General features: G+C 35.1%; 3 protein-coding genes and 1 non-coding gene across 4 annotated transcripts in view; 3 read left to right on the plus strand and 1 right to left on the minus strand.

Moving 5' to 3' along the window:
* The first annotated feature begins 7234 nt into the window (after positions 1–7234).
* LOC128987757 (protein transport protein Sec61 subunit gamma) lies at positions 7235–19872 on the plus strand. The gene is made up of 4 exons (XM_054408768.1): positions 7235–7399; positions 10170–10264; positions 12283–12385; positions 19705–19872. The coding sequence occupies exons 2-4, from the start codon at positions 10171–10173 to the stop codon at positions 19712–19714; spliced, it is 207 nt and encodes a 68-aa protein (XP_054264743.1). The 5' UTR covers positions 7235–7399; position 10170; the 3' UTR covers positions 19715–19872.
* Positions 19873–38315: 18443 nt separating this feature from the next.
* On the minus strand, positions 38316–96983 carry LOC128986613 (activating transcription factor 3). The gene is made up of 5 exons (XM_054407063.1): positions 96851–96983; positions 44596–44972; positions 43618–43802; positions 42630–42737; positions 38316–41611 (listed from the first exon to the last, which is right to left on the minus strand). Exons 2-5 carry the CDS (start codon positions 44804–44806, stop codon positions 40997–40999), a joined length of 1119 nt encoding a protein of 372 aa, XP_054263038.1. The 5' UTR covers positions 44807–44972; positions 96851–96983; the 3' UTR covers positions 38316–40996.
* On the plus strand, positions 57601–57673 carry Trnav-cac (transfer RNA valine (anticodon CAC)). Its single transcript has one exon. It is a non-coding gene; the product is annotated as a tRNA-Val (tRNA).
* A 42146-nt stretch (positions 96984–139129) lies between the features above and the next one.
* Positions 139130–144179, plus strand: part of LOC128984968 (uncharacterized) — a 6763-nt gene continuing 1713 nt past the window's right edge. Inside the window, exons 1-3 of the mRNA XM_054404339.1 lie at positions 139130–139136; positions 140650–140871; positions 141473–144179. The exon at positions 141473–144179 is cut by the window's right edge and continues 539 nt beyond it. Coding sequence (XP_054260314.1) covers positions 139130–139136; positions 140650–140871; positions 141473–144179 — 2936 coding nt within the window. The remainder of the gene's footprint in view (positions 139137–140649; positions 140872–141472) is intronic.

Genomic DNA, 144179 nt, shown 5'->3' on the forward strand with positions numbered 1-144179 from the left:
AACCTATTTAAAACCAAATAAATGTGTGTAACATGTTGCCCCCGTCCCAAAAAATATTAAAACACATAATAATAAACTACAAATCCAGGATCTACGAAGTAAAAGGCCGGGGACATGAAAACGTACGTTTTTAAATTTTCACTCCCGTACATTTCAGTTGTCTAAACACTAGTTATATGGACGGGGGTAAAATTCCAGTTTTTATCGCTAATCGAATTAATCACGCTCTGACTATTTTCATTAGACTTCGAAATCCGCGGGGGTAAAATTCCGGCCGCGAACAAACTTTTGGCCACTCAGGTTACCACGTCATAGTGACGTCAGCTTTGCCCAGGGGGTAAAATTCCAGGGGGATAAAATTCCGGCGACCCGTTTGTGATGTTCAACTCCCACACGAATCCATACATTCCCTTAGGGTTGGTAGCAATGTCCAAAACCGGTTTTGGGGGCATGGCCCCCACAAGGGTGGGGCTGGTGCAACTCTGGTCACCCTTGAGGGCCCGGGCCTACCCATTTTTTTTAAATTTTTTCCCCAATTGAAGATCACTTTACAGCAGATCATAAATTGAAGATAAAAAAATAATATAAATATTTTACAAAAAACAAAGTTTAATAATTTAAAATGTATTAATTCTAGATTCTAAGGTAGTTTATATTTAAATACTATAGGTGCGTATGTACTATACAACAGCAGAACAGCCAGCTCGGGCCCCAGTGGCCGGCTCCACAAACTCCCTCTACCCCTTCCTCCCGCCAGGCGCCTAGCCACTCCTACCTCATTCCCCCCATAATAAACAAAGTTTGGTTTTATAATTGAACTGATAGTTTCAAGAATGAATCCTTATAGTTATAAGTTAAAATAAAATTTGTAAAGCATTGAAAAATTGACGTACTATGTACCATAGCTAAGGTGACCAGACGTCCCGTTTAAGGGGGACTGGTCCGTCCCGACAAATCCTCTCGGGATGCTTATTTGTCTCGTTTTATCAACATTTGGTCCCGGTTGCACTTTTATGTATGGAATATTTCAATTAATAATTGCAATCTAGGTTATTTGACACAAACTTAAAAATTCTTTACTTTTGGAGTTTTAAAAATATATGAAAAATTGCAATAATTTTGACCTAAGTTTTCTTCCCAATTTGCTCTACTGTACTAAAGCATGGATTGGATAGCATCGGCATCGACAGCATCGGTCATTCTCGGCACTACTAGTGCACATTTGTTTTTCTCCGTGACTACTCGCGCAAGTTCGGCAGCTCGCATCCACTCCCAAAAAATGTAGTATTGTTAAAATTCTTGATGAAAATTGTCACTAAATAAAATATGATTTCATTGGTGTAAGCTGTTAAACTCGATTTACGTAAGTTTTTTTCCTACTCCATATTACAAAGTACAATTATAGCAGTTAAGATAGCCAAACCCTTTTACAGGGAAATAAAAAAGACAAAATATTAATAGGCATGGAGCTTTTGTGTATTGATATAACAGTTTTAATTGCTGAATTCCTGTAATTTTAAGTCTTATAAAACTCATTGAAGAACTCTTTTCTTCCTTAAAAAAGGCTGCAAAAGTGCCATTTACCACTCTCAAATTTAATACCTAGATTGCCTTTAAAACTCACTAAAATACATGACATTTTCAACATTTTCCCGGGGGAGGACCCCCGTACCCCCCCTCTATGCTGGGGGGTATTCCATACCCCTCCGACCCCCCGGTTGGTAGGGGGGCCCGAGCCAGATCCTGGTAACAGGGCCCACAATTAAATGTGGGGGCCATGTTTGGGGGCGGCTCGTTCAGCGTGCCACTGGCGAAATATGGAACTACGGGGACTGTTGGCTAAACACAGAAGTTGTACAGATGAGTAGCCACGGAGGTATAAATCATAAATCATTTATTTGGCCAGATTTACATGAATGCATTGGCTAAGTCAATATACATTTAAAAAAATACAGATTGTCTTATAAACTATAAAATAACTACTAAAACAAACAATATTTACATGTAATCAATTCATGAACCAAGCATACCATATGCCCATGACTACCCATCAGCAATAAAATCACGGACACGGTAGTAACACTTGGACACCAGTAATTTTCGAAGTGATTTTTTAAAAACAACAGGGTTTGACTCAATTTTTAGATGTGTTGGGAGTGCATTGAAAAGCAGTATACCGTTATAATAAAGATGTTTTTTGAAAAAGGTGGTTGAATGTTTTGGTATTTGAAGATTAAGACTGTTTCGCAAAGAATATGGACATGATCTGGAACTTGAAAAAATGGAAATGTTCTTTTTCAGAAAAGAGTGTTTCAAGGATGTATATGCATGGAAAAGTTAAAATATTTGAAGACTGGAAAAAATCTTTGCATGAAGTTCGTGAGCTGATTTTAAAGATGGTTCGAATTGCTCTCTTTTGAAGTCGAAATAGAAATCTGGTCCTTCCATTCTCATATCCCCATGCCGGCACTGCGTATACTAAATGAGGGAAAATGACCCCATAATAGGCGGTCATAAGGACGTTCTGATCAGAAAAAATTGACAATTGTTTTAAAAGAAAGATGCCGGAACCAACCCTCGTACACACACTGTCGATATGGTCATAAAAACGAAGGTGTTTGTCTAATATTAAACCAAGGAACTTGACGCCTTCTGTTGACTCAATTTCCACGTTGTCTAAAAGAATAGTTGTGTGTGGATTGCCTTGGATTGAAAAACGGAGCAATTCAGTTTTGTTGGGGTTGAGATTTAATAAATTGGAGTCAAACCACTGCTTTACGTTATTTGCCTCAATAAAAGATTTTAATTCTAATTCCTCGGAAGTTGAGCCAGACAGAGCTAAAGACGTGTCATCCGCAAAAAGACAGATCTCTCCAGCCTCAACACTTGAAGGCAGTTCATTGATATAGATCAGAAACAGCACAGGTCCGAGGACAGATCCCTGGGGAACCCCACAAGTGACGGTGTCCCGAGAGGAGACAAAGGGTCGAGCACACCCAGAACTGTAACACCTCTGACCTCAACGAATTGCTCCCTCTTTCTAAGGTATGAGGAGAACCACTCCTGTGCCAGCCCCCTAACACCAATGATTCTAATTTATTGATGAGCATATCGTGATTTACAGTATCAAATGCCTCGCTCAGGTCAAAGAAAACCCCTAAAGCATTTTCTCCTGAGTCAAGAGCCCGTACTACTTTTGTTATAAGTGTAAACATTGCATTGGTGGTTGATTTCCCTTTTACGAATCCAAATTGGTTCTTAAACATAATATTATTTCTTTCTAAAAATTGTACTAATCTTGTTATTACTACTTTTTCAAATATTTTCGAAATGGTCGAAACTAGAGTGATAGGTCTGTAGTTATCGCAAGTGGTTGGTATGCCTTTTTTATACAGTGGTTTAACAACGGAGGTCTTTAATAGGTCAGGGAAGGTTCCTGCTTCAAAAGAACTGTTGACCACGTTGGCTAGGGGCTTTGCTATTATATGTCCAATTTCTTTAATTATATTGGGAGAAATTTCGTCCTCCCCGGAAGACTTCTTATTTTTCATCTCATGAATTATTCTTAAGATTTCAATTTCATCTGTTTTGTAGAGGAAAAACGAGTCTCTTACTGAGCTTATAGTGTTTAAGCTGTGGACTCCTTTGGACTTGTTTCCAACGTTCAAGAAAAATGTATTAAACATCTCAGCAACAGCGGTGGGATCGCTTACCACTTGACCAATGTCATTGATAATCTTAATCGGTTTCATTTCATTGTCCTTACATTTTTTATTTTTCTTTATTGTTTGCCATATTGCTTTAGATTTGTTGTCGGAGCCGTTGATTTCTTTTAGTATCTGGGCTTATTTTATCTGTCTAATTTGGCATCTATATTTTTGTTTCATGTGAAAGTAGTATTGTCTTATATAATGTGTTGAGTTAAGATCCTTAGTTTTTTATATAAAGTTCGCGAACAGTTCTTCCTAACTCAATTGTATCAGGTCCAAGAACTATTTTCCTCCTATCTTTTGCTATTTTGTTTTTCAAGACTCTCTTGGGAAACGCGGTGTTAAAAAAGTGAATTAACGTTGTCTCGAAAGCTGAATATTTATCATTTACATCATCTAGGGAGTATACTGATTCCCAATTTTCTTCCTTTAACAATATCTCAAAATATTCTTTAGCTGAGTGTGTAAACTTTCTACAAAATATTGATCTGGGTGCTGACGATGTTTTTGTGTTTGGAAGTATTAATGTAGCAAGTTGGGCGTGGTGATCTGAGAGGGCTGACACTATCACGGAACATCTGAAATTCTCATCCTCACTGTTTGTAAACACGTGATCAATAAGAGTTCTGGAGCTTTTGAATTCTCTAGTAAAGGATTTAACTCTGTTGGTCAGTCCAAAGGAGTCCATTGTAGTGATATATTGAGAGGCTGTAAACGATTTAGTGGCCAAATCTATATTAAAATCTCCTACGATTATGGTTTCGTTTTTGTAATTATTGTATTTATCGAGGCATTCTGCTAAGCAGTCAAGAAAGATTTGATGGTTATTTGTAGGTGGTCTATAGCCTGCAACGAGAACAACTGTTTCTCCTCCACAATCGATTAGTGCTCCGGCTAATTCACACTCGCCCTCGTGGCAATACAAATCCAAATCAATTTTTTGACAACAAAGGCCATTTTTGGCGAGTATACAGACTCCACCTCTCTCAAGATCTTTTCTGCAGAATGAAGAAACGTTGTTAAACCCCTCCAGTTTAAATATTTCAAATTCGTTTGGTTTTAAATTGTGTTCTGTAAGGCAAACAATATCTGGCATCTCTGTGTCGAGGAAAACTTGCAACAGTTCTAATTTCGAAGCAATGCCTCTAATATTTTGATGTACTATTTTTATACGGCTCCGAAGCATGCTCCTCCCCACGTCTTCCTGGGACCCATCCATGGGACTCCGTACTGTTTCCGAGCCGCCTCCAAAAAAGACCTGTTAAAGAAAACACTGGCGCCACCCAGAGCCTTCCTCACCGGTCCGCCGGAGTCGACCCGCTGTCCATGCCCAGTGCTGTGTCCAGGCTTGGAGGGCTCCGTCCCCCCGGAGACCAAGTCCGCTTGAAGGGGACAAATTTTATCTCGTAACAGCTCAGATAGCCGCCGCTTGCCCCGAGGACCCAGATGGAGACCATGCCTGGTGTAGCATGCACGGTCCAGTGAGGCCAGGGATACAAACGAGGCATTTTTATGAGCAGCAACGAGGGACTCTAATTCGCTGTTGATTGAATTGACAGTAGGGATTAATGATGGTTGATCATACCGCGAGGGCAAACCCACCACCATCACCCGCGTATTCTGCGCCACCTTCAGCACTCCGTCCAGCTCATTACATATGGTTCTACCGTGCCCGGGACTGACAATGTCATTGGTACCACCTAACAAAACTAAACAATCATTAATAGACATGCTTGGGATTTCACTGAGATCCCCTTCTAGGACTTGTTTTAGTTTAGCATTTGGCTTTACCGTAACTCTAACATTGAACTTATTACCTAACTTATCATGAAGGAGCTCTCTTATAAAACGTCCATGGCTATCTGAGAGAACTCTGACTACTGGTCGGGATTTAGTTACATTAGATATACCATTTCTAAATTGTTTTTTTAATTGATTTTTTTGTGTTACCCCAGGTTTGACAGTCTTTAGGGGTGGATTCACTTGCTTAGACCTTGTTACTTCAGGAGTCTGGCTCACTCCAACTTTAGTCTGAGCTGAAATATTACTGTTACAATCACCTACACAAGCTTCGGGGACAGATATAACACTAAATATATTTGTACTTAAGACTGATTAGGTACAACTTGTAACTTGCAGCTATGCTTACTCTTCTTAACAACCTGCCATTTGCCATTGCAACCTTTTTTCATATTTATTTTTAAGTTTACAGGTTTGCTATTGCTGATGGGCGCCTTATCGCTACTACTTGCTATTACAAGAGATACTTTCTGTGCTTGGCACCGTTAACCTATCATTACAATTTGTAAAGTGTTTTGCTGGTTTGAATTCTACAAACCAGTCACTGATGTTTGTTTTTTGACGCAATTCTTTGGGCAGGCTACAATAGCCATAGCTAATTATTTTTGCATTAACTAGCACATGCAAACCACACTCAAAACTGTTTGTCTGCTGCAAGCAGGACACGTCGGTGAACATCTGTTTATCTACACCTAAACGCTGAGCTAGGTCAAGTGCTACAGTGTGGTTGGTACTTGCGAGAGAGTCAAAGTGGTAGGCAGTATTAGACTCAATGTCAACAATTAAAAGACTCCAATGAGTGCAACATTTCTCATTACCACTAGACGTACGGTTATTTATACAGCAAAAAGCAAACTGAACTGTTTTGTAACTAAGGTCTGTTAACATGTTTTGAACATCAGACTGATTCCCATGTATAAGGATTTGAGTGACCGTTGGCCCAAGGAACAGCCACTTTGAGTTTGGATTTCTATTTACACTAAAAGCATCAAAGTATGATTGGATTGATCTGTCATCAAGCCACCTACTACTATCCCATACTAGATCCTTAGATTGAAGCAGGTCATTTTTCATATTGAGGATTAGAGAATTTAATTCATTAATTTTTGTTGTAGAGGCGCTTAATTTATTACTTAAACTATAAAGCCCACTTAATTAACAGCTGTGTCTAAGGAACATGTCGCATGTCGGCCTTAGTCACTAACAAGACAACAAGATCGCGCCACTCATCCTACCCTCATATTTGGGTTAAAATACGCACATAGTGGCGTCCCCATCTTAAATAATTGATAACTGATCGTTTATTGTCACCGGCTCCGGCAAAATAGTTTTTTCTGGGACATGTTCTGACCTCTGACCCTTAACCTCCTGTGGTTCCGCCGGATCCGGTGTCCGGCGGTTTCGCCGGGAAGTGTGTCCCAGGCAAGTCTACCTTGGTGGGGCTGTGGTGTTGTCAGCATAAAATGTACTATAAAAATATCTAGCTGTTCCGTAAGGCCAATTTAATACATTTGCCAAGGGGGATTAAAATCCAGTATAATGTGACGTAAATCATATTATGAAGTATATGGATCCTAATTATATTTACTGTAGAGGGCCTATCAACAGGTTATATAGTGCTCAGTTTTATGTGTTTTTATTCCAAAATCCAAAGCCCATTATGGATCCACATCTCTACACGTCACCATCAGTAGTAAACAGCTGTGTATATTTGGCAGGCAGTTAGTAAGTTGTTCATGACGACGACAGCTTTCTAGGTGAAGTGGTGAAGTGAAGAAAAAGAATTAAGCAAGAAAAGAACCAAGAACCAAAGTACGATTCTCTGTCATTTTGATTAGCTGACGTTGCCAGTGGGGATACGGATACATAGACTTTTCAAAACAATTTAGGTAAGTTTGAGATATTGCTTTATTTTAAATAATAGGCCTAGTTTATTTCAAAGTCATATGAGTACCGGTAGACATTTTTGTATTAAATCCACAAGAGTTAAGTTAATTAAAGTTAACTTAGTCAATCCAAACTTTCGTGAATGCTGTCTGTGGGGGTTCTGTACCATAATAATTTTACAATTTTAAAATTAGGACCATAAAACTTATGCAATGGTTCACACATGTCAGAATTCTAATCGGAGGTACTGTAGGCATTCTAAGACAGAGAGGATGACAGGCCTATCTCTTGAAAGTGACGTGGCTTAGTAAATTGGCTTTTAAGCTATGGCATTCCTAGTTTGTACAGCTCGTGACATCTAAGCTGGCACTTGGCCGATCGCTAATAGTACCTTTTTCAAAAACATTATGTCTCGTCATGCGGGTTGCATTAACTGTCCTCGCGACCCATATGAAGGCGCTCAAGTACATAATACAAGGGGAGTCAACCCCGTGAGGCAGCGGAAATGTTTGCAGTCCGGTCTTTTCCCTACCTCCACCCTCCTCCCGCCTACACTGCCCGCGCTAGGCCAAGTGCCAGCTTAGGTGTCACGAGCTGTACCTACATTTTGTTGTACAGCAATAACTTGCAGGAAACTGCTGCTGGCTTATGCTAGCTTTAAACAGCTCTGATTGACGCTTGGTTTAAACTTCTTTGTATGTGTTGTCTCATACCATTGTCTAGCGTCTGCCGAGTCGCTGTATGGTGGAATTTTAATTCAGAATGATTTAACCCTCCAAGTGTCCATAGTAGTAATGGTTTTAATGTTGGCATATTTATTGCACAATCACATGGTTTTATTAAAATGTATCTTAGAAACTTAAAAACACAGCTATAGTAGGCATATAACTTAAGTTACTGTTTTAGGCTATATATAATTTTGTTTGGAAAATGATGGGCTTCAATGTAATATATAAAACATTACAAAAAAAAATTTCAACAATTTTTTGTGGGGTACCTAACATTTCTAAAAAATTATAGGGCAAATATTTACCGTATTTACACTGGGATATGATGTAATTTTTTTTATATGTCTACTTGAAGTATTTTTAACACTGAATCCAAAAATGCAATCAGTTTTTGTCCGAGAGATTCCTAAGTGGCCGTAAAACGAAGGTTAGGATTACGAATCTAAGGATAATTGAGCGGTACTGAAGGTAATGGTAATATGGCATGGTCTGGGCGGGTCCGTACTGAGTGAAGAGAGAGGAGTGAGGACTGAGTGAGAAGAGCAAACAACTGTTTATACTTGATCTAATGCGGAATGAAATCCAATCCATTCGTTTTGAAACCAATTAACTTAATCAGTTCTTATTTAGGCATGTGAGGAGGGTAGGTCGGGTTTTATGCGGATTCGTGACTGATAATTTAGGCTACATCAATATCACTACCTACCTATTTCTTCAGGATCATCAACCAGCCCTTCAAGATCACTTAAATCTTCTTTTTAATACACTAAGTATATCACTACTTTTTATTTTTAACACTAAAACAATGAGAAACGTAATAAAACACATCAGTCATCGATGTGAGGTTAACCAACTTGCTTACAAATACGCACGTCATCTGTCTGCTGCAATATGATAGGACCTAAAATGAAAAGCGTCTAGAAACAGACATCAGGAGAAAGCTTAGAATCTGCCGAAAATAACGATACCAATCTCAATCCAGTTCAATCTGATTCAGTCAGCCCCAGAGCCTTCGCCGTAAACGATGTTTGTGAGTCACAAAAGCGACGCATAACACCACAGCGGGTGTGTTGTGCGTCGCTTTTTTCAACTCTTAACACTCAGAGGGTTAACAGCCAACTTAGCGCAATTGGTAATTATATAGAAGCCTATACTATAGTTTTTCTGTAAAATAAACACAAAGCTTAGGCCTAGTCTATGCTTGGTGTTGCGTGATGATTTATGTTACAGTAGTTTCTTTTCAGGTTTAGGAAACAAATAGGCCTACTGTAGTTTATTGGCTTCGACCACAGTTTTGAAGCCAGTCAGTTTACAGTGTAAAAGTTAAGTTATTTGGTGTGTATCCAAGCCAGTAATTGATTTAGCATATTTTAAAAAGTTTTTTTAGGGAAGGGTCCAAACAGCTGTAAATGTGTTCATACATTTTTTTCTTGTTTCTACCCCAGTGGCTTTTCTTAATTTTATAATTCTAAGTAAACGCTTTTTAATTATATTAAGTTATCTTTGCAATTGAACCCAAGTGTCATCTTTGAATTAACCTAGTGCTGATTCGGTACTTTGGTATTATCTGGAGGCCACCCTTATACAGTGCGCTTGCGGCGGTTATGATAGGTTGGGCTGTTATTAATATGTTTGTAGGACTTCTCTCGTTTCATTATGAATCAAACAATACCAGATGAGTCATACTTTTGCCCACCAAATCCCCTCCAAGTAGGCCAAGATGAGGTCGTTGACCGGAGCATACGCATTACCTGTCACCGGGGCCTGTAACTTATCTGGTGTGGCAGCTAGCAGGGGCGACACATTCTACTCAATCCTCACTGACATCGCTGCCTTCTGGAAGGCATAACTCAAAGGCCGCTGATTGTGATCATGTCAAATTTGGACAGTAAGTAAATTAAAGTATGTTCTTTCCATTTATGATAACCCAACCTAACATAGCCGCGCTGCGCTGTATAAAGGTGGCCTCCGGATAGATAATACCAAAGTCTCGCTGATTCTATTACCGGTAATTAGTAATTAATATCTTAATTGTTTATTCTAGAATGGATCAAATCACAAAGTTCATCGAACCTGGCCGTATGTTCGCCAAAGACTCCTTGCGACTTGTTAAGAGATGCACAAAACCCGACAGGAAAGGTAAACTATTAGAAACAAATGATTTTATCCTACGATTATAACTGCAATAATTGAGAGCTTAGTTACTGTAGGTTACCGTAGGTGCCACGGTAAGACCTACACCTTTCAAACATACTTTTTAAATTCATGTCCCCAGAGGCCAATTTTGAAGCAGACAAAAACGGGTTGGATCTTTCTGTCATACAGTTTATAAAGTTTTAGTTTATTTTTATTGAGCTACTTAAGGGTCATTGTCACTGAATGTGATAATTTGCAAATTTTTTTTACTGTTTTTTTATAAAATATTTTGTTAATATTAAGTTATTATAAGAAGTAACCATATTCAGAAATACAAATCAATCAGCAGCAGAGCTTAAAATATTTATTTAGTATTTTTTTTCTATTTTTCAGGTCACCAAGTACAGTCCGGTCACACCTATTGTTATTAAAAAAAAGCAGTAAATATTGTTAAAAAAACAAACATATTGATAATTAGGAAATAACACTATTTCAACAGGTTTTATAGTTTTATAAGACTAAATGTTTGGTTTTTTTTTCATGAAAAGTGATTGATAAAGGTGAAATTAAATAGAAACTCCACTTAAAAGTCAACAAAATCCATCATAGTTAATTAAATATATACTTGTATTTGAAAAAAGTTCAGTAACATTGAAATACAATTCAAACTACCTATTGTAAAAAAAAAATAAATTACCAATGCATTTTTCTTAATTTTTATTAATCAGTACCGTGACTGGGCTGTCGCCGCCGTGACCGGGCTGCCGCCGACGTGACTATATATAACTAAGATTTTGAGTATGCGTCCATCCTGTTATGCGAATATTAATTTGAGCTTAGGCCTACATATGGTTAAAAACTGACCATAGAATCGTAAATGACAAATATTAAATATATAACAAAGAACTAAAACGGAAATTCATTCATACCTGGATATTTTAGAAACAAATTTCTTATAACAATTTAGTTTTTTTTTTTAACTATTTTTAGCTAAAGATTAATATTTGTGTTGTTAGTTAAATTTAGAATATAAAATAACATAATAAAATAAACGCAACCTGCGTTTATTATACATTTTGGCACTATATTACAGCCCAGTCACGGAAAAACAGCTCCGGTAACGTGACCGGACTGTAATCTTACTATATTATTTATATAGCTCCTAGGCTAGTTGACGAGACTGGGCCTCATTTTCAGGTTATGCTCTGTGCAAATTCTACAGCTAGTCCAACGTATGATTTGCCAGTTTTATTGGAATATGTCAGATAAGTGTGAGTGACCGAACTGTAACTTAATTTAGGTACGATGTGTATCTTACCGGTACCTGTTGTTTTGATTATAATTTCTAAATCAACACTTCTTCTGGCAAAAACTTCAACTCACAGCAACTTTACAAAGGTACTCACAAGGCTGGAACGATTTGCCGTGCTTTACAACTTTTTTGCTGCTTTGACGGGCTACGTCATTTTCACAGTCCATATCTCAGTGGCATTTGGAGACTGACGTATTAGGTCGAAAAAATCAATATTCCAACCAATTGTAAGATTGAACAGATGAGGTATTCGAATAATAAGTATTACGTATAACCTATATTCAAAGCTCTGTCGTGTTTTTAGAGTTTTTCCATATTTGACATCTCATTTGATGTTTAGGTTAGTGATCGGAGACAAGTGACCAGACTGTAAATATGCGTCTGTAACCTATTATAACACTTTTAAATTATGCATGTAATTGCTAAAATAAAGGAATATATTATTGGGAAATAAGGTAAATAAGTAAGTACACACATTTTATTTTTTATTCAGTTTTATTTTTTATTTATACTTAAGGAGACATAACTTATCCCATTCTGTGACATCGACCCTTAAACCATTCTCAAAGTAAAGCTACGGTACCGATATCAAAGTCTATGGAATAAATACCAGAGTATTATAAGAAGAACCAGTACCCATATTGACTTTTGGCTAGCCTAATATGCAAGTGTTTTGAAAAGCAAAACTAAAGTACTTTTGCTTTTTCAGAATTCCAGAAGATTGCTGTTGCTACAGCTATTGGATTTTGCATTATGGGCTTCATTGGATTCTTTGTCAAACTGATTCACATCCCAATCAACAACATCATTGTGTAAGTAGCCTAAGTGATATGATATGTTTTGTTCAATTTGTTTCAAAGTAACTTATCAAACCAATGTCCGTCTATTATCAGCTGACGACAGTGACTAGCGTCTCAGGGGGCTGGTTAGAAACCTTTGAGAACCTCTTCTGCAAAGGAGCGGGGGTTGTGGGAGAGCCCCTCACGTCGATTTAAGAAAAATTATAAAGTCAATTTTTTAATTATAAAATTAAACTGTCATAACCTAACCTAACAAACGAAACTTGCTGATAATATAAAAAAGATATAAAGATCAAAATCAAATGAACGTTTACTAATAAAAAAATAGTTCTGTTCATAAAATTAGTTTACATGAATAAAATTAATGAATTATAAATGCCTCGAATTCTAACAAAAGATGTACAGTTAAGAAATAATTACATTCTAAGCAATATCTTTGACAAAAAGTTAGTGTCACCGGTGGGATTCGATCTGGTTACCTCTTGAACATCAGCCGAGTACTCTTATCTACTACACCACGAACAACTATGTATGCACTTTGTATCATTGCGGTAATGGTGTTCCCTCTTCTGAGGTTCTCATTGGTTACTGACCAGCTCCCTGAGACCTATTGACAACATTCTTGTACTTAGTTATTTGTGAATATGTCATTGTACTTTTATGTACAGTAACATTGAAATCACCAAATTTGCACACACTGTAGGGAATCATAAATATTGCAAAATTCACTTATACTTGCCATAAAGTAAGCCTATCCCTAAAAACTGCTTGGCATGTCCTAGAAAATCCCTGGATTTGTGTAGGCTACGGCAGATGCTATAAACATTACATGGTTCACTTTGCAGTCATAGTTAGCATTAAATATGCATACCGAGTTGTAATAGGTAAAGTGATTGAGCTCACTATATAAACTTATTGCTTCTTACATATTATTATTAGGTACTTGATTTAAAACTTGATTTTAACCCTCCAAGTGTGAAACATTGATGCAACGGTAATAACACGCTCTGTGGTATCAAGCGATTGTGTATCGACGGTTACATTTAGCCTACATATTACCTTTTTACTCAGTCAATTTAATTCCGACCTAGACTGTGTAATCAGCAGAAAACTGGCTTTCTCCAGGGGTTCTTTTTCTATATCCTTACCGTACTTGTTTGTCTGTACGGTTCTATACAAGAGAAAAAAGGCAAATGTGCTGCCTGTTGTGTTTACAAGTTGTTTAAGTTAGGCCTACTATATTTTCTTTATTGAAAATATTGAGTTTTGACTGCTTCGAATTGTCTTGTTGACTGTTTCGACTAGCTAGCCTATACAAAACAATAACTAATTTGTTGATTTGCTGTGTTTGGAATTTTGTTTTGAAGAGTAAAGTCATTGTAATAGGCCTAGTTAATGATTATGTGCTTCTATATCATATGATATAACTTATTGCTGTCCTAAAAATTATGTGAACTCTACTAAAGTTTATATTTTATTTTTTGCTATAATATTTAATATTTAGAAACTAGCCGTTTGTCCGTTCTACGTACGGGAATCTTGTAGTAAGTTGAAACCTAATATTCAGAAGAAGGAGTTGGTTTGCATATTTAGTATGCATTTTTCCAGATATGCTGGCAAAACTATTACTGTACAGGAATACATATAATCCTTCGCAAATACAATATCTGACAGTTTCAAAGCCAAAACGAATGCTTTGCAATTAAATGTCACCCGATCGTGTTAGTCCATATTTTATATTTAATGATAAAAGAAATTGCTTTATAGATCTATGAGGCATAGCCCTAAGGTAGACCTGTAGTTGAAAGTTACTTTTCACACTGGTTAAAAGTAGTTAAAATACTACCTCAACCTCACTACTAATATATAAATAAGTCAATAAATACATATTCCACAAAACATTTATACGTTGACAACGCCAAGCTTTAAAAATTCATGATGGTTTGCTAAAAAATCGTTCACTAATTCATAGCAATAATTTCATAGCATAAACTAACATTTTGGAGTCCAGACAGAAAACGCTAAAATTATAGGCCTACTGTAAGACATCAATTGAATTTAATAAGAAATAAGGTGCAGCACTAACAATAACTATAGTTGTAAATAGCGATGTGTTTGTACGTAAAAATGATACATACTGCTACCACCTGTTCTAAGGAAAAGTAGCAGTACCAAAAACCAACGTTTACATTTAAGGAAAGAACTATAGTACTATGACCAATTCAAACTGTCCTTCTAATCAAACTGTATTATAAATAGGTGTTAATCCATTGGCAAATATATAAATAAATAAATACACAGGCCACAAAACATGTTTTAACATATAAAGTTAACAACCTAAAGCTTTTAAAACTCACCATGGTTTGCTCAAAAAAACTTTCACTTGATGTGGTGCAGTACCAAAATTATTAATCTCCCTTGGTTTTAATTTTTTTTTTAGTTTTTGAAAATATAAGTTATTTCCTATTAATAGCATTATTTGTAAGCAACTTTTAATGTTAACAGTTTGAAGAAACCACCTTTATCCAAACAAAGATTTCTTATTTAAAAGATTACGTAATCTCTAAACGATAATCGATACATATATATAGCAAACATTCGGAAGAAATGTGACAAAATCACAAAAACGCACAAATCTGGGGTTTTGGACGATTGTAGTTTTACTTCCTAAGTAGGAAAAGTACCAGTACCGATATCGGTGTCGAAGTGTTAGTAAGTATAAACCAAAAGTGACACATTGGAAAGGTGAGTTTAGCTACATCTGTAAGTTAAACCTCTCTTACGATCACAGCAAAATCAGAAAGATCTTCCGAGATCACAGCAACATCCACGATCACCCACTGCAGTTGTGATTTTTTACTTTGTACTTTACACAACTGTCATTGATCGGCACTCTAGTTTTCTAGGAGTAGGCCGCGTAAAATGACATTTTGGCGTTACAGACGGAACCACAGAGTGGACAAACAGACAGACAGACAGAAATTGAGATAAGACTTGTTTCGGCTTTCTTAGGCTATGAAACATAAGAATAACCAAAAACTGCATGATTCTTAGCAATGTACAGACAAAACTGTAATTTTATTTATACAGGGTGGCTGAAAAGTAACTTGCACCCCCACTTAACTTTTCAACAATTTGAGATATTTGAAATCGGTTTGCGGCAACCTTCTTAGATATGAGGGGCTACTATAATTATGGTCAATTTTGAAAATTTTGCCCTTAGGGGTAGCGGGGGTAGGGGGTAGCTCAAAATTTTCAAATGACAAGTAGGCTATAGTCAAGTTTGGTATCATTTTACAGGTCTTGACGAAACATAAACATTGACATAAAGAAAACCAAAATCGACTCACTATGAACAAAATGGCGCCCTAAAAAATTCAAATCCAAATAACCATGAGGGTTGCAAAAAAATAAACTTGCACCCTCTTTAACTTTGTTACTATTTGAGATATTTGAAATCGGTTTGCGTCAAATTGTTTGGATATGAAGGGCTACAATAATTATGGTCAGTTTTGAAAATCTTGCCCTTAGGGGAAGGGGGGGGGTAGGGGGTAGCTCAAAATTTTCAAATAGCGAGTATAGTCGAGTTTGGTATCATTTTGTAGGTCTTGATAAAACATAACAAATAACATAAAGAAAATAGAAATCGGACCATTATTAACAAAATGGCAGTTCAAAATTACTTTAAATAACCATTGTCTCAATCATTTTTAGCTGCCATTTTGTTATTAATGGTCCGATTTCTTTTTTTCTTTATGTTATTTGTTATGTTTCGTCAAGACCTGTAAAATGATACGAAACTTGACTATACTTGCTATTTGAAAATTTTGAGTTACCCCCTACCCCTAAGGGCAAAATTTTCAAAACTGACCATAATTATTGCAGCGTTTCATATCCAAACAAGTTTCCGCAAACCGATTTCAAATATCTCAAATAGTAACAAAGTTAAAGAGGATGCAAGTTTATTTTTTGCCACCCTCATGGTTATTTGCATTTGAAACGTTTTAGGGCGCCATTTTGTTATTAGTGAGTTAATGGTGATTTTGGTTTTCTTTATGTCAATGTTTATGTTTCGTCAAGACCTGTAAAATTATACCAAACCTGACTATACTTGTCATTTGAAAATTTTGAGCAACCCCCAACCCCCGCTACCCCTAAGGGCAAAATTTTCTAAATTGACCATAATTATTGTAGCCCCTCATATCTAAGAAGGTTGCCATAAACCGATTTCAAATATCTCAAATGGTTGAAAAGTTAAGTGGGGGTGCAAGTTACTTTTCAGCCACCCTGTATAGATAAAGCTGCACTGAAACATATTTACACAAGGTAGTTTTTTTTGCAAAGTAGATTTGTTTTATGTCTTACCTACGACCGGCCGTATTTTAAACTAGTTGTTTCAGTTCAGTTCTTGAAATGAAAAAGATTCAATTAACAACATTGTTTTCTTATTTAACAGCATTTTCGTTTTACTTTACAACACGAGTAACGGGCCAATGAGGTTCAAGGATTGAGAGAAAAGAAGTAAAATTGTAATAGACTAATTTTAATTGGTCTGTTAAGACCAATTTAATTTAACAATGAGTCAGTGGTTGGGACAATAATTCAATCGTTGCATCATTGAATTTGTATAATGATAGGATGATTATTTTGTTACCAATGAGATCAGCTGATGCTTTACGTAGGGTTGCTTATTATTATTAGGCTATAATCAATTGAGCTGAGTTCGCCACTTAGGTGCATATATTAAGCCAAATATGAGTGTAGAATGGAGTGAGCTACACATCTTTGTTACTGACAAAGACCGCTGTTTCATTAACCAGGATAATTTATTAAAGGACAATAATTAGAGACAGCTGGGTCCATTTTCTAAATTCTATATAAATAAAATTCGAGTTTTGTCTGTACATTGCTGAGAATCATAAACTTTTAGGTTATTTTTATGTTTATACATTTAAGAAACCGAAACAAGTCTCAACCGAAAAGAAGGTATGTGCATAGCGAGGTGCGAATTCGTCCAGTTCGCACAGCTACGTCACATGGTAGCTGTAGTATAGTCACATAATAAAACAAACTTGTTAAAGAAAGATAATAACCCCCCCCCCCGCAGCAAACCTGCAGACTAAGCGAGGAATTTCCATTTGCCTGATTGGATTTACACTAAAATGTCAACTTAAAAATATAACATGTATTTCCTACTAGCTGTAACCCACGGGCTTTGCCTCGTTTAACTTCTTAATTTTCAAGATGATCTCGTTCGCATGGCTCAATCACGTCCTGGTTGAAGTTCATTCGCTACGCTCACTCACCTTTAGGTTGGAGCTCGTTCGCTACGCTCACTCACCTTTAGCTTGGAGCTCGTTCGCTACGCTCACTCACCTTTTGGTTGCAAATTAGTTCTTGTCATAAATGTAAAAGAAATAATAGTGCTGCACCCTGTTGGTAATCCTTGTAACTTTAATGCTATTGAACATTATAGAACAGAACCAACTTGTTTAATTGAAACAGCTGTTAAGATTCATTAATTCCATTTCTCATAAGGTTAATATAAGAAACTCCAGAGCCAGAGGTCGGACGGTAAAATCCTTTCTTAGTGAGCGTCTACTACCCAAAAGTTTCAGGTTCCTAGGTCTTGTGGTTTCTGAGATTTTGTGATGAGTGAGTGAATGAATGAATGAGTCAGTGGTATTTGAGCTTTATATATATAGATTTAACTAGAATTAGTTTAACGTACTTAGGTTTGCTGCATCAGGGAGGGTAAAACTGTTTTTTTTTTGTAAAATGTTAATAGTTAGTAAGAAATAAAAACATTTTCCAAATTTGATCAAAATATGTCCATAAACAAGCAAACTACAACAGTTTACTTGTTCTCCTTAAGACTAACGTGGGAACTTTTAAATTTAGGGCCTAAATTTTTTTTAAATTTTCTCTTTAACCATTAGGCACATAATAACGGTTCAATGTACTAAATTATTTGTTTTTTTTAAGCTTTACAAAATGGTTTAGAAAGAAATTGCTAAATTAAATTTTTTTGGGTAAAAAATGGGAAAACCTTATTTTTACTCCATAAAACCCCCTGTAAACCCCTGTTCCCATAGTCCGATCATGCTGGTTCGCGAACTCGTTCGAAATGTATATTAACACGTTTATACCAAATTTCATCAAAATCGGATCATTTTCGCTTGAGTTATCGAGCTAACGGACACATATATATATATATATGAATTTGAACGGATGGTGTTTTTTCGCCTCTAGGGACCTCGAAACGAAAAAAAATCGGTCTCGTGTCCAGGTCTTACCATGAGTACTACGGTAATGGCTTATTCCCTAAATAATTGATAATTGATGGGAAATTCGCTAAAAACAGTTAAAAACATAAACAAACACAAACCATATGCTTTCAACAAGACAATAAAATAAAGACTATTAAACATATGATCCAATATCACAGTAGCCAAACCTGTTTTATTTTATAAAATCATATTTTTTCTTGTAATTTCTTATAGACTTTCAAATGAAATTCATTACGAATTAGCATTGAAAATATAACTCTATTAGTGTTAGGGCTATATATACAATATACAGTAGAACCTTGATAAGAAGTGCCTCATGGGGATGATGAAATATGACTTGTTATCAAGGTTATGTATTTAATATTGAATGTGGTGTCATCCAGTGTTTCAATGATAGTAGTGTAGAACATTCCATAGTGTGTACCTTTTTAATAGAAAAACAGCAAAACAGTAAATATGTAACTATGGCTGCCTAACAAGCAATATATTTTATTAGGTAACCACATACAAGTAGTTTGTACTGTATTACAATATTTTTTGCAGCTCCTACAGTTTATGTTTTATATATTCAAAAACCTCTGATTTAAATAGCCTTAGCCGAAAATAAATAGTTAGGCCTACAAATAAATTGACAAGATTGTATTTACATCAGGAAATATGGCAATACCAGCTAATTATAACTTACGATGTAGAGATTTTATAACACCTTAATGATATATACTAAATCCAAGCACTAAACCAACATATTTGCCTCCAACACAACATAGCGTGTGACAGTGTATCATAGGAAACGCTAGTCGACCGAGGATTCCTCTCAAATACACTGGATTATTCTTGAGGAATCGTCTGTGGACTAGCGTTTCCTATGTAACATACCACTCAGCTATAGTGCCTTGCACACTACATCACACTTTGGCTGATTGGAGGGGGGGGGATGCGCGTGCACCCACCTTATTTTATACGCCATGGTACCCATAGTCATCCTAGAATGAGCAAATTTTGTCTTCGTGAAAGTAACTGTAAACTTTGTTTTTGTTACAGGGGATCCTAAACACAGAAGAGCTTATTACCGACACATCTTATTATTGTCTCATACTGAGACGCCTGCATGAAAGAATATAATGCCCTTGTTGTTTATTGTCAATTATTTATTTATATTTTTATGTTCTTATAATTAAACAATAAATGACGTTTATCGGTGATTTGTAATTGGCGTTGTATTCATTGTTGTTGATCACTTTATTTGACTAAACTTTGTTAACACCAACAGTCATAAAATTGAGTAAGTTTGTATATAGGCCTACTTCAAATATAATTTTGAGATATACTAAAATATATTTCATACTTGGGGTGAAGTGTGTTTTAAATTTGTCTTGATACTCTATTGAACACTTATTCATGACAATCGTTAAACAGATTTTTTGTTAAACACTGTATTTGAAATTTTTTCATAAACAAAATTTTAACGTTAATACACAACTGTTGATCTCCCGAATGTTTTTGGCACTTAAATCTTTTGCCTCTAGAAATACCCAACTTCAGTTCATACAATTTTATTTTTAAGATCTAAGCTTATTCTGCTTTTACGTAAGGTAGAGATTTAATATTACATGGTGAATAATGAGTGGGGGTAGGTTTAATAATTAATTAGCAACATGAATTTTTCCTCTCTCAGCATGCTTTTGGGCAAAGTCTTTGTATGAAAGTGATGGTTTTTTTATCAGTGTTTTAAAGAGAGTACACCAAACGCCTTTTGGGAAAGCAGTCCAAACCCATATGATTTTGTGGATGGGCCTGGAGTCTAACCCGCACCAAAGTCTGAGACGTTGACCATTAGGCTAGCAACACACACCATATGTAGCTTACAAATTGTAGTTGTAGAATTTCAAACAAATACTTAAAGATTTAAAACTCTTAAAAAAGGAAAAACCTGTGAGTATTATGTCGTAAATCCTGTTATGGAGAATTTGACCTTTTCTTTTGTGTTGAAGAAACAATCTCTGTGTAGCCTATATAAATTTGGTGAATGGTACCATGTCCCAGTGTCTCTCTTTTCAGACACCTTATTGGGTACATATTCATGAACTAAATGAAAAAGTCCCAACCATCAGAAGACTAATTTTGTAACTTGTTTGATTATGAGGCTAGGATCAAAGTTGTGTGGGTTACCTATTTTGTGTATTTGTTTGTCTAGCTGTTAAGATTTGAACATAAAAAATTTATAATTAATATTTTGTCGTCTTATCATACATATCATAAGTTGCAAAGACAAAAAAATTGATTTTTTTACAAAATATCGAATATCACTCTTTTTTACAACAAATTATCAGTCATTATGTATGTGGAATTACGTTTCAATGCTCAGTTCCAAAACGTTAAACCGTAAACAAAAGCATGCCAGTTGTATTGGAGTTTGGAATTCCCGAGTAACTCGAGTCAGAAGATTGGCCTGAAGCCATCTTTGCGACACTCTGCCAAACAATTTGTTACTCAGTTGTTGCTTAACTCCTGCCTTACAACTCCCCTCTTAAATTTGATTAATGATGCAGATATTTCTGAACTGGCACTATTAAATGAACTTGTAACTTGGAGGTGTTAACTTCTCTGTGAAAATTTAATTTGCAAATTGTGTGGATGGTAAAAATGGAAACTAAACATACGTGTCTAACACTAACATTGTATAGTGTTGCTGGACCAACAATTATTGTTATAGTACTATGAATGAAATGTGTTTATTGTCCTTAGAATTTTCACAAATTATTGACAAAGTCATAGAACTGCTAAATTTTATAGCATAGTCAGTTAATAAATACAGTAAGATACAATATAGCTAACTACATAAAATGAGACATTTTTACAATAAATATTTTAAATATTATAATTAAATAATCTTATTCTTAAGAAAAATTCGTGGCATTGAAAATAATGGAAGTGATTAAACCGCATAACCAACAAAATCCAACAGTACTTCGGTCAATTCGCTAACTCTACTTAAAAATTAATACCAGACATTTAAAAAAAAATCATTTAGAAAATAGAATGGGTTGTTCAAAAGCCATCTGTAGAATTTAGTTTTAAAAGTATTTTCAGGATATTTTCCTATTAAATGTAGGTGTATAGTCAATGGTATTAGCTTGTTGTATATTTTTAGTGAGATTACAATATGGCTTTTAATAGTTTTAGACAGTCTGAAAAAATTTATGGTAGCAACGCTTTTATTTCTTGTATAATGAACATGAGAATTTTGTTTGATTAAGTTGGGATTTTTTAGAACGTATGATACAGAATCAAATAAATAAATGTTAATCACTGTTGGAATTTGTAGCTGAATGAACAGGGGTTTACAGTGTTCCTGTTGGGGTTCATGAGATATAATTCTAACCATTATTTTTATTGAATTATTGACACTGCTGAATTATCTCAGACAATTTAATAGTAACTGGGTGTGAAAATGTGATATTGAAGATTTTAAAATTATTTCTTCCTTTTAAGATTTTCATACTACAACTGTTGAAGGGGACATAATATTTGCTTTAGTTCACAGTAAACACACTATTCCGTAGCATTTCATTATTACTGCCCATTATAAATTCAAAACGTCAAAAAACTGAGCTTTCAGTTTATATGAGTGTAACTGCCAGTGGTTAAAATTAAAACTAAATGTTATTAGAATCTATGTTTTTAGTCATGGTACTTAAAAAATAAAAATGTGTCTGATCAAACCGAGCAAGGCTCGCTCCCCCGATACTGTAATTTCAAGTGAGAGTAAAAACGGGGACAGCTCACTTACTCTACAGATCATAGACTATACGAGCTTTTTAAATAATATTGAAGGTTCACTTGCACTACAGGCTCGTATACTATACGAGCCTATCGAAAATAAAAAATAAATGAAGAGGGTTCACTTACTCTACGAATCATTGTGCCTATGAGCCTCGTGTATTATATTTAAAAATACAGTAGGAAGGTTCGCTTACTCTACAGATCATAGTGACTATGAGCCAAGCTTACGAATTATTTGATAATTCAGGAATCGGCTCGTATAGTATACGAGCCAAAATAATGAATAATATAAATTATAGGAATAGGCTCGTATACTATACGAGCCTGCAGAAAAATATTAGATGGCTCACTTACTCTACAGTTCATTGGCACTATGATCCGTAGAGTAAGTGAACCCTCTTCAAAATATTAGATGGCTCACTTACTCTACGGCTCATTTAGCTACTCGTTGCGCGGTTTGCGTTCGTGAAACTTTAGGCGCTATGCCCGGATTCGACTGCTGCGACTGCCTACATAAGTGTATTGCATCACCTCAATTATTTATTAAAAAGAAATAAATATGTATGCACAAGTAAATTTATTACATTTTTGGACTGAATACTCCATAAAAATGGAGGGAGCATGACTTTTATGTTTAATTAAATTAAACGTTATAGAATAAAACATATTTTGACTAATATCAGGTTATATAATACACGCTTGTATGATCCAGATACAGAGCTACAGACAAAACCTGTGGTCCGATTTAGATTAAATTCTGTATCTGGATTTATCCACGAGTCACTAATTTTTTAAGCACGGGTTGAGAAATAATGGCAAAAATTTATAAAAACAGTTCACCAGTTTAGAATATTTCTCAGTTACTGTGAGTTGCAAAAAAGTGTATACAGAAGCATTTGTGTACATAGAAAATATAGAGGACTAGATGTATACGCACACAACTATCAACGTTTACATATGTAAAATTAATGAATTTGTTGTATTGAGTATTTTTAACATTATGACGAAGCCTTAACAAAACATATTTTTTTAAGGAGTTCTAGGGTGTTAAACTATATTGTATTTATCTTTTGTGGAAGATTCTGTCCACGATTTATGATTGCTAACAATTTAATACAAAGATTTAAGTCTCTGTACGTGAAGACTAAAAACACGAAACAAACTTTAAAGTGATAGAAAAGATTTGATCAGGAGCTGGCGTTTGATACCTTTTGGGAATAAATATAGCCTCTACTTCAAAGGTATACATGGTGAGATAGCCTCTGGAGGACCATCTTCAGGTTAACAAAAACGTCAATAGGTCATCTAACCAATTTGGTTAGATGACCTATTGACGTTTTCTGAAGATGGACTTATTTTCAAGTCCGAAACTATAGTAGTGTAATACTGATGAAGGATCACTTGACGAAGCCAGGTAACTTAAACCATTTAGCTTAAAGTTATACAAGTTGGTTTCACACCAACATTTCATGCACATATGAAATCTATATAATTAATACGCGAACACGAAGTTTGTCGGTTGAATCCTCCACCATTTCTTAACCGATTTTATCCACTGACGTCTCATTGGAAAGAACGTGTTGCGTAGATTTGCAAACTGGCCTACAATTTTTGAAAAAGTCCCTTGGCCTCTGCCACAGTGGCATTTTAAGTTCCCATGTTATCCTTACGAAGAACATAATATTGTTTACATCAGCTGTTTAATTTAATTGTGTTCTTTGTTTTTCAATTCAACGATACGCATTGGTTACATTAACTGATTTTGTGGAAATTAAATATCTATCTATATATATAATTCTGTAAGACCTAATTTTTACCAGAAAATTGTGGACGTCTGGTAAGTCGCAGAAAAGTGGGAGGGGTCTTAAATTAAAGGTATTGACCCCAGGGACTCGGGAAAAATAGCAGAATTCCCATAAAGCTACCAGAAAACGAGATATAACTAAAATATCCACCATAAGAAATGCATGGGGACTGAAAAACGTCTGCATTCTATCAGCTGTTACTTATTTATTTGCAATTTATTCCGAAAGACAATGTTGGTAAATAATGTTTCAAAAAGGATTGTGTTTAATTTTTTTGTTTTCCGTTTTTATAATGAGTGAAGTAACTAGACAGGGTAGGGGAAGACCTGCAAGACGTGGAAGAGTGTCCAGGAATTCAACAGACTTAAGAAATGCAAAAGAGAACGTCATGTAGGGCCTAATTGTGAAAGAAATCCAGAAGCCGTTTTAGAAAAACGCTGGAAAATTAGTTGATTGTTGTTTCTCACAATATAGGTCCTCTTAAAGCACTTGCATGCATTGTGGCGCATTTCATTTTGCAGAGGAGGCCACAAATGGACATTTCAACGCATGTTGCCACAATGGACATGCCACAACCACAAGCAAATGACGAACTAAAAGAACTGTTTTTACATGATTCGAACTTCATTTCAATTTGTGTATTTGTATGTAAATTAGCCAAGCGCATGAAATTTAGTAGAATCGTGGGAGATGGTTAAAATCAAAGTAAATGGAAGTAGAATGGCTGAAACATTTAATTAAGCTTTGGTTTTTTTAAACATATGTTCACGAAGTTTACAAAATTATTTTACTTTGATTACATTTCTTCACATTTGTAGGTTATTGTTGTGCTGAAGGAATGTTTAACATGAAATAGCCCCGTTGACTAAATAATCAACGATGCAAGATTAGTTAGAAAACTTCTGTTTTGTTTTTATTTCAAAACATATGTTGAAAATTTATTCAAAACTTTTGTTTTAAATTTCATAACATTTAATTTGACACGTAATTGTAGTGTTTAATCTATACTTTGTATCGAGTGGAACAACCTTAACAGTTACTCTAGAGAATAACCTGGGAATAAAATTTGAAATAGGTTTGTACAGGCAATACATATATTCATTTTATTAATTACTATAATAAATTCCAATGGGCGGAAAAATAAAATTGTTTGGAGTAGATTTTAACCAGGTATCTACTGTCTGTTGCTCCAAGGAAAAAAAGGTTAAAATAATATAGCCCAACATGCATTGTATATATATACAATCTATGTAGATAGTAAAGAGAGAATCTATAACAGTAAACCCTAGAGGTAGTTTCCTATTCTTTATGTTTCACTAACCAAAAATATGTACCTATATCAATGCTGATGAATTTGTTTTCTTGATTGGTTTCATTAACATGATAATGGAACCCTAACCAGTGGCAAAAGAGTTAGTAATCAGTCGATGATTAGCTTTTTTAACTGTAGGCTAAATAAATAATTTAACCGGTAAAATGTTTTCAAACAAAATTTACATCCATTGAATGAAAAATAATCTACTATTAACATGACTATAGCTGACATGGCTTAGCTGTCGGCTGTCTGTACATTGCGTCATAACAGCAGACAGCGCTATGTTATTAACTTAAAAATTATAACGGATTAGCAAATAAATACTTTACTATGGTCTTAACAAACTATGAACCCACTGAACGTTTAAATTGGCCTATTTTAAAGAGTGTATAAAATCAATCACAGCTTTAGGAGGAATACCACCACATAAGCTGACACAGAGAGTAGTTTATATTTTATGTTGATCAGAAACGAAACTAGGGCAGCCTTTACACTAATTCAGTTGTGCCTTTACAAAAGGAGTAGAGCTATAATATTAGAAATAATAACTGGGCCAGGGTACTAATATGAGTACATGTAGTATTGTAGCACTGTATCGATTCTGACACATAGATAATTTTATTCTGAGTTTGTTTAAATATTACAATAGTTTGTTTTACATTTGAGCTTTTTAGGGACTTATGTCCCTACAAGCCACTAGTTGATCAATATAAAGCCCAAAGTACACATGAACTTTTGTGAAAACTACAAGTCACACCCCCATAAACCATATACTTAAAATGTTCGTCATGACGAGAAAACTAGCGCAAAACTATCCATTATTTCATAAACTGCCCTTAAAGGTCGTAATTGCTTTCCAAGGAAACATAGGAAAGTCATAGAACGCCACCAAGTAGCAGAAATCGAGACTTTTTAAAAATATTATCGTTATCATCCTATATAAAAGAAGAACGCCTACAATATGAAGATTCCCACAAACAATGAACAAGGATGTTATCGGAAGTGCTACTATTTTGTAGGAAACACGGACTTAACTTTATGATGATTTGCAAAGGAAACCCCTCTAAGGCCGAATTAATCCGGTACGGCAAGGACATTATATATGTTTTCATAAAAGTCAAGTGATTTTAAAATAATATGACTACATCCAAGAAACCTTAATAAAACTTGCATTGCAGGATTCGCATTATTCACATTCAAGGGAAACAAAAACCCATCTGAACAACATTAGGCCTTACAATTCTGCATATTTTCAGGTAAATATAATTTACGTTATAACAGTAACTAGCCAAATTAATGCCAATTGAGGCAAATAAAATTGTGACAGAGAGGTTATGCAGAAAATCAGGCAGTTCTTAAGTACCTATTGTAAACAAAATTGTATCTCTATAAAAAATTACTGAAATTTGTAAACGTACTGGTGACAATGGGTAGTACCATGCTGACTACGTTATCATTGACGAAGATCAACATGGACTACCTAATGTGGCTATAAGTGGGAAATATTTGTAGAATACACTAAAAACCAGATCAGCTTTTGAAAAATGGTAAAATATTTACAAGAAATGTTTAGGCCATTATATGGAAATGTTAGGTACGTTCCATCTATGAGTTTAGTCTTTTAAACTCATCGGAAATTATTAATTTTATTCGTTTTTAAATAAGTTAATAACTGTTTTTAAATAACTACTTTACTTCTTTGCAATTGCTCGATTTAGAGCAACATGTACACTAGTCGTTAACTATACTACTAGTGACTATACTAGTACTATATACTAGTGTGTATACTAGCACATTTTTGACGTGAGATAATAGCACGTTTGAAAAACAATGCTATTGACATCAATACACACAGTAGGAATTTATTCGATAAGAAAACTCCTTAACGATCTATTTTTAGCCTTTAAATACTACCCTGTGTACGCCACTATCTGCCCTGTATTTTGCTCATTTTCTTTACGCTGCCTCTACCCTAATCACTAATTCAACTGAACAAAAGTAAAAATATGTGTGTTATAACATTTTGGATCTATGGTATTGCGTTTTAAACCATAATAAAAGCTAAAATACAATTTAAGAGTGTTACTGAGAGAAAGTCACGCGACCCTGTAATTTTTCTACCTTTTTTCTATCCCACCAACACATCTTACGCTAGTTCTAGCCCGTAACAGTTGAACAAAATATTTCAGGCAAGTCCGATCGTACTAAGAAATAATGTACAGACAAAACTCTAATTTTATTCATATAGAAGATGTCTCGTGTTCACATAATCTCTCAGTGAACTGATAATTTGTCACTTAGTAATGCTATCATACTTCATTTAAATATTGATATCAGTAAACCAAACTATGAACATCGGTTTTTATATGAAATTGTTTTGGCAGAGCTTTGGTACTGCTAAAAAAAAGAAGTTTCCCTACTTCTATTTATTTCAAACTAATTAATAAAACAAATAATAAATAAACACTAGGAGAAACCCGTCGAAATCTACGGTTACTTTCAAGGCTTACGTTAATTCATCTAACTGCGATAAATTGAGTGAATAGCATTGTTTAAAGAGTAATAAATGTAAAAACAATAATGATATTAATTGATTTAGTTACAAAAATGGTTGATCATTCAATGATTAAAATATTTCCCTTGCCGTACGTCATCGGAGTTATTATTAGTATGTTAACTCTGCCCTGCTAAGAAAGAAGGCAGTATGTGCAAAAGTGAATATTTTCAGAAAATGACCTCAACTTTGCCGCCATTGCCCTAACACATGTGAAGACTAAACTAATATTTTTTGTTATCTTCGGTAATGCTTAGGCCTAAATATTCAATTGACACTATAAAAAATAAATTTTTTAAACTGGATCAATATAAAAATGCACATACTGCTTTTGTCCTTAGAAATATTTGTGTTCATGCTAAGCCAAAAGGCAGCATCTGCTCATACTGCCATTTTGTTTAGCTAGTAAGTGCTAATAGGAGGACCCTAAGCTAAAAAGCAGTATCTAACTACTACTAGCCATTTTCATATTTACAAACAACAGTGTAAACACAAACACAACAACATAATCTCAGCTGGTAAAAACTGCTTTTAGTTCCTCATTTGTACCCATAATGCTAAGCAAAAAGGCAGTACGTGATGTACATCACTAAGCATAAAGGCAGTATCTACATCGCAGATACTGCCTTTCTTGCTTAGCTTTTATAGATACTGCCTTTTAGCTTAGTTTTTGTAAAAAAATGATGTATATACTGCAATATACACCTGCCATATCTCAGAAACGGTTGTAGATGCGGCTTTTTAAGTGTGTTTTTCAGAATCCCTGACCCCAAAAACCTTAAATTACAACAAAATCTGAAAATCGAAAATTTTGCACTTACTGCCTTCTTTATTAGCAGGGCAGAACTGGTATCTCTTCTTTTGGAAGAACCTTTAAATAGTATTAAAATCATATTGGTGGATCTTTTGTAGTTAAACACTTCCGCGATTTCATCAGTGTAATGCAGATTAATCTATGATTTTATTTGAGAAAAAATATCTGCTTGTTGAGAAGACACGTTCTAACTTCAAAGGGAGTTTTCCTTCGTCACAACGCGTCAGTTCTTATCGTACTTCTGTTCAACAAATAACACTCCAGCATAGTTTTGAAAAATTGGTTGTGGGGTTACTGTTAAAGCTGGAATTGCGTGACATGGGGGATGGCAGTTAGCTGTCTCAGCCTTATCATTTTCATAAAGTTGTCAATATAATCTCTCTACGGAATGTTAGGTGTAGTGGAATGTACTTGAAGTGAAGTTGGCTTTTATTCTTGAACTTTTAGGGACCTCCTTGTTTAAATGGTCGCGCAGCTTCATTGGCAACAAATAATGCAAATAACATAGCAATTTAACATTTCCAAAAATAAAAATAAATACTGTAAATTGGCTGTTACGTAAATATTGACGTTTACATGCATTGTTAATCAACGTATCTTATTAAGGATGATGTGATCTAAATTAAAAGGAATATGACTTTTACGTCACGACAGTAGCTGCTTAAATAGTACTTACTCTTTATGCTATTGTTTACAGCCAAAATGGCCACGGTCCGTAATATAGGCCGCTGCAAATAATTCAAGATAGGTATACCATTTTAGGCAAGGTTTCTGTGTTGAATGAATACATCAAAGTAACCTCTCTGAAAAGTCTGCAGTAAATTGAAGTTTTCCAGCTTAATGACTTTCTAAATCATACACATATTTCTACATAAATATTGTAAAATGTTTTATCCAGTTGCTCTAAACTATTATTAATTTAACAAAATATGGACACGGCTCATATGGGCAACGTGTCCTTTTGCACTTGTATTATTGTGTATTGTATTACACAATCGAAGATTTTTCCAACGTTTGAAAACATGTATGACAATAATTTCATAAACCTATGATGATCTGTCTAGAATAATATCATTCATAGTCAAAGATAATATGATAAAATATAGACAAAAGTGGTGAAAAAGGCAGACAGCAACCCGTACAATAGATATAAGATAGTTCAATAAGAAATAATTGAAAGAGTTACTGTGATAAAAGGATTTTTAACTGATTTCGTAATGAAACGTTATATTGAAAAACATGACATGATACAGAAGAAAATTAATTTTACCTAACCCGCCATGTTAAACTTCCCTATCCCAAGCGTGATGTATACAACTTCCTTACTTCTCGAGTGATGTAAAGTATCAAAAACTCACTCGGTGATGTAATGAAACCCATTTAAATAACATTGAGTGATTAACTTAAAAAATATACCTCTATGGAGCCAACGACGTTCAACGCTAGAAATCAGCTGTGCTCTTGAATTTTATTGTTATGTTTTGAAGAATTTTCCTAACCTAGCTTTTGTTTGTAAATGAACGTTACTGTTAGAAGATGAGTGAAATGGATAATGATTAATATTGTTCGTAACCTCCTGTATATTGTCGGGTCAGGTAAAATCTTGTACGTTAGCGTGTTTATACATCACTTAAGTAAATTATGCAACTCGCTTCCACTCGTTGCACAACCTTCACCTGCGTGATGTAAAAACGCTCTTACTACACTTGTAAAGTAAATAGCTATTACCTAACCCGCCATGTTAAACTTCCCTATCCCAAGCGTGATGTATACAACTTCCTTACTTCTCGAGTGATGTAAAGTATCAAAAACTCACTCGGTGATGTAATGAAACCCATTTAAATAACATTGAGTGATTAACTTAAAAAATATACCTCTATGGAGCCAACGACGTTCAACGCTAGAAATCAGCTGTGCTCTTGAATTTTATTGTTATGTTTTGAAGAATTTTCCTAACCTAGCTTTCGTTTGTAAATGAACGTTACTGTTAGAAGATGAGTGAAATGGATAATGATTAATATTGTATTAATATTAATATCTTATTCCTACTTTAAACTTTTATGTAAACAAGTTTACGCCACACTACATTATTTTGATGAACTTTCCACGCAAGGATTTAGTCCAGAAAACAGCTGTTTGCCGCCAGCTTATTCAAATGGGGTTTCATTGCGTAATACTGTTCTGCAATGAGTTTTACCGGACACCAATCAGCTGATTATCCTGTATTTTCGTGGCAATTAGTGGTTATAAACAAAAACATAACCTCTCTCAGAGGTTATGACTAGTGATTATTAGTCCATTAGTTGGTGGAAATATATAAGGATTTGTACGGATTAAGTAGTATGGCGTAAACTATCGTACGTAACTCGTCCAAAATGTGTGTACCGGACTCGTATGGTAATCCCGTACTCGACTTCGTCTCGCACGGGAACGACCACACTCGTCCGGTAAACACTTACTTTCAGGACTAGTAACGTAATATACTATTACAAACAGAAAATAACATTGCAAATACTTCTTTTGGACAGTTCAGTAACTCCTAATAAATGTGTGTTGTTTAAAATACAGTTTAAAAATTAACAGCTGTTTCATTAAAAAGTATTATCCACATTACCAAAATGTAAACAAATCTGTGGAGGGATCTTTAAAGGCTTCTGGGGCAGAGCCCTAAGGGAATTTACTTAGTTTTTCTTTTGATAACTCATCTACAGACCAAGCCCTTTATTTGGACACCTCTACCAAGTTTCTACGCCCAGCCGTTCTCTCGAATTAGTGGACACAAAGTTTTCAATTAAATATTTAGATTCCTCCATGTTAATCTTATGGGAGAAAACCAAACTTTGATGAATAATCCTGCCCAAACTAATAAGGATTTCAAAAATTTAAAAACACTTTGCAAAACTACAGATCAGGCCAATTTGTTTTACACTTTAATCATTAAAATCGGTCCAAAAATGAGAGAGGAGTTCTGTTTACAAAAATCGGCTTAGCGTATTATATATATAGATGATGATGATGATGATTTTTTGTTCTGCATCATCTGATGTTTTGCAATATAACGATCAATTACGAAATCTTTGGAAAATTTGAATACTACAATAACTCTTAAAATGATTTCTTATCGAATTATCTTATATCTATTGTACGTGTTGGTACAATAGATATAATTGTACTGAGATATAATTACCAGGATTACTATATATTTAGCTAAGTAAATTCCCTCATCTCATCACATCAGTAAGCCTCTCTATGAGTGATTTTGATCTTTTTAAACCATGGATCTTTCATATAACGTAACACACTAAAGAAATTTACACAGTTAGTTCTTGAGGGTGTAAAACTCTCTAGCCTCTACTCCTCTGTAGGGGCTTGCCTTTACTGGGCACATGCGGCAACTGAAACACCGTGGCTGGGCACATCCTTTATCTTTTGCAGGGAGGGTCTGCCTCCCTCGGTTCCAGGAATAACTCACGTAGCCAGTGAACTAAAGGTAACTAATGAACGTAAGACTAATAAAATAAATAAATGCATTTCTCCTATGTGCAGGTTTTATATCGCATCTTTACTTTTTATTTCTATGAGGGGTCAGCGAACGTTTTGTATTGTTCACGAGTTTGTAAAGAAAATGATTTAATAATTTAAATTTTTAATTTCCATATGTTTATAAGGGCATTTAACAACTGTGCAATTAATAAGTACTGTAAACCATATTACTGTAAAAGGCCGGTCTTTATAAATTATATAGTTCTAAAAGAAATTTCTATTTGACCTCTTTGTCACAAAAACATACTTCTTTGTATAATGATTGTTATGTAAATGCAGTTGTCATCGTAATTTACAATTTTTTTTTTACTTTATTTAATTTACAATCTGTTCAAGTTGAACAATAAGCAAATGATATAAATAGTAATACAAAAATAACTTGAAGAACATGAGCTAGTGATTGACCACCGTCAACACTAGCTAACAAAGAGAATTTTGATAACACTTAGCCGAATCTGAATGGTAGGTCCAATATCGTATGTCGCTTCGTCTATGTGTTATTTTTTCAATAAATGTAAATATCTTGTTTGGTAAAAAAAGGATGTAATTGAATCTGTAAGTTAAGACAAGTATGCGAAAACTACAGTTTTCCATTAGCTCAAGCCTAAATTATATTGTATGTAATGTAGCTTGTTATATTTCGTTATTTTGTCACGTAAAAACATTTAAATTCTGTATGATGTATAAATATAAAAAAATTTAACAACAAATCCATTTGAAAGTAAAGTTTAGACATTAGTACGGTCGACATTGGTACATTATCATTGGCGAAAATGCACATGCACATTAACATTAATGCGGCTATGTGTATAAGTTGAGACACGTTTGTAGAAAACACTAAAAAGGCAATCTTCTAAACAATTTTAAAATATTTACAACTTTAATTATATAGAAATGTTCATAACACAGTAAGTAATTCCATTAGTTGCATAAGCTTTTACGTGAGTCTTTTTAATTAATTGAAAATTAAGTCTGTAATAACTCTTAAAATAGCTCCTGTAATACCGGTACTTGATAATTGCTTGATTTCTAGCAACGAGTACACAAGTTAAAAATTCAACAATGCATTAACATAACAAGCTCTCTTTCACGCTGCAAGACTAGTAAACGGCAGAAGTAAGGCAGAACGGCAGAACTGCGGTATTGGTTTACCATACACGCCTGCAACGATGCGCTGCAAACCGCGCGACGAGTAGCTAAATGAACCGTAGAGTAAGTGAGCCTTCTAATATTTGTAGAGGGTTCACTTACTCTACAGATCATTGTGCCAATGAACTGTAGAGTAAGTGAGCCGTCTTCTATTTGTGTAATAGTTATCATGAAATAGGCTCGTATAGTATACGAGCCTACTCCTGTAATTTATTTAAATTCAGTATTTTGGCTCGTATACTATACGAGCTTATTCCTGAATTATTCAAGAATTCATACGCTTGGCTCATAGGCACAATGATCTGTAGAGTAAGTGAACCCTCTTCATTTATTTGATATTTTTGATCGGCTCGTATAGTATACGAGCCTGTAGTGCAAGTGAACCTTCAATATTATTTACGAAGCTCGTATAGACTATGATTTGTAGAGTAAGTGAGCCATGTGTTTTAAGAATTACATATTTGGAGGCTCATTGTGTCAATGATTCGTAGAGTAAGTGAACCCTAACCGTAAAAACATTGGTCTTGTTCCAAAGTTAAATCTGTCACTAATCCAAGTTTATGCAGCTTTATCTGTGTTGTGCAGTCAAGTTAAATCTTTTGGTAAACCACTTGATGTTCAATCGTTCCCTGAATGACTCGTCTTTTCAGATTCAACACCTCTGATCCTACATTTCAGAGTTGCACTTGCCCACATTGGCTCATTAAAGCACACATACAAAGAGCTCTATGTAGGAAATACCATTACTGTATCGGTGGTAAAGGTCTTATTTCTATTGATGAACCTATCCCAAGTTGTTGTTGCTTAGGTGGTATCAGGTGAGGACTCTTATTCCAGTAAAAATTAGCTAATGATGGTGTATTTAGAAATTAGATAAATGTCTAATTCAATATACAAAGTCAAAAACAAATATAGAAACTACAAAAACCTGAGGGATAAAATCATTGACTACTAGCGGACCTGAGCATACGGATGAATCAAATGGCGAACTCACACACCTTCCTGAACCATCTATTCACCATTTTCAGCCAATCAGAGTGTGAATACATTTCCCCAGTGTCAACATTGTAAATGTAAATTTGTGCATAGGCCTACCTACAGGTTGCCTAGATGATGGTGCAAGAGTACCCACATGGTGATAGAACGCATCGTGAATTTTGAAGTTGTTGTCACTGTTAGCTAAAGATTCCTCTAGTTTTTAGCTTCAGAGCTGATCATAGCAAGTACAGCGCTAAATGAGCGAACGTGTTACAGGTAATTATGTGATTCCTTAAGAACAGTATCATTCGAATGGTGGCAAATGACGGCAAAGATATTTTCAATGATATACAACACTCCTGGATTGAGCCCGCTGTGTTCGCCTGGCGGTCCGGCGCTCCCCCACCACTGCATGGCAAAAGACACTGCTGCCCTGCACTCACCATTATAAAACGCCTCTCTTTAGCTGCGTCCTGGTCGGTTAATATTGGGTTTGAATAATGCTATTGTATTTCTAACCTTTTTTCCTTAGTCCACTCTCCATATTTCGGCTTTGTTTACAAAATAATAATTACTTTAAACTCTCTAAAAGTGAATTCATAAATATCACTTTTTCTAATATTTTAGAGTTATTTGTTACAACAGATACAAAAAACGCACAAACTTGGTTTAAGCTTAATACAGATTGGTTATTTTATTGTATTAAAATAAAAATAAATAAAAAAGACTCAGTCAATACAATACAGTTTTTAAACCTTAATTTATTTCGATTATATTTGGAACAAACCCAACGTTTTAAATATTTTCGAACAATATGAGTTTGTTAAGTTTTCGTCTTAGGCCTATACTTGAATTATTTACAATGAACTTTTATTTGGCAACATGGTGGTAATACACTTTGCAAAAATAGTTACATATCACCTTAACTAAAGACATGCATGTGATACAAAAGAATCAATTGCTTCGTGGCCATTAAAAACAGATCCCATAAAATAATTGCAAGTAAGTACTCTTATCTCATTGATGATGCAATTTTCTCGCACATGGAATTGCTCTACCAATGACAGATAAATAAACTTAACTATCATCATGAGCCCTAATTAACTTGCCTTTAGTTACATAATCCGTAATCTGAGTGTAAGATTGTCATCATACACATTTTCACTAACTGCCATAAAGTTACAGCAGAGATTTTGTTGATAAAGAAATACCCAAATACACACCTGTACAGATGATTGACAACAGAATTCAGCACAAACTCTGAAAGTTTAAAAGCCTGTATGATGAAGGGTTTTCATGAAATATAATCCCGCAAAAGGAACAGAGGATAAGAGCTTTATTGATACCCAATATGCCTAAAATAAATATTTATGAGTCAATTTGCTGCACACAAAAATTCAACAATTTACCTTTATTTTCAATATTATTCAGCAACATTTGCAGAGGAAACAAATTATTTTCTAAGAGTGCAATAATTAGATTTTCTGGAGCTTTTAATTTTTTCTTCAACGTGTAAAACGTATGTACATTGTTGCAGGTTTTATAAACAAAGATGCGAGTGCACAGACGCAGCGCAGGGCGTCAGACGGCAATCGCGCCATTGCCATGCAGTGGTGGGGGAAGCCGGACCGAAAACTGAGCCCGCCACTGCACAGTTGGGCGCAATCCAGGAGTGTTGTATATATATCGTTGGATATTTTACCCTTGTGGCAGCACAGGGTAAACTGAAAATGAGGGGCATTTCTGGTCGCTTTTCTACTTGTCAAAATGCTTCGATGTACAGGCAACACAGGCTAGTGCCAGAGAGCGATTGTGAAAGAAAAGTCAACTCAGGGAAGTGTCAGGGTGCACTTACACCCAACCCAACCCAACAATTGTAGGTTGCTCAGATGCTGATTGTGCTGTGTTATCTGTAATATGCCCCACTGTCTTTTGGTTGTGGTTGTTTCACGATGACGCCGCCTGGCTATGTTTCTTTGCTGTAGCGTAGGAGGCATTTTCAAGAAAAATACCAAAATAACTAAACAAATTAAAGCAATCATCACACCAACATGATTCCTCTTGGTGGTTATGATTGTTATGAATAACTAAGCAAATCCAAGCTGTTCCCTATCAAAGGTATTACCAACACTGAGCAAAAGAATCTTGTATTGAGATTCTCTTTATGCTTCTGTATATGTAAAAAATTTATGAAAACAAGGCTACGATTATACTAGGACGCTGGCGTCCGAGAGGCTAGCATCCCACTTCGAGCCGAAAATGACGCGATTTGTGTTGGGATGCTAGCCTCTCGGACTGCCATTTTATTTCAATGTTTTGTAACATTTTGTTTATATCTCTTTAAATAACATTAGGTTTAACGAGTACCCAGGTTTGCTGCTTGAAGGAGGCCAATAAAGTGTGTTTTTAGTAAAATATTAATAGCTTAATTTGGCCAAGTTTGATAAAAAATATATCCATACACAAGCAAATTCCAACAGTGAAAAATATTTTCCATAGGAACAACATGGGAATTCTTAATTTACACTTTTTTAAATTTTCTCAGTAACTAATAACCGTACAAAAACACTTTAATATACTAAATTATTTGTTTTTAAGCTCTTTAAAATTGTCGAGAGAGAAATAGTTGGAAAATTTTGTGTTTTACCGGTCAAAAATGACAAAACCCCATAAAACCCGTTCCCAAGGTCCGTTCATGCTGGTTCGCGAACTCATTCAAGATTATCCCGCCCTTCACCTCTAAACCAAATTTTATCAAAATCGGACAAAAATTACTCAAGTTATCACGTGTACGGACATATATATAATATTTAAAATCTATATGAACGGATGGTGTTTTTGGCCTCTGGGGACATGAAATCCAAAAAGTAGATCGGTTCCGGGTCCAGGTCTTAACCATGCGACCTATGGTAATAGCGTATTTCCTATATTCGCGCACATGTCGAAAGAGTGTGTCTTGGATGCTAGCCGCCTAGTATAATGCGCCACATTTGAACCAATGCCCCACAACTGATTTTGTGCATCCTGGGAGGCAAAACGGACGCTCGAATTTCAGCCTCCCAGCTTGGAGGCACAAAATCGAGCGTCCGATGACGCAGGCATCCCTAGTATAATCGCCCCCATTTGATTTAATGCCCCGCTAGCGTTCCGGACGCCAGCGTCCTAGTATAATCGTAGCCTAATAACTGAAAACTGTATGAAGGATAAATAAATATAGCTTACAGCAAATGTGAGATAGCTATTGTGTAAACATCTATTTTGAAGTAAACAAATGCTAATAAGAATAGTACAGGCAAAATTTTTATTTTTGATTCAATATTCCTCATGACCACGGTCACTTAAAAAAATTTAAGATCAGTTTGCACACCTATGTGACACGCTATTTCCAATGAGGCGTGAATGGTCATAATCGGCTAAGAAATAGCGGAGGAGTTCAGTTGACAAATTTCATGTTGTCATATTAATTATATATATAGATATATAGATTGGATACTGAAGTAGGTCTAAACATCCCATCTATATGGACCAACTGTAGAACATTTTTTTTAAAGAACATAGTTGGGTGAGCCAGCCACAGAATGTGCTAGTGTCTAAAATTAAAATTATTTTCTCAACTAAGTGTAAATATTCTAAATGATAACATCAGCATTCAGTTTGTTCTGTTGATTATTGAACTAAATGATTTGGGGTAAAGATCAAAGTGCATGGTAATACATAACATTTATTATAAAAATTCATTAGGTAATTTTTTAAATTCAAAATATAATTTTAATTATGCTTTTGAAGCACATTAGGTAAAACTTCTTTTCGATCCTAAAAATTCTAATGACTAAGGAACAGTTTCTTTGTTTTTAAACATTTAAATATGTAAATACATACACAACTGTGCTTATAGCATATAATTAGTAAATTTTTAAGTTACAACACAAGGCAAATCCTGTTTGTATTAAAAGTTAGAATCGTATAAAAAGTAAATAGATTAATAACCCTTCAGTAAAATTTAATACATTTTTAAAACCTTTTGCGTCTCTGTAATATAGTAAAATCTACATTTCAGAGAGCCGATATGCCAGTATAATAGCCTTTATTTTATTAGATTTATCATTGATAATGATAATAAAATAAAGATCTACCCAAGTATAAAATTAGTTACACTTATCACCCATCCTCTGGTTCTAGTACATTTATTTTGTGTTGTATTCTAAATATCAATTTGATTACCTTGTCTTTCACATAGTAACAAGAATATTGTAAGAACATAATAAAAAAGTACAAAAACTTAGCAATACAAAATAAGCAACAGTCCTCTGTACATATGCATGAAAAAATTGTAAACATATCCAAGTAATTTGAAAACCTGGAGTAAAAAAGCACAACCCCAAAAACCCCATTTATGATCATTCAGCCCAAAATACGGAATGATATCTCTGAACTGGTGAAATTATTTTTAAGGAATGTTGGTCAAAATTAAGTTCTCAAAGAATGTAAGTGGAAACTATTAGCGCTCTTTTCATCTTTACAGTATGGTGGTATTTTTTTATTTCATGGCACGGTTTATAAGGCACAATATACATGAAAATATTTATATCAATATTGGTTCCCCAAGTCAACTAAAGTAAATATTTAAGTAAAAAAATTAATAAAGAAACCAGTTTCAAGCCAAATCTATAACATGAAGAGTTTAAAAACTTGTATTGTAGTGATAAAATATTAATTTTGTTTACAAAAACAGTGCAAATTGATGTTATTTTAAATTATATGATTTGATAAGAATTTCAAACTTGCCTGCCAAAATGTTTGGCTGTTTAAAAAGTAGCAAACATAAGTTATATTATTATGACCATGGGACTAAAATATAATGGAGAAAGTTTCTCACTTACCTAATCTTTTCACTCAGAAAAAACTTCCATCACTTAAAGTAATATTTTACAGCTATAATTACAATAAATTGGTACAACAAGTTAACATTGAAAATATATATTTATATAAAACAGTTCATTTGAACACATAAAGCTTACATAAATTAAACCGGAGTTGTAACATCTTTGTGCTTAGAGCAAAAGAAGTGCTAAGTCAATACTTAAAATTATCACATGTATAAAAATAAAACACCAAAGCAGGAAAAGGCGGAACAGTCCCAGAGTAACAATATGAGTACTTGGCATTGTTTGGTTTACTTATTATAGTTTTTGAAGGGAAAGGAAATAATCAATATAAAAAGTGTAGTACAGTAGTAGTAGTATTGTAAGAGTTATATTCTATTCTACTTCAACTGAATAGTTGTGTCAGTTTTCAAAACATATACCGTAGTTTTTGTCTAGAACTACCGGTACTAAAGGTCCATTTCCTATCCTGCGACTGTTACGACTCTAGCCGCGCGTCTAGATCCGTACGGCTGGAGACGCTTGTCTCAATTCCTATGCCGCGACTCCTACGACTCCCACGACTAGTGACTTGTGAAATTGCACTACTGACCGTCATGGAATAAGCACAGTTGGCAGCGAATATATTACTTGGAGAAAGGGAGGAAAAGGAATTATTAATGTGCATGGTAAAAAACAATGAACAACCTAATCCATTGTTCATGGTACGGTGAAAATAGCGGTTTCAGAGTATTCTTATTCAGAGACATCTTCTTCAAGTATTGGGGGTGAACGTATGGGTGGTGACGAACCAGTTCCATTAACTTTGAATCATCTATGAAGGTACACCACACCTCAAACTTCGTATGTATAAACTATAAATTCGTTACAGCCGCGTGACTGAAGCAACTGAACTGCTCACGGAGCAGTCCAGTCGCGACGGCTCTAGCCGCGCGGCTCGAGTCGCTTCAGTCGCGCGGCTGTAGACGCTCGATAGGAAACGGTTGCATTTACTTTGCATTAAAGCAGTAATTTATTTCAGCCGCGCGGCTCCCGCCGCGAGACTAGGGTCGTAACAGTCGCAGGATAGGAAGTGGACCTTTAGACTAATTCTGGAGCCACAATCCACTGTATGAATGGCTTTGTGAGACCTGGTAGCGAATGCGTTAAAACCATCTGAAGTAGATTTATTTTGAATCGTAAGTGATTTATTTATCAAAAGTATAAGAAGTACACCAAACAAAATACCTAAAAAATCACTCAGTTATTTTTGATTTTTAAATAATTCCAAATCAAATAAATAAAAGCAAAAAACTGTGTGTAAGTACTGAAAATGTTTAGATTTTAAAATCCTACAGGCATTTTAGGCTTTGGTACCTAATTTAAAAAGCTTACAAAAGGAGCAATCTGGCTGGTTCCAGATTCAGGTACAAGTTGGAAAATAACTTAGAGTTTTTCCTTTGATTAACACTGAGTTTAGCACTGCAACTAAGGTAACTCGTGGGTTGAACCACAGCAGTTTGTCAAGTATCACGCCATACACCCACGGTCTATACCAGCAGGCGAGAAGTCCCCACTGAACGTATCACTCTCCTCGTCAAACTGGTGATAGGACGAAGCGATGCTTGGACTTCCGCTCTCATAACCGGGCGAAACGGAACTGTTCATGTCCATCGGACGGAAATTCGCACTCGGAAACCCATTCATCATCACAGGCGGTAACTCCGGTTTGACAAATTGGTCTATATTGGTCAAATTTTGGCAAGAGTATTGTTCGGTGAAGGAGTTGTCACCACACCTATTGAACGTAAGCATCGGACTTTCTTTTGCCTCGGCCTCGTAGTTGTGGTACACCGTTTCCCCCTGGCGACAGTATGTTTCCTCGAGGACTGTCTCCATTCTTTGGTAAGGCTCCACACAGGTCTCCACCCTTCGGTAGGTCATGGTAGAGTCCACAGGGCGAGGGTAGGGGTCGAGGCGGCGGAAGTTCGGGCTGGGCTGGAAGGTGGTGACTGGGAAGGCGTGAGGCTTGGTGCAGGCCGGCCTATGCACCGTCAACATGTCTACCAGTCGTCGCCTCTGAGTCTCCAACTCCTGAATCTGGTTCTTGAGATCGTGGTTTTGGTTTTCCAGGATTTCTGACTCCTGAAATTAATTTTTAATTAGAAATGAGCTTTAGTTTGCGTTAGGCACTATAAATATGGCGCAAGCAGAGGGAAAAAACTAAGTTGCAAAATTGATCTTTATAAGATTTTAGAGAGCTCAAAGGGAATTTGTATAGTCTGCAGACTTCAAAATTCCTGCTAACTGTATTTTGAATCATGATAATTCATACCTGGTCGTATTATCGTATGGGACCAGTGAACGGAAGATTACAAATAAAAAGCTACTGGCAACTATCTTACTAATATTATAAATCTAAAAGTTTGTGTGTTGCTCAATCACGCATTGGGACGGATTGGGCTGTAATTTGGCATGATGATAGCTCACATTCCCGATCAACAGTTAGGCATATTCTTATCTCAAAAATCCTTTCGGGCTCCGCCCCAGTGGCTCTGTAGTTCCCCATGTTAACCTTATGAGTATTCATATTTAAAGGAAATTAAAGAATTTAGTCAACTGTTTCAACTTTACAAGTTGGTTCTATAATATGCAATAGCATTAAAAAGTTATAAGGTTTCCCAACAGGGTGCAGCACTATTATTATTTTGTGTTTACATATATGACAACAGCTAATTTTATCTAAGCAGCAACAAAAAGCTGTGATACACAATGAGAACTGTCAAAGTAGGATTGTTTGCAGTTAGGTTTGAGTTTTTAATTTAATGAATAATTTTTGATATTGTGCGAATGATTGATAATTTATTTTTTCTATTGTTTAGGTGCAGTGGTAGAACCTCCCCCAATTGCAAACGCAAACCTTGATTATAACTGCAATGAGCATTTTACTTACATGCCAACCCCGTACGAAGGACGGGTGCTCTGCTAGTTGTCTATACATTCAATATACTACCGTATGTATTCTCACTGTAGAAACTGAACACAGCCTTTAGATCATCTGCTTAAGATTCACTACAGGGATCAAACTTACAATCAAGGCGGTAATATTTCTTAGCATAATCATGATCATGAGCATAATCATGATTATAAGGATGATACCAACCTGAACTAAGTTGACTGTGCGTTCACGTTTCTTTAGTCGACATTTGGTTGCAGCAATCTTGTTTCTTTCTCGTCTTCTTCTTCGTCTTTCTTCGTCTTCGGGAGTCAACTGTAAAAACACACATAATTTGAAAAATCAAACTATAAGGAGTTTAAGTATAAAATTGTGTTAGCTTATCAAGTACTTTTCTAAAATTAGAGTTATCAGGAGTGCAATATTGCTAAATTAGGGAGTTATAAACCTTTCTCTCTCCCCCATTCCTCATAATTTTTCCCTCTTTTTTATGTTTTGAAGACTTTGTTCATAACAATTAACCGTAAATGCCCTTGTAGCTGCAGCAGCAAACATACAGGTTAAATTGAATTGAACTGTTGAATGGAATAAAATTTTGTTCTATGGACTAAAACAGATCATTATATTTTTTTTCTTTATTTCTATTACAATTCATTTTAAGGCAAACATAATATTGAAAGTGCAAATTTTAGTTGTAAATAGTTTAGTAAAATTACCAATTTAAATTATTGCACAGGTTTTAATTAATTTACATTTGAAGCTAAGCCCATTAAACAAAGTCTATAAGAAAAGTATTTCACAAAAACCAGGACTGTACGTATACCTACTTTGTAAATAGTAACAATTTATTAGTTTGATAAATATATGCATTTAAAAGATGCCACAATTCTGGTAAAACGTGCATCACTGAGCAACATAGGCAACATCAAGAATAATGGAAGTCAATAAGATGCAACTAGCTTGCCCCCTCCCCCTGAAGATATTTCCAGAGTTGTCCTTAATCATTAAACACCCTTGATTAAATGGAAGACATTTGTTGAGAATTCCCTTGATATTATTTTAGCACACTAATAAGCCACTAGTTGGAAGATATTTCCTAGATCTGTTCTTAATATCTAACAAAAATGGAAGAAATTTCCTAAAGGCTCCTTTGATATTAAGCACCTCTAAGGGACAAAGTAGAAGAAACACATACCCCGTCGTGTGAGTCGTCTCCAGTGCCGTCCCCACTGATCTCGTCCGACAGTCGAGGTATCTTGTGTGGGTCGAGCTCTCCGCTGTTCTGGCGTCGCTTGGTCTGAATCGTCAGCTTCAGACCCTCCTTGATTAGTTGAGAACATGTGCTCTGCACAGACGGGGGAGACACACACCCCCCAGACCCTACAACATAGAGTCAGAAAAGATAATTAGAGATGTATTGAGATGTGAAGAATCAGAGCTAGGCATGTTAGATTATGTAAATGCAGTGGGGGTTCATAAATTGGTACCCCTCTTGTTCATTTTATGACCCATCGGGGTTATATAATGTAAAAATTCATTAGGAGGGCTAACGGTTGCGCCAGGTAGAGGATGTCGGGTGATTAAAGACTTTTTACTTCAAATGGCGACCATATGAAGGTAGATATTTTAAGCCAATTATGAAGACTGGAAACAGCTGGTCCATATGAAACTATTGTTATTGGGCCATCCGTCAATGATGCAACCAAATTAAGAGTCCAGGATGGATTAACATACAAGGCCAGGAGCTAGCAGTCCCCCCCCCCCAAAAATAACTCAAAATTCAATGGATTTTAATATCACAAAAATGTAAGGGGATGTTCACTTCAGACGCTAAAGTCAATACAGTACTATACAGTAGTTACTGTTTAATAACAAAAATTTCACTAATTACATTACAAGTGGTAAACATTTTGAGCTGAACATTCAAATGTAAATACAGTAGAGTGTAGAATTGAGTTAGATCTAGATGACAAGTTTAACTTTTTTACTGATACTGAGATCAGATGTTTCATTAGCCAAAGTCATTTTATTAAAAGCCTGCCGATCAAGAACAGCTGGGAACTGGACCCAGTTTTGCACCAATGTAATTCAAAATTGACTATTCTCAGGATTGAACCAACAACCTTCTGACTGTAAGGTGAGCATTGTTACCACTACAATGACGGAAACTTACCTGAGGATGAGTTGGAGATATCCGAGTTGCCCGGTGGTGACGAGGCGAGACGGGGCGCGTGTGATCGGTACGACGAGTCGAAGGGGTTGGTCATAGCGATGAGGGAGTTGAGGATCTCCGGGGTACGAGGAGTTGTGGAGTTCTCTCCCTGGGGGAGGGGGAGGGACAACATGCCACTCCCCCCACTGCCACTCATGTTCAGGTTGTACATGGCGATATCACAGGTCACATTATAACTAGCAGGTACTCAATATAGTATCACTTGACAGTCTTTGTTTATTTCGTTTCTCGAGTTGGCACCACTGTCGGAATCAGCTGATTCGCAGCTGTGAGTGACCCGCTAACAGATGTTCCTTCGATCTGCAGTCCGCTGACCTCTGGAACAGGAAAAAAGATCGTGTTAAAAGAGTGATAGGTTTTATGGTCATTTTTTTTAAATAGATACATGCTATGAGTTACATTGCATGATATTTCTATTAGCTGTGTTTTAAGAGGTTGGCGGTCCTTAACTAGACTTTGCCCGTCCATATAGATCACAGGCCTGGTGTGAAACCATAGATTCTGTGGAGAATCATAACAAGCAAAGGAAAGGGTGAGCCAGTTCACTACAAGAATAAACTATACTGATAAAGATACAAAGACGAGCACCCACAACGCCTTGGTATCAAAGTCCATTGTACAACTGGTACACCGACATACCAAATAAATAAGTAAACCTTTGAGTGGGTTTGGATCCACCTAAAGTAGTGCGGTCCAGATATCTTTTAGAGGTTTAAAACGTTTACATAAATAAGCTTTAAATATACTGATCCAAGTTAGTTAAGTGAATAAATTATGTATTAGGAAAGTATTTTTTTCAGTAGTCTAATCCATCAAATAATCTTAACATTTTTACTTCATCCAATACAGTATAAAAGCATAAGTACTACTATAGCAAGAGTTTGTAAAGTAAATTCAGTACAAAAAGTTTTCTGTCAAGTATTTTAAAATAAGTTTATTCACAAAGTCACGTAAATTTCACGAGAACGTTTGCATATTTCCCGTATCACTCTGGAATGCACATATAGATAACACATAATGAGGCGAAACGGAGAAAAACCTACTTCTTTGATAAGAAATATTTCAAGAATGTCATTTTTAGTTAGAAATCGCTGAAACAGTTTCTTTCAATTACATTCAAAATGGCTACGTCCAAATTCACCAACATTTTTGGGGTCGTTTCTAATGTCCAAATTCACCAACTTTCTACCTGGAGCAGGTACGATATTTCTCCCGGCGGGCGGGGAAGGAATTCCGAATAGTTTGCTCCGTCTCGTCTCGGCGAGAGTGTACTGCTAGTACAGGTAAAACTCACATAAGAAAACATAAAAATTAGTCCATTCATGAAACTTGCAGGAAACGTAGTAATTACCATTAGGTATTGGAATCTAAAGAGTCCCTAGTGATTGTGGGGGTGGAAGTACCATTTTATGGGGTTTTAAGTTTATGGGGGTAGTGATTTTGAGAAAATGTTCATTTATGGGATCCAAGCAAGTGGGGTGTCGTTTTCTATGTTTCTTAGGATGCAGAATCGAAAAAGAACATAATAAAAGCAATACAACCGACAGTTTATCATAAAAAGACTAATTTATTAATGAAAAACTAAATATGACAAATTAATTAAGGTAAAATAATCCAGTTAATTAATATCCATCACCTATTACAAAATTGATCATGAGTCTGTGTCACATGTTAAAGTTATGAGGAAAATTAACCAAGAAACTGGTAGTAACGACTCTTTAACCACCACGTGTCATATTGTTCATCAGCTACTGATGCATCATCAACTTCCATGGAATCGTCAGGGTCTCTAACTCGTTCTTCTCCATCATCGTTTTGACTTAACAGCTTAGTAGTGGGGATGGGTAGCAGAAACATATTTCAGTTCTGGCGAAAATCCTGCAACTTAGGGCGAAGATAATATATAAGACCAAGTATATAAAACCGCCCAGACCCGAATTTTTAAGGACCTTGGTCACCCGTAATGACGTCATTAATGTGGCGCTCGGAAGAGGATGCTAGGTCGCTATGAATTGGTTACTATACCAAAATGCCTGAACCGATTTTAATGAAATTTGGCATACAAGTGCTTGAATACTATATCTAATCCCAGTTTGTCAATGGTCGAGTTTGGTTAGGTCATTTCAAAATGGCGGCCATTAATATTTAAAATAATTAAAAATTGTTTAATGTTTTGTTTTTTCAACTCTCTCCAGAAATATGCAGCGATCTTTCATTTTCCTTGCAATCACAGGTTGTGATGCCATCTCTGCATTTCATGGAATATGCAAAATACCCCCACCGCAGCAAACCTGCAGATTTAGTGAGTTTTCATTTGCTTGAATTGATTTTCAATAAAATCTATTTCAATAACATTAAGTTTAATTAGTACCTAGGTTTGCTGCTACGGAGAGGATAGTAAAGTGTGTGTTTTTTAATTAAAACATTATAGCTTAGGTCAAAATAAATAAATTTGCCAAGTTTTATCAAAATATATCCATAAACGAGTAAACTACAACAGTGTACTTATTCTCCATAAGAATAAAATGTGAATGATAAATTTACAATTTTTGAATTTTCTCGGTAGGTAACCAATATCCATACAAAAACACTTCAATAAACAAAATTATTTGGTTTTTAGGTATTCAAATTCATCATGGTATCCAAAATGGTTTAGAGAGAAATTTGAAAATGTTATAGATGGTTAAACATGACAAAACCCAATTTTGACCCAGTAAGTCCCCCCAAAAACCCCATTCCCATGGTCTGATCATGCTGGATTGCGAACTCGTTAGAATCAATCCAAAGATTTGTTGTACTTTTCTATATGATATAACATAACATCAAACTTTAACAGCGTTAATGACTGTAGACGTGTACTTTTTATAGAACGTTAGCACAACTCAAGTAATAACTCTAGCAAAAATTACCCAATGTTGACAAAATTTGGTAAAAACGTGTAAATCTACGTTTACTCAAACGAGTTCGCGAACCAGCATGATCGGACCATGAGAACGGGGTGTTCTGGGGGATTTATGGGGTAATAATTGGGTTTTCTCATGTTTGCCCCTCTAAACGTAAAATTTTAGAATTTCTCTCTAAACCATTTTGAATACTCTGATTAGTTATTTTGCTAGTTATGGTTATATTTTGATAAAACTTGGCGAATTTATTTAACTTATTCATATTTTAATAAAACAACACACTTTATTACCATCCCCGTAGCAGCAAACCTAGTTAACACTAAACTTAATGTCATTGAAATGGATTTAATTGAAAATAAAATCAGGCAAATGGAAACTCACTTAATCTGCAGGTTTGCTGCGGTGGGGGTATTTTGCCTATTCCATGAAATGCAGGGATGGCATCACAACCTATGATTGCAAGGAAAATGAAAGATCGCTTCAGATTTCTGGAGAGAGTTGAAAAAACAAAACATTAAACAATTTTTAATTATTTTAATTATAACGGCCACCATTTCGAAATGACCTAACCAAACTCGACCATTGACAAACTGGGATTAGATATAGTATTCAAGCACCTGTATGCCAAATTTCATTAAAATCGGTTCAGGCATTTTGGTATAATAACCAATTCATAGCGACCCAGCATCCTCTTACGAGCGCCATATTGATGACGTCATTACGGGTGACCAAGGTCCTTAAAAATTCGGGTCTGGGCGGTTTTACATACTTGGTATTGTATATCTTCACCCTAAGTTGCAGGATCGTCGCCAGAACTGAAATATGTTTCTGCTACTCATCCCCACTACTAAGCTGTCAGTGTGAAGTCAAAACGATGATGGAGAAGAACGAGTTCTTAGAGTTGATAGAGACCCTGACGATTCCATGCATCAGGAGCTGATGAACAATATGACACGTGGTGGTTAAAGAGTCGTAACTACCAGTTTCTTGGTTAATTTTTCTCACAACTTTAACATGTGACACAGACTCATGATCAATTTTGTAATAGGTGATGGATATTAATTAACTGGATTATTTTACCTTAATTAATTTGTCATATTTAGTTTTTCATTGATAAAGTAGTCTTTTTCTGATAAACTGTCGGTTGCATTGCTTTTATTATGTTCTTTTTCGATTCTGCATCCTAAGAAACATAGAAAACGACACCCCACTTGCTTGGATCTCATAAATACAAATTTTCTCAAAATCACTACCCCCATAAACTTAAAACCCCATAAAATGGTACTTCCACCCCCACAATCACTAGGGACTCTTTAGATTCCAATACCTAATGGTAATTACTACGTTTCCTGAAAGTTTCATGAATGGACTAATTTTTATGTTTTCTACTGGTTTTTTAGTATAATTTTACCTGTACTATGCTTACCCCTAATAGTACTGTTTAAGCTGTGATTGTTTCAGGCAGCTTTAGGTTAAGTTAGGTTAGGTTAGGTTTGGTTAGGTTAGGTTAGGTTAGGTTAAGTTAGGTTAGGTTACAGTACACTCTCGCCGAGACGAGACGGAGCAGGCGATGGCAAACTATTCGGAGGGAATTCCTTCCCCGCCCGCCGGGAGAAATATCGTACCTGCTAAAGGTAGAAAGTTGGTGAATTTGGACATTAGAAACGACCCCAAAAATGTTGGTGAATTTGGACCTGGCCATTAAAAATAGCTACGAAATTCACCGAAGTAATTAGCCTTTGTGATGCAATAATTAAATCGCTGCATACTAATGTTCATTTGCACTTACGCCTTACCTAAAGAACTAAACAAGTTTCAGTTTATACCTTTAGATCATGAGAATACTTGGGAATATCCAAAATCAATGCTGAACTCCTCCAAAGAAACATGAGTGCAGATTTTGATTTCAGCAGGTTTTGACTTGCTGCCAGCGGCTACACATGTTTATGTTTGCAGTGATTCACTCTACCCGGCCTTCGGCTATCTTTGATGTTTAAATTAGCGTATGTAATTCACACTTCTCTGCTTTACTGGTCTGGTCTGTGTGCGGTAAATTGGCTGAAGCAACTTAGTTTCTTGCCAGAGGAAGATCAATGCAGTTTTAGAAATTAGTTAACTGAATGTTGCAAGTGTCTACGTGAAGTTGCAGCTTCTCGATACTATTTTTAACACTCGGAGTTATAGGATACTCTCCAAAACGATGTCAATGAGTGTGATTTTCACTACGTACAGCGCTAATGTATTATATTTCCAAGATGAAGTTGCAGCATTAACTTTGAAAGGAAAATAGACAAAAACCTATTGTAAAATCGGAAATCTATTATGTTTGTTTACAGTTCGTGACTTCAAGACACTGGTTTTTACTAAACATTTTGTCATTTATTTAGTGTGGATTTTACGAGTTAGGGTTTACTCTTTGATGCAATACAGAGGACGTACAAGTAATAGTTTACAAATAAATTATTATATTAAATTGGTTAGATAACAACAAATAAGTTTTTAACGACAACCATTTTCTACAGAACTGGTCAAAACTAACCTTAAAACTGTCTTCGGCTGATCCATAAGTATGCATGTGTAAAGGTCACTTTTAAAATAGAAAAGTATTCGTTCAATTGAATCCCCAATAAAACTGCTGGCTGCGTCTTTAAAAAACAAATTGATTTCCTTTCTTACACACCAAAATATCGCACTAAACTAAAAATACAACTTATTGTAAACTGCATAATCTTTCACGTCTCGACTAGCGTAAATAACTAAAAGAGAAAGTGTAGCTTTGATAGTAGTTCACTTTTCGAAAGGCTCATTAATCTATGATCTCCCTATATTTGCAAAAACTAGGCCACATCTGGTCTTTACTCTAGTGTAGTTAAAAATGACTTCAATAAATACGATACCGTATTTAGTGTTATAGACTCATTGGATTGGTAAAACGTACAGTTATATAGCCATCCACCAAAATGTCTACTGAAGTTAAAACATCTGCTTTTGAGTTGTAACTCAAGTGCAGACGTTTTAATTTTAGTCCTATCAAGCCAAGGGAGTATTTTCAAGTGTACGCATGAAAAATATGATGAAACAACAATGTATTCAACATTGGGAATTATCTATTGAAAAATATTATGGCAATTGCAAAAAATACAATAACATTTTGCAGCGACGTGCTATTACTGTAGGTATTATCCTAACCAAACATAATGGTTTGGAAGGACCCTAACTGAAATTTGAAAACAGTGGATGGTTGAAACTAATACAATAGTTTACAATATTGTTTTACATACTATATTATTTTAGACAGCAATGCAAGAGATATTTTGTTAGAAATCTCTCCACATGAAGGGATTTTTGTATCTATAAGTATAGAAGAGGATGTTTGTATATATATATATTTGGCAGTGATAAACTCAGACACCGCTGAACCGATTGCCACGAAACTTGGTACATACGTGTAGAATTTCATGGAATAGGTTTATACACCATCAATTTCGTGATCCGTCCAATCGGCTCTGCCCCAGTGGCTCTGGAGTTTCCCATGTTAACCTTATGATAAATGGAATTAATGAATCTTAACAGCTGTTTCAATTAAACAAGTTGGTTCTGTTCTATGATGTTCAATAGCATTAAAGTTACAAGGATTACCAACAGGGTGCAGCACTATTATTTCTTTTACATTTTATGACAACAGCTAATTTGCAACCAAAAGGTGAGTGAGCGTAGCGAACGAGCTCCAACCTAATGGTGAGTGAGCGTAGCGAACGAACTTCAACCAGGACGTGATTGAGCCATGCGAACGAGATCATCTTGAAAATACTGTCATTAATAACCATGAATGAAAATAACCATTAATAATTAAGCTAGCATAACCTAGCATTAATATAAAAGCAATAATAAAGAATCGGTTATCCTTTGTACTATATGTGTTTCATTAGTTGTCGTACGTATTTTAATTTAGTTATAAGCACTTCATATACAATAAGACAATTAAACGTTACGGTAGTTGGAAATAAATATAGCATTACCAAGTTTTGGGTGCGGCTGATCTAATGGCCAGATCGTGGTCCTCATGTCTGGAAGGTACGAGTTCGAATAACACAAATCACCAATGGTTTTTATTTATTAGTTAATGACTTGGTGGTTCGGAATCCACCTTAAGTTGAAAGCTCCTAGGATTTAAAACGGATCAGATGATAAGACCATCCTTTATAAATGTAAAACGTTTACAAGTACTGAACTTATTGTGGATAATTGTGTAACAGTCAAAAGGCCAAAAATAATCATTTCCAGTTCAGTTTCCATTCCACATTCAGTTCTCTCAATGAGATCGGACTGCCGGCGTCGCGACCGCAATACTAAAGAGGAAATTCCATTTAATCGCCACAACCGCATTTGACAATTGACACAGCATTTTACAATAATTGCCACCGCATTTGACAGCTCCCTCTAGGATAACTTCAATTTCGTGGCCAGAGTCGCTAGAAACGCTTGAATGAATGGAAACACCATACATCCACCGAAGCTAAACCTGTTTTGAGTTTGGAAACGGGGAAATAAAAACGTCCATTAATTTCGTGAATGGGCCTCTGTTGGGTTGATTTGACTTTTTGTCACCATCAAGGATAGTGGTAAATTACGTAGCTAATTTATCTTCCACTTTATGGCTCGCTTTCATGGATTAGCCGAGGAGAATTCTTAGTTCAAATTAGTTTAAATAAATGGCCGTTTTATCACAAAATGATTATTGGCTTTAGCTGTTTAGACAAAAGTGAGGGTTTTAAACGTGTAAATTATTTTGTATCTTTACTTTTACACATTGATCTGAAACATACTTATTCCGTTGTTTATTCTATTAATATTAACTATTAACTATGTGCATATAATATAACCCAATTTTTATTTTATAAAATAACATAACAAACTAAGCTGGAACTTTTGTTATTATATTTTTCAAAAGATACTATCTGAATAATAATGATACACTTGAAGATTTAAAGGTTTTACTATGTTACAGCTATTAATTAAAACAGTACCTGGGGACCAAGCTTTGCTAAGGGAAAATCATTATTAGACCTACTGGTGGAAATTGGGTTCAGAAAAAATCCATCTCGGGATTAAATCAGCAACCCTAGGGAGACGAAAGAGATCACTAAACACCCTACTTGCCTCAATGATAAAGATCGATTCAAAAAAAGAAGACATTTAACGTAATTTTTTTTATTCATGATCGGGATTCATTCTCCCAAATTTGTTTGCTAAAGTAACTTTTGACATGGGCCCAAGATACTGACATTGGATCATGCAAGTAGACTCCTCTTAAAAAGAATCTTAATCTCGTTTGGACGTGTTTGTTACGTTTGATTCAGTTGATGTAGAATAGACTAAATATTTCTCTCTTTGTTCACTTTAGTCTTTAGGTATTATCAGTGCATAGGCAATAGATAATTCAATTGTACTAGTGTTCTAAAAAAATACTAAGTTAAGGTAACAATAAGTAAATGGTAAATATTAAAACGTGCATACTTATACCATACTGAAACATATCTGAAATATTTTCAGCTCTTTCATAAGGATGGCGAATTCAAGCGTATGTTGAATCCATGGTTTGACTCATAGAGTGGCATTTAAATAAGCGTCTCCATTGACCAGACGTTCATATCTAGAGCGTGTTGCTGCATGTGTGTGTGTAAGGGGGGGGGGCTGATTGAATGATAAGAGGAATGCTGAAGATGGGAAAAACATGCGCCATGTGTGCTTCATATGCCGCCGCCTCCCATGTGTCAGAGCTACGTTATGGGAAAGTGTGGTGTTTATGGTGGTGGGAACGTGTTTTATGGGGATTATATGAGGACAATATGCAATCTGTTTTGCAGCTTGTATTGCAAATCTTAATAAGATTTTCTATGTTTGAACAGTGTTAGGGGCATTTGGTAAATTTAAATGCGTAGACCTAATATTTGTTTTTCCGATTAATTGTTAGGCGTAATCGTATTCTAATAGAAACAAATGAAAAATGCTCTGACCTCATGACCGATCCGAAATCCAATAAAATACTTGTTTGCTTGTAGTACCAAGTAGGTCTACTTTTGGCTTTTTCTCAATGTGTTTTACGGTAGAACCTCGATAACAAGTCACCCTTGATAACAAGGGTCATTTTCAAATTCCCTTGAAATTATTTTACCCCTAATAAAATGTTATTGCAAACCTCGATAAGAAGTCAACCTTGATAACAAGTCTTATTTTTATAATCCCTATGAGAGTTTTTGTTATCATTATCAAGGTTTTACTGTAGTGTGTTTTCTGGTTACTGGCTGTTTTGTCAGTTAACATTCTCTTTGGGGTGTACTAAGTACTTATTTAGATCATCTTCAAAGAACATTCGTTTCTCATTTACTGGGATGTAATAGTCTATAGTTTCCTTTTTGCTTATTTTACACAATTATCTTAAGCTGATTTTCGAAAGAAATTTGTAATTACAACACGAATCATTAGTACGATCAGATTAGCTTCTATTTTGGTAATTTAACCTATATTGCAAAGCTTCCAATAATCTATATTTCATATTGCCAGGGGTTTTTAAACGTTCTAGGTTGTCTACTTCTACTCTACTATGTATAGTCAATGTTTTCAGATAGATAAACATCCAACCAAAACCACAAACCTTTCAAACACTTGCTCCGGTAATTTACAAAAGCATAGCCACTATATATCATACACTATATGCTTACACACTAAAGCACACTCTACACAAACGGTCGGTACGGCGAAGTGTTGGTTGGTATTTCTACAACACAATGGCCTCTTTGAGAACAGCTGTTATACTGTTTGCGTGCCAGAAACTGTTGTAAACAGCTGATTCAGATTTCTACCACGCCTTGTACTATTGAAGAAATATGTCGAAGCATTGCCTTCGGATACGGAATTAGACATCCTATCTAAATGGGTCTGTTGTATACAGTTTTTTTTTTTTTTACAAAAAGAATATAGCCTAGTTGAGTTGAGTGTATTATTGAAGCTCTACTATCTCTTAAGACATTTAGTCCAATGATGTTTGATGTGGACATAAAAGGTGCTATGGTTTACAATGAGTCGCCTTTTTCTGTTTGAAATGAATAAAAGGTTGGTTCCAAGGAAAGAAAACGTTAAAAGAAGACGTTATTTTACTTCAGTACATTTAGTAGAAAATTCAAATAATTACTATAACTGCAGCACATTCTGCTGGAGTAAAGCTTGTTTTATTTTCCTAACTAATCTTAAGTTAGAGCAATCTTTGAAAGAGGTCCGAGTATTAATTATAGACATGTCGGACCACTGTCATCACAGTTTTAATTGGTATCCGTTGGAAACGAGTAGAAGTTAAATATTGCTTTTCCGTCATGATACTATAGTTATAAAATTAAGTCTGCAACCGACCTCGCAGTCTAATAACTTATAGAAGGGTGAAAGTACATTTTCAAGGCGAAGCTCACGATGAAGCGCTGAAATTCGCAACCGATAATCTCGAGAATGAAACTCGCGCGAGCAATCGGTAATCGCGGGAAACCCACAGTTATCAATTTTGCGCGGGAAGAGTGTAGGTTTAGCATTGGTCGCGCATGAGCAGCGGGTGGAGTGGGAGTACTGATAAGACACCTGTCATAGACTCACATTGTTATTGTAGCTTCAATAGGTGTATAATTGGAGCTTATTGTGGGAAATGAGTGTAATATGTTGTAATATAATATATTTTAGATTTTTTAATGCCCGGACTAGTGGTTATTAGAGTGCAGGACTGTCCTAGAGGTAACAGGTTCATGTCCCGCCAATCACCGATAGATCATTGGCATGACCTAGAGATGCAGATCCCTCATTGAGTTGTAGCGTAGATAAAACATACTCCCTTAGTAGATTTAGCCTCCTTATAGATTAGCGGTAGGATATTAGAAGTCGTGTTTTGTTTACAATTTGGTTCTTGTTATTTCAGCCATTTAAAACCTCGTTTAACCAAATAAAGCGATATAATCATAAACAATAACTCGTTCCTTAAATGCATTGCCCAACAGTAAAGCATAAATCTTGAAATTAACCCTAAAATAATAGAAACAAAATTTCGTCGACACTAGCGATCACTGTCACCAAAATGAACTAGACACGAAAATTGAGCTTCAAAATTTACTATGGGATGAGAAGTCTACTTGTGTTAGTTATTCTATGTTTGTAGGTTCTCTTCTATTGAAAGTTTGAAAGTTTAAGAGCAAGTTTCTCAGGTGTGAAGGACTTTTTGTTTCTTTGTATTGGAGAAATCTGTCTAAGCAATGATTCGATTAAATATTTGACCTTCAGATGCCGGAGTAGACAACCATATGGATCAGCTGTGGCGCAAAGTAAACTTTTGAAGTAAAATTGTCAGGGCAAATTTGTCATAGTTGAATTAGCCAGTCACAGAATGCGCTGTTGCCAAAATTAAATGTCCCTAAACATTTTTTGTACTATGCATTTCGATAAAACATGAAAGATGCCAGAGTTTACAATAAGCTATCCGTTCAGTTTGGCTTGGTAAAACGTTTCCTTATTCAACAGAAAACAGTAATCGTCATCAATACACAACCGTGATTCAATTCAACTTACTTCATTTCATTCTAAAATTATGCTTTGTCTATTCTCCCTTTCCCCTCTAGTAAAATATTAAATTTAGTACTTATTCATTATTGCATGCAATCGATTGCCAGTCTGAGTAAACTCATCGCTCAATAACAGAATGAGTGTTACAAAGAAGTTATCGATAGGCCTACTCTGTGTCATTTCATTCTCAGACAGGCGTCGCACGAACTTATAGGCTCCGAACCACTGATATTATATAGTTTGAAATTCATTTGAGTTGTGGGATTCGAACAAGCCTTCAGAATGAAGTCCGCACGTATAAGTTGACAGGTGTATATTTGTAATGTACATTATTATTTCTTTGTAGGTGTGTTTGATATTTTGTGCTTGTATCTATGTTTTGTATGCGTATTTTACACTGTTCGAAGAATACTTATCAAGAGGTTATGTATTTATATTTTAATGATCGTGAGAGGCACGCCAACTTAAGTTCAGTTATGTTCACAAGTGAAATTAACTTCGCACGTTGGTCGATCAGTAGGCGTCGACACCTACCATCTCTACTTGAGAAACTACTAAAAATTCTCCATCAGAATACAGCCGTAGGATTGTTTATCACTTAGCATAAGGTAGGTCTATGTTTGCCCTTCGCCTACTGAGTTCAACCGTTCCGTCTTCAAAATGTCCTGATTTGCATCTGTGACGAGGTCAGATGGTACAATTTAGTGGCCGAAATTATTAAATCCTAGTGTTGAATTTGAACAATACATCATTTAAGTTTAGGGCTTGAATAACGTGTTTTGGATTCATTTATATGAATTAATATTATTTTATTTTTTACGTTTGAGAACATTTCATCTTGCAAATGCTTTCGTTTTGTAGTCAATGGTAATTCTGAATAGAACTCCCATTTCATGAAACAAGTTCTAGAATCAATGTGGAAAAGATGCATTCAAACATGATTGCTATAGGTTGCAAACTAACTACATAAATCATTCCGACTGAACAAATACAAAGATACAATACTAATCTCATTACTTTCCCCACAGTCGCAAAGATAATTTCCAAGGCACCCACACTTCCACCCACACCTCGTAAGACAAAGACCGTAGATCGGTCGTGCCTCGGGTGTACATCACAGCGTGAAGTGGCGGGTTTTATCAGACAGTTCGCGGGTTGGCGGGTAGCGGTAGTTGATGTGGTCCGGGTCCAGGCATGCAAACCAACGATTGTTTGGGTGTCGGGGGCCCCCGCTTACACCCACACCCGTACACATACACAAACACACAGCGCACACACTCTCTAGGACATCACTGCTTTCGTCGTTCGGCGTTAAAGTAGGCCTTTGAGGAAATTCTAGAATAAAATATAATATGTCCGCTGTTAAAGGTAATTATTGTGTTCATATTCTAAGTACAACTAATTAAAATAACCAGCTAATTCTATACAGCCAGTTGCTCCTCACCAAGTTTCCGTGGTGTAGCGGTTATCACATGTGCTTCACACGCACAAGGTCCCCGGTTCGATCCCGGGTGGAAACAAAGAATTTTGCCTAAAAGAATTCATTGAATTCATAAATATTCTCTTATTATGATTACAACAAAGTTTGAATAAATGGTTCATTTTCTTATTTTTACAAATTTGTATGAATGGTCTCAACATTTAAAAGTAATTAAAACTGAATCTTTTAAGAATCTAAAACATATAGAAACAAGTTGTAGCAACTTCATGACGGACACAGCTATAAGCTTATATAGCTTAATTATTTATATTAATTTTACGTCAGCTATTCACTTTTCAAAGGTCTGGTGAGAAGTATTATTCAAATTGTGTAGTAATCAAACGTCTGTCTGTGGATGGATTGATGAATAGAATACCAATCCTGATTTAAAGGAATTATTAGAAGATGGCATACTAACGTAATGAACGATGTTTTCAGTCTAGCAGAGGGTGTGGCATAGAAGAATTAAAATTATTGTCAATCGAATTACTATCCAAACTTAACACTGAATCAGACACTGAGGTTTTGTAAAGAGCCGAAAATTCGTCATGTGTGTGTTCAATTCTGTTTAGCTTCGACATAATTAGTAAAACCAAATTAGGCCTATAGGTATATCTTTTACTTGGGTAGGTTTTCCTTAGAATATTATCTTTTCATAGTCTAAAAACTGTTTTTCCGGAAGAGGGTCAAAAGCTTGGTTGGGAATCGTTGAAAGTTATTGTAACACAAAAGAACATCATCGGTTATAATAGCAGTAACCAATTCCCACAGGACATCGAAGAAGAATTCGACAAAAGTTATTCAGAAAACCAACCTACAACATAAAAATATACAATGGGTTATTTATCTGGCGAACTTTTTTCAGCCTCCAAGGACACAGTGGTGCCAACTTTCACACGACCGACTGTTTACAGGTGCAGGATTGCCAACATTCAGTTGGCGTGGAGGGTGCTCATGGAGAAACAAAAGTCAAAACTCTTCACAGACGTTGAGTCAAGTGCTGTGAAGAGTGGAGCAGACACAGCGCATCTCACAGTTCACAGCTACTGGAGACGAGGGCACTTGAGAGTTACGCAATGCGCATGGATAGATCTCAGCAGGGTCACAAGATTTCCTTGTACAATATATTTGACCTTTTCTAATTTCTATGACATATCCTCGGCACGTCCTAGGATATGTCGCGTTCAACTTTGATACGGGTATTATCAGCATTGCATTGAAGCAGAATCAACAGTTAGTTTCTATATCAAATGGGTGTATCCACATAATAAGTAATCACTCTTTGCATCATACAATTTACAAATTGTTACAATACCAAGTTAAACCCTAATATAAAACCATATGACCGTGAAGAACCCGAGAAAAGGCCTTAATACGAATCCTTCAATCAATTTTGACGATTTTACCATGAGACTTAAACTCTTTAACCCCAGCCATAAGACAACAGGTGAGGTCTCTCACGACTATCCGTGACCTTGGGCTGACCTTGGGGTCAAAGGTCAGGGGGAGGTGCATCTCCAGTCATCAGTCAGTGTCTAGAGTTCATAATGAACTTTCCAACCATATAAGGGAGGAAGGAGGGTAGAAGAAATTGAACTTAGAGATTTTCATGGATGTTAAGTGTCATTTAGAATCCTTATTTCGTCTTGCTGAGTCCTAATTGGGGAAACGACAAGTCTCTTTGTGCCATTCATTGAACAATTCATGAAACCAAATTAAGAGATTTACACTTTTCCTTTATGCATCTGTACAAGCCGACAGTTCAGAAAGGTAGGGTAGCAAATGCCTTTTGATATCTAGTAGCATCGGCTACTCAACCATAGAAACGATCGTATTGCAGCTTTATTGTCCTTCATGCCTTGGAGAGTTTCTGATTATTTCTCATTTTTAAATACCCTGGGGATCAATACAGTGGGTACGGTCCTTAGACATTTTTGTTTTCATTGAATGATTTCTATTTCAAACCTCATTTGCCTACGTTCAGTAATATATTCGTGCTAAAAATTTCGAACAGGAAAATAGGATGTTTATGTCAGCATAATGATGTTCTAAAATGTTGCAGAAACAACTTTATTTACAAACTTAAACATTTGTTTATTAACATTTTAGAATCATCACTATTAGAAACCCAACAGCAAAAACTGGGCTCTCTTAGTTCTGTGTCGTATCTCTCATTAGCTAACATTTACATACCAATTAAACTAGTGGATGCTGGGATCACCTAAAATGGCGGAATATCCGAGGTTCATCAAGGTACCCTACTTTCACATCTTGGCGGGATCGGTTCGACATTTTTAAGTAAATAAGGCAGACCAGTGGGAAATAAGTTGTGAAATTCCGACAACTCTTTCACAAAACGTTCGCTATTCGTTAAATTTTCCACCGGTTATCTAGCCTTGGTCTTTTTAGTTATTTATCACTGTAGTATGAATGCTAAATAGTCTTCGAGTTATGTGAAATAGACGAATGTTGAATTAAGTAATAAGGCGAAGGACGTTAGTCTATAGTAAAAAAGGTTTATATATGTAACTAGGGCGTAAAGTCGTAACACTCAAATTTCTAATGCAAACATTTTTCGTGGTAAAAATCGCTCGAACTTATATTAATGTAAAATTAAAATACATGGATTCACTTAAAACTACGAACACGTCATAACGTCCTATGTCTTCGTTTGTCTTCGTTTTACTTTAATTATCAAGATAATTTCACACAGAAACGGGTCACAAAGTTTTGCTTTTATACAATAGTAATACAGTAGTAGATGTATACAACAATATCTGTTACATTAAGTTTATACGATGTAAACCTAACTAGGTGCGTATTTTAAAACGGGGATGATTAACGGATGAGTGATGACACAATTGTTACTGACTGAGAACAGTTGTATCTTTAGTCAAGATAGTTTATTAAAAGGCAAATAATCAAGAGGTCAATCTAAGTTTCAAACCAAAAGCTACTGACATTTCTCAGGGTTGATCAGTGATCACTTTATCCAGCCAATTATAGTACACAATTACTTTCCTTTAAAGTAACACGATAAAAATGTGACTCTCTTAAAAAGTATTTCTTACAGTATCGACGCCATTTTATTCATCTACGACCAGCTTTTAAGTACCTTAGCAATGTTGTTTGTAGTATCTGAGAGTTAAATTTTACAAACTTGCCAATTACTAAACACAAATTTAATCCATAACTTTTTTTAAGTGAAATAATCTTTAACTCGTAGAAACACATAAATGTTATTTCATATAGTAACGAAGCCTGGTGATATAAAAAAAATCACTTACACACTCGCAAGTTGGCATCAGTGGTTCCGGAGGATCCGGAAATAATAAGAAGGCACGCAACACCGCATCCTTGTGGCGCGTCGACAATTGAGGTAATAACGCCACTTGTGACAATGTCCTTTGACGCGTGGCAAACATAACCTCACCCTCGCTTCTGACCGCTTCCTTTTCTGGGATTAAAACCACATAATTCCACCATTCAACGAAATCATTATGTTCGTAATTCATTATGTTTGTAAATGAGGTTGTGTATGTTTTTGTTGGTTTTAACATTTTCTCAAGCTAAAGCTAGAACTCTACATCCACAACTATATCATGTTACTTACCCAATACTCGTATAGCCGTTTATGAACTGGCCATAAAACTTATCTTCAAAATATGTGTCAGACAAAAGTTTACATGGATCATCTCAATGAATCATGTGATATGTTCTGATTGACTCATTGCCTGTATAAAATATCAACATCCTGGTGCATATTCATTGAGGTGATAAATGCAAGTGCATTTTTTGCAACTTTTTTTGTAGATCACTGAGCACACTAAAAATAAAATCTGCTTACAACAATATTATGGATTTGTTTATTATTTTTTTTAAATGTATCTTATATACAAATTGACTATAAAGTTAATCAAATTAAAAAAAAGTTAAAATCGGGGTCCCTCTTTAAATTTTACATACTATGATAATTATTGATACACAAAATGAATTTGTACGAAAATACGTTCAGCTCATTCAGAACGTTAACAACTTTATAGCACGAATAAGACTGTCTAGATTTTAGTATAGGTTGAGTTAAGTATGTTACAAGAATGCTACAACTTAAATATGAACATGGAATTCACTTTAGTATATCTGTAGTCTAACACATGCCACAATTTAATGAAATTGTAGGGACGTAAGAATGAAATTTTAAGAGTTTTCGAGGCCGCGCCGTACAATGTCAGGTATGCAATGTAGTAGTTGTATCCATATTGCATACGCACCCCTTGAAGGCGCTGTCCGACTACTGTACTGTTCTGCATTTGCATCTCCTATAAGTTTTACCTTTCATCACGCAAAAACCAATCTTTCAAGTTAGCTGACATTATTTACGTAATTTATTTGCTTAGGATTACTAGATGCATACTCTTGTTTTAGTATTGACCTTACCTCTGCCCCTGAGCAGTTTCAATGTTTATATAATCTTTTTTATTCATTGTCATAAATTATGTAGTTCAAACGCTAAAAATCAGTCCTAGTGACTCGGAATTAAGACGTAAACATCTGGTTAGGTCAATTGATTAACTGGAAAGAATCACGATATTTTAGCTGGGGATATCTTTCTGTTATAGATTTCCTTTTCAAATAGCCATACAATTATATATATTTTAAATTGGGTTTTTAATGAGCAAATACACTGTCGGAGACATACACATTAACTTAAATAATTACAGAACCCTTTCCCTTATTAAGGTCACCGGTCTATTTGAATTGGTTTGCATATCATAAATCAAAGTGATATATCGACATTCAGTTTACAAGGTAACGCCATTCCCAAATTCCACGGTCGTGAGGTTTACGCTCGTGTTGCTCGTGGTTCATCACATTATCTAATGGCTCTTCAACGCGGGAACGTTCCCGCCAAACAGCTGATTGGGTCAACCAAGGCCGTAAATGTGGCGCCAAATTTCCATGTTCACTGCGATGCTTTAGTGCAACTCTAAATGTTCTCCTTGGGAACATTTCATGTTTGTAACCGGTTAGTATGTTCATTTGGCTATGCATTACTATAATGTGGCAATGAAGCCATACGGACAATGTGAAGGAATGAAATTAGGTCATAGAAGGGACAGGAAAGGATCACGAAGGTGGAAGTTAGGGTATATAATGATGAAAGTGTTCACAATGTTTCAGTTCATCGACCTAAATAAGGGTTTAATCTATCTTATGCATACGGGGGCAGAAAAATGCTTAACCTACTAGGGATCTTTGTAAAGGATATACAGTATAACATTTATACGTGTAATCCATAGGATAGAGCAAACCTCCCGAGAACAAACAGGGGACGAGCTTAAGACAAATTGAAAGCTTGATTTGTTCGTTTTACTAACTTAAAAACTATTACAACCAAAAAGAAATACTATTAGTCTCATTATGTTCTTCTTGTATTGATTTAATAATGAAACGCATAATGTGAAATTTTCCATAAAAAGAGAAGGACCTTGTAAACATTACCACTTTTGACGGGAAGCACATGGCGAAAAGCACATTATAAAAGAAAATATGAATAGTCAATTCGCAGTAATCAACGTCTATGTCAATAATTCGGGGCTAAACAATTACAATTTGTAATATCCCTACAATGCCTGTCTTACAAAAAATCTTGAAATATACAGAAGGTACAACCGCTAAAACCCTATTGAATTTTACGTTGGAGACCAACCGATCTTTTACATGTGAAACATCCAATAAGTCCCCTGGCGGTCAATATTAATGGGATGTTCGACCCGTGGGCGACTTGCGGGGGAGTGGGAGGGAAGGGAAGATGAAGCCGTGTCTGTACGTGACATGGGTAAACTAAGCACGCGCAGTGAATGTGTGAACACAACGCGCATGCGCAGCGCATAGCTTGTCCAACAACGGCGAGCTGCCTTCAAGTGCAGCGAGCCGGAACTGCCAATATCACTGTATCAATGCAGTCCTATCAGTCGCCATATCGCTATTACCATATGAAGACGAAAGTAACACATACTAGTGTGGGATTGGGGGTTTTTAATGGTCTAGGTTCTTTAAAATGTGTTATCAAGTCATATCTGGTTTAAAGACGGTAAAAAACAGCACAGGATTTTCACAACATTCGTCCTTTGTTCATGTTTATATTAAAATACACCCGGTTACGCCACTTGTTAACTATTATAAAAAAATAGCTTTTAGATTGGTCAAAATTAATAGGCCAATAAAAAAATATTTAAATTATTATTATTACTGTAACTTAATTGGGACTGACAACATGAAGTTTACTATGCCTGATTAAAATCTGCACAACATTGGCTAGCAGAGAATGTAATAAAAGGAAACAGTTTACATTTTGAATACTCTAAAAAATTTTCCACTGTTTTTTTTTCAGTAACACAATATTCCCTTCACCATATAAATCAATCGGAATATACCGAAGAAAAGCCAAAAATTATATTCTACAAAAAATAATAAATAACATTCATATAACTATTTATGTATTTTGGCCTAATATCATATTTTACTTTATAGCACGCCAACAATCAGCTATGAAAACGACAGTTAAAAATCTATTGACGCACGGAACCAATTAAAACCAATTACCCGGCTGCAAGTGACGTTCAAAGCTGCCGCTACAGCTGTTTCGCGCCCATGTGCGGTGAAAGAGATAATCAGCTGTTCTAGGTGATTTATCATCAGGTGACTGCGATTTACACCATCCTCTGCCACTACCGTGTATCCGCCACGCTGAGTCATCCATTGTACTCCAGAGAGCATTAATTGTTGTGTATCTCAAGGAGAATGGTGTGATTTTACGTTCCGTGTTTGGAGTACGGCGTGAATTCGTGTTATAGGTAGGCATTAATTGCGCCAACTAAGTCAGGTAGTCGGGTATTCCTGAATTGCGCCAACTACTCCAGGGAGGCGTCAGATTCGTCCCTTAACCAAGCCAAGTGGCGGCCGTCTTTTACCGTATAATTGAGTAGGTTAGGTTAGGATAGGTTAGATTATGTTAGGTAAGGTTAGGATGACACATAAACAAGGACATTCCTTCTGCCGGCAACTCAACTCTTAGAATTCATTCCTACTACTGGAACGTCAGTTATTAATAATAATATAATGTTACCTTCTAACGGATCGGAATTTTGGAACGTTAGAAGGTAACATTATATTATTATTAACTCAACTCTACCTGGCTTGGGCTTGGCGAAACTAAGGTTTAATAAGGTTTTTTTTGGGACTCTTTGAGGGCTTGTCGCAATTAAGAAACTCTTTGGTGCAATTAATGCACGATCCGTGCTATCGGATAGAAAGTATGCAGAAATTGTTTAGTTATGATGTTTTTATTTTTTTTAATTTTATTTTATTTTAGGTAAACGCCTCGCCGTTGAGGATAATTTGGGTGGTCAAATGCAAGATATGTAAATATGAAAGATATGTCAATCTCTTAAAACGTTAAAAGAAAAAACTTGCAAATAAATGTACTTCAATAGACCATAGGTAATTTAACGCTTTACAGACGTTGGCTACTATATTTTTAACAAATTAACTATACATATTTTATCCAAATCAATCCTCACTTAATACATTTTACCCAATCCTACAACTAAACAGCAGTCCATTGCAAGAGTGCGGTGTTTTTAAGTCGCGAAAGTAGGTGGCGGACGCACCGTAACGGTCGCGGGTTTTCCAAACTTATCCGTGACCTGGGTGCAAAATGCAAACACACACAACGTACTAAACACACAGACACACGCACACACAAGCATATTCTCACTATTCGTCACAATCGCTTCTAATTGACAGTTTCAAGGACCTTTTGCTCAATAGCAGATTCCCCGAGCCACGTCCCACACAATGCATTGTTCCAATTCCAGAGTAGTGAAACATCTAGTTTTTGTTTCAAGGATCAAATTCAATGCGCTTATGCAATAGTGTATAATAAATCTACTACAATTATTTAGAGAGGAAGTATCAATCAACTGAAAAACCTTTATTCCGTTGTTTTAGATTGGTAGACCGACAGGTAAGGTGGATTCCGAACTACTGGGCTACGGTTACACATATACTAGTGATTTTTCGTGATTTGTAGTAATTATTGGACTAAGATCAGTTACTCCCTGAAGTTGAGATCAAACAAAGATAACATATTTTATTTTGATTTTTCTTCGAGTTAGTTGAACATACATTTATTTAAAGTGCATTTCGTACATACAAACTAGGAAATTTATAGTCCAGGATTTAGTATAGATAGTGTATTAGTTATGTGTTTTTAAGTTACGAGATTTTGTTGATTAAATACAACGGTACCTGTTTCTTTCAAGGAATTGTAATAGGTACTCTATTTTCGGATGTATAAAAAATGTTAAATTGCTGAATTAATACCAAAAGTAAGACTTCAAAGTAAACTCTTATTGACCCTACGGTATTTACAGTAAAATCGCGAGAAAGGTAGCACGCAATGTTAGTAATTTAACACGATTTTATCCCGAAGACAACGATAGTGTTGTAAAAACCAATATTAATGCCACTCATGTTTATCTTTAAACTTCTCCCATAAAACTAAGAGCTGTGTATTCAAATAATCACCATACGTTCAATAAGGAAATGTACATAACGCCGTTTTATTCTAATTTAAAACCTATATGTTCGTTGTTTCCACGACTTCCATTGGTATTCATGTATGCTAACCTTTCAACCTGCAAGACCTTCTCAGCAAATAATGGTTATAGACGTCCTAAATAAAATGTTCAATTAGAGAATAAGTGAAAAACAGTGAAAATATTTTACAGATAATAATCGTTTTGTGGATGATAATCTTGTTATTTACTTAAAATAGTTCTAATACATTTTTTTATAATTGTGTCCAAGTCAGCTCGCCTATTCAGAATGTTGTCATTCCGAAACTGAGAGAAAAAGAAGATTTGTATGGTTCGAAACTAGACCCAGCTACTATTAAATATAGGAATACATTTTACTAGTTAGAAAAATGTCTCTTCAAAGCTAGAAAGGCAATTCATTCTACATTTACTTGAATTCCTTTTAAGCTTGAACAATCCATACAATTACCTATCTTAATGAATTCAAAAGTGAAAACGTTACACTGTTATCGATTTCGAGCGAAAGTATACTCAAATCCCCGCCAGGGGTTAAGTAGTGAACGTGCATATGAAGTCTCTGAAGCGTATTTCTGTAGGCAGTTGCGTTTGCAACGCGACAAGCGTTCTCGTTGCCAAATAGATTACTCTCAAATTTAGGCGTGAAAAATGGCGCCTGGCACACAACTAACAGTATCCGCTTTCTGGATTAATACGACGATTCAACTCTTTACAAGCCTGCGTGGCCAGCTCATTGTCCAGCCCAGTCGTTATAAACGTTACAAATAGCTGAGTTTATATTTACCATTTACTAATTAGTTTACTGCAATGGTTAAATATGCATTTGGAGCTAGTTGTTGTTTTACACACCCAGTTGTTGTTACATTTGAACGTGAAAATTAAAGCTTTATACGAAAAATATCAATGTCGTATGTATTTTTGTGGACGAAGATTTTGAAAATTTTCATACCTATCTTTTTTGCTCCTAACAAAAGCGTATCTTCAGCATGAAATAGACTTTTTAGGAACCCATTGGACCACGAGATAATTTTCGCGATAGCAAGAAGCGTCAATGCAAGAAAAATGGGGAATTTGTGATTCGAAACGTCTTAAAATGACCAGTAAGCCAAAACTGAATTTTACTTGCATTTTGAATAGTGCATTCTAGGAATTTTCAACATTTACGTTTCTTCATCTTTCTAGCTTCATCACGTTATAGACATCTACATTGGTTGTTGGCCTCAAACGCTGGTTTGTAGCCTTAAGATATAGCCACAACTTTGATAGACCTAGGCAAACGTCGTTTGACTTTTAATACACGTTTCTGAACAAAGACACTTTTTTCCTAAGACGCTAGGCAGGAGCTTGGGATTGTTTTTCACATTACTTCAGGCTATACCTAGGTGTTGCGGCATTATCACTTAGATAAAATCCATTGGTGATTTGGCGGGATTTGAACCCAGGACCCCAGGGATCGAAGTCCCGTGCTCTAACCACTACACCAGCTCGCTCCCCCAAGCAAAGACACTGCTGAGCTTGGTCAGCAACAAATCTACGTGTCTTACACCTGATTTCATGACATCTGGGCATTTGCCTAGTTTTTCCCTATCAAGGACAGTAATACCATAGTGATATTTTAAACGTTCTAGTTATGTTGCGATCTTAAGCACACATAAACTACTAGTAAAACATCCATCTACACCTAACAATACACCGTCAAAACACTCAAACCCAGCACAATCCTCTCTTCACGACTCTCAGCACTCTTTTTCTTATCAGATCCCGCACAATTGCTCAGCTTCATCAGCATAAATCTGCAATTGCACTTCTCCAGCCTTGTGGCTACCCAAGCATGGACCAGCCTTGCCCGCGGCTCCACGAACAATTTATTTTTAGCCTCAATAAAGGATGAGCCCAAGGATGCAGTGGGCGAGATCACGAGGAGTTCGTGAGCAGGTGGATCAAACTATGGGAGGCAACGAGGCAACAAGCTGAGAGTTATGGAGCTATTATACCTTTATCTGATTAGGGAGTCCTTCAAAGACTTGAGTTATGGAGTTCATTTATCGGTTAGTTGTTAGTATTGGTATGTATCAAGTATAGTTTTCAATATTTTGAATTTATGTTAGATGATGGTTAGACTGAAGCTAAGAGCTCGTTGTGGACAGGCCGGTGTAAAGTGCTAGACAATATACACGTTTTATCAGAAACTCTATTGAGTTGTAGATATCACCTTAGTTGTTGGTCTATATGCAAGTATTGTTATTAAAAATTTTACTATGCTTCTCAAAAACATTGTGTGATTTGAGAAATGTTAGTTTGAAAAAGCAATGTGTGAGGGATATTATTTTTCCACGAGTTAGTATTGAATGGGAGAGTGGACTAGAGCTAGGAGCCCCTTATTATGGATCGACCGGTAGTGATATATATATATACATGCATTTTATAAATAAAATATTTACACACATAAATAAAATATAAATATAGCACATGAAACATTTTTATACCAATATAATCATAGCTTAAGGAAAGTTATTAATCGGTACTGACTGAATTAGTCTAGAGCAAACCAACACAGTATCATTTACACTGAACCCAGCAACTCGATCAGTGACAAATAAATAATACAAGTTATAATATGGGTTTGCTGCAATATTGCCTTTTGGTTAAAATGCAGGAATCAAAATTTAAAAAATTATAATAGATTTAGCCTACTTAGCATACAAATTAACATGGCAAACACAACTTGTGTGACTTCAGTAGAAACCGACTTGCCAATTTCGCAAATCAATTTCCGACGGTCAGTTAATCAAAATTCGTCAAGTGTCCGCGGGGTTATCAGCTGTCTGCCCTCGATTGCCACATGTTTTCACGTCGTTAATTACCACCCAATCAGCTGTAGCCATCAATCAAGATACGAAAATCAAGATGGCATCTCGGCATCCACGGCCGTGGAGATTTCATTTCCATAATCGCGAGTGCGACGAGACGGCGTTCCTAAACGGTCTTAACCTTCGACAGTTTCAAAATCAATATATTTGCCGCTGCGCAACGTTTGTCGTGCGCAGTGTGACCTTGATGTCTGCGAAGCCGCCACGCAGTCTCAGGCCGCGTCGTCTGCTGTGCGCATGCGCTCCAACCACGCCTGCGCGGTGTGGTCTGCAGCGATTTGGCGGCAATTACTGCAACCAGGAGCGGCTCTGACGCTACAGACGGTTTGGGCTTGGGTAATAAATAATGGATCTTACATTTTTTTTTAGGAGACACTCATTAGGTCTACATAGTTTATGGTCTGTAAGTTCAGTTTGGCGAAGGAAATACTTGAACAAGATATTATTATTACAAGGAATAATAATTTAATAGATAGTTTAAATTTCCACTCCAAATACTTGCGATCAAGTGTAACCAAAAAAGGAAGCCAGGTTCATCAATGGGATATTTACAAAAAAATGTATTTGCTTACTTATTGGAATTTACCTTGAAAATGATGTATTATGGTCAAATATTTTATACTAGCTGTGTACCCGTTCTACGCACGGGGATCTTATAATATTCAGTTGAAACCTTCTTATATAACGAACAGCAGTTGGTTTGCATATTTTAAGATATGCTGGCCAAACTATTATACATAGCTTCATTTTATGTTGTTTTTTGTTGTTCCGGATCGGTATGACAATCAATAAAAGGTTAAATTACCTCTGTGTCTGCCGGTCGATCCTATAACGGTAGGCTTACTTTTATTTTTACTATCTGATCTCGTTTGCATGGCTCAATCACGTCCTGGTTGAAGTTCGTTCGCTACGCTCACTCACCTGTATGTTGGAGCTCGTTCGCTGCGCTCACTTTCCTTCAGGTTAGCTCGTTCGCTACGCTCACTTGCCTTCAGGTTAGCTCGTTCGCTACGCTCACTCGCCTCCAGGTTGCAAATTAGCTGTTGTCATAAATGTAAAAGAAATAATAGTGCTAGTGCTGCACCCTGTTGGTAATCCTTGTAACTTTAATGCTATTGAACATCACAGAACAGAACCAACTTGTTTAATTGAAACAGCTGTTAAGATTCAATAATTTCATTTCTCATAAGGTTAACATGGGCTTCCAGAAATTCCACGTCAAAAATCGACAAAAACTTGATTTTCAAGGGTTTACTGTTAAATATCTAACTGTCTCATATTCGATGAAATACGTCTAAAACCATCTCATATATGTATAGTATTTGGAAAATAAGTTTCAGGCGGGACAGTGCTATAGTTATTGAGGAGTAGTTGTAATAAAGTGCGTATTTTAGCGTTACCAAGAGAATGACAGATAGACAGACAGACAGACAGACAGACAGACAGACAGAAATTGAGATAAGGTTTGATTCGGTTTCTCTGACCTATGAAATGTAAAAATAACCAAAAAGTTCATTATTCTAAGCAATGTACAGACAAAACTCTAATTTTATTTATATAGATTTCCATTGTAATTTACAACACAAAATAGTACTAATGCAGCAACTTAATTTACAATGAAATTGACTTAAAAAATATTTTCGGTAAGTTATTTTTATAATTAGGTATAGGACTAACTATGTGACTAACTATGAGGGGGACCAACAGCGTGCAAAAAATACCACGGGTGTGATAGAGATGTTAATTCAAGTATTGTTTAGGCTACCATACGAAAACACAGCTAATTACACATAATCATCTCTCTATTGAAATTATGAAAACACTATTTAAAAAATGTACTCTAAAGAAGGGTCCTTTGCCTATATTAACACATACTGTATGATGGGAGAATCGAAACGTGTTTAGTGCACCTTCGCCTACGAGGGTAAAATTGTAAAAAATATAAAATCGTAGAATGATTGTTACAGACTCCCAGGACTGGTGTTGTTAGTATTGTACGTGGACTGATGGTCCAGTCACGGCGAACGTGGACCACGTGACCTCTGTGTTGTGTAATCCTACGTGAGTGACAGACAGTGTCTAGCTACTGTGGAGGAAATGTACAAGCTAAAACAGTAACTGAGGAAATATGGCACCTGACACGCGAACACTAGCTTCTAAATTTGCTAATATCAACAGCACAAGACACCTTTTGGCAACAATCAGGACGCATATATTAATCTGCGCTGAGCAATTTGATGGCTGTAACAACACGAATCGCTAGTTTATGCTACGGATATCTTGCTGGGAAATAAGTCGCTTTCCTCATCCGTGCCAGAGCTTGGTGCCAAGGTAAACAATGAAACTTAACCGATCCATTGAACCACAAATACACGGGCTTGCTCACTCTTGTTGCAAACACCATGTATTGCATTACTTGGGAATGGGGAGTATGTTCAAGAATTTTTTGTTTTTATACTGGTCTCAAATAAATTGTATACCGTAGTTATTTTCTTTTCTGACATTAACAGTGGTGATCATCGATTTCTCATTGTTATGATTACAGATATGGGTAGTTCACAACATTCCTCATTTGATTAACAACCTTGTACAAGCTTTGTTCCGTACTTTCCCTCAAGAATGTCTGTCCCACAAAGATCCTTCATCTATCTCAACATCAACCATTGGCACTCTGACCTTACCCATTGACTCCGGCAGTTAGATTGAGTGAAGATTGTACAGTGATTGTACGTTAGCGGGTCTCCCTAACGAGGCTTGGCTGAACGCCCGACAGTGAGTCCAAAAATTAAAAAGAAAATCGGACCTACAACGCGACCTTGAGGGACGCCGATTTATATTATGCAAACAGTTCATTATGTGACTTTACGAGGCTGAAAGTATCGTTGAGTGGAACAATAGGAGTTTTGTCATAAATGGCGTAGGATGTTGGCTTCGTCGCCCTTTGCTCCTTGGCCTTTTGGAATTAAACAAACCTCCTCATTCTCGACCTAACTAATGGGCCTTAATAGGCTATTTGGCTCCGAAAGTCGACTAGTGTGATTTAAGACTTTTGGAACTCATTGTTTTGTCTGGGTGTGATTTTCGTGCAGCCAATTAGCTTTGATTTGGGATAGTGATGAAATTACTCAATGAGTACTGATTGAAGAAGGTGGGCATGAATTTGACAACCTTTGCCTATCCTACCCTTGCCACCCCTCTAGGTTGGGAGATTGTCACTTCTTAGGTATGGAGATAGGTACCTTTTGCATATCACACTCAGTCTCTGGCTGACAAAATTTGTCGTTCATTACGTGTTCGAGGGTTTAGGAGACCATTTTCTCTAAATTATTATGAATGAGGGTTTGAGAGTGTAAGTACACGGTTTGTGAGTATTTCATGTGCTTAAAACCCCATTAAAAATGTCTTTAAAGGAATGTACGCGAGTGAAACGTGTACTCTTTGGTCACTCCCACTGTAGCATCCACGATGAAATCCTAACCTTTCAAAACGTGATGTTCGGCCAAGAAACACTATATGTGACATTTAGTACGTGATTGTCAGCCGGTAGACTAAAGCCAACTCGAGTGCATTCTACCGAGAAGCTTATCTACAACAATGCTCTTTGTTCTGATAAGCGGCACCTGTGTCTTTACAATATCGTGTTCCACCTATTCCGCGAATGCGGCAGAAACACGTTCCCGCCTTAATGGGCATTGTTGTAGGCACAAGATTTGTTGTAGATGGTAAAATGATGCTGAATCAGAGAAGATTATTGAGTTCATTGTGAACGACGTTGTGAAATGTTCATTTTTCTGATTGACTTGAGGAGCGTAGACTTCGTTGAGGTTGATCGCGATCACAAAGACCTATGAAGACACGGTAGTGAATGTGCATCACGACATGCTCTGGATAAGCTACTGGAGTTACACTGCACGACATTCTCCTCCACCCAAGGTGAAGATTCTCAAAGGTTACTTCTATAAAACCTCGACGATCTGATAAATCTGATTAGTGTTTCAATGCTGTCTTTGCGGAGGAAGAGGTTGTCGAAGGATAATAGGACGTTAAAAATTCTCAGTGCACTGGTGGTTCTATAGTTGAGTAAGAGGGGATAAAGAAATCAAAGAACTCATTAAATAATTTGCAACGAAACTTTGACATAGGTATCTAATGCAAAAGTTCTCTTTAGTTAAAATACGAATGGTCTCAAGGGATTAAATGCTGTTACTGTAGTCTTCAGTTTAGATATAAAGGGGATTTTGGCAGTTAACATGATTTGTTCAAATGATCACAATGAACTAGACTTTGACTTTCAAGACTAGTAAGTCAGTAAGTGGTTTCTTGATTAATAGGAAGAAGAGTTATTTTGGTGTAATTATAGGCTGTTAAATGTGTTCAAATTGGAAGTTAAGATATCGGAAGTTTAGGTAGAATGGTTGTTTTTGAAAGTATTCGAGACAGTTGAATGTTTTTGGAATACAAACTGTTTTATATGGCAATGTGCAGAGTATAAAATACAAAATCTTAGATAAATAGAGTTTATGCTCCTGTCAGATTTGATGTAAACTAGAACATTTTTAAGCTATCTTGTTCTCCAATACGATTAGAATCAATCAGCATGAGTCAGACTAAAATGCAGCCGTGAATAAATGTTAATGCAATTCATTCAATTGCAACTAAAGATCAAACCAGTTGTGTAATTTGTATCTTTAAGCACTAACTTGAATTCAATTTAAATACTTAAGAAGCCGTTTAAGGAAGACGAAATGACACTAAATCGTTTTAAATGACCTGTGAATGACTAATGTTACTTGTGGGTTACGAATAAAGACGGGCGTAGTCTTCAGGTTTCCTTTTTTAGAGAGTAATCTACTATATTGCAAAAGGAAGTAGATTTTGAAATGATAATATACAGTAGAATGAAACCACTATACACTTCCTGTACTGGGTGAGTGATTATTCTAGAATAATTTTTGAGTGTGCTGTCAAGATCATTTATCTCTCTTAGCTTTGATCAAACATGTGACACAAACTATGTACTGTATCTTAAGTTTTTACTATTTCAAGTGCACTATTTTTAAGTGCACTATTTCAAGTTTTTACTTTGGTTTGGCTTTGTAAAACAGTCAAAACGACGGAAATTAGTTATTAACATCATCGCATTCCATCGCAATCTGTCGATGGCTGAATCTGAAAATGTCCATTTTTTTAACTGGGCACAACTTTACCACAGGAGTGAAATGTCTAGTTTTATTAATGGTCATAGCTATACAGCTTTAACATACGGAACATAGGAATGGGATGTCTTCAGCTCTGCATAGTCAAAACTACCACCTAAAGCGAGCCATTTACAGGACAAGTGATGAAGCCCGGAGATCTGGGTTACGAAACGTCGAGTGGGCTACTTACATATGATGAACGACGGATGCGATGCGAGTCAAGTATAAACCTCCGGTTGTAAAGCTCCTTTATGGTTTACGGTTATGGTTTGAGCATTATAACCATAGCTCACGTTGCTACCGTATTCAGCACGACTTGATCTAATGACGCATGACTTACAGGTTACAGATTCATGAGATACTAAACTGAATTAAGTTATATGTTTTGAGCAATGTCTCGTAAGTCTTAGAAAAAATTATAAGTAAAGTAGAATGCTTGTAAAACAGTTTTAAAACTCATTATATGGAGCTGTTTTGGTTAGAATCCTTTTAAAAGTACCTACCTGACTCAAAATTCGATGTAATTGTCGTATTGCCACGTACAGTATCTGAGTTATTTGGACGAGAAAGGTTTTGATGTTTTACATTTCTTTTTATATTTGATTAGGCCCTAATTACATCAAGTTTACAATTTATGTTGCAGCTTTTGAACTTTGTTAGTAACGAGTTCTTAGAAAAGCCTGTAAAGGTTGAAAATTTAGAGGTTTAAAGTAGTTTGTGAATTAGAATTAATTATGGATGGATATATGTTTTATCCGATGCTATGAATTTGTTTGATCTGAAACTAGGTTCTTCAGTATCTAATAGCTTTGGCTAGCTACTTTAAAAATCCAATGTGTTGAAGATATATTCCAAAAATATATTTTTGGAAGTTCTGTCAAATAAGCGAGAAGAAAATTTTACAGTATTGTGTACCTCAAATGCTGAATGTAGAATCTTTTTATCTTTGTAAAATTTAAAAATAGTTTGATAGTTTTTTTTTTAAATAGGAATATAGTAAGTACTTACAGATGCAACCACAACGCCATTACCTGTAACAGAAGACGTCTAATTAGATTACAAACACATTAGTAGAATCAAGAACTAATAAGCTTTTTGCCATTTCCTTAGATGATAAAATAAAATTATTTGCCCTTTCAAGCTGCTCTAAGCTGGCTTCAATGTAAGGGAGGAAGAAAGAATAAAAGTCGCAATACTCTTGGATAGGAAGTGTCTCTAAATGAATAAGAATGTGAATGCAGTGAATAAGAATGAGTAAGTGACAATTTGATGTATAGGGCCAACATCGAAGAAAAGGGAAAAACCATAGAAATCAACATTGTTTTCCAATTCTGTCTCTAAACCTCTTAAAACACGAATCCACTTGTACTACCAAAACACATCAATAAGATACAACTTGACGACTAGAGGACGCATGTAAACAACTCTAAGGATACTAGGGTTGCTTTTAGAGAGGTGAAAGCCAGTTGAGCGGAACGAACGTGATTTGATATTTGTATAAGTAATTAAATGTAAAAAGGTCAATAGATGTACTAATGCTGGTTTTATTGATTAAAATTATAATAATTCAAATTTGTTTTACTACATCTTGTTATTCAGATACCTCTTCCAGAAGTGCATTATGGTAGTTTTGACCATAAAATATTACAGTAGTTGGAATCTGATATTAACATCCAAAAAGTAAAGTATAAAAAAGAGAAAGGTAATTTAACATCCAAATGCAACTGTAGCCTACAACAAAAAAACATTGGGCTACATTTTTCACCCTTACAATCGGTTAAAGTATTTAAGTATAAAAAAAACAGTAACTATAAAAAAACGAGTATTAAAGTATAACAACAGGAGGGGAAATTTGACATTTAAATTCAACCGTGCAACATAAAATGGCTGAAATGTAGGCCTAAACATAAGTAATAAGTAAACATCACATTCAGCTGATTTAAGTGAAACTCTGGTAAAATTGAAATCATCAGTATTAAGAATATATTTTTCAGGTGTGTGTACAGAGATTCAAAAAAATTTGGTATCGACATATCACTATTTTTAAGAAGTTAGAATAATAATAAGAAGGGAAGACATGCCTTAAATATACAATGTAGATAATATAATTAGAAATTAGTAGCCTACTTCTGGACAAGCCTTGACAATTATCCATACCGTGGTTAAAAGTGGACTTTTATAAGCCTAGGTAATTAATTTATTTACTTATTATTATGGTTGTAACTGGACGTATGTATAGCCCGTGGCTTGGCAATCAAATACAGTAACAGTATTTATACAGGATAGGCTACTGTTATCAACATTTGAAATTACTGAATTGTTTCCAAATTACTGTTTCACAAAATGCAGATTCCATTTTCAGCCGAGCCATTAAAATGAGGATTTGCCGAACAATTATTAATATTGCAGAATAGTATTTAATGATATACAACTTTTCACATTTCATAAATTACATGTTAGTTTTGCTATGGTCAAAGGTCCAAATCCAAATGTTCTTTTCATTTGGTTTTTATGTAGTAATTTTCTAGAATCATTGACTTTATATAAAGACAATGCTAGAATACCGTAGATGGCTTGTTAATACCATAATGCAAGCATTTTTGTAATGGTTTCCCCGTTTAACCAACTATTCCAAAAGATAAAAATTATATGGTGCAACACAAATAAACAACCCGATCACCTACCTATAACCTACACTTAACCTTCCTAATCTAACCTTACTTCAAAACACTAATACTCATAAGCCACGAATACTCATAAACCCCGACCTACCTTCCCCACATGCCGAAATTAGATCAGTGTTCAATCTGCGTTTTATTAATAAGTGTAATAACTTACTGCACCGTCGATGTAATTCAACATAATATAACCTGTGAGGTATTATCGGATTAAATATCGATTTCGATGCGGTTCGATATATCGCTTATTAGATTCTGATTTCTAACATTGGCTGTTTCTAAATTCTAATCAGCTGGCAACACAAATAGGTTCCCAAGAAAGTAGTCACCGCGGTCCATATCCCTCCGCTCCTTGTTTATGCTACGCGCATTGAGAAAGTAGTTTCGTATATTTTCTCAATTTTCAGTGAATTCCGCGCCTTGAAAAAATGTTTTAACGGCATTTTCTTGTTTATTAAAATCATAGGAATGGTTTAAAAACGTTTAAAAGAAAAGTCTAGAAAGTTAAGAAATACCTTATGATTCTCTTGTTTACATTTTTCTTGTAAACAAAAAACTGTCATATGGCTACTTTAGTCCCATAAGCCTAATGTTAAAAATTGGAAATTTTAAGTTCGTTTTAAATTGTATTAGTATCATCTAATTGAAATTTGCTTGTTTAAAAACCATCTCACTATTAGTCTAAGTAATTTTGTTAAGTTTGGCTGAAATGCGTTCAGCCGTTATTGAGTGATGTTTCTCTATTTGTTGCATTGAAGTTGATCCCAAAGAGCTACGCTCGCTTCGCTCGCTCCGCTCAATTAAAGAAGTCAAGGAAAGAAAGCGGACAGAACGAGAAACGAGAAATGTTTCGACACGATATTTACAACCTTGCCTATCTCGGCTCCAGAGACTGTTGGAGTTGAAATAGCCTTGAAAAAGCTATATTTTTAGCGCCAAGATTTACGCGAGGGCGGGCCAAAATATGGGCGGTTGTGGAGATATTGACAATTCCATTGTTTAGGCTGTTGACGGGGCGCCGCACTTTATTTCCGTGGTCTTTGAGCAGTCGGCGCGGTCAGAGACCACAGAGTAATACCAGCTGACAGATGTATTGCCAACTTTGCAAACCAAAAGATAGCGTTGAGTTTGTACTGAGATACCATCTGTTGTCCCGGGTTGTGGCTTTATGGGCCGAGATGAAAGAGTTTAGAATGCATGTTTAGATTTGCGTTTACTTCTGAGACTTTGATCTTGATGGAGATTTCGCGGTTTATGGCGTGATTATAGATTAAACATGCTCGCTAATAGATTTGTCGTCCTTAGGATCGCCTGGAGACAGTGGTGTGTTCACGTTTGTTAAATATGTTGGCTTTGATTTTATTTATTTTACCAGTGGCAAGAAGTGAAAATATGATTTTAAGTTACATTTTTGTTCTTTCAGAATATTCTTATATTAATCTCCGATAAATTATGCCACGGAGTATGGCATCTTCAGGGGTGTGGCATGTTCTTTAAGACATGCTCTTTAAGCTCTTTAAGATTTTCATGGTGCGGCGTGTTCACGAAGGTGCGTGAGGTCTAACTATATTATTAACTCTGAAATAAGAGAAAAAAGCAAAATATTATTGTGCACTCATGCGGTTTTGAACATAAAAACATCACTAAACAGGTTTACATTACAAGCCATGCTTGCAGAATCAACAGTAATGATATGAATATAACTGTTAACAATTGTGCAGTAAATCTCCTTCTGGTAAAATATGGGTTAACTCTACATGTAGCCGATTGCATGTTTATTGCACGAACAGGTAAACCAATCAGCTGATTCGTTATCTTGACGAAAAAGGTCAAAGTGGGTGTCTAGCGTAGTTGTAGACACGCAGATAAGAGTTACTAGAGAAACATACGACTGACAACTGAAACAGCTAGTGGGAGATACAACTACGGGTGATTTGGACATACCATCAGGGTCGGTCTAATTTATGTTCTTTTACCGAGGTCGGGATAGTTTGGGTGTTTTATACCCTATATTTGGTTGACATTTCATTGGAGAGTAGTGGAAAATGCATGTTTCAAAATTGTTTAAGCATTGATGGAATAAAAGAGATAATTTGGTTATACATGCATAACACGAATGGATTCTGTTTGTATTACAAATACGGAATATATTCTAGATGTAAGGACGAAGGTATGCTACATACGCGTTGCTCTCGATGTATAGTGGCATTATTTTTTATTCCCTCCACCCCAAGTTAAATTTCTATCTGGGTGGGATGATATTGTTTGGGGCGAGTGGAAGAAACTCAACTGTCAACTGACCGGGAGTCGGACAACATAAATATCACAGACCACCAACGTTCGCTGACATACAACCGGTGGAGTCGCCAAAAGTTGATATAATCTAAATAATCACTTAGAAATTAATTCACGTCAATCTTAGTTAAGCTTAGCTCTACTTATTAAGACGTTAGACTTGTCTTTTGCAACATGAAATGTGTCTTGGGTTTCCTTTAAGCAGGTGTTGCCAAGGTGTTTGTATTAATACAACATAAAAGTGTTTTTTTTTCATTAAAAAAAAACAGTTAATTTATGAGTTAATGCTGTCTTAAGCCTATTTTCTATAGTTATTCAGGGTTTATTTCATATTATTATTAGTCCTGAATAGGGGGTTAAAACCTTACCCAGGCCCATGGCGCACAAATTGAATGTACTTACTTTTACAAGCTGTATGGCAAGTTTACGTTAAATGTTTCTGTCTGTACAAACACAGGAATGTCACACGCCGTCCTTGGCTGCCATTAGGAAATGAGCTTCATTATATTAAGTGTTTAAGCGGGGAAGCGGTAAAACGACTTACCATGCGTGAACGTACTGTAGTGGAGCCGGACTTTTAAGTGATTTGCTACAAATGAGGCAAATTACTATTTACAAAAAATGTGCTTACTTCCTAAGTGCAGAGTTTTAACTTAAACATCACTTTGTACAGCCGACATTCCCTAATTCGTCTTTTAGGGGGTTTGGTAGGACCGGAATATTAAAAATGGCAGATGAATACTCTTAGAAGTTATCGTTACTTCGAAAATGGTGAAACTAACGCTAAGATTCAGCCTAAAGGGCGACGAAACAGGTACTGTACAACATTGTTGTAATGAATATTGTTCGTGTGAAATTTTGATTCCTGATCCCATTCAATTAACCGGATACTTTGGTGAACACACTGGAAATCGGATAAACTCACTCAGAGTCTTATTTGGGAAAAATAAATATTACATACAGTACTTATACACTTATTATACTTATATACTTATTTATGCTAAATTATTTAATAACCGAATCATCGGGTGCCGGATAAGAGTGGTTTTACTTGTAGAAAAGCTTTGTATTTTTAATGGGCAAATCACTGTCCACGAAAAAACATAGCTAACTGCATTCAGGCCTATGATGAACAAAACTCAAGAAATAATTTTGAAATCAAAAGGTGTTACATGTATAGAAAGACTAAAGCACTTAATCAATAGTATACATGCACATGTTGCAAACACGTTATTTGAGCTTAAGGCTAAAACGCAGTGGTTTGATTGGCTACATGTGACCCAGCATGTCCAACATAACAACATAAGGAAAATAATTTGATCAATTTTAATGTACTAACTGAGCATGTTTTTATCAACCTAAAAATTAACTCCCACAATTAGTTGTAACAAAATTAACTCATATTAGCCTACTAATTCGAAGATTACGGCGGTTTCGAGGAAAACCTCAAATAACAATTTACTTAACCGCTCTTAATTCCTTCTTGCGCCAGCGTCTCAGAAATCGCGGCGGGCGCACCTGTAATCTAGTTAGGTATAATATTGTACATTAATCTCGAGTATTGGGTCAAAAGTTCTTACGTTGAATTCCAACACGCCTTCCACCTCAGGCAAAGACTGCACTTGGAAAAACGGCCTACTTTCTACCTAGTGATTGTTATGTTTCGCGGACTTGTAAGCGGTTTCGTATAAAAACCTTGGGAACGAGTCACCGTTACTATGTTTATCAGGAAGATTTGACGATGATCAATTTTGGGTATACATGGGTTTTGATTACTGAGGTTATGTTGAATTGGCAAACCAGGTTAGGTTAGGTTTGATTTATGGAATAATTAGAAGGGTTGTTTTTTTCAAGTTATGTTGCATTAAGTTAGGTTTGAAGATTAGGTTGGATTGTTATTAGGTTAACTTGGTTAAGTTTAGATATATTAGGTTATTTTAAGGTTAGTAGGATACTATATTAGGCAAGCTGGGGTTTGTGAGGATTAATTTTCAAATATTTATCTGGAGTGTGATTTCTTAAAGTATTGTTTCGTTAGGTTCGGTTCGGTTTCGTTTAGTTAGGTTATTTAGGCCAATAATTTACAAAATAAATTTACATATTGTGATCTCTTCATTTACGTTTGCGTTCAATCATATTGAGATATTTTCGGGTTTATAAGAAAACAAGTCCGTAGAAATAGTTATTTAGTTTTAGGTTGCGCCAGTTATGTGATGTTTGCAGTGCCATACGTTCTGTTCTGACAGATTATAAGACTTGATATAGTGGGGTTAAAGTGGAAAGATTGTGGTAGCCTATTCTAGATAAAATCAGGCGATTACTTTGAAATTATGAGGATTATTAGAGTGTTAAGCTAGGTCTAGGTTAAATCTGCTTAGGTTAGGAAGACAACGATTGTATCCAGAACATACGACCTATTTATCAATAATGATCCGGAACAGGTGTAATGGTAAGGCAGTTTTGTGTATGTTTGAAGAAGCAGTGTTTGGACAGGTTTTGACCAATGTGATCAAGATTGGATAAGCCCACGATCGCGTTGGTCGCCGTGGGCTCAAGTTGGGGGCTGTGTGTGTGTGTTTTATGTACGTGTGTGAGTGCCAGTATGTGTTTCGTTGATCGATGTATGTCGCCACTTCTGCGTAATTGTGCAGTGTTGTTGGCGAACCGTTGCACATTTGAATAACAAATCAGTGCGAATTCTCAGAACTACCAGTCGAAAGCTGTTACTGGATGGTGTAGACTAAACAATATTTTAGGCTATACAAAAAAAAATCATCATTGAAGTGATTATTCATCTACTGTGTGATATAATAGAATAAGAATAAGAATAAGAATGAATTTATTTTCTTGAAAGCAATGTTACAAAGTTATTGTACATGTTACCAATGTTACATAAATATTACAAAAGCGTAAATTATAAACATAGATACTGTTGTGTTTTCATTTGTAAAATAAATCAAATTGATTAACTTCATACTAATTAATTAACCTAAAATTCATTTCTAGCTATTACATATTATATAAACTAAACAAAACATAAAATCATCATCTAGATATTATACAACAGTTATCGTCTCTCAAGAAAATTTAGGGCCTCCAAAGGCATTGCCTGTGTGGAGGTTCCTTATCTAATTATTTTGATAAAGGAATACGCAGGATAGTTAGTAATGGAGCCTACGAAAAAATGTCAGTCGAAAGAAATTAATATTTGCAAACCTGAAAGAGTAAAGGATGTCTAGAATCCATTGTTCACTGACTATGATTGGTTGTTCTTTAGGCAAGGCTATATATTTTTGGCTAACGATCAAGGACATCTGGACCCTGTTACCAATAAGCTTATGACTGTTCTCAGGATTTTACTGGCAACGTAAAATGTTTTTGCTGACAATTAACTGCATACAGGGTTAGTACTACACACACTTAGTTAGATATCCAATATAGCCAGGACTTATGAAGTTCATTGTTTTAAACTAAAATCCTCCCTAAAACACACACACATCTTCCGTATATTATAATTTAAGTCAAGAAACCGTACAATGACGTCTCCAAACTCGTTGAGCATACTCCAAGGATTACAAAATCTTAACAATTAACCTCCCTTAACACAAAATACGTCCATAAGATTCCTCACCAGGACGTAAAACAACCCGTCTTCCATTTTACAATCTGACCCACATTCGAAGGACGGCCAGTTTAATTACAAACCCGTAAACAAGCCCGTAACACGGACCGGGAAATATAAAATCTTAAACACCGATTCAAAATGTTAACCACCCGGGATGAAAGCTATTACGACCCATAAAAATTAAACTGCGGTCGACGTAAAGATCGGCCTCAACGCCAAAATACCTTAAGGTGATTTATCGTCTAGGGACGGTTTCCTACAAGGAGGCGTTCTGGGACCACTTTTGTTTTCTTTGCGTTCTTCTATTTTAATTTAGTATTCGGGTTTGAATTTGGATTTATTAGATATGTGCTTACGTTCTAAGTATTTACGTGCTAAATACAGTTCGAAAACCAGGTTAATGTTCTATAGTCTTTGATTATATCTAACTACTAATAAAGTAGAGCACAAGTGGTTTGTAGTATAAAAATAAAAGACTAAAATGAACCATCCGATTGTCCTTTAGTGCATGCTTACATGCCTATTTTACAGTAGCACGATTTTTGCGAATTTAATAGAATGAGATTACGATTTCATCCAGTATTTGGGATTTAGAAAAATGTACTGTATCATAATTTATTACGAATTAATCTATTTTCACCAATCAGAATTTAATCAACCACTCATATTTTCTTTCTAAATCATTAACAGGAACCAAGGAACCGATTTCTTGTCGAGCTTTTAGGTACGGAGAACACCCTTGTGACCTAAAGGTCCTAAAGTACGATAGTCGTCATTCTACGATGTTTTAAAGATGACGTTCATGTTGACTGACAGCAGTCCTACTTTATGTTAAGCATCCAAGAGACCTATCCAACGTGGACAATGAAAGAATTAATGAATTATTTAACAAAATTTGCTACATGCGTGAATAAATGTTGTGAGGTTAAAATTACCGGGGTGTCGAAAAACGTACCTCACAAATAAAGTTTGCCGGATAAAACAGTCGAAGCGTGGGTAATTTCGTCCAAGGTTCGATTGTTTACGTAAATACTAAGTCTAAGCTCAGAAATGAGTGTGAGTCAAGCAAAAGCTTACTCCAATACAACTCTTTTCATCACAGCTATCACAGACCTAGTAATCGATCGGAAATGAATTTTGGTCCTTCGAGCCGGATAATGCCTTGATGGCCAAAAGTCGTCGTAGGGCAAAATATGGACGCGGCCGAAATCCATATCGCCTATTCTAACCCCGAGCGGTGCAATATATACTATTGCACACGTTTCCCTTATACTTACCTGACTCTGGGTTAGTGGTGCACCATGTACTGCCACACCCGACTAACTCTAACCTTACCTGGTACTCCAACTGGGTAGTTCGGTTAGATAACTACTTAAGTAAATTACCTAGAGCCGGTGCCGGTATGAGGAAAATATCGTGAGTTAACCGTGCTTAATATTCTTAAGCACAGGTCGAGTTTATATTTATCGAAAAGTCGAATTTCAGTGCAAAATGTTCTTATGCACATGAAATAAATTTAGAACTATCGTATATCTATCGAATGGTCGAATTTCAGTGCAAAATATTCTTATGCACATGAAATTATCGTATGTCTATCGATCGAATGGTCGAATTTCAGTGCAAAATATTCTTATGCACATGAAATTAATTTAAAAGCTACCGTTAACTCACCAAGACGTCTTACTTCCGTACCGCACGAGTGATGTGTCTTGACTGTCCTCCCACCGTACCTAGGCCTTATATAAACCCTCCCGTGAGGGCAGGAATTTTCCATACCTCAGTACAAAGGTCGGGAGTGCAGGTTGCAACGCGCTTGGACGGGCAACTCGTCGGTGCGTGTTCGTCCGCGCCTTAACCACTGATACGACCCGACGACAACAAAGCCCGCCTCGGCTTTAAACACAAAATATTCTATTGATTTAAATTAAGTATTTATACTCGGCAAAATAATAAATATACCTTGGTTTTAAGAACAAAATACTCTTCTGTTATAAACTAAGTGTTTATACTTGACGAAATAATACATAAACCTTCGGGTTCAAATTATATTTATATTTACAAAAATAAAACTATCTCCTTATGTAAAACAATATTTCCTTCTAAATGAAATAAAATCGTCTTCTAACTAAAATACTGTACAATCGTCTTTCGAATTAAAATAATATCCTTCTAAAAATAAAACCCTTACAATGTTTCCACTTTTTATGATAACAATAAGTTATAACAAACAATGGGAACTGTATAATATTAATGCGTATATAATTGTCAGTCACACACTGGCATTGTCAGTTCGCTATGGTACACACAGAGTTTAAATATACAGACTGGCAAATCTCTGTCAATGGTTACGCGAAATTCATGACTTGGAGCTGAATGAAGTGCGTGCTTCTCGGCGGCTTCTTCTCTTTACCGAGCCCAGAATAAACTGAGCAGACTGTGTATTTCTTTCGCAACAGTCGTAAACGTAATTGACGTGACGTTTGATATACTGGATAAAATGAGTGAATAGAACTTTAACGAAGCTTGTGTGTTTTTATGTTCCGCGATTCCGTTGTTGAGGTTATGTACTCTTGGTTACAATTCGTGTTCTTGATTAAGATTTAGGATCAAACAGGTGTTCTCACAGAATAGTGAGCGATATCGGTCGAAACCCGTAAAATTATTTAACAAAATTTTTAAATTTACTTCAATTTTACAGGCATGGCTCTTGTCAAAAGAATTATGGTGTAGTTAGATTTGTGAGTTATCGTGTGAGGTTGGTAATGAACTTTTTTGAGATTGTGAGTTACTTATTTAATATGTATTAATAATATTGAATTGATAATACTGAAACAATAATTTACCCTTACTTATGTGTTTTACCATAAATCAAAATTTTAGAATTTCAGTTTATGAGGAGTTTTAAAACATTTTTGTACAAGTTAAATAAAAGGATAGCTATAGTTAGTCAATATTTTAATTTTTAGTTCAATGTTTTTGTAAAAACATTATTCGTTAAAGGTAATTTTGTCGAATTTAAAATTCGCTTAAGTGACTTTTTTTTTTAAATTTTGGTTGATGTGAAAAAATGAAAAAAAAAACAGCGACACAGATTGAATTACTATATTGAATTTAATCCACGAAGTTCAACATATATGACTTAAACCACTTTTATTTTAATGACTTAATCGTCTAGCATAAGTTACTGATATGCATAACACATTCAAACATTTACACGGAATTAGCCGATAAACTACTGTATAGTGATTATTTACATTTAACAAGCGTGGACAGTAATTTATGACAACGATTATTTGCAGTCGTTATAAGAAGTTTGTTGCAAGTACATATTGTAACGTAACATTTTAAAACTGTACACTCCATAAATCGAGAAACGTAATTATAATTTACACTAAATATTACGTCTACCTAGTAATTTATTATAACAACTACTTGCATAAGTAACAGTTTGCTTACAAAATATTACTAGTTAGGAATCAAACTGGTTCGAAATTCCCGCGATCATCGATTGCTTCAGAGTGCTAAGTGGGCCGGAAATCGCCGGAATTTTGATCTTCGGGAAGCGAATTAAAGAGGAATGTGCGAATGTGAAACCGGATATGGATAAGCAATCGAGTGAAACTAGTGGAATCATAATTGGACATTTATTTATTTGTTGAATATATTAATTATTCATTGGTAAATACAAACTAAGTACGGACAACTTATAAGGAAGCTCGAAGCTTGAAGCTATTGGATTGAGTCATCACTGTACTATATATACATCTGGGTTGAGTTAGCTTATGATAATCCAAACAAGATTCCTTAAAATGCAATTTCTATATGCACACTTGCAACTCGCTGCCTCCAACAACTGATAATTAATGAAGGTATTTTATTACCTTTGAAGGGAAATAATCCCCACAGATACATCACTGCAGGGAATCTATCAGGGGAAGCATCGTGATTGGTCGACTTTCCGCCAATCACAAGACGAGATTCTGTCACCTGATATATCTTATTGGTCACGTGGTGACAAGAGTAATCCAGCTGATCCGGTTTACTGTCACTTGCTGATAAGTCGGCGGACTCCATTTTGTTTTCGAACAATGAGTCAGGTGCAATGGAGATTGTGCATAATCCACTTTTCTGATTGCACAACTTATGTACAATATAACCAATATTATTTTTTGCACCATACCTTCTTATATAGAGTAGGCGATCCTACAACGTCCTTTGGACATCCCGTAAGAATTTATCATATTTCACTCCGAAACCCAAAACGCTAACCACCTAGTTAGCCAGACATGTATTCTTTGGACAATCTGTAAAGAAAATAGTATCAGACATCTTATCAGAAAATAGTATATTACGTTTCTAGTCCTGAAAATAGGTGTATACAGGACGAGTGCGGTCGTTACCGGGCGAGACGAAGTTGAGTGACGGATTACCATACGAGTCCCACACATTTTGGACGAGCGACGTACGATATTTTACGCTATACTACTCTAAGTTAACTTAACAGTAAAATCTGTACAAACCCGTATGTATTCCCACCGACTAAAGGACTAACAATCACTACTCATAACTAGAGGTTATGTTTTTGTTTATAGCCACTCATTGCCAAATATAATATAATCAGCTGGCTGGTGTCCGGTAAAACATTTACAGTACAGTTATGAAACCCCATGTGGCTAGGCTGGCAGCAAACAGCTGCTTTCTAGACTAAAGTTAATTGTTTAAATATAAAGGATAAACTACAAAAAACAGTCTTGACGTTCAAATTGACTGTTCTCCATTTAAATGGAAAACACAAATATCTAAGATCGATTTCTAATTTTAGTAGTTGTTTAGTGTGTCACGTATTCTACATACTTTACGAATGTATATAGATTTGATTGTGGATTTTATCGCTGTGGATCAAATCAGTGGGTTTTATTGCATGTGTCAAAGTCAGTACTATCTCTTACTAGCAAAAAACAATGAACACAGGTCCTTGTTTCCCTTTAAATTGTTTGCTCTTATTCAAGAGTATCAATTGGAATGCTTAATATAAAATAATTACAGCTTTTATCCAAAAAGTGTGGATATAAAAATTATACAAATGACAGTGATGAACAAAAAATAAAATATAATTTCAATGTTACAAGAAGTAGCTAGAAAACAACCTGACTTGACTATGGAAGTTGACGGGTTTCGAAGAAATCAACGTCTCCCACGGGGGAACATTGTGTAGGATATTCACGTTGGCGTTTGTAAGCTGTATAATATATCTGAGTCCACCTGCTGAGGGATTACAATAACATTTTAGTGATGCTACCAACATTGACTACAGACACTACTGTGTGAAGTACAAATATATATTATATTCCAATGTTAAAGATTTTGCCGATTTTGAAATTAAGTTAATATAATTGAGACGACGACGGAGTAAGCTGCTCTTGGACACAAATTCCTTTAAAAGGGAAAGGGAAACTTAATTCAGAGAGCTTAAGAGCTTAAGAGAGCGTAAGTAGCTGATGATAAATTACTAAGCAGTGAAAACTTGCCACTGGACCATACAGCTGACAGCTGTCTGAACGTCAGTAGTCAAACGCAAAGATAACGCTTGGTACATACACTTTTAGCAGGATATCAAACTTTAGGATCTACAATATAATAAAAACAAAAAACTATTATCCGTGGTAAAGTTGATCTGGATCCAATGCTATCCGGGTGAAGGTGAAATTTAGATAGTACCCTACAAAACGTTAACATTGCCATTTTCGTTCAACACACCCAACTCATAGCAAAAGCAAGTTGACGATTGCATACAACTCATTAAATCAATATCACGAACACTTACCTTAAACAATACGTGTTCCCGCCAAGATCATTATGTCCTTACTGGGCCGTCGTCTGTCTCTCACTCTTACTACTGACATCCAGTTATCTATTATCTTGACACCCTAGCGGCGCGTTTAATTGTACTTATCATGGGGTTCTTATCACCATTGTGTTAATGGAGACGAGTCTGCCGCCAAAAGTTGTTAACTTTATAGATTAACTTATGCGTTGGATTTGACCGCGCCTTGCAAATTTCGCGGATTGGTGATTATAAGGGAGTGATAAAGGGATTCGGTTTTAGGGTTATACACTTTTGCTGTACAGCAAAATAAAATATTGACATATTTATATTGTTTAAAGCTGCAATGTGGAAATACTAAATTCACTCATTAGTCCACAATAATGTAAGCGTATACGTTGTTATGTATTCTGGTCTGTAAATATGATGAATATATCATTTAACTAATTATTTATCATATGGTTTTGTTCTTTTTTGTGATCTTTTTGTTAGGTATATATCAAATGTAAATAGAAGTATGGAATAAAAAGGTTAAGATTTTCTGATTTTAGTTTATTATCATCACTTAAGAAGTGAGTAGTATAAATTAACATACGTAACAATAGTTTTCTTCAATTTTATGAAACCATATCAAACCTTCGCTTGCATGGAAAAATAATGCAGCCATTTTTGGTTTGTGCCACGTATAGTTGCAATATTTTTATCACCCGCACAGAATATAGTTGAATAATTTTTACTTTAGTGCCGTTATCTTAGTCTATTATACAACCCAAACCACAAAGTAACAACGATTCCACGTTAGTCAATAAAACCAGCATGTGTCTATAAAGTGGCGGGAGTTGATGAGGTTTCAAGTGAGAAAAATGACCAGTTTGACCCTGGGTCAAGCTATGCATGGGAAATGTGAATTAAACTTTTACTCCAATCTTCAAAGTGTCATGGTTGGCGCTTGGGATGAACTATATACGTTTTTGCGAATTGGATGCACGATTGAGGACTGTCAATTCAAATAATCTAAGATAAACCGTTTCCACTACAACTAAAAACAACACTGATTGTCTCTCGCAATTTACATGTACATTATTTTGCGTTGGACGAAATCAAACAATGAGCAATGTAGAAAGTAGTCGGCAGCTACGATGCTCAAGGTTTAGGCTTGACTCAAATGGGAATTATTGAAAGGATTATTTATTATGTTGTTTTAATTTGGACTTTATTTTAGAGATGCATTGCCATAAAAACAAAATAAATTCAGTGTGCCGTCGATGCTTACGCAATTATTGTACGTATCCATATTAGATTCACATTCGCACATCACATTACAGTACTATTAATTCAGATAAATTTTGTTTAATGACATGAGAAATTTTGATGCTTGACAAGTTCTGTAAATTTTAAGATACGTTTACACCCCCCCTACATTTGAAAATCAACATTTAAGGGAAAAGGTACATCTTAACCTAATGATTTATCCTGTAGGTATTTTGGTATAGTCTATTGTACGGTATTCCAAGTTCTTTTACTGTTGGTATTTTGAATAAAGTTTTTTGTTGGTACGCAGTCTTAAAAATTAATTTGAATTTTTTTTCTTTATTATGTCCTTTAATCGGATCGGATGCTCAAGAGGTCTGAACGTAGAATTTTTATCCTTAGAGACTAGGGTTCACTGGTTCGAATCCCACATTTTACCAACATTCTACAGGTCTGCCTTTCGACAAAACCACTAACTAGTCCCGCAAGCAAGATCGTTAATGTATTGCAGAACTCTTTCATTAAAATGTAATTTATGGTTAAACCAAAAATTGACTATCTTTTAGGACAAATACTATTTTTCAATGTAGAATACTACGGACCTACTTCCCTCTTCAGACTACGAACTCCTCAGACTAAGCAGACCAGATGTTAAGTCTAACCATTCTATTTACGTTGTCTTTATCAAGAGGACTTATATCATTTTTCAAGTGGTAGAACCAACAGACGCTCATTCACTGGACATTGTAAACATTCGGTTGTAAACATTCGATTGTACACATTCGATTGTCCATTCGATTCATCCTGAGCCATGTATTTGTTTGTGTTTTATGTACTTGAGGAAGACAAAGACGATGTGTGCTCTTGCATTAACATAATCATTAGGATTTCCTGTCTTCGTAGTGGAGTTAGATTTTATGTTATTTTGAATTTACTTACACTTATTTAGGTAAGACATTCGTGTTTGAATTTAGAAGAATTTATTTTACTTACTTACATTTAACGGTATTCTTGAATTTAATATGTTAATAATTACATTTGAAACTAAGGAATAATTAGTTGACGCATTTATAGCTAAAAATGATATTGTGTACAGTACTGTATTTGGACGTATGCAACAATGGGTTAGAGATAAAGACTGTTCTTTTGATAAAGTACTAACGACTAAATTTTTATTCCGGTTCATGACAAGTTCTGTTTTGACAGAATTTTCATGTACTTTAACTATATCGTACATGGTTAACGAAAGTTTAAATTTGACCCGTTGAGCCGTCTAAAGCATTACACAAATACATATAATCTAACTAAATCTTTTTGGGGACAATTAACTGAATTTCCTGGTTACCTCCCTAGGAACTCACGAGGAACATCATACTCACTATTTAAAAAAATCCAAATCAATGATTTTTAATCTTTTATAACTATTCTGTTAAATTAAACATATATGATATAAAACTTGGTCGTTACATAAGAATAAAATTATATAATTACAGCAATGATTTTAGTTGAAACCGTTTTACGACTGCGTTTAGTGTCACTGTCAATAAATTACAAGAGACACAGCTGTAAAAACCGGTTCCTCAACTCAATAAAACAATAAAAGATTGCGAAAACTACCTTGGGGTTTGGCAGAAATGTCGTTCATAAAGTTGAGGTAAAGTCAATTTCCATGAGAAAATACACACACTTGATTACCGTTCATTTACAGTTACACAGTTATCTACAAGAATTCAATTTGTATAACTCAAATTATTTTAAAATAAAAGTTTGACCTTATGTGGGGCTTTTAAGTCCTGTAATGAAACATCATATTCTTAATTAGTATTTTTAACACGACCGGTGACCATGCACATGATAGTGTTTTTCTCCACTATTTATTAATATTTTAGTATGCACATATTCTATCGATACTAAAGTTAATTTATAAACGGCAAATAATCATAATATTCATGTTTAACCGGTAAGCTGTTAAAAAGTTGGGTAAAGTTTAGCGTATACTGTGTGCCTTATCTTAGTATTAAAGTTATGCTAAAGTGATAACAGTATCGTGATATTTATGTTAATCACGTGTTATTTTCTAACACTTCTTATCACTTTGGTAAATGGCAAATCTCAAACAAATTAACACGTTTGAAAACAATTTATTACTAATCTGTAAAATATTGTTAATAACTTGTACTATTCTACCACTAAAGCAAGTAATTTGTTCGTGCAGTAACCATTTGCCTGTAATGATTTCTTATAGGGTTTTAATATGTTTTAACACAAAATGATCAATCATTTAATAGCAATTGATGCAGCACATTTTTCATTTTGGAGTGTTCAACATTACAATGTAAGAAGGCATCTCCACCTAGGGTCCTATTTTATTTTCAACATAGGTTAGGGAGACCTACAGCGTAAAACTTGAAGCTACTTGGACGATAGAATTATTTTATTCCATTGCTCAAAACCATTCGAGATTAACAGAATTCAAACGGATTTTAATTACAGAATGTTTGCGATCTTCCCACTATCACTACACTGGCCGAAGCATATGTATCTGAATTTGTAAGTGAAGGAATATTATCATAGTACAACTTAAATAGATCCATCAAAGTAATCCCGTTTTTCACATAGCAGATCATATTACATTACAAAAATAAGCTTTTAAAATTATAATTCGGTAACGTAAATCAAATAGTACCCTAATTCTTTCAAAACATAAACCCTTATACGAGCAATTCCACTCAGGATGCATTATCAAAGCATATAAAACCAATATCCTTCAACTTAACTGACCTCTGACAAAACAGCTGACAAAACCAAAACGTTAAAAAAACCGGATGGAAGTAACGACCCCAATCTGATGTTAACGGCTAGTCCTTGGTCGTTGGAACGGGCGGATAAACCACATAGATGTACATTGTATCTTTGTATGTAGCACTTGGCAGAAGTGGCAATAAACAGCTGATCGAGACTTGCAGTTGCGAATGTGTGGTGATGCATTTACGGGTTGTGTATTTCAGTACTGTGTGTTTTAACTGAATATAATTCAAATTACAACAATGTTCATAATGCAAATGTCTTCTACAAAGTTTCAATTTGATATTACCTATAATAATTTTGTTTCATTGTATCTTTATTCTTTACTACTTTTAATACTAAATGAAGATCAGATTCGTCCAATCAGGTTCGATGATAGACTGAAATGTACATGTAGCATACAAATTGAACATTAAACGATCGGTAAAAAGTAATTTTACCATTGATAAATTTAATTTTTAATAATTTTATGTGATAGTCAACTTGTAAACATAAATTCTTATTCCCAAAATAACTACTTTAGTTTGTGTGCTAGTGTTTATTTAATTTACTGTTTATTTGTTTGTGTTTACCCTAGTGATTGCCAAATAAATCGGTACAAAATTCAACCCTGGACTTTGGATACTGCAAATATACGTGCTCTGTTGTAAAATTTAAGGTTATGTCGAACTCGTTTTTCTCCAAATTCAACTTTTGCTGTATGCGCTTTTCTCTTGCTAAATCTCTTAACAAATAGTTTTTAAGATGGTGAAATTACAAGAAATAAATAGTAAACACGAACCTTAAAACTGTATTCAACTAATCTAGGTTAAAAAATAAAAGCTAACTATTTACGAACATCTCCACGTATTTTCATGCTACTCAAGTTCATTTCAAGCTACCGCACAAATCGACCCAGTTCACTTCTGGTTCGCGGGTAAACGCTTTGAGGGATCCTGCACTCAAAGTCAAGTGGGCCACTCAAAGCTTTCCAGAGTTCCATTGTCGGCTTCCTTTATTGTGATAGCTTATCAGTCAAGTATCCGATAACGCGGCGCCGCGGCGCTAGTGTCATGGCTGTGCGGCGCGATTAAATTAATAAAACAATTGGGTCAAAACGATTAAAAAGTTGTTACTGTTTAGGAATCAATGGCAGGAGTTAGTTTGACAAATACACAACTATCGTCGCTTACGAGGTTTCATTTATCTAGTTTTCTCAGGTATTTACACATTACGGTGGGAAGTGAACCACTCAATCACAGGATTATTACTTGGTAAAAGGTAATTGTTGATTAAAATTAAAATCGCCATAACAAGTCCCAATCTGTAATATCCAAGCCAGATGAGCCTTAAAAATAAATTCCTTGTTTCGTCGAGCACTAAATAATTGAAAAATTCAATGGTACTAGTTTTAGGTAACTACAGAATATACAGAGTATATGCTACAGAATAGTTCACAAGAAAAATATAAAATATTTCGGCTTTCTAAAAAGCGTCAAAGCTAGGTATAAAGTATAACGTATAAAGTATAAATTTAAACTTTTAAGCTTTACTTTTTTAAACTTTTGTCCGCATTAAGCTCCGATTTACGCACCGACTATACGTCATCCCAAATTGAGGCAGCTATAGACAGTGAATTAACAAAATAAACAGGTTTTGAAGGTAAAAGTAGTGATGTTATCCTGGAGTACTTCTATTCACCAATGACGAATTGTTACTTGTAACGCAATTGTTTGGAGCACACAAGAAACTTTTTAAAACCGTACTATTGTACTTGCACTAGTCTTACGAACGTCTTCTACAAATTGTACAAAAATCTGTTTACTAAGTTATCAAAAAATAGCTGTCCATTGGATTGTCAAAAAATCTGTTAGTTTACTTGAGATGTGTAAAAGTTATCAGTCTTTTAAGTGATCGCATCTATCATAGAATTTTTTTCTCCACAATAAAAATATTTTATATCTTCTCCTACAAAATAAATCCTCCCAAAAATAGACGGGTCATTCTCTGATATAGACGTTCCCGCCAATTTATGATACGGTCAACTTGAGCCCATTATAAATATTAACGGAGGCAATAATGCAAATAACACATTCTGAATGACGCGCTCTTCTGTAACGGAGCCTATACTTCCTCTTAATGTGACAGGCCTTAATGTGACTGCCTTTCTCTGTTTTTAAACTTAATAAGCTGAATAATTTGATTTATTGAGCTGATTAAATAAAATATGAATGATTACGTAAATGATTAATTACCATGAAGTTAACAAAACCAAGAAGAGTAAAACATTTTCATTCAAAGCTTATTAAATGTAAGGTTATATTAATTTTAGGGATAAAATAAAATTTAGTTAATCATACAAGGAAGTCTGAGGTTTTAACGATTCCAACATTTTTTGATGCATTTAATTAAAATCAAATTAGTAATTTAACTCATTGTATTTGAGTAAAGAGACATGTTGACGTTTTATAATTACAATTTAAACTTTGCGTTACTAATTAAATGTTATCCTTATATAGCATTTGAACATTGTAATCATGCTAATTAGCTAACCTTAATTTTAAAAATTAAATCAAAACAATATAATTAGTGCTCCTGTAATTAGTAAACATTAGAACTAATTTCGTCAAAGATATTTATACTGGGTGTGAATTTGCGTAATTTACTTTTATGATGAGCCTGCTTCAATATAAACTCAGTAAGTTAGCAAGTTCCAAAACGTTGAAGTTTAAAATTATGTGTCCAATAGAAAATATCTTGGTAGTGTATAGTGAAAAATCTTTCTAGCTATCACGGTTGATTATATTTTAATAGGGATTTAATAACATTTTAAAATGAACGACATTAATATATCAAACAAATATTTATTTTTTTGGACGTTTGTTTAAAAAATAATAGCGTTAGAGGAAAAAATTAGTCAAATTTGACATGGTAACGTCAATGGTAATGTATATATTAAAATTCTAACTTGTTAACAAATTAACTCTCGTATGTGATAAATATATGTGTTTTACTATTTAACACAACCTTCATTTCCTAATAGCAGAGGCTATTTCTAATAATTTTGACGTATATTTATAATAATTTAGTATTACTTTGGTTGTCTTAAAATGGCTTTAAGGGTCATAAATGTAAACCAAACAGAGAAACTCGCGATTAACCATCAATCAAGGTAAGATATAAAAGCCCGATATCGAACTGCCTTGGCGTATGTCCAAACGCAAGTCGCCAACAATAAACAATAAACAATCAGCTGGTCTGCAGAGAAAACAATATTTACAGCTGGTCTGTCAATCAATAAGTGTCAAAAAAGGTAATGGCCAATTTAAGTTGATTGTATATTAAATTTTTATTTTTATTTAGCTTAACTTTTATATAGTCTAAATTTAACATTAAACTTTCTAAAATGTCCAATGTATAACGTTTAAAAATAAGGTAGCCGGTTATAGAATTAATTACTTTTATTCTATGTATAAATAGCTTGTATGACATATACTGTAGGTCTACATGCTAATAAAAAGTGTATTTAATAACTGGTAGGTAATCTAGATGTATTGAGGTAAAAGTATGAAGGTACCTTATAAATTAAATGTTTTTTAAATTCAAAATTCATTTGATTTATCTCTTTGTTAGTCTAGTTCCAACAAACATTTTCCTGTGTTAGTATGCAAATCAGTAGACATTTTTAGTGGTCAACTGTTTGTAAGTTATTGGTAATAGAAGCCCTATTAAAACATATACAACCAACAACAATAACAATTTACTAAAGGCATTGTTGTGTTAAAATAACCCACAGCTATTCGAATTCATGAAACTTTCTTTTATACTGTAGGTTATTTAAGGTTAGCATTACGGTTAAACCCAAGGCATAACGTAAAACATTTTGTATATTGTCTTATATAACTTATATATTGGTAGTCGTATAACATAACAGGTCCCACTTCATGCCATTATAATATTTTATTTGAATAAAATAAAGCACAAAATATATTAAAAACAATTATTCAACATATTGCCACTTATAATTTTATTGATCTATTGTAGTTATTAGCGGTTTGAGGTTAGGTTTACCTGTAATCTATCAGCTGATCGCAGTAGTAAACACTGCCTCCTGTATCGCGCGTCGCCACAACACTGCCGACACATCGCACGACACCGCCACACACAAACCTAACCTCACTTTCCACTGCACAGCACCAAACGTCTGCGGAGACCGAACCGCGCGAACGGCCCGCGCACTCTTATATACCGGCTAAAAATACACACTGATGTCACATCCCAGCGCCGCCATTGGCTGCCGTTGACGTAATGCTGGCCGCTGATTGGCTGGCCGGCGAGCCCACCGATATCAGCGCTCTCTTGATAACGGCGATGGGGTGAAATATCACTGGGGGCGTGATAATTATCCTACCTGCCCGATTATCGCCCAATTTTCGATTTTGATAACCGCAATAGGCTTTAAAACTGTCGGATTTTAAAGAATGGGTGTCGTGATCGGGCTTTAATTAATTGGCTTTTTATTACTGGCTAACCCCTTGTTCAATTTACAGTTACTGTTTTTTTCGGGAGGTTGGAAAATGTCTTTTGTACTTTGGGGTGAGGGGTTAATTAGTGAGGGGATTTGGTTTTATGTCTTTATTAGGTTGATTGGATCTGTAATTTGTCGCGGTATAATTTACAGTTTCGACCTTTAGAACGATTATAAAGCTATTTTTTAATTTTGAAAATCGATATTAGTAACCAACAAATGACATAATTAATACAACAAGTGCAGCTCAATAAAAATCTGAATTAATTATTAAATTTATATACAGAATACACTGAGTAATTTAAGTAGACAAATATTTAATACATTAAACCGTTGTTTCAACTACCGCTTAGGCTACAATTAAAAATTAACTTTTCCAAATGATTAGTAAACGATTTTAAAATGATAACCAAATATGAAATGAATTTTGTTGTGCCGTTAAATGAATAAAATCTTCTACAGTTCGTACTGTGCTTTTTTACACCATGTGACTTGGTTGGAATACCCCGACAATTGTTTGAACAATTAACCTGAATACGATGAGTACTCAGTTCCAGGAAAATTTCCAGTCGTAATTTTCCCAACACAACGTCTCCCATACAAGTATGACAGTACTTTTCTTTGCTACAGCCTGTTCTTCTGTAAGTTTAGTTTATAAACAGCATCAGAAGGAATTCTATGTGTTACCGTTCTAAAAGTGTGAACGCACTACTAAATGTAAATATGAAATACACAAAGTTGTCCATCCACGCTAAACGAACTAAGAAAGATAATGAATTACTTTTTATAGATAGAAAAACATGAACGATGTTAATAAATGCAAAGGGAAAATATAGGGCCTCGCAGGCATATCTGGTCGTGTAAAACATTATATTGACACAGAAATTAAAATGTGATACAGTATTGCTTTTATTGTAACTTCCGTTATTGGTTGTTATTGGCGATTGTAAAATATTAAATTCATATTGTTCATTGTTATTTGTCTCCAGTTTATTGTTCTCACAAAAATATTTATCATGTTTATTGTTATTCATTGTTATTTATATTATTTATTGTTTTCTAGGTTAGTCCATGTACCATCTTCGTTATTCATTCAACTATGTATTTTCTTATCGTTACACAGTTCTTTCTTTGTCCAAGTTTTTCACATGTATACTTTACTCTTATTATTGTTACATTTGACATTCCTTTCATTGTTATTATTATGGGTTATCTAGTCATAACGAGCAATTTACAACTCAATCAAACTGTAAAATTGGTGTAAATCCGTTGGCAAATAAATAAATAAATATTATTCAGGGAGAGTCTAAACTATAGACTGTACCGACAAAATTCGATGGTACAATTTATGTTTATGTTATATAAAACCCCATTAACGGTTCATAAATCAAAAAATTATGGTTTATTGGTCACATTGAAAAATGCATAATGAATGTAAAAAATAAATAAAATAAGTCGCGTTCTTTGATGTAGGCTTACTAGTATTTTAGAAATACAGTACTTGACGATAAAAACTATAAAGGTTATCCAACAAGAAGGTAATTATGAAGGATGGTAAAATCTGAGTTGCAATACAGCGGTTAAATTGTACAGACTTTTTAAAAAAAAAATTTGAAAATAAAATGCAAAAATTTGATATACTTAGTATACAACCTGCCTAATAATTACCTAATCGAATATATTAATTACTCTAACCGTATTTTAAACAATCGGATTCCAACAAAATTCCATTTTTAAAGTTTAACAACATTCAACCAGAAAGTAGTCACTTACCCAGCAAACTGCTAAGATTTTCCTCTGGGACTCCATAAATAAACTAAACTCTATAATTGAAAAACTATAACACCCATCATCACGGGATGAGAATCATTTGATAGAGGAGATCCTAAAGTTTTGTTTGGCACAACTTTGGTAAACTTAGTTGCAAAATTAGCCTCAGACATTTTTAGATTTTAACTACATTGATCCATAGTGGTATTAACTTTTGAAGACTCAACATAGTGTATGAATTTATGAGATTCAGAGAGGTAAAAGTGTGTAAATAATTTTAAAACCGTAGTTAAAATTTTAAAATTATTGCTATATGCTAATTTTGCAAGGTTTACCAAAGTGGTATCAAACAAAACTTTATAGAATCTCCTCTTTCAATTTATTCTCACCCTGTGATTAAAGGTGGTATGGTTGTTCATTTATATAGTTTCAAAATTGTAACCATAATTTAGAATCACCCTGTATATATATGACTAAAAGAAGTGATATAATATGTTTTACCATTGACAAATAAACTTATCAAGGAATTATATTTACTGTGTGCAATCAGAAATACAAATCAGGATAAAAAGTATCCATTTTCACCTGCTTAAGAAACTTTGGTGCCTTTCTAATAAATTAAGAACCAACTAAAATGGTGTGTTAAGTAAAGTGATCCAGCTTGTCAGGTGGATAAAAAATATGTATCGAACAATAGAGTTGATATTGGAAAACCATATTGGTAAATAAATTAAATAAAAGACACTTCAGTGTATTGTATTACAAAAATAATTAAGTAAAAGTACTAAATACAAATCCAACTTGTATAGTTTAGTCTTTTATGGATATTATTGCACACTGAACACTAAAACAGCAATCTATTAATTTAATATTGTAACTTCATTTATGACTCCTCCCACCCATAGTATTAAATAAACATAGCTTCTCTCCCATAAGCTATTATGCTTGGAAGGTGGCCAATCCGTTGACAAGTCCTCGCGGTCAATGTAGGGACAGGGGAGTGCCTACGGTTGATTGTGTATTACAATAACTGGGACCATTGTTATTGAACATCTGTTGAACAGAAATTACTGAACAATACAATTGTGAACTAAGTTAGACGTTAGGTATGTGGTTATGCCGCCACCATGGAGTTCGGAGCCTACAGCTTATGAGCAGGTGAAAAACAAATATAATGACTATTTCCCAGTTCGTGAAAACCTGTTTTATGAACGAACTTGACCAAAGAGATCAAGGACCAAATGAGTCTGTCGGCAGCAACATGAATGAAATTGGCTGATAAATGTGAATGGTGTGACAAATGCAGCTTCAACAAGGATATTTTGTTGCTGAAATTGGTTTCAGGATTGTCGAGCAGGACATTATTGACAAAATTGCATCTCTATAAAGACAAGAATCCATAAGTACTCTTCAATCTGTAGCCATTGAAAAACAGCAGGGTGAAATTCGACAAGGAAAAGTGGGATCCGAGGATGCAGATGATCATAATGGAACGATTAGTAAAAATATGCAACTTTACAAGCGTTCCAGATGTGGTAGAACAGATAGATCACCGGGAAAACACTCAACCTACTGACTGTCCAGCAAAGAAGTGTCAGTGTCACGGCTGCAAGCAGATTGTACATTGGTGGCCTATGTGTCCTCACAAACGTCGTCCTTCTTTAAACCAGGTTGGAGCTGATGTTACTTACTACTCCCATGGAAGTGATGTGTTTTACTTATTTATGTGGAAGACAATGACCAGTATCTACACGTTTAATGCAGCTATGCACTCGGTAAAGAGCAGGATAAATCTTGAAAGGTTAAGTTCAAACCTCTCAAAAGCGAATAGGTGAGACAAGAGAAAATGAAATGACAGGAGCCAACCAAAAGTACAGCTTAAGGTTCGGTTCAAGGCAATAATATTATCTAGGAAATAAAAAATAATAGATCTGTTATGTGAGAAGAATTTTCTCTTCGTTGGACGAATCGCTCTACATAAGGTCGCACACAATTCTTTGAAGTAGCATTTTTGAAAAAAAAAAACTATTTTTCACGTCGAAAAATGTTCTTAACGCTAAACATACCGATTTTGGATGTATTATCTTCAAGGGTCATTTTAATACAATTCATTTTAAGGGGTAGTTCCTCCCTATTTATGTAGAAGGCATTTTGTTGTTCACTATTTGTTTCTAGCTATCTAATAATTACAAAATAAAAATATTTACTAACTGAACTACAACCGAAGCAAACCGTCAAATCGACCGTTTTAGAAAAATACTGTACATCAAGTTATCGAACGCACTCATTTTTTTTAATATTAAATTTTACTTCCACCTTTGACTATTGATAATTCATTATCCAATAGTCAATGCTTCCACTGTTCAAAATCAAGGATTTGTTTCCTATCTACACTAAAAATTAAACAATATTCATCTCCGACCATATGTTTTCCGATTAGATCATTGATAGACATTCCTAGTTGGATGGCCAAAATAGTCGTGCCCATAGAGCAGAGGCGTGAGTAGAGTGCTAATCTGTCTACAGTACGTGCGTTGCGTGCGAACGTTTTGAGAGGCTGGGGCTGCTATTTCCGCGGGAGAACGTCTCTTTTAGGCGGGAATGTTAAAAGTTTGCGGAATTTCATTCCATCTGCATTCTCTTTGTGATCCAGCTCTAACGGACTGTTTTCAGTGGCTTTTGTTTATTTTGTCTACTAATAGCTGGGTAGCTGAGTGGTATAGTGATCACCTGGTAGTTAAAAGGTCACTGGTTCGATCCTGAGAAATAGCAGCTTTTTGATGGTTCGACACTGGATCGAGCTGTCATTGATCATTGGGCTTTCGATAAATAAGTCCTGACCAAAGAACACAGCTGATCATAGTTTAGGGTTTCTTCAGCTTTGAATGCGGACCAAGCTAAAGCTAATACAACTGGTATTGTTTTGAATCTATAGTATGGTAGTGTAGATGTAGCATACACATGTAACCAAGTAACCATGCTACACACCGCTGTTAACCGGATGTCCAACACCGTGTAACCATTAGTCGATCTTATCGCAGCATTTAGTGTGAGAACTTGTCACTGAGCAGTCTTAATTGCGGCCGTTTCCGAGATCACCAAGGTTGGGAACATGAGAATAACAATAAACTCGTGTAAATTCAAGCAAAGAGGTAAAAAGTTTTTTTTTTTTAATTATTTGAGTACAGAATAAGTTAGTTATTTATTTTGCCATTCAACGTAAAAACGATGATAACAAAACTGTTTTAATACTAAAAGCATATTTTTAGAGGTTGTTATAGAAATTTATCAAAAGAAAAGATTATGAATACATCTAGATGCTTGATTCTTGTTACTACACAATATAAAAGTACAACATTCGTCCCTTTCAATCGTCCCTTTTAGTTTAAAACGCGCGATAACGTTTATATCGATACTGTATAATTTTGTTTTCAAACAAAGGTCCTTGATAAGTTTCATAGTATTAATAATCTTATTAGATGTTCTACCTTACACTAAGGTGAAGTGAAATACATACCAACCCCATATAAAACCTGAACCCAGCTTTGGGATATAGAAGAACGTGTCCAAAGTCAATGCTACGACTCAAAACAATTGTTTTTACATTATGTTTAACAAACATCTTTTGTAGCTGACTATATTCTTACGGATTACTATTCAAACATAATTAAATTCGCGACGCGATAGTTTCAAAATGAAACAGGAATAGGCGAGTGCCGAAATGAAATCAGATACTGCAGCGTCGTGATAGCCGTGGGCTACTCGTGGTGTAGAGCTCAGCCAACGTACGTGGGCTTGTACCAGCAAATAGGCTGTCAGTGTTACCAACTGTGGGGGAGTGAGGTAAAAAGACCTGAATAAAAAAGGATTATTGAATACTTTTAATTTAAATGGTGGCCATACTAGGTAGGTATTGCCTAGTATGAATGGACGTGAGTGAAGGATGAGTGGCGCGATCTTGTAGTTACTGAGCCGTCATATTCCTTAGACACAGTTGTTAATTAATAGCCCTTACAGCCAATAGAAACTAAAGGACCTACAGTTTATAGTGGAATCCAAACCACATTTTTGCCTTGTAATTTACGAATTGGTCTAATTATTAGGATAATCCATACCAGGGAGTATCGCATCCATGGATCATGCCTATAAATATCCACAATTATTCCTTTAGCATGGACATCCAAGTAGCTGGATTACAGGACGATGCCACGGTCCTAGTCTTATGCTGAGTTAAAAGCTATAAAAGTTAGTAAGTTTAAGTTTACTAGTCAAAGTAGCCACATGAGGGACAGAGTGTAATCGCTAAAGCATTTAGAAAATGAGCACTGTGGCTATTCAGCACTTGTTATATCATGATAACTATTGTGAAATTTACGGTTGGCTTGCAATCTATTGAACTTATAGTTTAGACATAAGAAAAGATCATGGTAATTCACAGTAAATGTCTTTAGGAGCAAAAGTGAACTTGCTACACATCGTAAGCATGAACAGTCTACTTTCCCATAGCGTATAATCGAAGGTAACACTAAACATTTTCCGAACCATTCCAAAAATTGAACTGCCCAGTACTTCCAGTATATCCCGTTTTCAACGTTTAAGAGCAGATTAATACTGTATAAGCCTCTAATAAAGTCAGCGAATTCAGACGATGCTGCCAGCAAGACCTGGAGGCCCAATCAAATGCTTAGCAGTTCAGCATCGCCTGGTATTACAGACAGTTTGCCCTAATGGGCTTTTAGATAATAGATACGGCAGCGAGTAGGGCTTTGACATATTCATGATCTGCACTTATGCTAAATGCAGTCTACGACCTCAGTATCGGTGGTCCTTGAACACGGTCGGGAGAGTAGATCTGGACTGAGCGGGCGAGAGAAATTCCGATAGGTATTCAAGATAAACGATTATTGACTTAAGTTTCTGCAACTGTGAAATAGGAATTTGAGCTGCTAGGCCTATACCAGTGCTTTGCAACGTGAAGAAAATGTGACCAAGGCAGCCTTTACAGTGTATAAGTGGTGCTACTGTGTGTTTAAAAAATACAGCAACTCTACGATTTAATTTTTAAAAGATAATCCAATTTTTGAAGTATTAACCTTGATAATTAATTAATTAATTATTTTTAAAGTATATTACTTTCAAAATCTTTTGATGTCAATAGATCCAAAAAATATGCAACATACCTTAGTGTATCAATAACATCAGTTACTTGATATTGATGCTTCGTGAATGAGATGTTTTACCACAATTCTTCAATGTTAGTCAAGCCTGTTTACATGTAGATTACTATAATTATAAATGAAACTGTGAGCAATACTCTACAAAACTTATACAAAATTTCCTTAACCAAACATAACCCTCTTAATAAATAATGCACACATTTCTCAAATCTAAATAAAGCACCACAAACATATTTTTCGAGTAAATAAACAAACACCAGCATTGACCAGCTGTTTAATTAAATAGATTGAATTAAATAGTATAAAATGTGGAAACATGCTAGACGTAGCCCTTTGGCAGAGCCCCTTGGAAATTTGTCCTACCAATAATTTTTGGCAGATCTACAAACTCTAAGATTAATTTTGATGCGCCATATGCCTATATTTTTATTTGGTTAATGGTCTTAACCATTTACATAAAATTTGATTGTATCACATTAATAATATAATAGATTTTGTACTTTACATGATGGTATTCCCTCCTTTTAACCCATAAATGTGAAAGGAAAACATGCTGAAAACTGATTATAACATGTGCATGATTTAAATTGATTAAAATGTTCTTGCAAGACGATGTTCTTGCATCCTATTTTATTTTCTAGTTAGGTCGATCAACACAAGGTGGTCCAGGAACCACTCTAGTTCAACCACATAGCTAAAACCAATCGATTTTAAAACCCTCTAGCCCCCTAACCCTTTGTGTGCTACAGCCTCCGGATTTTCGATACTGCAAGGAAACTTCTCGCCCTATGTGATATTTAAAACATTTTTTGTGTGCGTATGCTATCTGGTAATGCATAAGTGGATGAATAAATTAAATAAACGTTCATTCCTCATTCAAAAACATTGATCAAATTTTTCCCATAACCGCTTAATATAAACCTGGTATGATATACCATACATTTGGTAACGCATGAGTTCAAGTGTTTCTCTATAGTAGGCCTATTACGAGAAAGCTTCGTCTACATGAGGCAGAAAGGATTTGAGATTTTGCCCTCAAACCTGTGGCTTCAACGTCAGAGGTCAACATTAGTAATTTAAATGCATCGTTTTAATATCTCTTTTTAATAATTCCCTTATACGAAATAGCACACAACACGGAAGATTTTACATTTTCACAAATGGGTGACTGTGGAATATTTTGACCTTGGGTTTCCTAAATGTTGATTTTTCAAATAGAAATAATTGTTAACAATCAAGAAGCTTATATCAAAAATAAATAGTTAAACTCAGTGAAAGCTCTTAAAATTCATCATTTAGGTCTCGGGGTTAGTTTATAAGCCTTTATTGAAGGTTGGTACTTTATGACCACTTAATTCACCCTGCAAATACTTTTCAACAATTTCACCTTTACCATCAAGTAATGGTGTAATGCACCATTGCGATGAGTCATCTGGGAATCAGCTGACTTCAGGCCAAGGTTTATGGAGGAAGTCGTGAAGGGAGGGTTCACGTTCTAGCTGCCTGATGGAGGTTGATACCAACAAACCATGGGTAGAGGCTGAGGAGTTCCGTGGACCGAGGACTCGCTGGGTCGTGAGAGGATCGAAGGAAAAAGAGTTGAATCAAAACACAGTGCATAAAGGAATTATCCTTACCTTTTCTGCTAGATATGACATCTCGATTGTATAAGACGTTACGGCATTACCAGAGTAAACAAAAATACCCCCGCCGCAGCAAACCTGCCAACTAAGCGAATTTCCATTTGTCTTAATTCATTTTCAATTAAATATATTTTAATAACATTAGGTTTAACGAGTACCTAGGTTTGCTGCTACAAGGAAACTAATAAAGTTTGTTTTTTTGTAAAATATTGATAGCTTAGTACAAAATAAATAAATTTGATCAAAATACAAAATATATCCATAAGCAAGCAAACTACAACATTTGACAATATTCTCCATAAGAATAAAATGGGAATTTTAAATTTAAATTTTTTTTAATTTTCTCCGTTACTATTAACCGAACAAAAATACTTTTATATACTAAATTAATTGTTTTTTTTTTAAGCTCTTTAAAAAGGTCTAAAGAGAAATTGGGAAATTTTGTGTTTTGAGGGTTAAAAGTGAGAAAAACTAATTTTTACCCCATAAAAACCCCCGTAAAGCCCCGTTCCCATGGTCCGATCATGCTGGTTCGCGAACTCATTCAAGTTTATCCCGCTTTACACCATTAAACCAAATTTCATCAAAATCGGACAAAAATTACTCAAGTTATCGCGTTCACGGACGTATATATATATATATACATATATAAAAATTTGAACGAATGGTGTTTTTGGCCTCTGGGGACATCAAAATGAAAAAGTAAATCGGTCCCGGGTCTAGGTCTTACCGTGCCACCTACGGTAATAATAGCTACTTCCCTATAGGGAAATTCGCTAAAAGGACCAATTAATTTTAACAGTTGACTGTACCAATCAATAAAACAATTACTGTATTTTGTGATTATGCAAAATATCTTGAAATTACATTTGTCAACTTATAATTCAGTTTTTACTTTATCCCCTTATACCATATAGAGACAGTATACTATAGTTTTCGTCAAAATCTTCCAGTTTGATTTTCAGTGGATGTATCCGTTTTGGGTCCCCACGAACCCAAAAAAGTTGTTTTCAAAGTGATGTCTGTGTGTGTGTGTCTGTCTGTATACCGGATGTGTACAAACCACACATGTGGTCCGATTTTGATGAAAAGAGGTATGTAGGTACTAATCAATGATAGGCCATCTCCTAGAGTTTTTTCGTAAAAAAATTATTTCTAATGGTGATATTCCTGTAAGCAGATAAACAAACGGAAAAATTGAATGTTTTCAAAAATGGCACGAACGATTTGGTGCAGATATAGTATGTTATAGTCCTTTAAATTCAGCAGAAAATGGTACCACTCATATTGCTGTATAAATTACGGTTCAAACGTTATCGTAACTTATGTTATTTTCCCATAACAAACCCCATAAAATAATGGAAAATAAGATTTTCGAAGAAAAGCTGTATTTATAAAAGTTATTATAATATGATCCTTATAATTCTTAAAAAAATGCAAACCTCCATTGCTGTAAAAATTGCAGGTCAAAAGTTGTTGCAACTCTTGAGATTTTCTATATAAAATATCATAGTTACTCCTACCGCTTACCCATGATAAAGGTTTTTGACAAGCAAATGGGAGAAAGTATGTGTCGGATTTCTGAACCTGGTTTTTAAATTTAAGACTGAATTTGGTTTCTAAGATTACTGACAAGGACTTTTTTATTGGTAAAAACTGTACTATCTACTTATAGATACTTATATAGTTAAAGATGGGTTATGAATCACTGTCACATATCACATAACTTCAAGCTATGTGATTCGCTGGATTTTAACGGAGGTTGTAGGCACCACTACGTGCTGCAACCACTAGAGAACCCTTAAGTATTGTAGAATGTGTATTAAGTGTATGCAAATGAGCTGGCTTGTGGGGCATTGACTCTGGTGATATCTGGGTAGAATGGTCATACTCAAGTTTACCACCAGAACGATCGTAAATGAGAAAGCGTCTTATCCATGACCCTGTATGAGGCTCTCCCATATAACACGTGATGATGGATTTGTAAAAAGCGTTGGCGAAATTGAAGCAATAAAAGATTACGTACTGAAGTGCTATATTTCATTATTCACCTTCGGATCCAGAAGAGTTTATTTTATTTAGAGGGCAAATTAATACTCTGCATACGTTCTGCTCCTATGAACATCTAAAATCATACTTATTTTATAAATGAGAAAGTTTCAGTGTTTGTTGGTTTTTGTATGCTTGTTTGTTGTTCCTGGTCGGATTGGTTTGAAATTTGGTATGATGATAGCTCACACCCCCGATTAACATATAGACATAATCTTATCTCAAAAATCGTTTCGGGCTCCGCCCCAGTGGCTCTAGAGTATCCCACTTATGAGTATTCATACGTAAAAGGAATTAAAGAATTTTTCCTACAGTCACCCGACAAAGTTGGCTTCCTTGTACTGTTTATAGTACAGAAAGCTGCTAAATGCTGCATATTTATACTTTGCCGTACGGTTTATACTTTGCCGTACGGTTTATACTTTGCCGCACATCAGGATTCCAACGAAACAACACAAAACAGCGTGGTTCCATTATGCACGTAATCCGTGTACGCTTGGAAATAGGTTGGCAACACCTAAAGATAATTATACTATGAGCAGCTGATTGACTATTATAACTACGATTTAACCTGTCATTTCGTGTTTATAGTTTCGGTATTTCTGAACTTTCTGGACTTTTCTTTTAAACGTTTTTAAAACCTTCCTACGATCTTAATAAACAAGAAAATTCCTTTTAAGCATTTTTTTTAGGCGCGGAAACCACTTCAAATTACAAAAACATACGGAACTATATTCTCAAAACGCGGAGCACATTTCTTGCCGAGGAAAAATAGCGGAGTGATATGGACCGCGGGTACTACTTTCTCTAGGGCACCATTTGTGTTGCCAGCTGAACCTAAAAACGTGTTGCATAGTGTTTGAAAGACTTATTATTTATGTGCTTTATATTGACTGTAGGAAAAATATAATGTGTAACACGAGTGAAAAAGGCCTTTGCTGCACTCGAGATCATTCCACACTCGCCTGCGGCTCGTGCGTAAACATTGCTCTCGTGTGCAGCAAAGTGCCACTTTCACCACTAGTTACACAAATAACTATTGCCAGCTGTTTCAACTACACAAGTTGGTTCCATGATATTCAATAGCATTAAAAGGTTATTCGGTTTACCAGCAGAGTGCAGCACTATTAATTCTTTTTGCATTTATGGCAACAGTTAATTTGAACCAAGCAGCAACAAAAAGCTGTGAGAACTTTACTTTTTTCTATCGTTTAGGTACAGTGGTAGAACATTATGGCTATGGTAGATGCACTATACTATACTATAGTATACCGTAAATAATAGGGAATTAAATTTTCATAAATCGTATCCTCTCCCATTGCAAACGCAAAGCCCGAGTGTAACTGCAATACGCATTTTATACTTATACGCCAACTCTCTGCTAGTAATACAGTATATGTATAAATGGAGTCTTATAAAATTTAAAATAAAGAATAACCTGCTGTAACTAACACTATTAATTTATTCGTCGCCCACGGGTGTGAAATTATTGTAGATTTTACTAAATATATTGCTTTTTAAAACCAAAAACTAAAACAATTAGTAAGAACATTTATTAAACAAATTTAGAGTGACTTCAAACAATTGTTTTTTTTTTCATTCATAACCTCATAGTAGACGGAGCGGGAACTAATCAAAACTTTCTTAGGTTGAAATAGAAAAGGAAAAAATATATGTGAATCAATTGGTGCTATATATCTTTTAATAAGCCTTGTACCCGGAACATAATTTTCTAAAAAAAAGAAACTAACGACTTACACCATCGCCTAGACTATTAAACCACTAATTTATGTAAATTTCATAAATAATTGATACAAAACTAAAAATATTAGCTAAACTCATTACTCCAACCTTCCCATCTCACCATTCCACATTATCATTGCAACGGAAGCTAAGCTTACATTATCGCATTGCTGCATTATGCTAAGCCACATGAGTCACATTTACATGTTACTTGTTAATGATTTAGATACCATCAGCTCAACCAGCGTGGCTAAGCAAGATGTTATCCGATGTTAGGGCGTTTCAACTAATGGGAGGACTGGGAGATTATTCATGGAACCACGAGTGACTTTTGACCCGAAAGTTATGACTTTGGGTCTTCCATACTGGGCTACGTGTACTTTCCTGTGACTAAGGATATTTGTCATAACAGCGCGTAAATAAGAGAAACACTATAAAGTGTGATTGCATCTACCATTGACCATAAAAGGTTGGAAAAATGTTGTCTATAATTGAAATAGTTTAAATAAATATTATTAAATTCTAAAAATAAAATCGTGGAATTTTCTGTAGGAAGATTTTATTTTTAAATATTCAAAAAGTTCTCCTAAGAGCCAGCGTTTTCTCTGCAAGCAGTTTGATGGTGCAACAAGTTTATTTATTTTAAAGAATCTATTATATTATTAAAGTGATACAATCAAATTTTATGTAAACGATTAAGGCCATTTACCAAATAAAAATATACACATATGGCATATCAAAATGAAGCTCAGAGTGTGCAGATTTGCCAAAAAGTATTGATATGGACGAACTCCCTAAGGGCTCTGCCCCACAGGCTGATTTCCAAAGGGCTACGCTTTGCATGTTTTGGAAGTTAACGTTATTTGATTAATTTAGTGAACAACAGCTGGCCAATGCAATTGACAATATAGTTTGTTTGTTTACATTTTTGTTTCCTTATTTTATTATTTACTTTTATGTTCTTAAAAGAGGTTTGGTGAATGAAAAGTGAAGCTATTTGTAGCTGTTTGATACAAGCGAAACACGATGGATGTGAGATTAACAAACCATGTATATTGTTCGTTCCAAGAGGTTGTCACCGATCTTTAACAGGTTGTCATTTCATTGAAAAGTATTAAAGTATTAAAGAAGTCGTGGAAGAGAGCGGCGAGTTCAGGTACAACCGTACCCACCTCGGTCACCTCAGGACGTATAAGGTATGAAGGTTCCACTGCCTTTAACATCCTTTAAGATGACAATTTCTCGAGCTTGAGCCTTTTAAACGAAATACAAAGTCAAAGTAGATTAAATTCATTTAATGGTGGCTTCTGTACACCCGTGAATTCGCTGGTAGAACCTCTTGTATTATTTTATTTTATTTTGAACTGCCACTGTCATAGAATAGAGGCAGGCAAATTATTACAAAAAGGCATTATTATTTCGTGCTGCTGTCTAATTACTTAATTATTTTTGCACAAATTTGACAAATTTAATATATTGAAATGAGTGATTTTTATAGTTAAACTTTTGTATTGTGTTTTTGGGCAAAATACAGATGCATTGATCATGTTCCGAACATTGGACAAAAGTGCAATATTTTAAAAGAAGGTACAAAAAATCAGAAGGATGTATTAATGTATTATTTTAATTGATTAATTGAAATTGTGATTTTATAATTATAAATTTTTTAACAACATTGTACCACATTGGTACTAATATATAAATGGTGTGAATACTTCGCTTATGTTAATCTATACAGATCAACAATCAAAAATTAAACGTAAGCGTATGTACAGCCCGAGGATGACACCACAGAGTTAACAAATATTTACAATTTTCAATACATATTTTATTGTTTTACATTTCTGGCGTTTGAATTTCAATTATTTATTTTTTATTCAATGGATCATTGTTTACCTTTACCAGGAAAATAAGAGATTCAATGCCTACTCAATAATTTATACAAAATTATCCTCACGGCCTTCAGACCTTCAACTAGCGGTATTGCACAATTTTCGAAACTAATAATAGGAAAAGTTAGCAGTCTTTACCTACTATTACTGGAAGGTCGAATGCACAACTCTGTATGAAGACTGCGCTGTGCGTGTGTGTGCGTGTATGTGCGTATATACGTACGTGTGTGTGTAACCAGTTCCGGCATACACCCACTCACTGCCCAGGTCAAAGAGTACGCCGTATAACAGTGATAAAGTATTATTGAGTTAATCCAATGCGGATTCGAATACCACATTCACTACTGACTACTATGTAGCTGTATGAGATTTGAATGTGGTTAGTTCAAAGCTTATTCCGTTTTATAGCACTACTACTTATATCTTTGTTGATCAGCCTAAGTAAACTGTATAGGTTAGTTCTGTACTATTGTTAATCGCTTTTTAGTCAAATGTTTGTTTGTTGTTATTTAATAAACTTTAGATCTATATTAACTAAATAAAATATGTTTTAAAGCTACTGTTTGTCCTATGTGCACATTAAAAGCTGCTAACACATAAAAAGACTTGAACGTTAACAATGGACGAGAAGTCTACGTTCATAAAATATATGGTTCAAGGGAGCGACCAGCAAGACGATATGTCATCGACTGTCCATAAATTTTCTAATTTCTAAGAAACTCCGTCAACACACAACCACCGTGATCTAATTTAAATCTAATTTACCCACTCCGCTCTTTCATCACCCATTATGGCCATTAATTGACCGACTAGTAATTAAAAATTCAAAACCTAATACACTTCGCCATTAAGTAGAAAAATAGAGCCATTTACATAGCATCAAGAAAACCAATTTGAACCCACCCGCGGACCCATTAGCATTCTGGGAGCGTGGTGCTTCGATTCTGCAGACCATTAAACCTTAGCTTAGGTGTGAACCGGGACTAATCTAAGTATTGTTGCGACCAGCTGTTTGTGAGATAGTAGTGGGGGGGGAGGCCACACCTAACCGTCAATCAGTCTGAAGACAAATGACATCAATTAACTGTGATGATAACTACCTAACTCTAATCAGGGTTGCATCTGTTAAGTGCTGACTATCTTCATCTTGTTTCAAAGACGCAATTATACGAATTGCAACAAGAGTATTCAATTATGAGTTTATGAATTGGATTTATTTTCGTGATTTGAATAAAAGTGTTATTGAAATGGGGTAAATTAATTTTCCTACAGTTACCTGACAACGTGGCCTTTCTTGTACTGATTATAGTACGCAAAATAGCTAATTGCTTCATTTATTTACTTTTGCCACAAAAAGGATTTTTTGTCACAATCATTTTTGTCGCACTCCAGTATTTCAACCAAACAATACAAAACAGTGCGATTTTAATAGGCACGTAATGCGTGTACGCTTTAAAATAAGTTGGCAACACTAAAGATAATACTGTTCGACCGATCAGCTGGTGCAGCGTTTCCCATTTCGTCGACGCTTGGATTTAAGCTAACCTTGTGTTGTATAGTGTTTGAAAGACTAATTTATGTATGGTAACTGTAAAAAATATAATGTGTAACGAAAGTACAAAGTGCCTTTGATAAACTCGAGAAACTTTTCTTACTCGCCTGCGACTCGTGCGTAAACGTTTCTCCCATATGCAGCCGAGTGCCACTTTGCACACTAGTTACACAAATTACTATTGAGTCTAAATTTGTCTTTTCGTCGTTTATAAGTGTAGCATCTTTGAGAAAAAACACACTTATTTTAGAATGGCTATATTGTATGTAGTTTCAGACTAAAAAAGTTTGTTTATTAATTAAGATTTTATTCGTAATTTAAAAATTGTTGGCTTTAGATACTGAAAGCCAAAATCCGTTAAACTTTACCACTATCTAGTCTACTTTTGATGTCCAGTACCACAAAAGTGTGTTCATTTAACAGATCTTTCTCTTATTTCAGGAGGAATTTACTGTGTAGGATTTACAATTTGATTTTAATACCAGAGAGTTAGCAGTACTTAACAAACCAACCAAACTAGTTGAAGAACAATAATTGTAAAAAATCAAAAAATAATAAAAAATATTCCTTTTGATGCTTTACAGGTAATAAAAATATATAGGGTTTGTCTTATGCTAATACACACAAATGATAAATTTTTAAAGAAAATATAAAATTTATACACTGATGTATACTGAGCAACTGGTTAGGGATAAAAAAGAAAACTATTCAGTGAAATAATTACTTAAATAATTGACCATATAATAATCAACACGACTCTAAACAATACAAAGATACACTCCAGGTTTTGCAAACAATAGTTTCAATGTATACCGCATATTCAATTAAAACGAATGATACACCTGATAAACAAATGCTTGAGGCGTTACATTGTTGCGCTAAGGTGCATAATGGGTTGGTAATAGATCCTTATATAAGTGCATAGCATAGTGCAGCCTACTATAAGCAACCTTCGGCAAACCTGTGCTGTATGATTGGTACTTATATATATTTGTAAGTGTCATGTGTTGCAATTAACTTGGAATCTGTAAAGAGACTTTCCGTTGCATTGTGTAAAACATTGTTGGATGAATTTTTTGTCCGATAAGCTAGCGGGCGGCGTTATCGGCGAAATGTTTCTCCTGTATTTTAGGGTTAATTTGTAAAGATACACCTTGTTTCTGGACTAGAATACAAAAGTTTGTTAAAAGTTAGAATATACATTTATTGTTATTTGATAAAATTTCTACGTTATATTGTAAAGAACGTTGATTGTAAGAACTTTCTTATATCAAATAGACTGATGACGTTTGCTATACAATGTAAAAATTGTTAAAAGGAATAAATAACTCCACCGCAGCAAACCTGCACACCAAGCGAATTTCCATTTCAATGATTTTATTTTTGATAAAATCTATTATTTCAAAATTAGGTTTAACGAGTACCTAAGTTTGCTGCAACAGGGAGGGTAATAAAGTGGGTTGTTAGTAAAATTTTAGTAGCTTAGAGTAAAAGAAATAAACTTGCCAAGTTTGACCAAATAATTTTCATAAACAAGCAAACTACAACATTTTACAATATTCTCCATAAGATTAACATAGGAATTTTAAAATAAAATTTTTTTGAATTTCCTCCGTAACCAATAACCATTCAAAAACACTTCAATATACTAAATTTCTTTGAGCTCTTCAAAATGGTCTAGAGAGTAATGGGGAAATTTAATGTTTTGAGGGTCAAAAACGAGACAAACACTTTTTTAATACCCATTTTTAATCCCCCCCCCCCCCGAAAAGACCCCCGTTCTACTGGATTAAAACAATATTAACGTTGGTAAATCGGCAAAAACAAGTGGTTATCAAGCAAAACAGGCTTAACTACAATCCAATATATACCTTAAAACTATCGGATGCTAAGTCCATAAGGGGTTATAAACGGGATGATGATGGTAAAAATGCAAAATCTATATTGGAGGGTCGTTCATGTGCTGGTTCGTTAGGGCAGGTAATGTATTTTGAGTTCAAACGCCAAAACGTTTTCAAACTATTAAAAACTCCGATAGCCTACGAGTTTTATTGACAAAAATTTGTTTACAAATTGTTTGTTTAAATTACGAACAAAAAAACATTACCATAAGATCTTATTACTTTGCGTGTTATCTAAATTAGGTAAGAAAAACATTCATTCACAATTCCATTTACAATTCCATTTACAATTCAGACACGAAATTCTCATCTTATCCATTAATCACGTAGGAACAATAACCGAGCTATTTTTATCCGTGATGTAAATGAAACACCAATACAACCGATAGCTTGACTTGGTTTTATCTGCGAGAAGAAATTAGTTGGTAATTTATATGACCTTTGTTAATCTTCGACATTAAATCGAGCGAAAAACTGACGTTAACAGTAAATTTATCGATGTTTTTCTCCTTAGATAGGCGGGCATTTGTCTGGCACTTCATATATCACTTGAGGTCAGCTGTTATTTAGTATTCAATTAAAAGCTGGTCGCCCCTTGCAGAGTGGGATTAAAAATTACGTTTTTTTCAACAGTACATGCGGGTGTTAATTTTTCATGTGCAACGGAATGTTTGATTGGTGATAAATCTAATAAGGTAATTATTTTTGTTAGTATTTTTAGTGGTGTTTAAGTGAAAACATTCAATTTTAACTTTTTACCCTCTTTATTTAATTAATACACAAGAACAACCTAATTTGACCGCACGCTAAAAGAATATACTTTTCATACCTTCTGTTAGATATCTCATTAATTTATATAGCTTGCGTCTTATAGGTACTGTTTATTTTTTGTTATTTATCAAATATAAATAAGTCTTATTGTTTATTTCAACATTTTATTTATAAAATATTACTTTTGTCCTCTCTTTGTTTTTGTTTGTCTCTTTTGTTGGGTATGTTACTTACATACCTAAAGTAAAGTTCAGACTTATGACTAAAGTAAAGTTTGTTAAAAAAGAAAACATATTATACAAACTAGGGCACTCTATCTCATGCATTACGCTAAAACAAGTTCAAGATGTAATATAATGAAAAGTGTACTTGAAATATTTTAATTTAATGGTGAAAGTAATGTTCATGATTCTTTTCAGTTGGTATATAAAATAAACCATTTAAAAACGAATACTAATAGTTTACCCGTTTTCCCGAGCTACAAAAAAGGATATAAAGGCTTTATTTTGGCTTACTGCTAAAACCTCTACATAATATTTATATTTTTAAAAGATGTTATAATTCAAATATATGTCAGTTAAAAAAATCCACACCGTATAAACTATACTCACGTGCACATAAAAACCAATCTAAATCAATAGTTATACTGTAGTATCAATGTTGTTATTTAAAAAATTATAAAAACTGAATTTGACCAACGTAATTTTGAAAAATATTATTTCAAGATTTTAGGGATGGTTCAATAACTAAATAGTTATCCTAAAAGAATTGTTATTGCAATAATATTATTTTTAATAATTTGTCAATTAGCTGATGAATTTAATGAACATATTTTTATCCGTATTGGTCCGAAAGAAGTTGAATATTTCACCTAAGTTTACTATTTTCGTATTATTGATAGTTTATTGAATAATATTAACTGAATAGTAATATACTGTTTATATTATGGAGGTATGTAAAATCTCCGTATCTAGAGGCAAAGAAGATCTTTCCCTTATTTAATAATAGTGTAATGGATTAGTTTAAAATATTAAAGTCATTAAAATACACACGAAATATTACGAGACTTTGCTTATTTCAGTGTTTTGCATATACAGTAGTAGGACAGTAAAGCTTTAAATCGTTTTGCTAGGAATTCTATAGGAATATAAAAAAACGTAATTTCCAATAGTCTTTATAAAACAACCTTACGAGGCCTAAAGGCAATTAGTTAAATTTATACTATTTCAGAAAGTATTACACTTCAAATGGTGTACAGTAATTTGATTTTATGACTAACACACTTACATACAACATTTTCAGTTAAGCATATCGCATGACATCACTACAAAATTATAAAAACCAAAACTATTTAAAGTAGAACATCAAAAAGTTTGCAAATTTCTTGTCAAGAAAACCTTACCTCCAAATCCCTCCTTGACGTCAGGACATAGACTGAACTATCTCCACTTTCCAGTCTTCTAAATAACACCAGGTGATCGGTAACAATCAGCTGTTTACAGACCAGATTAAAGTGATTACCAGCTGATAAGTCGGTTGATTGGGCCGTTTTGGCGCCACCGCGCCTGTTACCTGGTTTACCGAACTTCGAGTGGTCTGAGCCAATAAAATAATCTGTTTAAACCACCATTTTCGTATCACCAAACACATTTTTTTGTCTGCAGTTTTCATAAAGAGGAAAATGTTGTTCTTTTGAATTAGTTTGCAAATAATTAGGCATGGCTGTCCTGAAGATGGGATCAGATTTCAAATCCCGAAACGCCATTTTACTTACTAATTAATTATTATGATGGATAATGGTTTTACAGTTATTTAAATACTGAATGGTCAATTGGAAAGTAAATCCATAAACCTGTATACTATACTGTGTTTTTGGCCCAATATAGTATACTTGACACTTATTACCACACAAGTGTCGTAAGAAATATATTCTCTTACTTCACATGCAATACGTTACAATGGAAGGGAGTGTTTCTAGAAGGCAGTGGTAGAGATATAGCGATAGGGCTCAGCCATCACGATGTCGTCGTTGCTTAATAAAATTGCCATTCGACACCAGCCTAGTTAACTGTATGTACATAGTCTGCCTTACATTGTCTCTCTTAATCAACTCTAAAAACAACCAATTTCTTTCCTAAGTGGTATAATAAGTTGAGTCATTCCACATCCAAATTAGCTGGTATATTTTAACTACGTTTCTTAAATTTTGATACATCTTATCGAAATATCTTGGAAATTCGCTTAGTCTGCAGGTTTGCTGTGGCGAGGGTTTAATTTAGCTTTAATATTTTTTTTTTAATATTTAATATTTAATATTTAATTTTTAATATTTAATTTTGCTAATGCAAATAAGCAGCTGTTCAGTTAAAGATTCAATTATTTCGTCTATTAGGATTGTGTTACTGTACATTAAGAGCTATCGAAAAGTCAATGTATTTACAAGAATGCAACAATAAGCTGCAACCATGTAAAACAATCGAAACAAAAATTAGATACAACCATGTAAAACAATCGAAACAAAAATTAGATACATTCATTTGCATATAATCAAATTTTACAACTGTTTGCAACAGCTGATATTTACTCCCCAGGGCCTAAAAAGGCTTTTTACTACCTATTTGAAAACATTTGAAAAATTGTCATCTACAGTAAAACTTAACTAGTAAATAGCATAATCATAAATTTAGGAAAATCATGAGAATCTCCAAAAAAAATCTTTAAATCAAGCATTTGAGATAAAAAGTCCAATGTAGATCCAGGGATCACCATATGTCTTCATTTCCAGCCCCATAAGAAACGTTATCTCCATGTAGCAGTTGTCAGGCGGGCGGGAAAAAACTGACCGCAGCTGTGAATAAAGGGAGACAATTGAGTCAATTTGTGGCGACGGCTGAGGGCTCATTAACTTGTTAATTGAAACATAACTTACTAATTAATAGTCCTCACACTGCAGGCCTTAGGCCGTTGGCCTTGCACGTGGTAGTGCTCATGCCCTGGGATGACATATAGTTAAATTTAGGGTAACGCAAGACGTAGCTGAGGTAGCTATTGTAAGTGGTTATAGTGCTAGCCTAGCAATCAAAAGGTCACCGGATGGATCCTGATAAAAGTCAGTAGCTTTATGACGAGACGAAACTGGGCCAGCTGTTCCTGATCATTGGGATTTAAATTAACAATCCTGGCTAATACCGCTGTTACCACTCTGCAAATACCAGACAGATATATACCTTTCCATCGATCTAGAATCTGAAGGGGATGTTTCATTCGTGTGTTTGGTTGGCTATATTTTAAGTTGTTTGTATATAAGGGATAAAAGATTAGTCTAAATAAAATGATTATTATTAATGCAGTTTTTTTAGACCGAGAATTATCATAAGAAAATTAATAAATTAACTAGTTAAAATTAACTTGTATTATATATACTTAAAATAAATTACGTGCAACGAGTTTTATACGCTCTGTCTGGTAGATGGGCCTGCGCAATACTTAAAATAGCTTTTTTTTTAGCGAGTGGTCAACAGTATGAGAACTGTGAAAACAAATATTTGGCCTTGTATAAATTAATTTAAACTTTACCTCACAATTGTACCTTCAGTGGGAAAAGTCATGTGTGACGAAAACACATGCCCTGGAGTATGTCTACGTCTTCAAAACTTATTTTACCGTTGACCCATGAACATATGAAAAGTGTTTATGGCCGTATTTCACTCAAAACTACGTAATGCTAACGATCATTATCAGTGAGAATTATGCGTAATTGACTGTCATAAGTCTTGTAATAGACGTTGTTTTTGCCCGGTAAACACTTTTGAAAAATTACCAGAACCCTAGCGATGTGCTGCGATTGGTAATCATTACGTAAGACCCGTCAGACAATGACATCTGACAGAGGAGACATACAGTCTGTGGTGGCAGTCGATGATGTCATTGATGTACGCTTGTCTTTGTGTTACTTTACCAACCAAACGCAATATTAACTTATCGTTGCAATATTATGTAGCAAAATACTTTTCCCTACCAGAACAGGGAATTGATCACATTTCTACACCTGTAAACAGTACGCAAAATAGCTCATTTCCACTTTATTCATTCCCGCTGAGTAAATAAGCTAATTTCCCATTCGCGTTTCTATAAAACATTGGGTAGACAAATAAAATTACCTAAATGTACATTTTACATACAACTAAAAAGTTAATCTGTGTGCCATGGTAAGTTAATATATGGTGGTAGGAAAAACTTTGTGTGTATTACGGGGAAAAGCAGTCATTGCCGCTCTCGAAATGTATGGCCGCACTCTGCTGAAGCTTCGATGATGTACTTTGCACCCTAAACACAAATGTCTATATCGTCTGAAGGAAAAGTTACTATTTTCATGTGGTGCTTAACGTGTCCCCTCCCCCAATGAAATTTGGCGAAATAACTGTTTTGATACCAAAATATTTATGTTGTAATTCAAATTTATTTGTGTTTATTCTCGTGTGGCCCACTAATATTAATACTCCTGTATTGGTATTTGGACTGATTATAATTTAAGTATTTTAGTGATTTAATAAACATTCTTATTAAGTTGGCAGATTACCTATGTAATCAACTTTCTGCGAAGTACAAAACAAGCAAATTGACCATGTTTTATGTAGTAAACAAGATCTAGGCAATATTAAGATAAAAAAGTAATAAAATTTTAAAAAAATTAGCAATATGCATTTTTGTTTTGTGATTTAGTTACCTTGAATAATGGTGGCGAATATAGATAATAAAACTGATCAAAAGTGTCTTTGAAATCATTTTTCATCGTCGGCTACGCTTCGGTTTATCAACTTGACCTCGTGCTCACAAGATGGGAAAGGGCTGTTACATGGTTCAGTATGTAAATCATTGATTAAGTTTCTTGTTTGTTTAGGTATAGCACACGTGCAAATAAATTTCATTATATTCCCCCTGAACAGTATCAATACATTTTAATTTAGCGAGAATCTTTCCCATAGCCAATGGTACAACTTAGTAGTAAAAACAGTTGATCTTACGATATGGTAATATTTTTTGCTAGACGTTTTTGTTGAGATCGTTTTAATCCAAAACTAGACCAAGGCCAAAAAACCCAACAAATTGTAAAACTCCCTATTTGTTATCTCACCCTATAAATCTCATAGAATAAAATAACCGTCTTATCTAATAAGGTTAAAAGGCAGGCACCATATCCCACCTAACCGCCTAATTAGAAGTCCTTCCTGAGAAGTTTTTAGGTTATGTTGCCCCCGTATCAGCTGTGAGGTCAGGTGAGGGATCAAGGCGGTAAACAGCTGATTGCAGACACCGTGGCCAACCTGACAGCAATAAATATCCCACTGGGCACACTAATGAGGCGCACTGGTAAACATGGTAAACGGTGGGAGAAACAGTTCCTTAATTAATAACCTGTTAACACGCTTCAATTTTATTGACGTGGAAAAACATGAATAAAGATTACTGACCGATTTTAAAGGCATAAATAGAAATTACCTGTCCTGATTGCCCCGATTGTGTCTACAAGCTCAGTTGGATTGATTTATACTTGATCAAAATATCAATTTTATTACGTTGGTTTTGAAATCGAATAAAAGTGTTTTTGCTCACATTGAATGTTCCTGTTCTTGTTTCCAAAAAAGCGTCGGTAAGGCACAGCTCCGAAAGAGACAACTGCGAAAACAATGCTCCGAAAATGCGTTTTGAAGTACTGGATCTCACAAATGAGGTGTATGTATTTTTTTTTTCAAAGCATAAATCGCTCCTGTTAAGACGCTCTACCTCTAAAATCTCAACTCGGGCTTCAGTAGCTACTTTGCGCCATTGAACAGCGCCGCGAGAAGCGCTTGCATACGGACGTTGAGTCCTCTTCATTTACTTAGTTAACTTTTAAATTTTTTTCATCTGAAAAAGGTTCCTTCCTCCTTACATTCAAATTTATGACTCTACCGTTTTAGTTTTCTTCTAAAAATCTATTTGTAAGTATAAAATGCTTTAGAAATGAGGTTATTTATAAGTATTTACCAGTCACTTCCCACATAAAATGCTACTATTACTAACAAATTAAAACGACACAACCCTACAAAAAACAATAAATGAATAAACTAACATAAATATTGTTAAGATCCTAAACTTTTGCATTAGCGAGCAGCGGAAAGGTGGAGCGCACCCTTAAATTTAAACTCGTTCTTAATTTTATCAATGGTATACACAAACTTTGTATACATTCAATAGAAAGTTCGCTAGCGAAAGTGATATGAAAGTCAATAAAGAGATAGCAGCAACCAACCTTACTTGATAGTAAAGCGTGCCATAGCTGCTGGCTAATCCGGACTGTGCATGTGTGTGCGTGTGTAAGTATATTGTTCATGTGTGTCAGTTTCGGTGCAAGTGTGCATTTCTGCACGATCTAAATACCTAAGTGTGGGTATTAATTCATCTATTCTAATTAACCTTATTTCCTAGAGTAAAATTACTGTTTATTGATTGGAATTTCTTCGTTAGCCTTTTTAGTTAAGCAGCCGAAGGCGAGGCAATGGAATCGTCTACTAATGGATAAAATAGTAAAAACTTATAGCTATAATACGTATGAATTATTACTGATGCCTTATGCCTTTGTTAACACATTTTTTTGTAAATTTTAACTGATTTCAGTAATAGAAACGTATGCCCGTTCGAATAATTTTTATTAGTATTAGAAGAGTTTGGTGTACATTTTCCGAAATCAGATAATTTATAGTTGTCATTTTATGACCCTTCTGGTAACTTTTGATCTCCACTTAGACACTTGTGTTCCACTACAGATTAAAGAGTGTCTCTGACTTTTCTACTTATAACAACCATTGATAGAATGCACCGTGTTTTTGATAGAAAAACACCGAATATAGAATGCATAGCAATTCCCACATTGTACATTTTGTTCCTCAATGGAAGAACAGTATATGCGGAAGCAGGTTTCGCAGCATGACGTAGAACAATTAGCTTGACGAGGGCCCCGGGCCCAACTACTGCCACTACCGGGCCCTTGAGCCCCCGGGGCCCTCCATTGTGTCTGGTGATTGATGGCTCTGCAGGTGATCATGAGCCAAGGTCAACTACATGTCGATGTTTACTCATTGTTGAGGAATCCTATGGCGTTCCTCAGGGATCCATGCTTGGACTTCTGCTGTTTTTTGTTCACACCTTAAAAGTTGTAGTATAATGTATGTGTGTGTAATCCATGCTCCCCTAACTATCACAGTATCCAAAACCAAACTATTACATGTATACAGTTAATCGCATTCTCATTATATTAATAAACCTTGAGGTTTTATATGATTGTTTTTCCGGTAACACTGTTTTATGAAAGACACATTTTGATTACCATGAAGCTTCTCGGATGCATATACTAATTGTAAAAGTTGAGAGGAATATACGGATAATGGCCATAGACAATTAGTGCTTATTCCTCTGTAAATTATTTCAATTTTTATTTTGTCAGTATTGGTCATAATGGTGTAATTAAATGAAATCACTCAGCAGAGTGCATTGACCATTTTCAGGAATAATCGCCTTCCCTATGACTGATGATGTATATGATGACATGGTGTGTCAACATAAACTGTCATATAAAAGTCAAAGAACCTAATTACGCAATTTAAATAAAACTTGTTAAACCTGTGTGTAAACGCAATGTAAGCGTAATGAATACGTCATCTAAGAAAACATAGCAACATAGTGTATTTTGAATGTCTATTTTTGTTATGGTAAATATTATAAATACGTAACTGTTATTCACGTCCTTCTAAAATTTTCAATTAATTAGTATAGTAATACACTTAAGAAAGTGCACGTGTAGCCATTTTCAAAACGTTAAGCCTATTTAGGCATGCGTTTTCTACCCTTAATGCGTGGCGACTAAGTGTTCCTCTGAGTTGATAGTAAATCTAAAGTATGCACTTTACTACTTGGTAATACTACTAAGAAAACTTAGTTCACAAATAAATATCATTTCATAGGTTAGATTTAAAGTAAATTAAATAAAAATGTATACATTTTAAGCTAACCCCTCCCTACTCTTGGGTAAGATATTAAAAACTTACCATCATTTTTGTAGCCCCTCAAATTTAAGAAGGTTGCCGCAAACCAATTTCTAATATCTCAAATAGTTTAAAAGTAAAGAGGGGGTGCAAGTTTAATTTACTTTTCATCCACACTGTATATTAAGGACTACAGTGCTGGAAGCCTTTCAGATAGGCCTCTATCAAAGTTTGGTATGTGTTTAGTGCGTCTTGATGATGTTTATTTTTTTAGCGAATTTCCCATATAGGGAATAAGCTATTACCGTAGTACTCATGGTAAGACCTGGACCCGAGACCGATTTAATTTTTCATTTTGAGGTGCCTAGAGGTCAAAAACACCATCCGTTCAAATTCATATATATATATATATACTGTATATATTTATATATATATATATATGTATATATATACATATATATATATGTGTCCGTTAGCGCGATAACTCGAGCAAAATGATCCGATTTTGATGAAATTTGGTACAAACGTTTAAACCTACGTTTATTCGAACGAGTTCGCGATCCAGCATAATCAGACCATGGGAACGGGGGTTTATGGGGGGTTTTATGGGGTAAAAATGGGTTTTTCCCATTTTTGAACCTAAAAACAAAAAATTTTGCGATTTCTTTCCAAACCGTTTTGTAGAGCTTAAAAAAAGAAATAATTTAGTATATTGAAGCGCTGTTGTATGCCTAACGGTCACGGAGAAAATTCAAAAATAGTGTAATTAAAAATTCCCATGTTATTCTTATGGAGAAAATGAAAATTGTTGTAGTTTACTTGTTTATGGGTATATATTGATAAAATTTGGCAAATTTATTTATTTCATCCTATACTATTGACGTATGGTCAAAAAACACTTTTTACCTTCCCCGTAGCAGCAAACCTAAGCACTCGTTAAATCTAATGTCATTTAAATAGGGAATAATATGTCTTATTAATGGAAATATTTTAGTAAAAATGTAATCAGACGAGTTGAAATTCGCTTAGTCTGCAGGTTTGCTGCGGCGGGTGTATATTATTTTACTAACGTGATCTTCTAACTGTATTAAAACAGCGTAGGCATATAAGTGAAAGGCTGCTTTTCACCTGTTATGTTACCTGAGAGTACAGAGCGGACAGTACAATGTACGTTGATTACATACAAGTTAACATCAGTGCATTAAAGCTGAACCGAAAATGTGAGCCCACCTGGCAACAACACAGAATTCATATGCCACAATATGACGATAGTATACTTCAGTATCCAATGTAATGGCCTTAGAAATGTGTTTTTTTAATATTCCTATGATTACCAAGCATGAAACAGGGAAGGGCACGCTGGAATACCAGCAGTTTCCAGGGTGACATTATTTATACTACTGAGTGGGATAGGCCAGTGATTGTTGTGTAGGCGGCATTGTTGGTTATTGTTGCCGATCAGCTGTTGATGGACGATAATCAGCTGATGTTGCAGTTCAAAGAAAGTTATATTTATAATATTTAAATGCTTTAAGAACAATTATCAGGAATTTGGTCACATTAGTTTTACCAGGGTAGTCCGGATGATACAGAATGCCACTTATAAGACTCTAAATGTGTTCTTGATATATTTTATGTGCGTTGAAATAATTAATTAATTTGAATAAAAGGTACTATTTGCTAAATAGTTATTTATATCTGTATTTGTAAGAAAAGTCCAAATGATCTGCTACTAAGAATACCAACCTAAATGCCAATAAAATTTGGGGTTGCAGCTATTACAGCACTATTTATGATACCACTACCGACATGCCATGGGATTAAAATCAATGTAGTATAATATCAAACAGCTGATTGTTTTATCACTTAACACAGAATATTTTCATGAAAACCATCTCAAAAGATTGATCTACGTTTTTTGGCTTCAAGTTTTACATTACATGGGAAGTATGTACTGTCTATCGTCAATGCCAATACAGCATGATTGGCAATGACTTAGGAATAACTAGTAGAGAAAATATAATTTTCGTCACCTCAACACATCCCCATTTTGTCTTCTCGGCACGTAAACAGCTGATGACACAAGGGTCCACAAATCGGAAGTTGAATATGGAAATCAACCAATTACACACTAGATATGATTTATCGACTGTAGGCTCCTAACAGATGTTGCGTGGACCACGTAGAAGATCATAGCAATTCAAGAGAAGGTCCAAGGCAGGTACGGTGATGTAATTGTGTCGAAAGTCTCTTCACTTCATTGCAGGCTCTAGTTTCTGAGATCCCTCTCAACTGGTCATCCTGGTGGCGAACTGGATTAGCACAAAATGGTAGATTATATTCGATATATTTTAATTTGTAACCTTTTAAAATAATTTTATGTTCGTAATCCAATTGTAAAAAATAATTTTAACTACTCGTAGGAAACGTAATTTATCTGCCATTAAATATTGAAGAGAAAATAATTACGCTATTGGACACATGTGTTGTTGCAAGTTTAGAGAAAATATTTTCCTAAAATATTTTACAAACAAGTTAAATAAAATACTTTATCATATTTGAGCAGTATAAATGTATATTAACAGGGTCGCCAGTGGAGTAATAATAGTCAGTTTAGAACTTTAGTCAAATAGAATATTTATATTAATTTACATATTAATGTTAAAATAGAGGTATATCCTCGTAAAATGATTATTAACTATCCTCAGAAACAGTCCCTGTTGAACTAAATATCTGATTTGTAAGTCTGGGAAAATGAAACGATTAATCAAAATACCAAGATGAAGCTGGTCCAAAAACCGATGTCACTTTTGAAACTGCCATGTACCTTCGCGGTAGCTGTCAGCCTGTCAACTCATAGGACGGGAACAAGCATAAACATACACCAATTCAAAAACAAGAATATTCTATTTAAGTTTCCAAATAAATCTAGATTCTTCCAATATTATTTTCGTCCAACGTCTACATATGTTCACATCGCTCTTGGTACTTGGACAATTCTACTTACTAGAAGTTTCGTTTCAGAAATAATTAAAAAAAAAAACATTTTTGGGACGGACATAATTAAGATCATACAGATTGCATTGGTTATAATTTAACATTTTCTATCCATTCTTTTATGGGATTCTTGAGAACCTATAAAGGTTGTAATCATTGAAGTAGCATACTTTGCTAATCCTTAAATCGCTTCTTGTCTTTCGCCTATTGGGTCAGTTGATAATTGGAGAGTCCTATGTATAGCCTTTTTTTCCTATTACTACTACTATTTATTATTGTGAGATAACAGTATCTGGAGGAAATTATTAGTTAGAAATAGTTTCAAAAGGGGTTTTTTATTTACTTCCTGATGTTTACGTAGTAAGGTAATATATACATCTTTGATATTTCACAATCACCAGTAAATTTATGGTTCAATTACAAGAAATCCGTATTTCTCCCAGCTAAGTTTAAAAACCCGACAGTAATAAGTGTAAATAACTGTATAATATTGCAGATGGCCTCCACATTTGGATTATATGACCTGACGATAGAATGTTATATGACTTTTGACCTGTCGTCCTTCGCATCTTTACTGAATTGTACTTAACACGATACTAAACAGAATATTGATGTAACTTTGCGGGTTTTAATATATTCATACGTTTTTCCTCAGAAACGAGCTCTATAACTAAAGTTAAACAAAATGAAAAACCGTTTTGTGAGTTAGTTTGGGGAAAGGTAAAGTGTAATGAAAAACCTAGGTTAAAGAAATATTAAACTAACAATTTACGTCATGTTGAACATCACACTTAATGTTTACCTAAAAACTCATTGTGGCAATCAAACTATCGATAAACAAATGCCCTTATATGCCAAATTACCAGAACAGTACCAAATTCAGTATCTCGGAGCACCACAGAACGGTTTTTATGCAAACTCAAACACGATTTTCGATATATTCTTGTGGAAGGTGAATAAAATTTATTTTCATTGATAATAATAGACTACGGTACCGAAAACGCAAGAAGTTTTCTCATAAGTTAGTTTTATTATCAGTTTTATCTAAAAGGTAATGATATCACTCATGGGTACTTATGAAAGTAAAATTGTACAAAGTAAGAACTATTGACCTTGGCATAACATCTGATGCCACAGCCGCAAATACTAAAGGCGCGTATCACTATAATGTATTCGCGGCGTAGTGTATAATGAACAGGTGATGAGGTTGTAGAACACCCTGTGTTGCTCACTGTCTTGTCTAGACCCTGAACAAACAATGACGTCATAGTGCAATGTGCAATCACTGCAATCACTGTGCGTGATTTACCATGTGTGAACATTTACATTTGCAATCGCCTTGCTGTGATACAGTGGGGTTTTAATTGTAATAATTGTTAGTATTGAATTCAAAATTATGTGAAAAGATTAGTTAGTTGATAGATTTTAGGTGATTTAGAGTTTCTCAAACGATACGAAATTGGACGAGAAATTTAACATTTACATTTTAATGACCATATATTAACATACACATTTGACGTTTTGTTTGGAGTGCTCCCTATCTGGTAGTTAGAAGTAATGAAATATAACCTACTAGTGACTTTGGTTCAATTATTTCCAATCGCCAATAGCCTTTACCCATGAGACAATACAGTGACACAGTAATTCAGAACCAACCTTAATCCATAGGTTCTCCTATGTAGATAACAAGGAGAGGTTTCTCAGTTTAGAAAATACATTTTTCTTGTTCGGATAACTTCTTGAACCAACATCTACAGAAAAAATTGGAAATTGTGGATAAATCTGTCTTGAGTGAAACGGAATTTCAAGTACAGTAGACTCTCTTGACCGGACACCTTTTAACCCGGCATCGGTTTAACTGGTCTACTCTTGGAAAAACTGACATCTCTCTTAACCGAACAATTTTTATCAGTACATTGGTTGAACCGGACTGGATCGGCAGAAGAGTCACTAAGACGACTTTTCTTGTGGGAAAGATTTGAGGCCAGCGATCACTTGTCAAAATACAATGCTCTCCCAAATTTTATTGGAAAATTTGAGTGCTTATGAGTGATTAACATTTCCCGTTGATTCCCGTTCCACATTTTTCAGGATGTCTGTTTAACCGTAAGAACTATTATCCGGACTGCCATCGGTCCCGAGGAGTCCGAATTAGATGCAGTCTACTTTAGGTAAAAAGGTGTTGGGTGGAATCTGTGTTACTGTAAATAAAAAAAAATACTTTGCACGTACAGTAGTAACAACACTTTAAAACACCCATACGATGGGTAGAAGCTTGGTCTATAAATATTATTAATAACCTCAACTCATGGTGTTCCCCGCAAAGAGCTCGTGATTTATTAAATTACCGACGTGCAAGCTATGATTTGAACGTTCCGAAACACTGTAACCTTTGAAGGCGCAATAGTTTCCCACACGGGGCGCAAGCGAGCTTGTTAAACAAATAACAGGCTTGATAAGAGGTAAAGGGCGCAATCGAGCAATTACTGCAGAGGCGCGAACTGATGATAGCTGATACAGGCTGATGGCCCGTGCTGATATTAGGCTGCTGATGCTCTGATGATGCTCACTACGAACCACGACACTTTGGTGATCAAATTATTTTTTGTTAAAGTAGAGCATATTTTGTTAGAATCTACACCACGAGAACAACAAACTCCCCAAACTGTGCTGGTTTAGAATGTTACCAACCTTCTGATTTTTGCTTTGTTAAGTCGGGGATCGAACCATCACTGTCAAAACAAAAGGTTGGCTACCCTTATTTAGCTAATTGCAAGCTGTCATTAAGTATTCAAACATTAAAAATTGTATGGCATTTGTGGTAATTAGATCAGTTACTTTATACAAAATTTTTATAATTTTGTTTATTAAACTACTGAACCATGTATTGATGATGAAAATACTATATATCAATTGTTAGCTGAGAATTGCATATGAAAATTATTACATTATGTACCCGAGCTATTAATAGCTTGTTCTACTGTTAACCCGCGCTTATAATACGTAAATATACTTAAAGTGTATCAAAACGAGTTCTCTGACGAATCTTACAACAAACAATAGACCTTTAATGGTCTATTCTCTGTGATATTATATTTTACAAAATTTTCATATAGGATGGGCAACAGTAGAATGGATTTATCAAGGAATCCTACACTTATTTAACACTGAATCCTGGAACGATTTATTTTCTATCAGAATTTATTCTCCCTCAACGGTCCGGTCCGCCTAAATTAAGTCAACTATTCTTGGTACTGCGTGCAACCACAGATATTATCTGTGGTGCAACTTAATATTTTATGTCGCTAAGCTATCGCATTCAGTGTAATTTTGTATGGCGTTTCATTCTGTATAACTTTTTGTATGCATTAAAATACTATCTACAAAATATCGCCACGCAAATTTTGTATTCATTCCAATGGAATTGTAGTTTTTCTATACAAACGGATAAAGAAATAATATAAGATTGCAAAAATAAACATGAAATAAATAACAATTTATTTAAAATATAAATAAGCAGCACAATCGTTCACATTTTAAAGCAATCGACTATCCTGGATTAATTAATTCAATTTCACTCTCATTTTCAATCTACGGAGTGCTGAGCTGAAATATAAATCAATTACAATACTTACTGGCCCACTTAGTCACACGTGTTATACAGCTGTTCGAAAATGAACGTTTGACGTTCATAACACCTGATCTACGTCATCAGCTGTTTGCAGATCGCATTCCTACCATGCGACTCTGTTTACGTATTTATAACACGTGTCTATATCAACAATTACCAACGATCGTGAGTAGGTTAGGGAGAAAGTTTTTATTTTATTTTAATTATTGAAAATTATGTACTGTATCTATAAGTTGTATTAGTAATTACAACTTCACTTTCATATATTTGTTTATTTTGTATCATTTTTGTGAAAATTTATTAACAGATTAATTTTGAAGGGCCAATTCTATGATTTGGAAAATTAATGGTCAGCCAAAATCCTCCAATTATTCAAATCTATACCCATGAGTACAACGAATTCTATATATTTATTTTAAGATCCACGATGTAACCAACCCTTGTGGTTATAATTAATCAATTTGATCTGTCAGAATCTAATTGGTAAACCGTAAGGCAATGTGCACGTTCCCTTTACAGTCGTTTCAATAAGTCCACTCTCAACGTATTTCATTGAATCTCGTGTAGAAATTAAATACAAATACACTACATATTGAAGCATTGTTGTACCAATTAAGGTTGTGGTGAAATTTCCATAAAACTACCTTTGCTCTCATGTACAATACATCTCATAAGGTTATTTAAGGTTAACCACAAGACTTTTAATTCCTTTATTTACCACAAGACAAATGTCCATAGCGTACGTTTTACATCTCATCCTACACTCTGAACAAACCATGTTACAAAATCGTCCAGCTAATTAATTATTATTCAGCCACGGTTGTTGGTGGGAACTACGCTGCGGAACATCGTGAGCCACGTCACCATTCAAGTGTCACCCATTCATGGCGCGGGTGGACCATGACTGGCCCGGGATGGATACGAGGAGTGAGAAGTAGGTCGGAGACAGGGGAAGACTTGGTAAGAGTCGAGGTCAGGTGGGTTGCGATTGTTGAATTTAATTATGATTTTTAAGTGTACTTAGATTTGCAGAAGAGGGACTAAGAAGAGTGTACATTGAAGAAATATTACAGTAGCGATGGAATAGGTTGGATACAATATATTTCAAGGAGGAAATAATTTATTTGAGTGATTATAAAATGACTATGTTAAGGGGTGTCTAGAATACAGAGCTATTTCCATAGCCTGAGAGACACTTAAAATACCACCGCCACAGCAAACCTGCAAACTAAATAAATTTTCTCCCTATTATATTTTTACTTAAATATTTCCTTTAAAATTACAGATTTATTCTCTACAAGGTTTAAAGAATACGCAGGTTTGCTGCTACAGGGAGAGTATTAAATTGTGTTTTTATTAAAATGTGCATAATTAGTGTAAAGTAAATACATTTTCAAAGTTTGATCAAAATATATCCATTAACAAGCAAACTACAACAGTTAACTTATTTGCCATAAGAATGACATGGGAATTTTCAATTTACAATATTCTGAGGGACACTTAAAAAAATAACTTCTTTTAGCATATTTTGATCAAGTATACGCAAAAGAGCCTTCCAATACTACTTGATATTTTCACAATCATTCTGTAGCTAACGACTTGAGTACAAACAAAATGCTACATTTTCAAAAAAATATATACAATTGGCCTCATTTTTTGTTTGAAGATGAAAAACGTAATATTAAGGACCTGGGGTCATACGACTACCAATGGGTTTTGTGGTTGAAATGATATAATTATCCAAAACCCTTGTTGGTGTCAGGTTATTTTAGGTTAGGTTAGGATAGGGTAGGATGGATTAGCATCTAGGCATAACCTAAAACCTGAATTGTGTACTGTATTTAATTTATATAGTGAAATTTGTATAACAGATACAGTCTTCAAACAATAGATTTTAATTTGAAAAGTAAATTGTATTAATCAAAACCAATCAAAATAATCAGAATCAGAAGTAAATAAATGCTACGGCAATTTGTAATCCATAGTTTTCACAGGCTTTCGACAAACCTTGAGATGAACCCTGTAACATTATTGTGGTCGGTAGCATTCCAGTAATAACCTCTATAAAACTATATAACGTGAGATTCGAGTGGCCTTTATACCGTGGCCATAAAACTATCACTAGGCATTGGCTAGCTGCATTAGCACTGGCCAGTGTTATTCTTTATGACGCTATGGGTTATAATGTTCAGTAATATTATCAGTTAATTACCATGTTGGTGTTGACTAATTATTGCAATGGATGCAGGTCTTTGAAAGGATATACGGAAAAGTTTTAGCGACAAACAAGAGCTCGCCCCGTGGTCGAAAACTCGACCAAAAGTTACTGTACTAACTTCTCCATTTTCAACCCAAACTGGTTGACTCACATAAAACATGTGATTGGAATTTCTTTAATCTGTTTTAATTTTCTGTTTATATTTTGTTGTCATTTCGTCACCAACATGGCAACCCATGAAGCAAATGTTAATTATTTTTGTATTTAAAATGTATTTTTGTGCGTATTTTTTAGCCTATTTTAATTTATAAAAAGATTTTGCACATGTACAGGAAATTTCTTTTTCATATGGTACTAACCCCGTGTAATTCGGTCCAGTAGTGTGGTCAGGCTAGCTGTCATAAGCTTTGCAATAGTTTTTTTTTTTTTTTTTTGTGTATAAGATAACTAATCTGTCAATATTTTCACATCAGAGTGTGTGACTAAAGACAGAGATAAGTGATAACAGAGTGATAAATACATTTTATGATTGATAGCTTCATTACCGATTAAATGAGTTGGATCTTAACTCAGGTTAATTTATTAAAACGATTCTAAGTATGAAAAAGCATCTTTTATCAGCTTCGAAACAATGATCTTCTGTTTATTAGTGAATGCTGTAATCAGCTGTTCAGCTATAAATACACCTATTCATAAAGTATTCACAATGTTTATGGAGCCAGGAGATAAGGTGGGGCAGGCAGATAATCATACGCTATCACTGCACTTCAACCAATTACCTTGAATTGGAAACACTGTTCTGTTTCATTTCATTAATTTTTCATCGAACTACTCCTTGGTTTCTGTATTGTATTTTTGGGACTTTCACAATGCCTAGACGTTGGGTTGTTCCAGCCTACCAGGTGAGCACCTGATTTACCGATCTGGGAGTATTTTTGGCAAAGGAAAGTTCAAGTTGAAGTTTTACCTCTTCAACGTGCTCCTGGTAGCTCTGGGATTGATCTATCAGCACTCGCAAAGGCAGTCACTGAGAGAGAAAACACCCTCAAACTTGTAGTGGATCTGATCACACTAAGCTATGAGGGACTTCTATTGATACAGTTTGCAACTGTTTACGAAGAAATGGCAGATCTGATGCGATGTTTGCCCGAAGATCTCTCCAAGTCCAACTACACGTCATACGAGATCAACTCAGAAATAGAAGATAAAATAGAAACTATTCAATAACGGATGTGGACTACGGAAAGAGTTATATTCAGTAACTATTTGAAGGTTGTCTGCAGTTTTGATATTTATCCGTTGTTCTATGCTCAGAAAGACGCTGCTGCACAATCATCTCTTGTAAATTTTTGTTCAACTTTTTCATTGGGATTTCTGTGGGCACAGCAACTGGGAGATCATCATGGTCGACTATATTGTTTGGCAGGAGTTTGTAGTTAAGCTTTTCTCCAAGTAAATCCTCGCGTTTAGAATAGCATAGTAATAAATAAGTTGTAAAATCAGATAGCTTATAACTGTGGATTTATACTTTAAGGTATATCTAGGTTTACTAGATCATACTTTATGCTCAACTCATTAGTTAGGCGATAAAGTTATTGGTGACTTGCGTGATTTGAACCAAGGACCTCGTGAACCGAACGTGTCGTAACACTTCGGCCCAAGTAACACTTCGGCCCAGTAACATTTCGACCCGAAACCCTCAGATGTGGCCTACGGTCCAACTCTCTACCTGCCCACTAGTAACACTTCGTCCCAACAAAATATTTGACAGGTTAGTTTAGGTTAGGTAAGATTCCACCGATTCTCCGTCATGTGAGGTCAGAGGATGCAAGGGGAGACGGTTGGGCGACATTCCACCAGAGGGTGGTTGCAAAGTATACAGGTCATGTACCTCTTACTACCTGAACTGCGTTCCTCAACCCTTGTCAATTTTTCGTCGGGCCGAAATGTTACTCCATTAGCTTATTTGATCATCTGTAAAAGCGAGAGGGACGAAGTGATACTGTTTTTCTAAGAAATTTGAGTTTGGCCGAAATGTTACTGGGCCGAAGTGTTACTACATCGAACCGAAGACCCACGCCAGCCATTAGATCAGATCTCCGCAGTCCGGCCATTAGATCAGATCTCCGCAGTCCACATAGCTATCAGTAGAAAGTAAAAAAACAACAATTTCAGACACTCAATTTTGGAATTGTTCTCTATTTCAATCAAAAATATTATGGTCGTTTATAAACTTTCAACATCTGTAAATTTTCCAAAAAGTAACAGGAACTACTTTCCCTCTTAAGCATTCCTCTACTTGATGAAGCGTAACATACTTGGGACATACTCAATCGGAATTCTACCGGTCTAGTATCAAAACATCACGAAGCAAGGCGCTACTTGGCTCTTTGAACCTGAGCCAAGATATCCATCCAAAGTCCAATAACATAAACTGTACCTGTGCTGTTGGCTACAGTACACTACACACTGTACTAGGAGCCAGGACTCACTCAAGAAGTAGGAATTGTTCTACTTAAAATGATCTAGATATTGTAGTTGCAATGAAAATAAGGCTTGAGATTAATAAGTTTTCAACTTCTGTTTTATTTCCACAGTTTGTTTGAATGGAAAGGAAGAGAAAATGTCAAAAGATCTAAAAAAAAGTGAGGAAATATTGAACTAGTATTTAAAAACTCTTTCAATATTAGTATTAAAAATGTTAAGAGTGAGTAAATAAAATGTTAGTTTTTCGTGTATTTTTATGGGCTACAGATAAACAAAAATATTAGTTTTTGCTTAAGAGATTACAAATCTGTCAGCATCCGTGTTGACCTTAGAGCAATTAGTAACTAAATAATCCATTTTCAGGTTTATAATAAACTAAAAAGCTTTGATTGTATGAACTATTGAACCGTGCTTAAATCTGTTGTTATTCATGCAGTTAAGCTATAGTCTATTACAGTATGGCTTTAACTTCCTAAAAAAAATCATCATCAGTACAGCAACGGTTTTTAAATTTCGATTAAAAAAGGTGTAGAATCTCATTCAATAAAATACATTATTAAAAAATCATAATTATAATACAATATTAAAAATACATTCCACAATCAATTTTGATAAAAAAATGGTTAAGTTTCTGAAAATCGTTAAGCATACTAAATTATCTAAATTGTTTTGCCTTATAAAAACTGGTTCTTTTTGAGATCCACTCCTAAATTAGTCTAGTTTCGCACACCACCAAATTACTATTCGATTCAACATGCTGTCTCTTTAGAAAGGACTTAATTGGACAAACGGCTCTATCAGATTCCATCAGACACACAGAAAGTCTCGACTAAAAGTTACATCTGGAGGCCGTCGTAAAGTTGAATGTCGCGATTGTTGTCCAGATACCCGCCATTCTGCGCCCAGCTGGCCCAAATATACACACAATCTCCCGCCAAAACGCCCGCGGCCGCCGTTGATGGGATGCTGTGCGATATTTACTCGCGGTTTATATGTTTGCTCGACTCTAAACGCATTAATTGGTGGCTTTGGGCGAATAGCGGTCTTGTAAGTGAGTCGTTATTGGTCAAGTGTTAGATTGTGCGTTTGTGTCTGTGTGCGAGTGTAATACAATTGTAGGGAAGTAAGACTTGTATACCACGACAGGCCTATACGCAGTGTGTTTCTAACATACAATAACTTTTAGCAATGAAACCCTTAATTTTTTAGGTATTATTGCGCGCACCTTTTCTCGAATTGTCACAAGTAAAATGTCATACTAAAGAGAGAAAGAATCCCTTCATCACAAAGATTCAGCAAAATATAGAAAATCACAATAAGAAAGCCACACAAGAAAAGTATTTTTGTTGCAGCAAGACAAAAACTTGAAAGAAAACTATATGAGTACATTTGGTAAGTAGATATGTACAAATTGTACAGTCATCGACTTTCGTTCCGCGTGTTAACAACTAACTGTATCAGTAATAAAACGAGTTTTGTTTTAATTTTCTAAATCCTAAGAGTAATCTTATAGGTCTATAATTTCCAATGGTTTACCTGTTGCAGACTAGGTCAACTTGTTTAAGTGAAGTCCACTCCACTGTTGACTGAGCACGTACATCGTATCTGGTCTGGACGTGCCAGGTCCGATCTGTCAGACGGAGACACATATAATCACGTAGTACAATACCTACACTAGGTACTCTGTGGCAGCACGTAGCACGTTCCATCACGTCGCCACAGTCGGTATAGCTGTTACGCGCCGCACAGTCTCCCACATATCCTGTTATCTTGTTGCTTTCCATGTAACGATATGTGTACACTAGCAATGTGGTAAGTTAACAACTCAATTTCAACGGGTGTGGTAAATTAAGTTAAACGAAAAATTTATTTGAACAGTACATCTATCTATCTATAATATTAAAACGAAACAGTGTTTTTTTATTTCACGATTCTGAATCAACCACTCGACGGATTTTCATGATTTTTGTGTTGAAAGAAAGATAATTTTGAGAACTAGGGAATGTCGAAGCCATAAATTTAGTTTAGGGTCCCAGTTTTTTAGAAATTAAGTTTTAATTTTTAAAAAGTCTAGCAGCCGACGCTAAGATTCTAAACTAGCTTTTGGCATAAAATAATTTGCTTAACATAACAGCTGTAAACATTCAGCTTTTGTGTCACAAATTCAGGATTTGGATAAAAATGTAAAGACATACTTAGAGTTGACTTATTTATACTATGTGTAATGGAAATCATTGATAGTTCAATTCTTCTGTAAGAGGATGACAGATTAATTAAATTATACATAGTAAAATACTAGGATGTGTTCAAATTATTTTTTTAAAGCAATCTTTGTAATCTTCGGTTGGTTTTAGAGCAATATAATTTGTTTTAACTAACAGCTGGTTAAATATAAACTATGGAACTTTGAGGTTATTTTATTTACTCTTATTTTGTCATTGATTATAGGAAATAAGTAAGATTAGTACAGATAATTAGACCACAGTTTAAAACGGTTTAGACCAAAATTAATTAAACCACAGCACAAATCGAGGCTCTGTACACGAGTCTTAATAAAAAAAGGATAAATGCAAATTATTTTACTATTCCACTTTTCGAGAAAAGAATAGAAAAATAACAATGTTTACATGTTTTAATTCTTCATGGTAGCTTTTTGTTTACAATTAATGTTTGTCTGCTTTAACTTTGTTTGGATTAGGCCCGGAAATATTGATGTCATAAAAAGAAGATCAAGAATAATCAGGAATCACGATTTTAAATTACCACCACAACCTCAGCCGAGTTTTATACAAAGATTGAACACAACGTCAACATTGACCTAGGATACTGCAATTAGACAAACCATCCTTTTATGAAATCGTGTTCAGTGTGTTTCCGTTTGGGGGTAGTAGGGAGTATATCTATGGATGGTGGGTGGAACGGAGGAGTCGGAGGAGATGAAAAATTTTGTAATGTAAAAAAAACAGATAAAAATCAATAGTTTGTGTATTTTTTTTTCGTTTTACTATGTGCTTATAAAATACAAAGTAAGCTTTATTATTTTCAAAAATAATGTTCACCAAGTATTACTTATATTAACATATTGTCATCTAGTTGTTAAGAACTGTGTGGATAAAAAGTCTTGTGATATCGAGTGTCGTATGAGAAAGCGTGAAAGCGTAAGCTGGGGAGTTCCACCAAACTATTAGCGGTTAGGGTCTCAGCAGGCACCGTTAAGTGAAACCTGCGTGTGTGTCCGTTAAGCTCAGCTATTTCCCCATCAACCCTTATTTAGACATGTCCCATTTAAAGCATATAACAGAATTTTGTTTAAGTGTACAAATTACAAAAATAAATCAAATGTATTATGATTAAATAAGCATACGGTTAATCTATTGAGAACTAAGATTTACTTGATATAAATTTTCCAGACTTATACTCTAAGAATATGAATAAACGAATTATTTAACACAACTTCATATCTGCTATGGATTACTGAATAAACAAAACAAAAAATAAAAAAAATACATGTTTTACGCTTAGTAACAAAAAGTGATTTAAGTCTATTCTACCTAGATTCTTGATTGGATTAATAAAAGTTTTAGTTTTGAAAAGTACTTATAAGCAAGCTTAAAGGTGTGTAAACTAATGAACTTGTAGTAATTAATTACAGTTTACTGGCATAAGTTTCATTCTTACTTACACCGCAGGATTAAAATCATCCGACTACTTGTCAGTTTATGACAAATTTCTCTTATTGCTTATTATTTAAAGCAACGTAAAGCTAAACGAAACTTACTACTACAAATTGCCAGTCCGTTTTAAGCAATGTGTATATTGAGAATTTTAAAAATATTTTGAAAATTGCAATCTAAATATCGAAAGGTAAACGTACTTTTGTTACACAGATTATAGCTAATCTATTAGATAAGTTTTGATGATTTATGTGTCATTCTAAAACCATATAAGTCTACATATCCCTTTTTGGGAGATGTCAAGTCAGTGTGTGGAATCATAGGTCCTTGGTAAGCCCTCAAAGTTCGATTTAGGTCCGTATACATAATATGGGAGAAAAAACCAAAAACGTGTGAGCCCACGGTTGGAAATAAAACCACAAATTGTTTGCTATTAATCGTATTCTTTTTGTGATATGACTGACTAATATAAATTGTAAGTTGCGAAAACAGTAAAGGAGTACCTAATGAGAAACAAACACTTAGACATTTAAGGACATTATTGGTGTCAAGGTGAATATGTTTAAAATATAGTTGTTTTTAACATTAAGAAGAGTTTGAGGGTGAAAGAGGATGTGTAATATCCTGTCGTGACGTCAACTAACTTTCACCACCTATATAAACACTACCCCTTGACCAGTGTGTCATTGTGTACCGCAACTTTCGCCCTTAGTTGACAACTGCCAGTACGCTTCAACGCCACCACCACCACTCTACGATAGCCCATCAGTATTCGATAAGGTGAGTTCTAATAACAATTAATTACCCTCAATATGCATTACTTACATTTCAATTGGAATTAACGGTAAACAAGTTAGTGTTTATATTTTAAATAACTATTGAAATATATCTTTTCTATAAGTCCTCAGGGGTAACAAACAGTTAAATTATTTGATGATGTAACAGTTCATAAGGTCTGATATCTAGCATATTTAAAGTTACAAAATAATAAGAAGCGAGGGAATAGAGTAGAAATGTTAACTGTAAGAGTAGTGAAGAACATGTCGTATAAATGCTAAAATTATTTTTAAGCTTAATACTATCCACATATTTCTTTTAATTATTTAATCAAGAGTTTAACAAAACTTTGTTGTAAATGATACAAATATTTTTCTCCCAAGATCACTATTTAGACGCATATTTATTTAAAGAATTAAAGTCGAACCATCGCTTGAAATCCAGTTATTCTAATTTTATAGCTACCATATTACTTAAAAAATTAAAAAATGTTTCAGATGGCTTTCATCTGTTCTGTGTGTGGGCTTTCCTTCACAGTCCGAAGAAACATGTTGAGGCATTATAACCTTAAGCATGGGGAAGAAAACGGCTCGTTTGAGTGTGACGAGTGTGGGAAAAACTACCTGACCAAGTTTAACCTGCAAAGACATATGTTGACTCATTCCAATAAGTTTTAGGTAGACATTAGAGCTATTGATACATTGGTTTTATAAGATCGTAAATTTAAATCTTGAAGATAGAATTAGTTAACTGCCTATTCATAAAATTACAGATTCACACGACAACTTTGATTCTTATGAAAAAAAGAAGATTTTTATGATAAACATAACTGTAACAGCTTATAGAAATATTAAGTAGTGTATAGTTTTGTCGTTAATGAGTCTGAGAAAAACCTAGGTGTCAAAAACAAAAAAAATCTGTAAACAGAGTAAACTGCTTTGTATACAATAAATAGTTGTGTGTGTGTGTGTGTGTGTAGGGGTGAGTTAGCATGTTTATATTTATTTAAATATAAATTCAAGTAATATCCTGTTTCCAGAACGCCTGAGGTTGGATGCTTGTGACGAAGCTGTACCTGGTCCGTCATGGCCTGAAACTGTACCATCACAACCCCTAACACAGGGTCCATCCTCTGCTGAGCTGCCAACTGACTCCCGACATCAGAAGGTTGAGCCGCAGCGATTCAAATGTGCCAGCTGCAAAAAAGCTTTTGCTAGCCGTTCTAACCTGACTCGCCATATGAAGGACCATGATTCATCTAGTAAGTACGCTATCTTATTCTTAAACAGTATCTGATAAAGATTCATCACTATAGTAACAAAGGTTTACCTAACAACAAAAATTAAAAAATGTTTAATAAATAATATTTTAATACGATGTCCTATTTATGGAAAGTGATACTAATTAAATAAAAGATTTCCTATGCTTCCTAACAAATGTTGTGCCTTTAACACTTTCACTTAACTCATTCGTCCGTAAAATAGTGTATTGAACGTTAATGGAATTTATACGTAACATTGTAGAAGTTGGGATTGTATGGTATGGGGCAAGTTTGATTCTTGTTATGTTTTGTATAAAAACACCTTTAAAGTTTTGTTATTTTTTAATGTTAATCGTAAAATTGTAGTGTGGATTTGTTATAGAGTGGGTTTTATATTTTTTCTTATCTTTATAAAAGTGCAATGAAAGTTTAAAATGGGTTTCTTTTGTTTTTTTCTTAGATATTTGTGATATTTTAAGCCAAATGGCAAATGATGCGGGTGATTAGAGTTTTCCCAGTTTATTAAAAAAAAGATGTGGGGTTCATCCTTATGACTCAAACATTGAGCATAATTTATACAACAATGTCTTCACTTTTCCAGCCTCTGTAAGCTGTGAACACTGCGCAGCAACCTTCACTCGGAAGTCTAAGCTCATAGAACACATCAACTTCTCCTGCCCCGCCATGAAGGAGAGGAATGCAGCGCAGTCGACTACGTCGCAGCTGCCTACTACCTCCAACGGTGGGGACGATGATGTAGCTGGCTTCAGGGTGACCGAGTCGGCCTTCCAGTCACGGCTTCGAACGTACGAGCTAAAGAAGTCGTTGTACAGCAGTAAGTTCACGATGCAGCTGTTCTTAACTTTTATTTTTGAGCATCTGGTCACCCTGCTGGCTAGGATCCTTGAGATGTATGATAGTGTTAAGATAAATGTATTCATGGAATGTGAATTTGAAAATGTCAAAGGGGAGACATGCTTGCGTAACTTCAAAACTGTGTTCACTCCTCTCCTGCAGGCTACAGATATAGAACAGTTCTGTTCCAACATGTTTGCCAAACTCATCCATGAAAAGGAAGAGTTGGTCATGAAGGGATCAGGCTGGGCTTTTCTGCGAGTCACTAAATTCGAAGTTAGGGTAAATCGTTACGTTCCGCTCAGGGGAGGATCGGGTTACATACCACTACCGAAAAGGTTTAAAGGTGTTGTCAACACCCGAAACCTGGACGATAGATGCTTTTTCTTTGCAATTTTGGCAAAATTTGTGACTAGCAGAGACGCTAGAGATCCTAATAACTACCCGCGAGAATTGGCAGATAAGTACAATTGGCAATGTATCGATTTCCCGGTGAAACTAAAAGATATCCACATCTTCGAAAAAGTTAACAATATTTCTATCAATGTATTTGGTTTGGATAAGGATGGTGCTGTGTATCCGCTGAAAGTGTGTGATGCACCTTTAGAAGATCACAGAGACCTTTTGCTTCTAACCAACAAAGATCAAAAATCGCATTATGTGTATATAAAAGATTTCAATTCATTAGTACATAGCCAGCTGACCAAAGACTGTAGACAAATATTTAGCTGTAAGAAATGTTTCGCATTTTTTCAGGACACTAACAATAAGCTAGGTATTAGTCCACAAGAGAGATTGATTGAGCATGAACGTTACTGTAGCTTTAAGTCACCGTTAAGACTTGACCTTTCTGAAGACCCCACGATCTCCTTCCAACATCCTGAGCGGTCTCAAAAACAGCGTTTTGTGATTTATGCTGATTTTGAGACGTACATGCAACCAAATGATCCACTGTCAGACAACCCCATCACTCATAACCATGTCCCATACTCGTACTGTTACCTCATCAAAGATTCGCAGGAGGTATTCACTGAAATCCGCCGTTACAGAGGTCCCGATGCAGCCAAAGAATTTGTCAAGTCTGTGAGACAAGATGCGCTGCGTATCGGTGATATTCTGTACGGTGACAGGCACATGACCCCACAACTATCCCCTGACCAAGAACGCGCTTTTCAAGCCGCCACTACCTGCCACATCTGCGGCAAAGCTTTCTCGGACAGTGATAAAAAGGTTAGGGATCACATGCACTCCACCCCATACACGTACCGAGGCGCAGCCCACAACTCGTGCAACCTTAAGTTCCACGAGCAAAACACCATCAATGTTTACTTCCATAACCTAAGTGGTTATGATGGTCACTTCATTATACCTGAACTGGACGCTTTCCCAGGTGAAATTTCCGTAATACCCACATCTGAGGAAAAGTACATTAGTTTTACTAAATATCTCCCATTCAAGAAGGCTGTACGAGGTGTACTTAAGCTTCGTTTCCTGGACACATTAAGGTTTCTACCCTGTAGTCTTTCAAAGTTGGCCGAATCCCTTCCAAAAGATTCCCTCAAGGAGACCAGGAAACAGTTCCCTGTAGATGAGCAGTTTGACCTGCTTACTCGAAAGGGTGTTTTCCCATACGATCATGTTACTTCTCTTTCTACCTTAGACGAGCCCCAGTTACCAGAAAAAGTCCAATTTTACAGTAGGCTTTCTCTTGAGCACATCTCAGATTCTGACTACGCTCATGCTCAGAGAGTATGGCGCACGTTTAACATTAGAGACCTCGGTCAATACAGTGATTTGTACATGCTCACTGATGTCCTGCTGCTCACAGACATCTTTGAGAACTTTAGGGAGACAAGCTTGAGAACGCACAAGCTGGACCCTGCCCATTATTTGACCCTTCCAAGCTTCAGTTGGGAGTGCATGTTAAAGCATACAGGCGTTGTCCTGGAGACCCTTCAAGACCATGACATGTACCTCTTCTATGAAAAAAGTATTAGGGGCGGAATTTCGCAAGTTTGTAAGAGACGATCTGTGGCCAACAACAAGCACTGCGAAGGTTATGATCAGTCCTCACCATCGAAGTATATTACATACTTAGATGCAAATAATTTGTATGGATGGTCCATGTCACAAAACCTACCAACAGGTGGCTTCAGTTGGCTTAGCCGTGAAGAAATTGAAAATCTAGATGTGGTGAATGTGCCTGATGATTCAGAAGTCGGCTACTCCTTGGAAGTCGACTTGGAATACCCACCTTCCCTTCATGACGCTCACAGAGACCTACCATTCCTCTGTGAGAGGAAAGCCCCTCCTGGTGGAAAAATGCCCAAACTCCTTACCACCCTTGAAGACAAGACTAACTATATCCTACACTACCGATCCCTGAAACAATCCCTCCAACACGGACTGAAACTGACTAAAATCCATAGGGTAATCAGGTTCAACCAATCTCC

This window comes from Macrosteles quadrilineatus, unplaced genomic scaffold (genome assembly GCF_028750875.1).
Source record: "Macrosteles quadrilineatus isolate MER2022 unplaced genomic scaffold, UCM_ALF_1.0 Scaffold_2__2_contigs__length_208266976, whole genome shotgun sequence".
Classification (NCBI taxonomy): domain Eukaryota; kingdom Metazoa; phylum Arthropoda; class Insecta; order Hemiptera; family Cicadellidae; genus Macrosteles; species Macrosteles quadrilineatus.

What these genes read in the sequence shown, in the direction of transcription:
- LOC128987757 (XM_054408768.1), top strand. Translation starts at nt 10,171, where the DNA reads ATGGATCAAATCACAAAGTTCATCGAACCTGGCCGTATGTTCGCCAAA. An exon ending in CACAAAACCCGACAGGAAAG is followed by an intron (nt 10,265 to 12,282) that starts GTAAACTATTAG and finishes TTGCTTTTTCAG; the next exon opens with AATTCCAGAAGATTGCTGTT.
- LOC128986613 (XM_054407063.1), bottom strand. Translation starts at nt 44,806, where the DNA reads ATGTACAACCTGAACATGAGTGGCAGTGGGGGGAGTGGCATGTTGTCC. An exon ending in GAGACGACTCACACGACGGG is followed by an intron (nt 42,738 to 43,617) that starts GTATGTGTTTCT and finishes GTGTTTTTACAG; the next exon opens with TTGACTCCCGAAGACGAAGA. An exon ending in GCACAGTCAACTTAGTTCAG is followed by an intron (nt 41,612 to 42,629) that starts GTTGGTATCATC and finishes AATTAATTTCAG; the next exon opens with GAGTCAGAAATCCTGGAAAA.